Source organism: Panthera tigris, chromosome A3 (genome assembly GCF_018350195.1).
Source record: "Panthera tigris isolate Pti1 chromosome A3, P.tigris_Pti1_mat1.1, whole genome shotgun sequence".
In the NCBI taxonomy this organism is placed as follows: domain Eukaryota; kingdom Metazoa; phylum Chordata; class Mammalia; order Carnivora; family Felidae; genus Panthera; species Panthera tigris.
Genome location: NC_056662.1, coordinates 101,889,838 through 102,031,955, shown reverse-complemented (window position 1 = coordinate 102,031,955; position 142,118 = coordinate 101,889,838). Strand labels below are relative to the sequence as shown.

General features: G+C 43.5%; 5 protein-coding genes, 1 long non-coding RNA gene, 1 other non-coding gene and 2 pseudogenes across 9 annotated transcripts in view; 7 read left to right on the top strand and 2 right to left on the bottom strand.

The window, feature by feature from the left end:
* The window catches only part of LOC102967027, a 26,911-nt gene extending 5,651 nt beyond the window's left edge, over positions 1-21,260 (bottom strand). Inside the window, exons 1-5 of the mRNA XM_042979844.1 lie at positions 20,391-21,260; positions 19,474-19,689; positions 9,100-9,283; positions 4,298-7,585; positions 1,841-2,026 (exon numbers count right to left, since the gene is read on the bottom strand). Coding sequence (XP_042835778.1) covers positions 1,841-2,026; positions 4,298-7,585; positions 9,100-9,283; positions 19,474-19,679 — 3,864 coding nt within the window. The 5' untranslated portion in view covers positions 19,680-19,689; positions 20,391-21,260. The remainder of the gene's footprint in view (positions 1-1,840; positions 2,027-4,297; positions 7,586-9,099; positions 9,284-19,473; positions 19,690-20,390) is intronic.
* Positions 21,261-24,387: 3,127 nt separating this feature from the next.
* On the top strand, positions 24,388-24,542 carry LOC102953789 (annotated as a pseudogene).
* A 4,591-nt stretch (positions 24,543-29,133) lies between these two features.
* TTL (tubulin tyrosine ligase) lies at positions 29,134-66,872 on the top strand. Of its 2 annotated transcripts, XM_042981995.1 has the most exons (8): positions 29,134-29,353; positions 32,273-32,351; positions 42,698-42,930; positions 50,851-50,986; positions 51,916-52,185; positions 60,307-60,450; positions 61,740-61,848; positions 63,387-63,471. In XM_042981995.1, exons 1-7 carry the CDS (start codon positions 29,197-29,199, stop codon positions 61,807-61,809), a joined length of 1,089 nt encoding a protein of 362 aa, XP_042837929.1. In that variant the 5' UTR covers positions 29,134-29,196; the 3' UTR covers positions 61,810-61,848; positions 63,387-63,471. The 2 variants fall into 2 exon arrangements, with proteins under 2 accessions (XP_042837929.1, XP_042837928.1); XM_042981994.1 differs by lacking the exon at positions 61,740-61,848 and having other exon boundaries at positions 63,387-66,872.
* Positions 66,873-74,734: 7,862 nt separating this feature from the next.
* On the top strand, positions 74,735-101,304 carry POLR1B (RNA polymerase I subunit B). The gene is made up of 15 exons (XM_007082343.3): positions 74,735-74,970; positions 79,119-79,286; positions 79,539-79,685; positions 81,347-81,479; positions 82,580-82,716; positions 83,478-83,701; positions 84,447-84,618; positions 86,986-87,157; positions 88,230-88,511; positions 89,420-89,553; positions 94,039-94,209; positions 94,819-94,975; positions 97,862-98,058; positions 98,997-99,250; positions 99,894-101,304. Exons 1-15 carry the CDS (start codon positions 74,794-74,796, stop codon positions 100,774-100,776), a joined length of 3,408 nt encoding a protein of 1,135 aa, XP_007082405.1. The 5' UTR covers positions 74,735-74,793; the 3' UTR covers positions 100,777-101,304.
* LOC102953104 lies at positions 76,432-76,998 on the top strand (annotated as a pseudogene).
* A 3,163-nt stretch (positions 101,305-104,467) lies between the features above and the next one.
* On the bottom strand, positions 104,468-109,125 carry LOC122237114. Its single transcript, XM_042979843.1, has 3 exons — positions 108,584-109,125; positions 106,140-106,192; positions 104,468-105,081 (listed from the first exon to the last, which is right to left on the bottom strand). Exons 1-3 carry the CDS (start codon positions 109,123-109,125, stop codon positions 105,053-105,055), a joined length of 624 nt encoding a protein of 207 aa, XP_042835777.1. The 3' UTR covers positions 104,468-105,052.
* CHCHD5 (coiled-coil-helix-coiled-coil-helix domain containing 5) lies at positions 108,985-113,522 on the top strand. Of its 2 annotated transcripts, XM_042981993.1 has the most exons (4): positions 108,985-109,194; positions 110,083-110,223; positions 110,324-110,489; positions 113,353-113,522. In XM_042981993.1, coding segments are annotated over exons 1-4 (333 nt in total). In that variant the 5' UTR covers positions 108,985-109,192; the 3' UTR covers positions 113,377-113,522. The 2 variants fall into 2 exon arrangements, with proteins under 2 accessions (XP_042837927.1, XP_015393103.1); XM_015537617.2 differs by lacking the exon at positions 108,985-109,194 and having other exon boundaries at positions 110,072-110,223.
* A 3,855-nt stretch (positions 113,523-117,377) lies between these two features.
* Positions 117,378-117,450, top strand: TRNAK-CUU. The gene has a single exon. It is a non-coding gene; the product is annotated as a tRNA-Lys (tRNA).
* Positions 117,451-118,330: 880 nt separating this feature from the next.
* LOC122237381 lies at positions 118,331-140,613 on the top strand. Its single transcript, XR_006215883.1, has 3 exons — positions 118,331-118,617; positions 118,979-119,284; positions 140,092-140,613. It is a non-coding gene; the product is annotated as an uncharacterized LOC122237381 (long non-coding RNA).
* The last annotated feature ends 1,505 nt before the right edge of the window (positions 140,614-142,118 follow it).

The window sequence follows — 142,118 nt, the reverse complement described above, 5'->3', positions numbered from 1 at the left end:
GAATCTGGTAGGGAAGGGTGAGAGACCCCCCCCCAGGCTGGACAATGACTAAGGAATGCCTTTGTTCTCTGCTGGCCCACAGAAGATGTTCCACAAGTATTTGTTGAGCAAACGAAGATGTGAGATGCCATGAAACTGTTGTGGCAAGTCTGCCATGAGATCACCTCCATGTGGGAAGGGCAAGGGCTCCCCTGAAGAGGTCTCAGAGATGCGAGTAACCACATGAGAGTAAGCGTATGCAGACCTCCACCATGAAAGGAAGTGTTTACCTTTTCTGTCTCTCCAAGGGACCCCGTCTTCCAATTTTCCCACCTCCCTCCTCATCTCCTCCAGCTCTGAGCTGAAGAGCTGCTGGCATGGTGGGTTCTAGATTAATGTCATGGGATCTGACGTTCTGCTTCAGGAAACCTTATGTCCCCCACCCCTGTGCTGCCAGTTTCCCCCTCACCAGCTATTTTATTTATTTATTATTTTTTTTTTTAATTAAAAAAATTTTTTTTTAACATTTATTTATTTTTGAGACAGAGAGAGACACAGCATGAACGGGGGAGGGGCAGAGAGAGAGGGAGACACAGAATCAGAAGCAGGCTCCAGGCTCTGAGCCATCAGCCCAGAGCCCGATGCGGGGCTCGAACCCACGGACCGCGAGATCGTGACCCGGGCTGAAGTCGGACGCCTAACCGACTGAGCCACCCAGGCACCCCTCACCAGCTATTTTAAATTCTTTTCTCTGTTTGACTTTGGTTGTTAAAATCTGGGAGGTATTAACATTGAGATTTGGGAGGTTTGTGGGAGAATTCTGCAGAGGCACTTCATCTTACCAGGCACTAGCCTCACTGTTAAAAATTATCATTTGAGGTGCCAGATGGCTCAGTCAGTTAAGTGGCGGACTCTTGATTTCAGCTCAGGTCATGATCTCACGGTTTGTGAGATGAGCCCTGTCACTGTCAGTGCAGAGCCTGCTTGGGATTCCCTCTCTCCCTCTCTTCCTGCCCTTCCCCCACTTATGCTGACTCAAAACAAACAAACATTTTAAAATTATCATTTGATTTTTCTTTTGGCATTTCCCCTTATGTGTGCATTTCCCCAGGGAACACTCCATGGGGTAGAGGATTAGTATATTCCTGGGCCCTCAGCCACACAGCACCACCAGCACCCAAGTCCTATATAAATTAGAATACCTGAGATGTTTGGAAAGAAAATGGGAGTCGGCAGGAAGTAACCACTGCCCGTTGTGATGTAACGACCCTGTGAGAAAGGGACTGTTTCAACTGGGCAGGGCAATGAAAGGTCTGAGCCTTGGGTGTGGTGGCTGCTGGGTTTGAATCAGGAAGAGGACTAAAGAGAGTTAGAACGGCCACACAGCACTGCAGGTGGTCTCCAAAAGCCAGTGGAAAGCCACCCCCTCCCCCTCTAGGCTGCGCTGGCCCTGAATGGCTATCCATCAGGAGGGTGCCGCTCTGTTATTTCCATTTGGGGGAATTTTTAAGAATGTAAATAGCTCCCTTCAGCTCATCCTTCTGGGGATATGAATGAGTCCTTGGTTTTACTGAATTGCAGTTTCCGGCAAATTACCTTCCCTGGTGCCGTAAGACCAAGATTTAGTGACTGAGCACAAAAGAAGAGGGAGAAAGAGAAGTGAACTCTAGGACACACCCAGACAGAGGAAGAAGACAGCACATTAGAATGCTACAATCCCACTAGTCCACAGTGTGGTCTTTCTTTTCTGGGAGCTGCCCTGCCTGGCCTGGCCCACCTCCTGCAGGGCAGCAGTCGGGGGCTTCTCTTCCCCCAGGGTATCCAGCCCTGCCACCACGGCTGCCCGCTGAAGGCCAAGTACCAAGACGGGTCCTCTCCTCCTCAGACTCTGAGCCATCAGGAGCACCTCTGTAGCCATCTCTCGGGTAATCTGGATGATCCTGCTCCCCCCTTCCACGCCGCCATCCTCCGGGAGCAGCTGGTCCGGCTCAGGGCCCAGCCAGGCCAGTGGGCCTGTGGAGCCAGGTTCTGGGCTGTGCGGCTGCTCCTGCCAAAGGACAGGGTACAGCTAATGAGACTCCAGATGCTCAGGCCTTGAAACTCCTGTGCTGCTATCAAGGGCCCTCTCGCCACTTTTTGAAGAAGGGTGGGCGGAGCGCCTGTGTGGCCCAGTCGGTTGAATGTCAGACTTCAGCTCAGGTCATGATCCCATGGTTCGTGAGTTCAAGACCCAAATCGGGCTCCCTGCTGTCAGCGCAGAGCCCGCTTCAGATCCTCTGTCCCCATCTCTCGGCCCCTCCCCCACTCATGCAGTCTCTCAAAAATAAATAAACATTAAAAAAAAGAAGAGTGGGAGTCAAGAGGTCCCTCCCACCCTGCTGATTCCCCACATGCTGGCAGCTCCAGGCAGTTTACTCCACGTGGGTAGGGAAACAGTGAATCCCTATTCCTCCAGGCTCTGTTCATCCAGAAACCTGGCATGCTGGGATCCCAGTACGGTTCAAATACCACCTGTTCTCTCCTTCTGTCAAGTTTTAGGCCTTACATGGGAGAATTTACAGCTTCTTGAGGAAATGCAGGAATCCTTGAATGTTCTAACTTTGGGACCCAGACGCTTTCTCACCAATCATTCTACATGAAAGCACTTCACAGTTCTGATATGAATACTTAGGAATTCTCTCCCATGGACTTCCTTGTTAATTTTCTAGTGAGAAAGAGAGGTACCGCTGGCACCCAGAAGTGGGCAGGGCATTCAGCACTAGGCCTGGTGATTTTTTTATTGGACCAGGTGATTTTTTTTATTGGACCCTTCGTGGAGCCTCCCCTAAGCCTTTTCCAGACTCTGGAATTGAGACAAGTTGTTCTGGCTTGGAGGCAAATCCAATAGCAGAGGATCAAGAGTGGCCTTGATTTCTCTCTGCCTCGTCCGTCAGATCCTGAGCTCCTTAGGGCAAGGGCTGTGCCCTGGGTGCGGGTGGGAAGGGAAAAGAGTGGGAGGGACTTGGGCCTGCCCCCAGCCCTGCTTTTTCTCCAGTCCCCCAGTGCAGCATACTAATGCCTCAGAAGGGATATAACTGTTAGGTGTCACTGTTGGAAAGGTGTGAAGTCTTAAACATGATAATAAATTCTATCGAAATTGGGAGATACAAGTTCTGAGCCTGATGCAGGCCCCACAAGCAAGATCCTGACCTGAGCCACCCAGACGCCCCTCTGTGCTTGTGCGTATTGAGGCGTCATCTGGCTTCGCTATCCTTTCTTGTTGCTTCTTCAATTTAATAATTCCCTGCCTCTTCAAAACTGTTCATCAGCCTTCTGTTAGGCGGGTTGGGAATCTGAGGCAAGAGGCCTTAGGCTGTAGGGAAAAAGGCACTGTGTCTGCTCTCCTCCCAACTACTTTGGGAAGAGGGTCCCCTCTCATAGTAATGACACTTCAGGGAGAAAAAGGAAGAGCAAGGGGGTGGGGGCACATGGTCTGATGGGCTTTCTGTTGGGAGAAGGCCCAGGGAAGGGTTTGGGAGGGTCCATGCAGCCAAGCATGAGGTCATGGAGGGGATAGATCGAGTGGTGAATAAAATGCTGGGCTGAGCACGCTTGCTAGGGAATTTCTTGGGCACTGCCAACCTACTTTGGTGAGAGCCGGTATAAGTAAATCAGATGTTTGGGCTCCACAATGGCTGACTGTCCTCTCCGGTGCCTTAGAAGGAAATGACTATGTGTGGAAGGTGTTCAACAGACCCAGCGCCCTTCTAATAAATCTTTCTTTTTGCCTGCACGGCTTCCTGCTGGATCCCCGCCATTTGCAAACAAAAGAACCCTGATTGGGACAGGGAGGTAACATCACACTGGTGCAGGCAGCATGAAGCAGCCTGACCCACAGGAGAGGTACTGTCGGTCACAGCAAAGGGGGACCATTTCCAGTTGGGCCAACGGGGAAAAACTTCACATAAGTCAGTAATTATAGCCACTACTTAGAGGACCCTTCCTATGTGCCAGACAAGTGCGAGTATTTTACATGGAAGCTTTTATTAACTCTCTGCCAGAAGAGTATCAATATTCCCATTTTCTAGACTAGAATCTTGAAGGCCAACGTAGCTAAGAAGCTTCACTGAGGTCTCAGAGCTAGGAAATGCCAGAGGCAGGCACAGCCCAGGCAGTCTGATTCCTGATCTCAGGCTCTCAAAGGCTGTACTGTGCTGCCTGCCAGATGTGAATTACACACGTGGGCACCAAGACAGCTTTTTCTGGAACTTGGCAGTGGCCTTTGGTTACTAGAAAGAGGGCGGTGGTGGGGGAGAAGGAAAGATGCTGGCAGTCCTACCGTGTCCAGGTTTGCTGAAATTGTCCCAGTGACGTCTGGGTCCACAGTGCAGGCCCCCCCTGAGTTCCCTGGGGTGTCTTTTGGGGCAGCACCCTGAGAATCCACACTGACCACTGCAACAGCTCCTGAGGCACCCTCCTCACAGTGGAGCTGGGGCTGGGCAGAGGCCTTTTCATCCCTGGGCTTCATCACTGCCGTCTCATCACTGGGCTTCAGGCACTGGGCCAAGAGTGCCCAGGCCTTGGTGTGACCACCTTTCCAGGCCTGGAGCTGGGCCATGGCATGATGGGCTTTGGCTGCCCACTCCCACTGAAGCCAGTCCAGGGTGTGCATTCTCCACTCCTCTGAGTGTTCTTGGAGCACTGGGACCCTCTGGGCCACCTCCTGGGTGAGGACAAAAATGCTCTCCAGAGCCCTAAGAAGGTCCTCCTGGCAGGGCCCAGACTCTTGACTTCCTGCCACAATTCCCTGTGCAGCTTGGATACCAGACACCATTCTTTCCAGGGAGCTTTCTGGCCTGGCCTGAGGTTCTTTACAGACAGAGAGCCTTGGATAGAAGGCATCTTGGAAGACATGTTCATAGTCTGCGTTGATGATGCTGAGGTGGCCAGTGAGGGCCTTGGCTTGAAAGGAGAGCTCCAAGCAGAGGAGTTCAAAGCGTGTGGACAGACTGGGAGATGGTTTGGGGGAGGAGGCCAGGATCTGTGCCACATCCAGCAGAGCATCTGTGAGCACATGGATTTCCCTGCACAAAAATGAGACCTCACATTTTATCTGCGCATCCCCACACAGGAGGCCAGACAGCCTGGCAGCCTCTAGTAGCCTCTGAGAAACAGCTGCTGCCTGGGCCAACTCTTCCTGCAGTCCCTGCTGGTCCTTCACGGCCTGCCGCAGGGGCAGTAAGAACAGGCCTTGTCTCCTGCTGAGTCTCTCCATGCACTGGAGCAGGTCTTGGACAGCCACTGACCATCGAAGGCACCCATCCTCAAAGCTCTCGTCCCATGACGCAGGGGCTTGGAGGCTATCGAAAACCAGAACCTTGTCCAACAGCTGTTTAGCATGGGTCTCCACCTCCTCCAATCTGCCTTGCATTTGTAAAAGTGCTTCTGGATGCCCAGCTGAGTCAGGGTCCTTCTTACCCCAATCCACAGGCTCACTTTTGGCTGCTAGTTGAACCATTGAGGCCAAATTCTGCTGCAGCTCCATGAACACTGCCATGTTCCCTAGAAGATCACCTGCTGGGTTGTGACAAAAGAGCTGTTGACACAGAGGGTACCAGTCACCAGCCCTGGCTACCAAGCCCTGCCTGGTTTCCCTGGGTCTCCCAGACAGCTGGAGAGCCACTTCCGGAAGCCCACCGGTTCTAGCAGTCGTGCAAGGTTCTATCTCTGTTCCTAGGTCAACAATAGAAGGTGTTAGTGTTGGGATTTCTTGGAGTCCAGGCATCCCCTCTGACCCCAGCGGTCCCTCCCCAGCCAAGGCCTCTTGAGCTGCATCCACAGCGGCGTTTTGTTCCTGCAGGTTGGTGCTAGCTGTGGTCACTGCCTGGTGGCTCTGGCTCTCTACAGCAACGATGAATTTGCTGACGGCTGGTAGTGGAGGGTCCCCACTCTGTAGATGCATGTCAGGAATCAAAGGGTGGGAAAGATTGTTCCTCAGTGGATAGGAGATGCCTGAATTGCTTTCCCCCAACCCAGGTTCTCCCTGGTGTTCCAGTGCAGGAGTTGTGGAGTCCTGGAGGCTGGGGAGAATAAAATAAGGTTGTTCCTTAGCAGTGTCAAACCTTTGGACTTGGTTCCGAAGCGGGCTGAGGATATCTGGGTGGTTAGTCCCATCCAGCCCTTCTTGGATGCTCTGGGCTGAACAAATCAGATGTTTTGCCATGGTTAAAAATACCTCTGTGTCCTGAGCACTATGCCCACCCAAACAGCACTCAGCAGCTGCACTCAGGAACAGGGAAGACTGCTCCAGCTGCTGGATCAAGACTCTCAGGCCATTCCGGAAAATGGGATCTCGATCTTGGTCCACATACCTGCTCATCACCTGCACTATGTGAGTGGCCCGACCCTGTAAATATGCCACAAGTTGGGGAAAGTCTCTGGAATCTCCCTTTCTCAAAGCCCATCTAAAGAAGTCCAAGTGCTTGGTCATTTCTTGAATGGACACACTCAGGAACTCAGGAATATTGAGAACATCATCAAAACATGCCAGCAGGCCTTCCGATGCCCTGGTCCATGCCTGAAGCAGGGCCTGCAAGACAGCTGGGCTCCAGTCCAGACCAGATCCTTGGGGACTTTGTGAGAAAAGTTGCTGCACTCTGACCACAAGCCCCCAAAGGCCTGCCATGGTGACCTCCATGTCTTTGCCAGTTTGTTGTCGAGGGCAGCAAACCAAGACCAAGTGAGCCACTCTGAGCATCTGCTTGGCCTGGTCACGGAAAGCAGCAAGGAAAAGCTGGAGATTCTTTGGCAAGGCCTGGCCATCGCACGGGGAGCTGACTGGGCGAGTGGCCAAGGCGGCCTGGACCAGTCGTTGAAGAGGGCTTTGCGTGTCAGTGAACGTGTCCAGGATCTGGTGCAGCAGCCCAGAGCAGACTCCTTGGTACAGGGCCTCAGTGGCGGCCTGCAGCTCCGCACACTCCTGCCCGGGTTCCAGGCTCCCGAAGGCCCGGCCTTCTCCCGGATGCCTGTCGATCCGACCCAGGCGCCCGGCGCTCCGCAGCTCCAGCAGCTGGCCGCAGCGGGCCACCAGGCGCAGCCTCTCTGGCGGTGCGGAGCAGGCGGCCAGACGCATGCAGTGCCACACTATGGCCGCCAACAGGGCGTCTAGAGGGCCGCCGCGCATGCGCTCGTGCCCGGGCGCCGACAGAAGCTCGCGCAGCCGCCGCAGGCGCCAGGTGAGCGCGCCGGTCTGGGCGCTGGCCGCTGGGGCCGCGGCGCTGGGCTCCAGCTGCGCCAGCAGCTCGCCTAGGGTCTTCCTGGTCTGGGCCAAAGTGTGGCGCTGGGAAGCGGCCAGCTGCGGGTCACAAGGGCGCTGCAGGTGGCCGCGGGCGGCCTCGAGCAGCGCGGGGACACAGCCCCGCAGCAGGCGGCCGGCGTGGTCCAGGCGCTCCCCGGGCCCGCGCGCAGTCAGGCGGCCCAGGCGTAGCAGCGAGGTGGCCAGGTCCGCGAAGGGGCCGCGCAGCGAGGCCGCGTCGTCCGCGTCCTCCAGCGCGTCCAGGCAGGTCAGGCACCAACCCGCCGCCCGCACTATCTTCCTCGCCATCACCGCGTCTTCTAGGAGCAGGACCTGTATGGGCAGCCAGGGGAAGAGAAGCTTGAAAATGCTGGCATGTTCCTGGAGCGATAGCAGAAGCAACGGCAGCTGCTTTCCCTCCCCACCCCCTCCACTCCCCCCCAGCCCCCTCACCCCCTGCCACCCCCTTCACCCCATCAACCTCCTCACCCCATGTTTTACAAACATCCCAAGGCTAAATAGTATAGAATGTCAGGGCCAAAACAAAACAAGTCATCTAGGAGCGATGTTTAAGGAAAATATTTGGCCTAACTGAAAACGTGAGGCTTCCTAAATTTGACCCACATTTAATGTGGGGTCCAACTTGGTTTTGGATTGAGTATCTCCAGGTCAGAAGAGGTACAACCAACTGTCTTATTTGGGAACCCATGTGTTACCACAAAGTGTTCAGGAAGGATTTACTATTTGGATGAGGATGATGGAGGCTGGAAAGATGGCCTGTCCAGGAAGTGACTCTGAGAATCTTTCCTAGCCTGATTCTGCCCCTCCTGGATGGCTCTATTCATCCCCTGCAACAGAGCTGGCACCCAAACACTTCCAAGACCCTCCCTTCTTCCCCTCTGCTACTCCCATCAGCAGGTGCCAAAGCCCTATGGCTTTGCCTCTCTATGGGCTTTGTCCCCATTTCCAATCTCACTTTAATGAGGATCTGTTCAGTTGCCAACACTCCTCATCCCCCCCCCCACACACACACACCCCACACAACAATAATCCACATTATGAAAGCTTTAATGATGAATGCTGATAATACTGTGATAATATTATATAGATCCTAACAGGGAACAATGCCCCAACCTAAAAGAGTTGTGCCATATGGTGGAATGTTAGGAAAATGGGGAGTCTTGGGAGGCCAACAGGCTGGTCTAGCCTCGGGAGATCCTAACAGCAGAGGTTTCACTTTGGAGCCGGGTTTGCCAAATAGGTTGAGACCTGCAGAGGTTTCAGCAAATGTTCCCCCACAGCTCCTGGCCAAGGGCAAGGTGAAAAGTGAGTCCCTCAGTGATACCTTCTTATTAGGGGGTTGATTGCCAAGTGTGGGGATGAGGTGCCACACATGGGTTTAAGACCACAGACCCTAGGGGCGCCTCAGTGGCTCAGTCAGCTAAGCATTTGACTTTGGCTCAGGTCATGAACTTGTGGTTCATGAGTTCGATCCCAGCATCGGGCTCTGTGCTGACAGCTCAGAGCCCGGAGCCTGCTTTGGATTCTGTGTCTCCTTCTCTCTCTGTTCCTTCCCAGCTCACACTCTTGTCTCTCTCTGTCTCAAAAATAAAGATTTTTAAGAAAAAAATTTTTTAAAGACCCTAATTTAGTAGCTCCCCATGGCAGCTTCCACACTTAGCATTTATTAAATTGGTAATGAACTCTGTGCTGTGATCCTGCCGGAAGCTTGGGCAGAGGTCTCTCTCTGCAGGGGCATCCACTGTGGGAATGACTTGCCCCATCCATGCTTCCCAGCAATGAGCTATGTCCAACCCACCAGCTAGCCAGTCTGATATCAGCCTCACCTTTGTAGTGTCCACCAGGATCTGCTGAGCTGTAGTCACTAGCTCCTCCTGGTGGCTTTGACATCCCGGCTGAAGATGGAGCTTCTGAGCCACCAGCACGATGTTCCTCCCAGACAGGACCAGAGACTCAGCAGTAGGCCTCATTTCCTCCCAGAGCCACTCCTCCTCAGAGTCTCCTGCCAGCCTGGACAGACACATCTCTAGTCAGAATTGCCAACATACAGTGACACAAAAAAATATACCCATAAGGAAGTTATGATACATAGAATTTAGAGTACTATGAAGCCCTTAAACTGGTGACGTAGGTCTGTATTTATGGTGATAGAAGCCTCTCCAAGACATAGTGTTGAGTAAATAAAACCAAATTATAGAATGGCATGCATGGCAAGATGTGATTTGTTTTCAGTTATGTACAGATCTACATAGAGAACTCTCTCTCTAGAAGGAAAATCATCAAACTGTGTTTTTTTTCTTGGCATGTAAAAATATGCTTAATTACTTTTTGAATTGCTCTCATTTTCTCTGCTGCTGCAATGAACATGTATAAATACTACAAAAGAAAAAAAAGCCTCTTTTTGTAAGAAAGAAATATCTAGAATGTCATTTCAATCCATGTTATCAAGAGGAGAGATTTTGCATAACACAGATGTCCACAGCAACTGTCTTCATGTGATGGAAACATTTGTCTCTCAAGAGTAATCCCCAGTCATGCAAAACAAAACAAGAAAAGTCCTCTGCTCCCTTATGATTATCCTTTGGAAAGGAGGCTGAGCTCTGTGCCTTTGGAATTGCAGGCTGAGAAGACACAGGAGTGCCAGCTGGAGTAATCACTGAGAAGCTCCTCTCAGCTTTTGGTCCCTTATCTAGTGGCAGCCAGTTTCAAAGCCCCTCATCCCAGCCGGCTCCCAACATCCCAGCTACCCTCATGTGAAATATCCCTTGAGTTCCCAGTACACAGAATCACACAAACCAAACGACCCCGCATGGCAAAATGCTGACACACCAGGGGTAAAGGGAAGAGGGAAGGAATGTATGACAGCTGCCTCCCTCCCTTACTTTATGTTTAATTCCTCTTGGAGAATTTGCACATCAGCTGCAGTGGACGTGCCCGTAAATATGACCTGCCACATCCTGGCAGCTGCTCAGTGGCAGAACTGGGACTTCCACCCACGCAGCTGGACTTCCTGGGTTTTCTCATTTCTCAATGTTAAAAGGAGGGGAGAGGGGCACCTGGGTGGCTCAGTAGGTTAAGCATCTGACTTGGGTTTGGGTCATGGTCTTGAGGTTCGTAGGTTCGAGCCCTGCATCAGGCTCTGTGCTACAGTGTGGAGCCTGCTTGGGATTCTCTCTCTCCCTCTCTCTCTCTCTGCCCCTCCCCCACTTGCACTCTGTTTCTTTCAAAATAAATAAACTTAAAAAAAAAAAAAAGGAGGGGCGCCTGGGTGGCTCAGTCGGTTAAGTGGCCAGCTTCGGCTCAGGTCATGATCTCGCGGTCCGTGAGTTCGAGCCCCACGTCGGGCTCTGTGCTGACAGCTCACAGCCTGGAGCCTGTTTCGGATTCTGTGTCTCCCTCTCTCTGACCCTCCCCCATTCATGCTCTGTCTCTCTCTGTCTCAAAAAATAAATAAACGTTAAAAAAATTAAAAAAAAAAAAAGGACGGGAGAGAAAACTCTCAAGGATCAGGGCTGTATATGTGAAAGGAGGCTGTGGAGTCCTGTGTTAAGGCGATTCAAATGACTATGCCCTAATAGGACCTTGAGTACAGATGCTTCATACAGAGAATGTCAGCAGACACCCCATGGTGACCTGCTGGACTTCCCCACGCTCCTCCCTCTTCCTTGAGACTTGTGAGACATTCTTCTGTCCTTCCCTTGCCCCTCACTCCCATCCCTGCTTTCAGATTTGGCTGAGATATTTAATGTTATTCATTTGAAGCTACCATTGGAATTTCCCTCAGCATTGTATCTTCTCTTCCTAGAATTTTGACTATTAAGCATTCCAAGATATTGCCCTGTACAAAGGTCTTTTCTTCTTCATCTTCCCTTACCTTGAGGTCTGGTTTCTGCTTGTGGGTTAGTGTTGTTTATCCTTATTTTCCTTGATCTTCTTGGTTTTTGCAGTTGGGGTACATGGTGGTAAGAGTGACTACATCCTTGCACATCTGCACTATATACATCCTTCCTATGCTCAGGGGAGCGGAATGATAAGTGGCCATTCTATCTGACGTGACTTTCCTCTTGGCCGCCCACAGACCCGATTCCAGCACCTGCTGGCCTCCAGAGTTACAAGTGTGAAATCCAAATACCAGTCCAATTGATTTTCCTTTGTAAGTAATTCATTTTTCTTGTGTCCGAAAGCACTTAGAGTTCAGGAATTTTGACATGTTTTATGTGTATCTTTTCTCCTCAGCCTCACCAAGAACCACAGGGGAGCAGTTTTTGTGTACAGACTTGGGTCATTAATAGGCTCAGGGAAATCTTCTTCCATCATTTGTTTAATTACGTCCTCTCCTCAATTTCTTCATTTTTATCCTTCTAGGAGCCCCATTATTTGCAAAATGGGTCTCCTGGATCTGTCCTCCAATTCTACTATTTTTTTTCTTTAAAAAAATTTTATTTATTTATTATGAGAGAGAGAGAGTACAAAGTGGGGAGGGTCAAAGAGAAGGAGAGACAGAATCCCAAGCAGGCTCCACACCATCAGCACCAAGCCCAATGCAGGGCCTGAAATCATGAACCTCGAGATCATGACCTGAGCTGAGGTCAAGAGTCTGACGCTTAACTGACTGTGCCACCCCTGTTTGTTGTTGTTGTTGTTGTTGTTGTTGTTGTTGTTTTCATGCATGATTTCTATCTTTCTGCTTTTACTCTCTGGTTTGAATTGTATTATTGATGATCTTTCAGATCATGCTTGGAGTCATAATTATCAACATTCTCAACCTTCTGCTTTAAGCCATGAGGGTATCAGACTAAACTTCTCACCAAGAACAGTTCTAAAAGATGGATAAAGTAGTTTACTAAACCCAGAGGGCAGCAGAGACAGCCAGGACTTATTCCTGAGTAACAGGCCACAAGGCAGAAAAGCCATGCACAAAACAGTAGCTACACCACTTCAGCAATCTTAACGTGCTGAGAAGACAAAAATTAGAGTTTGGGTCTCGTCAATGTGAAGCAAGCCTGAGGAACACCCCAGGATTCCAGCTGTGACCCCCAAAGGCCACACCCCAGGAGTAAGAACAAACGAGAAATAAATATCTTTTCCCAAAGACTGAAATTCATCTTGAATCATCTCAAGGCTTCAATTGGATAAGAATGACTTTTCCCTGCATTAAATGCCCACCAGAATATATTAAATTTTCTCTAGAAGGAGGCAATGCTATATAGAAGCACTAAAACTTTTCATTCATAATGTACCGTATTTAATTTTTTTTAATTTACTTTGAATGATAGTGAGGGAGAGAGAGAGAGAGAGAGCGCACACAAGCCAAGCAGGGGCAGGGAGAGACGGGGAGAGAGAACCCCAGGCAGGCTTTGCACTGTCAGCGCAGAGCCTGATGTGGGGGTCGATCTCATGAACTGTGAACCAAAATTCAGTCAGAAACTTAACCAACTAAGCCACCAAAGCACCTCTGTACTGCATTTAATTTTTAAAAATTACCTCCCACATGAGAAAATAAAGGTGGGATCTCAAATTATTTGGGTAAAAATAGACTTCATAATAAACAGTGCTTGGAGAACGGAATGCCATCTGGCAAAACATAGTGAGACTGCTGTTTCAAGATATACACAAAACTGAACTCTGAATGGATTAGGGAATCTAATGTGAAATCAAAAACATACAAGTACTAGAAAAGAACATAAGTGAATGCCTCTTTAATCTTGGTATCAGGAAACCTTTGTAACTATGATTCAAAATTCAGGGGTGACTGGGTGGCTCAGTCAGTTAAGCATCTGACTCTTGATTTTGGCTCAGGTCATGGTCTCATGGTTTGTGGGATCAAGCCCCAAGTCAGGCTCTGCACTAACAGAGTGGAGCCTGCTTGGGATTCTCTCTCTGCTCCTCCCATTCTCTCTGCCTCTTTCTCTCAAAATAAACAAACATTTAAAAAAATACATGTTTAAAAGTATTTTCTAATTTTTTTTAACGTTTATTTATTTTTGAGAGATAGAGAGAGACAGAGCATGAGCATGGGAGGGGCAGAGGGGCATGAGCGTGGGAGGGGCAAAATTAAAAATTAAAAAAAAAATTTTAATGTTTATTTATTATTGAGAGACAGAGCATGAGCATGGGAGCAGCACAGAATCCAAAGCAGGCTCCAGGCTCTGAGCTGTCAGCACAGAGCCTGATGTGGGGCTCAAACCCACGAACTGTGTGATCACGACCTGAGCCGAAGTCGGTCGCTTAACCAACTGAGCCACCCAGGTGCCCCTAAAAAAATTTTTTTAATGTTTGTTTATTTTTGAGAGAGAGACACACAGAGTGTGACAGGGGAGGGGCAGAGAGAGAGGGGGACACAGAATCTGAAGCAGGCTCCAGGCTCTAAGCTGTCAGCACAGAGCTTGACACAGGGTTTGAACCCATGAACCATGAGATCATGACCTGAGCTGAAGTCGGACATTTAACTGACTGAGCCACCCAGGCACCCCCCAAAAATACATGTTTTAAAATCAACCAGCATGTGGGGAAACACCCAGAATGAAACATGAACAGGAACAAATAAATTTAACTAGTTACAAAAATTGTCAGAATTCTAAAATGGCCCCCAAATTCTCATCCCCTGGTGCACACAGCCTGTATAATGGCCTCTCCTTCCTTACATGTGAATAGGGCCTATGAATAGGATGGAATGTCACTCTATGATCAAGTTATGTTATATGGAAAAGGAAATTTTTTCAGATGTAATTAAGGTCTCTAATCAGTTGGCTTGAGTTCATCAAAAGGAGGGTATCTTGAGTGGGCCTGACCAAATCAGGTGAGCCTTCAAAAGAGGGTGTGAGTGATACAGATTTGAAGCAGCAAGGACACTCTTTGGTTGGCCTTGAAGAAACAAACTGCCACATTCTGGAGAGGGCCGTGTGTCAGGGCCCTGGTTCTGCAACCGTAAGAAACAATTCCACCAACAACCAGTTAGCTTAGAAAAGAGACCCAAGCCACAGCTATTGCAGCCCCCTCTGATACTTGAGTCACACAGCTCACCCAGCCTGCTGAGACCCAAAGCAGTGGACCAGCTGCCCTAGGCCCAGTCTCCTGACCCACAGACACTGTGAGATAATAAATATGTACTGTTTCAAGCTGTGGCAATTTGCAACAGTACAAAACTATTATGATTACAAATGGATAACATGACAACTCTGAAAGGGATTGAGAAGAAAAAGAACTAACCTAAGTAACTTTGCAGAACAGTATTTTTCCTGGATAAGGTCAGACTAAAAACAAAACAAATTACACACAAATACTGCCCTCTAGTTAGTCAATTTGTTTCTCATATGGCTACAGGTTAAGTTTGCAACTTTTTAATGTGTACACTAGGGCTGAACAGATAAGTGGACATATTTTGGATAATGAGAGCCAGGATTCTCATGTTGGAGAAGCTACAAAGAAAGGGGAAGGCAAGAAAGAACCCTGTGGTATTAGATTGGAACTGGAGATAACAGTACGAGATAGATAGATAGATAGATAGATAGATAGATAGACAGATTTACACAGATATTTTTTATATGAATAAAAAAAGGAAAAGGGAGAGGGGCACCTGGGTGGCTCAGTTGGCTAAATGTCTGACTCTTGATTTTGGCTCAGGTCATGAGATCATGAGATCAAGGGGTCATGAGATCAAGCCCTGCGTCAGGCTCTGCACTGAGTGTGGAGTCCACTTAAGATTCTCTCTTTCTCCCTCTGCCCCTCTCTCCTGCTCTCTCTCTCAAAAAAAAAAAAAAAAAAAGAAAAAAGAAAAAGAAAGAAAGAAAAGGGAGAGAAGGGGAAGAAAATAGGATGGGAAGAGGGAGTGGGAAGAGGGAGAGAAAGGGAAAATTAATCAATCTATACCAAGATGTTCATGGTGGTTATCTTTAGGCAGTAGGCTTATGGGCAATTATTTTCTTCCTCATCTCATTCATATTTTCTAAATGTTTATCATCCAATACATTTTTAAGCAAAAGGAAACATATATTGTGTTGACCTTTTCTTGTGGGATCTTCCCTGAAGCCTGTCCTGTTGCCAACACTATTCGGCTGATGTAGCAAGTTCTTTCTGGCTTCCTGAGAGCTTACCCAGCAGAGAGAGACAAGGAAACTTGCCAGCAGAACACTTACCACGTTTTGTACTGATTGCCTCCATTTGGCCTGTCTTGAGAAGTGCCCAAGGAGCTGCCCAGAAAGCCAATGGAGCCAAACCCGAATCAGAATATGAATTATTTGCAGTATTGTCCTGATTGGTGAGCTGGACCATTTCTCATGGTCATGAGCATGGACAATTCTCTTTATAAATCACTTACTTGCCCGGAACAGACAATACAATACAACAAAGGCATTCATATGGGAACAGACAAAAAAGACACTCAGCTTCTCTCAAAATTTTGTGTGCTTTTTTTTTGTGTGTGGTTACAAATGCACTGTGTTAAAAAACTTAAGAATGTACAAAAGAGTATTAAATTGCTATAAATTCACTCTGTTCTCAAACTCCTAAGTAAATTGCTATAAATATTCTGGCAAGTTTCTTTCCATGAATGTTTTTCTTTTTATATAATTGGAGTCACACTATATACCGTCCCCGGCTCCATATTTTTTTGTATGTGTATGTTCAAATATACTGAACCAAATTTATCAGCTTACCCATTTGTAAGTGTACCATTAAAGTGGCATTAAGCACATTCACATTGCTGTGCAAACATCACCACCATCTATCTCTAAGACTTTTTTCGTCTTCCCAAACTGAAACTCTGTACCCATTCAACACTAGCTCCCTATCTCCCCTTATCCCTGCTTATCCCCCTGGCAACCATTATTCTTTCTGTCTCTGTGAATTTGACTACTGTACATCCCTCATATAAGTGGAATCACACAGTATTTGTATGACTCACTTATTTCACCTAGCGTAATGTCCTCAAGGTTCATCCATGTTGTCAGAATTTCCTTCCTTTTTAAGACTAAGTCATGATCCACTGTATATGTGTATATGTTACCACATTTTGTTTATGCATTCGACCATTGATGGACACTTTGGTTGCTTCCACCTTTTGGCTCTTAAAAACAATGCCATTATGAATACACGAATACAAATATCTGGTAGAGTCTGTGCTTTCAATTCTTTTGGATATATACCCAGAACTGGAATTTCCTGATCACATGGTAATTCTAATTTTAATTTTTTGAGGACTTGTGTACAGTTTTGAATCCTTTTTGTTTCTAATTCACTTAACTTTTTGTTTAAAATTTTTAAATGTTTATTCATTTTTGAGAGAGAAAGAGAGAGAGAGAGAGACAGAGAGTGAGCAGGGGAGGGACAAAGAGAGAGGGAGACACGGAATCCGAAGCAGGCTCCAGGCTCTGAGCTATCAGCATAGAGCCCAGCGTGGGGCTCGAACTCACAAGTTGTGAGATCATGACCTGAGCAAAAGTTGGACGCTCAACTGACTGAGCCACCCAGGCATCCCTGATTCACTTAACTTTTGAGCATGGGTATTTTTCCAACAATATTTTTGTAACTTTTTATATAATTTCAAACACCAAAAAAAGTTGCAAAAATTATAGAACTCCAATATATCCTTCAACCAGATTCACTAATTGTTCTCATTTTGTCATGTCTTATCATTCTCTCTCTTTCTCTTTGTGTATGCGTTTGCGTGTATGTATAGAAAGTTCCAGATATCATGCTCCTTTAGCCCAAAATGATTCAATGTGCATTCCCTAAGAACAAGGACATTCAGGGGCACCTGGGTGGCTCAGTTGTTAAGTATCCAACTCTTGACTTTGGCTCAGATCATGATCTCACAGTTTGTGGGTTCAAGCCCTGAATAGGGCTCCGTGCTGACAGTGCGGAGTTGGCTTAGGAGTCTCTCTCTATCTCTCCCTGGCTTGTACATGCGCATGAGCTATCTCTCTCTCTCTGTCTCAAAATAAATAAATAAACTTAGAAAAAAAAAAGAACAAGGACATTCAATTTCATAACTACAAAACAATCATCAAAATCAGGAAATTAAACATTCATACAATGCTCTTATCTAATCTAAAGTCAATATTCAAATTTTGCTGGTTGTCTGCACTCTGAGAACACGCGTTAAATTTAACTGTCAAGTCCTGTTGTGGGCAGTTTAAAGGTGTCCCAGTCGAAATTCCCATCCCCTGGCTAGTCAATCAAATGTTAATCTGGTACTTCTATGAAGGGGCTTTGCAGATATAACCAAGATGTAACCAAGATTAAGAATCAGCTGATCTTAAAAAAGAGAGAGTATCCTGACCTACACAGGTGGGTCCAGTGTACTCACATGAGCCCTTAAAAATAGAAGAGGAAGAAAAAAAAATAATAGAAGAGGAAGGCAGATGGAGAAGTCAGAAGGTTTGAAGTATGAGAGGAACTTGACCTGCCATCGCTGGAGGGGCCACAGGGAATGCAGGCAGCCGGGAAGAGCAAAGCCCAGCCTTCGGCTAATAGCCGGCAAGGAAATGGCTTTCTCAGTCCCATAAACCACAGGGAACTGGATTGGGCCAATAACCCTAATAGCCTGGAAGTGGATTCTTCCAGAGCATCTGCCTAAGAGCCCGGCCCACAGACACCTCAATTTTTGTTTGTGAGACCCAAAACAGAGGAACCAGCCAAGGCCACCAACCTCTAATCTGCAAAAATGTGCGACAACAAATTTGTGTTGTTTTAGGTCCCTAAATTGATGATACTTATTACAGTAGGCAGCAGGAAACTAATACACGTCCCTTCAGTCCCCTTTACTCTGGAATAGTTCCTGAGACCTTCTGTCTTGACTACTGACATTTTATGAAGAGTACAAGCCAGGGGCACCTGGGTGGCTCTGTTGGTTCAGAGTCCAACTCCAGCTCAGGTCGTGATCTCATCGTTCATGAGTTTGAGGCTCTACATTAGCTTAAAAATTTCTCCATGTAAAGGAATGCTACAAGTTGTCCCTAATTACAAATGTTCATCAACATTTTTAGCGTCTAGTCTGTATTTTATGTCTCACCATAAAGTTACATCATGCTTTACTAGACTGAGACATTGAGCTTATTTCTAGTTTTTTACAATTTTTATTTCTGTGAGGCCAGAAAAATAGCATCTTACCATTTTTATTTGCATTTTGTTGTTTGCTACATTGTTTGGTAAACAAACTACTGAGTCTAAAATTGGATATATTTTTCATATTTAAAATCCGTTTTAGGGCGCCTGGGTGGCTCTTTCGGTTAAGTGTCCGACCTCGGCTCAGGTCATGATCTCACGGTTTGTGAGCTCGAGCTGTGCTGACAACTCAGAGCCTGGAGCCTGCTTCGGATTCTGTGTCTCCCTCTCTCTCTGCCCCTCCCCCGTTCATGCTCTGTCTCTCTCTGTCTCAAAAATAAATAAACGTTAAAAAAAATAAAAAAATAAACAGTCAGTCTACCTGCTGCACTTATGTTAATTTTGGGGCAGTGAGGGGCACTGCCACCCACTGGGTGGCTCAGTCAGTTAAGCGTCCGACTGTTAAGCGATCTCACAGTTCATGAGTTCACGCCCCGCCTCGGGCTCTGTGCTGACAGCTCAGAGCCTGGAGCCGGCTTCGGCTTCGGCTTCTGTGTCTCCCTCTCTCTCTGCCTCTCCCCTGCCTGTGCTCTGTCTCTGTCTCTCTCAAAAATAAATAAACATTAAAATGTTTTTTTATAGTCTGGGGCAGTGAAAATGTAAAACTTTTATTGTAGTATTCAACTCTGTTTCATTTATAGAGTTTGGTTTTGTTGTTACAACTAGGCCCTTTTATATGAACCCCGGAACTGAATTTAATATGTAAATAACTTGTATGCAAGTTTGTTCATGATCAGGCCCAATGCACTGAATGACAGATAATGCAAGCTATGTTTGGACAACTCTGAAAATTCTTATCTCTGTAACAAAAAAATAATCTGTGAAAGAAGAAAAAAATCTAGAAACCTTTTGATGGGACATATAATTGGCTTAGTAGAAAACCCAACTAATTCTGAAGTGTTTGTATACTGAAAGTACACGCTAACTAATAAGTAACAACATATGAAGTAGGTTTACTTTATGTTTTACCAATTTATTTTCCCACCTGACTTCTTTCTGAAAACATTTAAGGAGACTACAGCAAGGCTCTAGTTAACCCTCTTCTTCTGCAAGCTTGTCAGAGTAAAGGGCTTGAGTTCTTTGCAATTATTTTTTACCTTTTGGCAACTTGCACAAAGTCTTCACTAGCTTGGGCCAATTCTTCCGCCATCTTCTCCAAACAGGCAAATGCTTCATTTTCCAGGTCTTTCTTCTCCATCGAAATGATCAGATGGCAGAGCTGAACAGTCATTGGGGAGATGATTCTCTCAATGGCCTTGTTCTGTATCATAGAGCCAATGTCTTCTGAGAGAAAAGATTCCATCTCTTCTAGTCTCTGAACAGAAGTGTGACGTGGTCTTAGCCCATGCTGACCGACATGTATAAATATTTCTCTGCCTTGATGTTCACCTAATTTTACCCCTACAATGGGAAAGAAATCTATAAAATATTAAAGAGCTAAATGGGGGTAATTTTCAGGACCTTCAAAGTACAGAATATATTGTGGCTTAGCAGCAACATGTAAAAAAGTAAAATAAGGACACACGGGACAGGTTTAGAGGAAGGCAAACAGGATGGAAAACAGACTTACGTACACAAACTGTATGAAACAGATAGTTTAACTAATGGTGAATCTAACTATGAAGATATGACTGAGGTCTTCTTTATTTGTAGAACTAATACAGTAGAGGAAAGAAATATTGTCTTTTATTCTTCGGAGCTTCTCAGAACAAGGAATGAAAGAAAGCCATGTGGCAAGACAAAGTTCTCTCTTAGATTGAATGGGCATCTCAAATCAAAATTCTCAAAGTTCCTAAGAATACTCTTACTTGGGGGTTAATAAACTTCCTTCCCCTGGATGTATACAAGGCTGAATGACAAGCTGAGGATACCATATGGAAATTTCAAGCATCGTATGGGTGAACGGACAAAATTGCAATGCTGAAATGTTTGATCGATAATTCCAAGAGTGTAGCTTCCCATGGAGAACCAACAAGGCTGTGGGGAAGGGGGGAAGATGAAGGTTTTTGCTTACCTTTATGAGACGATACTTCCCACTCTCTAAGCCAAACAGTAGACCACTGAATTCACTCTAGATGTAAGGAATCCAGTTTTTTGTCTTTTGTTTTTAACCAGCAGCAGGAATCTATTTACATCCACGCGACAGTTCAAGACCGTGGCATCGCCCAGCAACTGTTAGCTGACTCTGCTACTGACGTCACAGGCAGGATTGCTGACAAACATCATAATTTATACATGGAGCTATGGAAGATCTGCTGTTTCTGCAGTATTTAAAGTCATGCTTATTCATAAGAATAAGAACTAGACTAAACTATGAGGAAAAGTGAACTGTTCTAATCAATCCAGTCATAAAAATAAGATGCAACTTTGAGTCTTCAGGCAGTTTTGTTGTGGGGAATGAAAAGGAAATCTGGCACCAGGGCTAATGAAAGGCAGACGATGAATCATTGAGCAGTTTAATTAACTTGGCTTCTTTCTAGTTCCCTCGTGTGGGTTTTCACAAGGGTTTGTTGAGGGAATATTCTGGCAGTTTCTGAGAACAATAAAAGGAATGGGGCTTAAGCTACAGGAAAAATAGACTTTAATTCATATTAGGTGTGTACTGTGTTTCAGATATTTTCCACACATCAACTCACTTATTCCATGGAACAACTTAATTGTTATTAAAAGTTTCACTTCATTAGTGAGGAAGCTGAAGACTGGGGTGTATGAATGGTGCCAAATCTTTGAGAACGATTTCCTATTCAGATTATTAGCCATCCCTGGACTTTCAGTAAAGATTACAGTGTCTGAGTTGTGTCTGGTCAAGAAAACAGAAATGACTCTAGGTATTTAAAATGGAGGGAATTTGGGGTTGCCTGAGTGGCTCAATTGGTTAAGTGTCCAACCTCAGCTCAGGTCATGATCTCACATTTTGTGAGTTCGAGCCCCACGTCAGGCTCTGTCTTGAAGCTCTGGAGCCTGGAACCTGTTTTAGATTCTGTGTCTCCCTCTCTGCCCCCCGTCCCCATTCATGCTCTGTCTCTCTCTCTCTCTCAAAAATATTTTTTTCTCTCTCTAAAAAATTTTTTGTAAGTGGAGGGAATTTGGTTCAAGAAATTAATTACAAAAATGTTGGGAAGGACAGTGATTGAGGTAGGACTTCTGGTAACGGTTGAGTGAAGAGACTGTCAAATTCTCTTCCCTAGAAGCAACTGGAAATATGGGATGGAACTGCCCTAAAACAACCATTTCAGCACTCTGGAAACTGACCAAATGCATACAACAATCCAAGGTGTGTTTATGCTTGAGTACTTGCTGGACTTTGTGAAGCTCTATGGCGTTCTAGTATGGGGCTGACTCCACCTATGCCATCAACATGGGGCTCTACGAGGGAGGGAAGTCCATGAGGACCAGCAGCTTCTCTATTGCCTTCTCTATTGCCAAACTGGCTCACCCAGTTTGGAGCAATGGGTGAAGACACCCAGGATCGTTGTCAGTGAAAGTGATTTCCCAGAGGCAGGAGAGTCTGTCTATTACAAGACATACTATCCTTCAGCTTACAGGGGAATGGCACTGGATGGTAATTCAAATCAACAGAAAGCAGTGAAAAATTTCTATACAGTTACTTACATAAGGAATTATCAAAACCATACATGCATTTTTTCTCTTAACAGATTTAAAAATATAAGATTATGTAAAATAACAATTATAACACTATATTGTTGGGTTTACAAGAATAAAAGCATGAAGGAGGGGATGGAGAATAGAACCACATTAAAGCAAATTTTCATTATTTTACCAGGATTAAATTAGTACTGAGCTGAAGCAAAGTTTTTTTAAGATGCACATTATAATCCCAAAAGCAAATGGCAAGAAAATAACTTTAAAAAATACTAAAAGTAGGGATGCCTGGCCTTCTCAGTCGGTGGAGCATGTGACTCTTGATCTTGAGATCATAGGTTGACGCTCCACATTGGGTGCAAAGATTACTTTTAACAAAATCTTTTTACAAAAATACTAAAAGTAATCAACAATGAATTAAAATTGCATACTAAGGGCAGCTGGCTGGCTCAGTCAGTAGAGCATGCGACTCTTGATCTCAGGGCCATGAGTTCAAGTCCCATGTTGGGCATGGAGCCTACTTAAAAAAAAAAAAATAATGAAAACATTACTTAACATAAAAGACGGCAATCAAGAAGGAGAAAATAGAAAACAAATAGCAAAATGACAAATGTATAACTAAATCAATAATCATATTAAATCTGAATTCTCTAAACACCCTAATCAAAACACAGACATCGACAAACTGCATAAAAAAGCAAAACCCAATTCTATCTGTAAGAGATACAACCTTGATTCAAAACACAAATAAGTAGAACATAAAGTGATGGGAATAAGCTATCCCTTGCAAAAAGGAACCAAAAGACAGCAAGAGTGCTGTGCTGGGTTGAACAGTATCCTTCCAAATTTCGTCTCTACTGAGAACCTGTGAAAGCAACTTTATTTAGTAATATGGTTTTTGAAGGATGTAATCAAGTTAAAGATAAGGTCATACTAGATTTGAGTAGGCCCTAATTCAATGACTGATATCCTTATAAGAGGAGAGAAATTTGGACAGGGAGACAGAATGCCATGCAATGATGGAGGCAGAGATTGCAGTGATGTATCTATCAGCCAGAAGCACCAGGGACTACTGACAACTACCAGATGCTAGGAAGAGACAGAGAAGGATTCTCCCCTAGAGCCTTGAGAGAAAGCATGGCCCTGATGACACCTTAATTTCAGACTTCTAGCCTCAGAACTGTAAGAGAATCAATTTCTGTTGTTTTAAGCTACCCAATTTGTTAGCAGCCCTATAAAAAAAATGAGGGTTGCTGGGGTGGCCCAGTTGGTTAAGCATGGGACTTCAGCGCAGGTCATGATCTCATGGTTCATAAGTTTGAGCCCCACGTTGGGTCAGCTCAAGCCCCACTTTGGGAACCCCGCTCCTCTCTCTCTCTCTGCCCTTTGTGGGACTCTCTCTCTCTCTCTGCCCCTTCCTCACTTGTGCCCTCTCTCTTTCTAAAAAAAAGGAAGAAAGAAAGAAATAAAGAAAGAAGGAAAGAAAGGGAAAGAAAGAAAAGAAAGAAAAGGAAAGAAAGAAAGAAAGAAAGAAAGAAAGGAAAGAAAGAAAGAAAGAAAGAAAGAAAGAAAGAAAGAAAGAAAGAAAGAAATGAATACAAGAGCACCTGGATGGCTTAGTTGGTTAAGCATCTGACTTCAGCTCAGGTCATGATCTTCTTACGGTTTGTGGGTTCGGGCCACACGTTGGACTCTGTGCTAACAGCTCAGAGCCTGGAGCCTGCTTCAGATTCTGTGTCTCCCTCTCTCTCTGCCCTTCCTTGCTCATGCTCTCTCGCTCTCTCTCTCTCTCTCTCTCTCTCTCAAAAATAAAATAAACGTTAGAAAAAAATTGGGAAATCCTTGAATATTTAAAAATTGAACAACACACTAATAAATGGCCTATAGATCAAAGAAGAAATCACAAGGGAACTTAGAAAATTGTTTGAATTGAAATAACATGAAAACACAACAGATCAAAATGTACTGGATGCAGCTAAAGCAGTAGTTAGTGGGAAATGTATAGCTTTAAAATCCATAAAAGGAAAAAAAAATCAGGAAATTAGAATTCATGGAAATTTAAAACTTTTGCACTACAAAAGACATCATTAAAATTGAAAAGATAAGCCACAGTCTGAGAGAAATATTTACCAATCATATATCTGGTGAAAGAATTCTTGGGGTGTCTGGGTGGCTCAGTTGGTTACATGTCCAACTCTTGATTTCAGCTCAGGTCATGATCTCATGGTTCGTGGGTTCATGCTCCACATAGGGTTCTGTGCTGACAGTGTGGAGCCTTCTTGTGATTCCCTCTCTCCCTGCACCACCCCCCGCCAAATAAATAAATGAACATTAAAAAAAAAAGAGAATTCTTACTTCTCTCTCCTTTTCTCAGCCATTGTGCTGTGTGCGGTTGACCGTTCTTTGCCATGTCATCTCACAAGATGTTCAGGATCAAGCGATTCCTGGCCAAGAAACAAAAGCAAAGTCATCCCATTCCTCATGGATTCAGATGAAAATTGGCAATAAAATCAGGTACAACTCCAAGAGGAGGCATTGGAGAAGAACCAAGCTGGGTCTATAAGGGATCGCACGTGAGGTGGCAGACATATTTATGCTGCATGAAGGTTACGCCCTCAGATCCTATCACTCTGTAAACATCACTACTACTTGAACAATGGATATGTTTTATCGGGGAAATGATTTTTCTCTCTTACATGCTTCTGCACCAGTAGGTTAGTTCAACAATACATATGTGAGACCTTCTGTTTGGGGGAAAAAAAGAATTCTTACAAGTCGACATAAGAAGACAACCCAGTTAAAAGTGGGCATAAGATTTAATAGACTTAAATAGACTTAAATAGATTCAATAAACTTTTCACCAAAGAAAGTACGTAAAAGGCAAGTAAAAAGATGCTCAACAACAACATAATCATCAGAGAAAGGCAAATTAAAGGCATGAGACACCACTACATAGACAGCTTAATGGCTATAATAAAAAAGATAATATCAAGTGTTGTCAAGGATGCAGAGAAACTGAGATCCTTGTGCATTGCAGGTGGGAATGTAAAATGGTAGGTTTCCTTTGGAAAACAGTTTGGCAGTGTCTTAAGAAGTTAAACATAAATTTACCATTTTACACACAGCAATTTACTTCTTAGGAATCTACCCAAGCTGGATCTACCCAAGGTTGTTTCAGCTGGGCTGCAACCAGTAATCTAGACGGGCTGGCAAGTGATCTGCCTGGAGGAGCAGGGGCCTGGTTTTTGGAGCAGAGGCTTGGAAGTGAAATGAGAATTTCAGTAGGATCGCTGAGAAAACAGAAGAGTCACTCCTTTGCTCTACTCTAGGGCTGGGAGCTCTATGAAGAGGTAGTCTTTCCCTTTCAGTAGAGCCATCAGGGGGCACTTACATGGTCTTTCCAGCTTTGGGAGAACACCAGGCCACACAGCCCAAAGAAGGGTAGGATTCACCCTGAGGAGCACTGCAGGCTGGTGAACCACAGAGGAGGCTTGGTGAGGCTTGGCATGAGAAGGAAAGCATCCTCCCAGGAATATCTGAGGGGAAGAGAATTTCATAAGCCTCAGGAGTTATGTAAGTGAGGGAATGAACTAGCAAAACCTTGATGCTATCCTCAGTGATACCCCAGGGCACGTGAGCTTTAGGGATAAACTGGGTAAGGAAGATGTAGCCTTTGGCCTTTCCTCTGGTCAATACAGATGGGACTCAGTTTCCTTCCATTGTGGATCCATTTCAAAACTCATTTCTTCTAAGAAATTTTCCCTGATGCGTCTCCGCTCTCTCAAATGCCTCTAGTATTCCTGCCTCCTTAGCACCATTAGTTATTATAGTTTTATTGGAGGGGAAAATTTTTCTTACATTTATTGATATTTTATTTGATTAAGTTTATTTTTATTTAATTAAGTCGGTTATTCACAGGCCCGTTACTCTATGTGCAAACTGTGAGCACACATCATGCTGTAGCAACATGACCCAGGCAAAAAGAGAGTATGTGCTCCAGCAGAGGCCTCTGGATGGGAGGCACAGGCATCACCTCACGGTCACTGACAGCCTGTGACTCTAGGTTTTGCAATGTCCTTTGAATGCAACTCACTGAGTTATTTTTCTATTTTTCTTATTTTCCTTTATCTCTGTGTGGGAGCTACTGCATTCATCCAGGAAGAACAGGAAATAGAGGAGAAAATGACTCCAGTGCCACATGGACATGAGCAGCTTCCTCCTACATGTTGAGATGTGAGTGTTTCTACAAGGTATTCCTGTCCCCACAACTGTCACCCCAACTCAGAATTCTAGAAACTGTAGGAATATTTGCTCCTCTAGTTAAATTCCTCTAACTAGCATCCAGAAAAAAATGTAAGCTTCCCCAGGGAACAGAGCTCTGTGAAGGCAGGGACTTTGTCTTATGTCCTCTGTGCCTTGAACACTGCCTGGAACAAGAATGTGTTAAATGCAGGTTTTCTAGACCAGAAAGGTATGAGTGGCATGCCTCTTCAGGGAGGGGTGTTGAAAGGCTTCCATTGAAAAGGGAACCAGTCTTACCTTGCTAAAGAGCAACTAAGACCTAAGTCTAAAGAAATAGTAAGTCTTATTTTATTTAGCACAACTGTGAGGCAGAAAATGCTAGCTAATTAAAGGTTTTGATTAATAAGGACTTTATGATCCATCTGGTACATGGTTCATCAGCTTTGGAAGGGTTAATGCACACTTCACATTAAAACTCCATCTAACACACTTTCACTTGACCTTGATGATGATCAGGGTATTTCAAAGACTTTGGCTGAAGTAGTGTGGTAAATGTGGTAAGAGAGATACAATGGGGAGACTTAATTAAAAGGCTGTGACTTTGAAACTGAGAATGCTGTCTTCAATGAGCCATTGCAGGCTGTGATGCATGGAGAGATGTGATGAATGCTGTGTTTCAGAAAGATTCATTCGGTGATGATGTTCAGGGAAGATTGGAGAGGGAAAGGGGCTGAAGCAAGAAGAGCAGCTAGAAGACAGGTGCAGTACCCAAAGCATGAAGTGAGCGTGGTAACGTTAGAGACGATGAGTGAAAAACAATTTTGAGTTGTTTGGTGTCCAAGTATAGGACACAAAGAGAAGGGAGAGGGGAAAGTGTAGTTGAGGATTTTGAAGCTTGTTTCTTAGGAGTATGACCCTCAGGCCCTTCTAAGAAAAGTCCTTGATTTAGAGGCTCCAAGTCTGGCTAGCCATGTCCTCCCTATGGATGAGACTTTTGTGGGGTCAAAGGGATATGGCCACCCAAAGACGGTTACCCTCCCACTTTCCAGAATATGCTAGGTACCTGAGAACCAGAATACTGTCTAAATAGCCCAGCTCTTGTCCTGAACCTGCACTGGCTTCTTCCCTGGGTCTATTGTCCCAAGGGTCAATGGCATTGCTGTGCACCCCTAGGACCAAGCAGTGGCCAAAATGTAGCTGTTTGTGGGAGGTGCTGGGTGAATGGATGGAGCCTGAATTTCCTGAATGTAGCGTCCCCATGCATGTGTGCATGGCCCTTCGTGGTGCAGGATGGAGTCAAGGAAGGTAAGAAACGGGTGGGCCATGGTCAGAGGCCAGGGCCATCTCTTCCAGTATTTCCTACTTTTGGCATTGAACTTCCATGAATCTGAGCATTTAAAAAATCTTGGCCTTTCAGGTCATCCTTATCAATATATATTTGTAAGGTGGGAAGATAGGCATTTTACCTAGCAGCTTATTGGCATGGCTTATAACTTTAAAATATTTAGACACATGGTAGACATGTAGACATATGGCTTCCATTTGTACTCTTGTCCTACAACTTTAGATGTGGCCTTGCTTTTTAGCCCAACATATTCTTTAGTTATAAAGTGTCTTTGTAGGACACTTCTACAAATCTCTCTTGCTGAGAGTTTACCTATTGAATTGTCCCTTAAAATAGCTAGTTCAGTTTTTTGTTAACCAGCTTCCCAGTTTTTAAAATTATTAATTTGTAATTCCTCGTGTATCCTAAATATGGGTCCTCTGTCCGATAGGTATGTATACACACACACACACACACACACACACACACACACCAGACATCATATCCTATTCTGTGGCTTTCCTTTTGATTCTCTGGATGGTGTCTTTGGATAAATAAAAGTTATTTTTAAGGTTGTCAATTCATCCGTTTTTTCCTTTACTCCTAAAGATTTTTATGTTCTCTTTAAGATCTTTACCTAGAATAAGACCATAAGATTTTCTCTCTTTTTTAAGATTTTCTCCCGTATTCTTTTAAAAGCTTTCTTGCTTTACTTTCACATCTGCATGCATCAGATCACAATGAATCTGCAACTGCTTTTGTGAGTGGCAGAAGTCAAGATTAATTTTGTTTTCCAAATGTATATCCATTGACCCAGCTTCATTTATTGAAAAGTCCATCCTTTTTCCCTTTGTACTGCAAAGGAACCTTTGAACCTTTATTATGAACCAAGTGACTACATGTATCAATAGACAGATAGCGTTCCTTTGGTCTGTTTGTCTCTCCTGTGCCCAAACCGTACTCTCTTAATTACCACAGCTTTGTACTTACTTAAATACTGTAACTTTTATAGGTCTTGACATCTGCTAGTGTTGTGTTCCAACTTTCTTCTTCAAGATTGCTTTAGTTATTCTCGGACCTTTGCATTTCTGTATAAATTTTAGAGCTGCCTTGTCCATTTACATTCCGCAGACTTGGGACTGTGCCTTGGAACTTTTCAATTTTACCCATAAAACGTCCCTTCGCAACAGTGGGTGGAAGAGCCGCAGCGACGCGCGCAGAAAGGGATCCTCCGCCGGTACCGCCCCCTGGATGGGACCCGGGGCTCAGGGGCACGCGCCCAGTCTCCGGTGTCCCCACGCTGCGCCAAGGCCGCGCTCGCCCCCGCCAGCCCCCGGGCGGCCCCCAACCGGGTCCGAGACGCGCTGCGGAGCCGGGGCGCACGAGCCCCCCACCCCCCGGCCCTGGCGGGGGCGGCCGCGCGGCATCACGGGGCGGAGGCGGGGCCGCGCCGGCAGGTGGGCGCGGCCTCCGGGCTGACGCGCGGGCGCCGGGGCGCAGCGCCGCCGGGACCCTAGTGGCGCGGGGAGCCGGCGCGGTGGCGGCGGGGGCCGGGACGCGGCGGGCGCCCGGGCGGGTTCCGCGCTGAGCCGCCACCTCGGCTGGTCTTTGCGGAGGCTGCCCGGGCGGCCCGGGCGCACGGCCCTTCGCCATGTATACCTTCGTGGTGCGCGACGAGAACAGCAGCGTCTACGCCGAGGTCTCGCGGCTGCTGCTCGCCACCGGCCACTGGAAGAGGCTCAGGCGAGACAACCCCAGGTTCAACCTGATGCTGGGCGAGAGGAACCGGCTGCCCTTCGGGAGATTGGGTGAGCGCTTCCCCCTCCCCGCCCTCCCGCTCCTCCCACGGCCCGTTAGCAGCAGCGCTTTTGTCTTAAGGTCATATATCTTCCCCTGCGTCGTTCCCCGGGCAGAGAAAAAATGGATCCATAAAGGTCTAAACCCACCGCTTTGCATGCCTTCCCGTTGCCGAAATCGGATTCGTGGCCGCCGCTGCCTGTGGACAATGGCTGGTGCCTGCAGCCCGGGGGGCTGGGGGGGGGGGGGGCGTCGGCCGCGCGCTCCCGCACTGCCCCGGCCCGACGCCCCCAAATCGCGCAGGGCCGCGGGGCAGAGCTGGGGCGGGGCAAGGCCCCGCTGAGCCGGCGTCGGACCTCCAGCTGGAGTCCTCTTGCGAATTTTCTGCGCTGAGGATTTCACCGTGACTGGTGTTGACGCGGGAGGGATCCTTGTGTGTGTTGAAAACCCTGCGGATTCAGCTACCCGAAGGCTCAGATCAACTGGGGTTTTGGAAAAGACCTCTGGGTTCCCAAAGCAGGAGCTGCAGAAGTGAGCCAAGCTCGGGCCAGGGCGGAAGGAAGGGTGTCTGATGTAGACCTTTCCTGAGGTTCCCCGAAGTATGTGTTTTCACAGTTGTGTGTTGAATGCAGATTTTGCATGATGGCTTCACCCTGCGTCCCACTTTTCTCTGCCCTGCTCTCCCCGAGAGAGTTACCTTCACTCCCATGGTCGATGCCAGCTTGGCATCGTGTCTACATCCATATCCACATCCTCGCCTGTAGGGAGGGGCACGCGAAAGGAGAAGACCGGCAGCTCCCTTCTAGATGACGTAATCCACAAGTTGTGCAGATCACTTCAACTTACATCCCATTGACCTGAACCGTCTCGTGGCCTCTCCTCACTGCGCAGTCATCCCGGAGATGCAGCCTCCGTTCCTTGCCAAAATTCTCCTGGGGCGGGGACCAAACAGATTTGCCAAAGACGGAAGAGGAGGATCGATAATGAGGAAAAGTCATCTCTGTCTTAAAGGGCAATCCAGAGACAGCGGTGTTCTGTGTCCAGCAGAGGACATAGTTTTTAGAAAGAGGTGTGGTCAGAGGGTAGAGAGGCTGAATGAGCAGACTGAAAATAGGCCATTTGGAACTCACTGGCTACTTCCATAGAGCCTTTGGGCGGGGGGTGTGTACAGTTGTAATTTCAGGAATGAAGGGTGTTGTAGCATAGCCTTATCGAAATTTTTTCTTTGGAATGGACTTTTTACTGTTATACAAATTTAGGATGTATGATGAGGACTCCATGGAGGGACTGATTCCAACCCCCAGCAAACTTGGAATACAGGGAATGTGCCTGGAGATTCCCTTTTGTTAAACTGTCTCTCCAGGAAGCCCTCAGCAAAGAGAATACCTTCCCTGAAGGAAGAACTACTTATAGTTGAGAACATATATTTCCTTCTTGCTCTGTCCACATCCCTGCCTGACTGACTTACCTTCCTCTATAGACTGGGCAGTGCCTGGCTATAAAAGCTTAGGGGGAATCCTAATATTCAAAACTGGCAAAAATGTCTCTGTTGGGGCTGAAGCAGGGGTGGTTTTGCATTGCTATGGTGCTCAGGACTGGGGGCAAGGCCAGAAACTTACAGGGTCCAAATCCTAAACAGGTACCACAAAGTCAACAGATGGTAAGAAAACATTTGGTTTTTATGGAAAAGAAAACAGCATCACAACCAAAATGGTTATATGTCTTCACTGTTAGGGATGTTTACTTTTTGCTTCAGTGCATTGTGTGAAACCCAAGGAGATGGCTTATAGAGCCAGATAAAGTCTCAGGAATGCTCTTGCCGTGGGAATGAGAAGGTAGGCGCAGGTGTGAGGCAGGTTCATCAGCAAGTTAGTACCTAAATATTTTTATTTGATTATATGCTGTTCTCAGATGTATCCTTTTTACCTCTGGCATCTTCTACTCAGACTCCCTTTGTTTGGTTTTACTTTTATTTTTGTTGCTGGAAATTGAATGCATTTTGTTAGGAATTTAAACAAATATTAAGGCTTTTGTTTTTGTTTGTATCCTTTCTGCTCTGTTTTATGGAGGAGGGGACATGCAGTAGGATTCATTGAAAATGAGTCTCTCTGTGGGAGATATACAGAAGAAAGTCTTCAGGGCTTCTGATTTTATAGACATGGCTTCTCTACTATCTTCCTTCACCTCTTGTGGCTCTCCCAGAAGCTCACAGAGTTAGACATGCTTGAAGACAGTAATATCCTAGTCCTAGTGCTTCTTTGATGGCTATAGAAAGCAAGGTTAGGGGTGCCAAGGCGTCACTGTTGAAGTCCTACTGTGCTTGGGGTGCCTGGGTGGCTCAGTCAGTTAAGCATGTGACTTCAGCTCAGGTCATGATCTCACGGTTCATGGGTTCGACCCCCACGTCAGGCTCTGTGCTGACAGCTCAGAGCCTGAAGCCTGCTTCAGATTCTATGTCTCCTTTCTGTCTCTCTCTCTCTGCCCCTCCCCAGCTCACGCTCTGTCTCTCTTCCACAAATAGATAAATATTTTTAAAGTGTAAAAAAAAATAAAGTCCTACTATGCAGAGACTACTAAGTCCCTATGTGTGAAGCCAAGAGTGGGGTTTGGGGGGGATCAAAGAGAGGTGAAATAGAAAATACCCTTCCGCCCTAAGAAGAAAAAACAAAGGCAGCAGTGGTGTTCGGCAGACCTAGGATATTGGTATCTCTAATATCCACTCTGGGGAGGGGGAGGGTTTCTGGTTCCATGCTGTGGAAGGGGGTACAGGTGCAGGGCAATGGAATTGTTCCATTTCCACCAACCAGTCTTGAAATGAGAGAAGGAAAAGCTGGGCATGACACAGCTGTTCTCTCTCCTGCGTGCTGGTGCTGACATTGTCGTTTCCCACCTGTCCTCTTTCCCTTCTGAGCCTCCTCTTTCCTTTATAGGTCACGAGCCTGGGCTGATGCAGTTGGTGAATTACTACAGGGGGGCTGACAAACTGTGTCGCAAAGCTTCTTTAGTGAAGTAAGTGTTGAAGAGTCATTTTCAGTCTATTACATAAATGTTTTCAACTTTCATCCTGAAGCCCTTTAGCAAAAATGTGGGATTTTTTTTTCTGGACAAAAATACTTTTGTCTAAAAAGCCAACAATATTAGTTCCGGAGTATCCTCCATGCTACTTTGATTACAGTCTAAAACTTTGCTGTTTGTGCCTGATAAATCCTGTCTCTTAGGTGAGGCTCCCTAGAAGCAGAACGGGAGGCCCAGGTTTCTTATGTGGTGGGTGACTAATGGCAGGGGGGTGGAGGGGTGGAGGTGAAGGCTCTTGGGAGAAACCCATCCAGAAGCAAGGGGTGGGGGGTGCAGACAGCAGGGGAGGAAGCCAAGCAAAGACACGGTTTCAGCCGAAGTCTCTCCTCAGCCTGACTCCATGGAGCTCGGGAATAAATGGTACCTCCCAACTGAGACGAGAGGACCTGGCTTCTGTCCTCTAATACCAGTCAGCCACTGGCTGTTAGGGGAAGTGGAGAATGTAGCTTCCCCTCCATTTCTGGACAGGGGCTAGACCCTGCAGAAGAGGCATACGTGAGCTCTTGGCAGCCAGCTCATAGCAGCCAGGGGTCCCAGAAAAGACACCCAGGCAGGGTATAACAGTATCTGCTGTGCTGCCCACCTCCGAGCAGTGGGGTTATGGCTAGGTGTCATAAGAACGGTCCCATAAGGTAGGGGGAAACAGTATTATACAGGGATTAAGGGGGAGGACTAGCAGCTTGGGTTTTAACCCCAGGTCTCCCTCTCATTAGCTTGGGTGTATTTCCTCATCCCCCCAGGCCTCAGAATCTACCTCATGAGGTGGCTGTGAGGATTAGCTAAGGCGACACATGTCACGTATATGGCACAGTGGTAGTAAGTACTGGACTCTGTGCCTTGGTTTCTCCTTCTGTAAATAAAATGGGGATAATAGTAACCACCTCAGGGTCGTTGTAAGAATTACTTGAGTTCATTTATGCGCTGGCTTTGAATAATGTCTGTCTCATAGTTCACACGACATAAGTAAAAGCTCTTACTACTGTTATTTTGCCTGTCACTGCTATTATTGTTATCATTTCAGTAGGAAAGAACTGGGTAGTGCCCCCCCCCAATCAGGGTTGTAATAAGTCTCCAGTTTTCTTTCCATGAAGACTAGTGAACATGCGTGTGTAGCCTAACAAATCATTTAGGGAGGAAGACGCCAGAAGATATGACTCAACGCAAATGCTCTTTTCCCCACTCACATTTCACTCTGGGCCCTATCTATTTACTAAGTTGAGTGTTCATGGCATTAGCTTCCCCTTTTTGTCCACACTCATTGGCCCCAGTAACTTATATATCCGGTTCTGTCTGTGATGGATTTTCATGATTCACCATCCACCCCTAAAGGTGAGTGAAGCTTTCTGAATTCCTATTACATATTTACATGTTTAGAACACAAAAGATTATTTCACCAGAACTAAGAGTAGAAGTGGGACATGATTATTTATCCAGATCATTCATTTAAAAAATTTTTTTAAGGTTTATTCAATCTTTTTTCTACTATGACTTTTTTTTTTAATCTGAGGATAAAGGGAGAATTTAGCTTTTAGAAGTATGAACAGAGGATGTTGTAAAAATTATGTACGTAACATTCTACATATTTGCATAGTTATAATGAAGTGGCATGACCACGTGACTGGGGTCCTGATCGGGTCTGAGTAGGTATCTAGATCTCTGTGACCCTGGACGACACCGCTCTAAATCCCAGTGACCCATCTGTCAGTGTGGATGGGGATGATTATACTTGTTCTTTGCCCCTCTGTGACATGTGACATGGTCTGTGATGACACCTTGTAAATGGTGACATGGTTTATGCAGGCTGGGGGTTGTCATTATCCTCATAAGCTTCCTTCATTCTCTTAGGTGGCTGGCAAGGGATTGTAGTAGTTCCAGGAAGCGATGGTTCCCTTTGTCATTTTGTCTCTCCATAATTTTGTATGGCTTCGGAGGGCTCCAAAGAGTAAAAAATGTAATTTCTTCATTTTAATGTAGGGCAGAATGGCAACTCATAGAGGATAACTGGGTTGCCCATTGCCATAGCGGTTAATGTTGCTACACATCGTGCAGTTCCAGTCTGTACAAATGAACCTATGGGCCATGTGACTGGGCATCCCTCACAGGGCTTCCTAGAGTCTCGATAGTGTTCTCCACTGGACCCTTGACAGCAAGTGCCTTCCTCCTGTTACTTCAGGGACTTTGACAAATTCATCAAGACCCTGTGGCTGTAGTCTCAGAGCCCTGAGTGGCTTTTCTCTCTGACCTAGGTTGAAGGCTTTCTTTTTCTCCTGTGAAGTTTTTCCCCTAATATATATAAATGAGCCTCCATTTGTGATTTCCTTCTAAATGGGTTTCTGAGGGAATGGAACAATTACAAAGGATGCTGTCCAGCAGAAACAGAATGCCAGCCACATGTGTAATTTTAAATTTCCTAGTAGCCACATTAAAATAAATACAAAGAAATAGGTGCAATATATTTTACTTTTTTTAATTGTTAAAACATTTTTATTACAAAATCTATAAATTAATCGTTTTGGTACAGTTCTTTAATAATTTAAAATCCTTGATATCCACAGAAACCTATTTGTGTTTTCTACTACTCTCCCTTGAATCCTAACTTTAAACTTGTTTTTATTGGGCTTGGGTATACATACCATGGTAACATTATGAAATGTTTGGTCCATTGTAGAAGCTTGTGTTGACCTTTTTCTGTTTAAACAATTGTTTCAAAAGCTGAGCCTGAAAATATTTTATTTTATTTTATTTTTTTAATTTTTTTTTTAACATTTATTTATTTTTGAGACAGAGAGAGAGAATGAACGGGGGAGGGTCACAGAGAGAGGGAGACACAGAATCCGAAACAGGCTCCAGGCTCTGAGCTGTCAGCACAGAGCCCAATGCGGGGCTCGAACTCACAGACCGCGAGATCGTGACCTGAGCCGAAGTCGGACACTTAACCGACCGAGCCACCCAGGCGCCCTGAGCCTGAAAATATTTTATACACTACAACAAAAAACACTGCATTTAGAATTGATGTTACAGCAAATGATCATAGTTTATTTCTCTTTTTTAAGCCAAAATGGAATGTCGGTTTCCTAATTCCTTCATAGTTCCTTCTATCAGATGGTAGATGGAATAATAATTACACAACAACGTATTTCTGACTTCTCCATCTATTTTATTTGTAAATATAAACACTCTCCCTTCCTTTTTCTTGATATTTTTAGCTGTTATAAGGAGGTCAGTATTGAGAACAGGTTGTCATTGGACAAATTTTCTTTTTACCTCCTGGTCGAAAAACATTTGAGAGGAAGAATTTTATTTATTTATTTAAAAAAAAATTTTTTTTAACGTTTTTATTTTATTTTTGAGACAGAGGGAGACAGAGCATGAACAGGGGAGGGTCAGAGAGAGAGGGAGACACAGAATCTGAAGCAGGCTCCAGGCTCTGAGCTGTCAGCACAGAGCCCAACGCGGGGCTCGAACCCACAGACCATGAGATCGTGACCTGAGCCGAAGTTGGACGCTTAACCGACTGAGCCACCCAGGCGCCCCTGAGAGGAAGAATTTTAAAGATTAAATCCATTATTTCATACTCGTTGAAGCAATTCTTACTGTAGCTTATGAGTTGATTGAGTCAACCCTGGGAAATCCTGAATATTTCTTCTCGCTTTTGTGGAACAATGAATTCTGTTCTCTGCCAGAACTGAATGAGAGTGTGGTGAGGCAATGGCAGGGGGCTGGTTGGCCACAACAAGCTTCAAATGAAAACCTGTCTTGCTAGACTGACTGAAGTCCTTGGAGACCTGGCCTTGTTGATTCCAAATTTGACTTGCTTAATTTCCTCAAGGTGATCAGTTCTTTGGTGATAGATTAATATTTTACTTTAATAATATTTTTATTTAACCAGAAAAATCCAAAATAATCAGTTTGATATGTTATTAATATAAAAACAATTAATGAGATATTTTATAGATTTTGTTCTCTTTCTGAGTCTTCAAACTCTGGTGTAAGTTCACATTTTTGGAACATCTTAATCCAGACACTAAATTTTCATCTAAAACCCTTGCTCTGTATTTAGATTTCATGAACATTTATGGTTGAAATGTTGATTTACATACTCAAGTTGTTCCCACGTAAAGTTTTTCAGTAACTCAATGAAAAATCATTTTCCTTTCATAGTTGCAGACACATTGGCAAAACTGGTTCATATTTTTAGAAGAATGACTTGAGTTTTCAGAACTATATCTAAGTTAAATAAATTCATCAACTCTTATGTCAACACGTATTATTAATATCTAATTCAAAAGAGATATTGAATAAAGTGAAAAGAAATTCTAAATTTAGCAATGTCAACAAAAGTGTTCTTAAAACTTTTCTTTAGTTTTTGTAGCCAATTTGCATAATGCTGTCTATTTCAATTTAAATCTTCTACATACTGAGTCATGCTCTTTTTAAATGTTTATTTCTTTATTTTGAGAGAGAGAGAAAGCATGTGCACATGCGCCCATGCACAAGTTGGGGAAGGGCAGAGAGAGCGAGAGAATCCCAAGCAGGCTCCATGCTGTCAAGCACTGCGCCTGAAGCAGGGCTTGATCTTATTAACTGAGATCATGACCTCAGCTGAAATCCAGAGTCAGATGCTTAACCAGCTGAGCCACCAGGCTCTCCTATACTGAGTCATGTTATAAAAATATGTGAAACCATTATTGTTGGCTGTGTTATGAAATTGGAGCATAAATTCTCACACCTGTCTGGTTAGGTCATAAATAAGATCTTCTTTTCCCTTCCTTGGAGCTTCAACTTTAGCTTGATCGCCTAGAGCGTATATTGATGAGAAGATGTAAATCACACTGCCACTTTTTACCTTTGATTATTGAATAAAATAATTATTGATTTGGGAAGCATTTTCTTTTATTTCAAGAGAATCTGATTTGGAGTTGACAATATAGTGAATCTTTGTAGAACTCCTTTCTCTCAATTAGTGAACACTGGCAAAGAACACAGTATCATTAAATCTATTGTCTTCTGTTTCTTTCAACAGTTCCATACTGGGGAATCATTGTAGCATTTGCAAGTATATACTAAACCATTTCAACAACTGTATCCCTGATAGTTTTCATAGAGTGGGCTTCAGAAAACTGAGTGCAAGTGTTTCCAATATGTACCATATAGTACAATGAAACACTAAAGGAAGCATCGGTGTATTAAAATCCCAGTAAATCAGATTTCAACCCAACCTAGCTGAAGCACTGTCACAATAGAAATTTTCACATGTAGGTGAGATTCTTCTTTGACAGATGTAAAAGATTTAAAAATATCTACATCACAAGGTTGGTAGTTTTAAGGCTGAAATTTGATATTTTTTCATGTATTTGAAAATTCTTTGAGGGGCGCCTAGATGGCTCAGTCAGTTAGGCGTCTGACTCTTGATTTCAGCTCAGGTTATGATCTCACAATTTGTGAGTTTGAGCCCCGTGTTGAGCTCTGAACTGCCAGCGCAGAGCCTGCTTAGGTTTCTCTCCCCCTCTCTCTCTGCCCATCCCTCACTTGTGCGTGTGTGTGTGTGCTCTTTTGCTCTCTCTCTCAAGATAAATAACTAAATAAACTTATAAAAAATATTGGAAGCAGAACATTCCCAAAATATTCATTGGGCAGCATCTCATGTCACAGAATTCAACTAAAACTGAAGGAAGATATTTAAGATTTTTCCATTTTTGAATCAGTCTTTGATACTATTAGAAAAGTTTTGTATTCCTTGGGCAGTGTTTGTGACTTAGCTAAAGGTTGTTCACTCTTTGTAAAATGTCTTATTTTTACTGTTTTCCTCAAAATATTTCCTCCAGCTGTATTTCTATCTAAAATGGTTTTTTGAGGGCACCTGGGTGGCTCGGTCAGTTGAGCCTCCAACTCTCTTTCTCCTTCTGTCCCTCTCCCCTGCTCACTCTCTCTCTCTAAAATACAAATGTATAAATAAATAAATACACAAACAAACAAATAAATAGAAGTGGTTTTCTTTTTTATGCAAGAATCCATGCCATTTTATAACTGACCAAAGTTACAAGTTCAGAGCCTGTTAAAAATATGTTTAAACATTTTTTGTTAGGTATTTAATTCTGATTTCAGCCACAAATTTCAATGATTATTTTTTTTAAGTTTTTATTTAAATTTCAGTTAGCTAACATACAGTGTAATATTAGCTTCAGGTGTAGAATTTAGTGATTCAAAGCTTTATTACAACACCTGGTGCCATCGTGACAAGTGCATTCCTTAATCCCCATCCCCCACCCACCTCCCCTCTGGTAACCACCAGTTTGTTCTCTATAGTTAAAAGTCTGTTTTTTGTTGTTGTTGTTGTTGTTGTTTTTAATTTTTTTAACGTTTATTTATTTTTGAGACAGAGAGAGACAGAGCATGAATGGGGGAGGGTCAGAGAGAGGGAGACACAGAATCCGAAACAGGCTCCAGGCTCTGAGCTGTCAGCACAGAGCCCGACGCGGGGCTCGAACCCACGGACAGCGAGATCATGACCTGAGCCGAAATCAGCCGCCTAACCGACTGAGCCACCCAGGCACCCCAAAAGTCTGTTTTTTGGTTTGCTCCCCCCACCCATTTTCTTATGGTTGAGTGGAAACTGCTTATGAAATTCATTACATTATGTATTTTCTGAAAATGTCTCCTTTGTAACTCTGTTATAGCAAGTTGCAGTTGCCATTTATTGTGAAATTTCTGTCATAGCTTCTGCCAGTTCTTTTTTTTTTTTTTGTCCCCCCCATTACTGTCCTGGTCATAGTTCTAGCTTTGGCATCCCCACTCAATTCTGCATCAGTCTTTGATTAAAAAGATAAGAATCAAGGGGCACCTGGGTGGCCCAGTTGGTTAAGCATCCAACTTCGGCTCAGGTTCCTGGGTTCGAGCCCTGCACAGGGCTCTGTGCTGACAGCTTGCAGCCTGGAGCCTGGTTCAGATTGTTTCCTTCTCTCTCTGTCCCTCCCCCACTAATGCTCTGTCTCTCTCTGTCTCCCAAAATTCAATAAACATTAAAAAATTTTTTTAAATGAGAATCAAAAACTGAGAGAAGAAATTTCTTCCTCTATCAAAGCCATGGTAAATAACTGTCTGGGGTACACCAGGAATATGCTGGAGGCTGTGCTTATGAAGTCAATCGTCAGGTTAAGAGCAGATGGAATTGTAGCAATGAAGGTGTGAATGATACACAAACTCAAAGGGAATAAAACTATCACATTAACTTTACAAAAAAAAATTTGGCATTGGTAGTATGCCTCTGTTTTAAATTTAAAATTTTTTCTCTCCTTGTTTTTTAGCTAGATACATAGTTACATTTCACAGTAGCTGCCAGTTACGATTTACATAGTTATCATTGTAACTCGTGCTGTCCGCATAATAAGCACGTTATGATGCTTCATCAATGGATGGGGGATAAAGTCACTTGAACTGAATCAATCTATTGTCGCAGAGTAGAACAGTGACATGTTTATGTCAGCTACTAGGAGCAACACATGGCCTGACGTGCCTGCTGCAGGACCGGAGAAATATCTGAGGTCGTGCAATGGTTAATGTCATCCAACCAACAGAGTGAAGTTGTGAATAATGGGAGAATACAACGCTTCAGTTTTTACATTAAAACTAAACAAAGTTTAAAATTCAGTTCCCGTGTCACATTGGCCAGATTTCAAGTACTCAGAGGCCATGTGTGGCTAGTGGCCGCTGTTTGGCCAGGGTAGATAGAGTTGAATATTCAGTGAGTTAGAAATTTATTGATTTTTGTTCCTTTGAATTCAAGTAACTTTCAAATTCTGTTGCCTTTGGCTTAAAAATAATTTTACTTTAGGGGCACCTGGGTGGCTGAGTCAGGTAAGCATCCCACTTCAGCTCAGGTCATAATCTCACAGTTCACAAGTTTGAACCCCACGTTGGGCTCTGTGCTGACAGCTCAGAGCCTGGAACCTGTTTCAGATTCTGTGTCTCCCTCTCTCTCTCTCTCCCTCCCCCGTTCATGCTCTTTCAAAAGTAAATAAAAACATTTAAAAATTCTGAAAAAATAATTTTACTTTAAATCTCTGTTGAAAATTTCATTATTTCTGCCGTTTGCTCATAGATTGATTTTGCAGGTGGATCTTTTTTTTTTTTTTTAATGTTAATTTCTTTAAAAGAGAGTGAGAGAGAGAGAGCCTGCCAGTATGAGCAGGGGAGAGGCAGAGAGAGAGAAGGAGAGAGGGAATCCCAAGCATGCTCTGTGCTCTCAGCACAGAGTCTGACATGGGGCATGATCTCACGAACCCTGAGGTCATGACCTGAGCTGAAATCAAGTTGGATGCTTAACCAACTGAGCCACCCAGGTGCCCCTTGCTGGTGGATCTTAACACAGGCTTAACACTAATAGTTCTGTTCTAGATAGTGAAGGGAGTGCACCTTAGGGAAGGCCTGCAGATCTTTGTGTGCGTTCCTTCCTGCCTCTGATTCCTGGGAAGTAAGAGTAAGTTTCGAGTGAGGACTGGGAGTTTGGAGCTTGCATAGTACCTATTTCTTACTACCTTTATGATCTTTGGAAATTTACTTCTCGGTTGGACCCAGTGCCTCATCTATGAAATGGGATGCTAGTGCTTTCCCCGTTGGGGGTCTGATTGGAGAGTAAATGCAATGGGAGGCCCTTAGTAAGCCCTTGTGTTTATTAAGTGCCTTGCTCATGGCCTGACTTTATCTTTTGTCATGTTATGGTGTTTTGGGGTCAGGAGGTGTTTTTAGTTATGATCACTGGAGTCCTGTGCCCCATTATTCTGTGCCTCCTTTATTCTGGGGTGTCTGGGTGGCTCAGTCAGTTAAGCGTCTGACTCTTGGATTTTGGCTCAGGTCATGATCTCACAATTCATGAGTTCAAGCCCCAGGTCAGGGATATTCATTCTCTCTCTCTCCCTCTCTCCCCCACCCATCCCCTATTCTCTCTCTCTCTCTCTCTCTCAAAATAAATAAGTAAACATTAAAAAAAGATAGATTCCTCCTTTATTCTAATAGTCATTGAAGCCAGGTTGAGCTAAAAACAAGCAATGAACTAAATAGATAATTGGATTCCTTTTTTAAATATATTTTTTAACATTTTTATTTATTTTTGAGAGACAGAGAAAGAGCATGAGCAGGGGAAGGGCAGAGAGGGGAGACACAGAATCCAAAGCAGACTCCAGGCTCTGAGCTGTCAGCACAGAGCCTGACACGGGGCTTGAACCCACACAACTGTGAGATCATGACCTGAGCTGAAGTTGGATGCTTAACTGACTGAGCCACCCAGGTGCCCCGGATAACTCAGATTCCTAAGCAGTGGCCTTTGTTCTTCAGAGAGTTGGGCCAAGATAGTATTTTTTCTAGTAAATACTAGAATATAGTTTCCTAAATTCTCTACTTTGTTTTTTTAGCATAAGTTTAGCCTAACCACAACGTAAATGTTGAAAAAGTATGGTTTCAGACTTACTTCCAGTTTCCTTAGGGATGCATTTTTTAAATTTATGTATGTATGTATGTATGTATGTATGTTTATTTATTTTTGAGAGAGAGAGAGAGAGAGAGAGAGAGAGAGACAGAGTGCAAGCAGGGGAGGAGCAGAGAGACAGAGACAGAATGAAGCAGGCTCCAGGCTCTGAGCTGTCAGCACAGAGCCCGACGTGGGGCTCGAACCCACGGACCGTAAGATCATGACCTGAGCTGAAGTCAGACGCTTCACCAGCTAAGCCACCCAGGCACCCCTAGAGATGCATTTTAAAAACAGCTGAAGTTCTGAGGCCGCCTTCTTGGCTCATTCAGTTAAGCGTCTGATTCTTGGTTTCCACTCAGGTCATGATCTTGAGGTTTCATGACTTTGAGCCCTGTGTCAGTCTTTGTGCTGGCAGCGTGGAGCCTGCTTGGGATTCTCTCTCCCTCCCTGCCCGTCCCCTACTCACACTGTTTCTTGTCTCTCTCAAAATAAATAAATAAACTTTAAAAAAGTGAAAGATAACCTAGTTAAATACTGCTTTTAAAGTAAACAAATAAAAGGAGCTAAAGTTCTAGACATTAAGCTCCTGTGTAACTATTTGGAACACGCCTTAAGGGCTGCAGGTAGTAGCTGTGTGCTGCCCAATAGTGTCTCACGGGTCTGCTCAGGGAGGCCAAGAGCAGAGTGGGATAAAGAAACCAGCTCCTGGCTCTGGTGTTGCCCTGCCTCCTGACAAGCTCTGGGGAAAGCACTGGCTTTTCTGAATGGAGTGGCAGGGTGTACTAAGAAGGGAGACTGACCCTCTGTCATCTGTCAGGCTAATCAAGACGAGCCCAGACCTGGCTGAGTCCTGCACATGGTTTCCAGAGTCCTATGTGATTTACCCAACTAATCTCAAGACCCCAGTTGCCCCAGCACAGAATGGAATCCACCCACCGATCCATAGCTCAAGGACAGATGAAAGGGAATTCTTCCTGGCTTCTTACAACAGAAAGAAGGAAGAGGGAGAAGGCAATGTTTGGATTGCAAAGTCATCAGCTGGTGCCAAAGGTGAGTTGGCATTGCTGTTCCCTTCTTTCTTTCCTGTAGGTTCCTATGTGCTTTGTTCTATTGTGCAGTAGAATTCAATGATATCTTTAGGTGAATGACTGTTCTAATCTGAATGCTCAAGGGTGGAGACCATGTCTAGTTACATAGTTTTAAATATTTATCTAGGTACTGATGACTTCTAAATGTATACCTCCAGCCAAAATATTTCCCTTTACGCTCCAGATCCAGTGTGGAGGGCATTTCAAATGTAACATGTCTGATACAGAACTCTTCATTTCCTGCCCAACTTAACCCACCCCAGCCTACCCCTCTTTTCAGTCTTCCCACATAGTATGTGATCCCACTCCTCACCTAGTCTCCGAAGCCCCAAACCTAGGATTCCTCCTTTATTGCTCTTTTCTTTATAATCCATACCTAATGCATCAGCCAGTCTTGTTAGCTCTACCTTCAGAGCACATTCTGAATTAGACTTTTTCTTGCCATTTCTACTGCTCTTACTTGAAGTTAAAACTGTTATTGTCTCTGGTCTGTGTAACTGCTGTGCCTGCTCCCAGCCAGTTCTCCTCTAAGAGAGAGTGGTATCTAAAAACACAAATCTAATCATTTTACTCCCTGCTCAAGACTGACCAGCTGGCTTCCCAATGCAGTTCAGATAAGCTCCAGATTGCTGATGGTAGCCGACACCATTTGACATTTGCTTGTATCTCTGGTCCCATCTCTGTTCTTTGCCTCGTTTGCTGTTCTATAACCATGCCTGCCTAGAGTCCTACAAATACTCTAAATTTGTCTGTGTATCTTGAATGTGCTTATCGATTATTTTCTATTTCTTTCAGCTCAAATGTTACCTTGTCAGAGAAGCCTTTTTTTTTTCTAAAATAGCTTTTATGTCCATTGCTCTCTGTCCTTTGCCTTGCTTTATTTTTTTATCCTTGTACTAACCTCTCCCCAGCACTATATTACATATCTGTTTATCTGCTCGTCTCCTCTATCCTACCATAAGCTCCATGTAAACACAGACATTCTGTCTTGTTCATCTCTGTACCCTCCCCAGAGGCACTCAGTAAATATGTGTTGAATGAATGCATAGAAGGAATGAGATTTAGAATATTGACTCAGGCTCAAAATACAGGCTGTTCCCAATGTAATGAACACATAAACACAGTCTATCTCTGTAGCTACCATCATATGCTCCTTTTAAAACCATTCCATTTTGAACTTAATTCTTCTTTTATTGCCTTGGAAGACCATCTGGCCATTGGTATTCATTTCTATTCCCGGTCCAGTGGACCTCACCTTCTTTTCCACCAACCATGAGACAGGAGGGCATCACCTGGAATCTCCTGAAAGTGGGAGAGTTGGACTCTTGCCACGAGCCAGGTACCTCACCTACTTCTCTCTCCCCTCTTGTGACCTCTTCTCAAATACCAATCCTAGTAGCTTGGTTCTAATGATAAATGGGGAAATTGGAAGAGGAAATAGACATTTGCAGTACTCCATACTCCTTCTGTGGATTTGGGCTTGAGTCATAATGGCCATTGTAAGGACATCCTGTATCATGGAGCCTTAGCTGGAGTGAGAACCAGGAGTAAGGCAGGGCCTTTGGCGAAGGACATGTCAGGTCATGGCAGTGATCCTACCTGGGTGGTACCTGGACCCTCACCAAGACAAGACATGGAGTCATGGTCAGCATCAGGGAGTGGTAAAAAGAGAATAGAATGCCAAACAAAGAAGAAATTTTGCTTGAGAAGTTGAGATAAGTGGTATGCATTTGTTTTGTTTGGTAACTACAAAATTAAACCATTAGGATGAATGAATGTCTTATATTCTTGTTAAACAAATATTGAGTATGTATCAGATGCTGGGAATAGTTGACTCAACCTTCACACTATATCCAGTATGAAGACCTCCTGTTCACCACCCCACCACACATTTTGCATTGTAGCCACCTTCACCACTCACCTGGAGCATTGCTCCCTGTCCTCCTGCCCTTGGCCGCTCTCCAGAGTCTACACATAGTACAGCAGACCCAGATCCTATTAAAGCACAGGCAGTCCCTGTCACATCTGTGTTCAGTGCTGTCTCCCTGGTGCCGGGGCAGCACCTGGAACCCAGCAAAAGTTCAATATCTGTATTGAGTGATGAATGAACAAACGAATGAAGTCATGAGTGTTTGGAGATACAGTGATGATAAAATAGACCTGATCTCTTGCCCTCATGGACCCAATGGAGTAGCAGGCCAGAGATGCATCTATTTCTAGATAAATAGTTGAGATGAGAACAAAGAAGAAAAAATACTATCACCTTGAAACTTCTTAAAGAATTCCAGGGGCGCCTGGGTGGCTCAGTCGGTTAAGTGTCCGACTTCAACTCAGGTCACAATCTCGCGGTCTGTGAGTTCGAGCCCCGTGTCGGGCTCTGGGCTGATGGCTCGGAGCCTGGAGCCTGCTTCCAATTCTGTGTCTCCCTCTCTCTCTGCCCCTCCCCTGTTCATGCTCTGTCTCTCTCTGTCTCAAAAATAAATAAACGTTAAAAAAAAAATTTTTTTTTAATAAAAAAAAAAGAAATACAGTTAATTAAACATGGAAACATGCTACACTGGTATCCAACACTTACAAAATAAATGTAGATTTTATGTAACATTTTATACCTATAAAATAAAAACCTTCAGTCATACTGTTGCTGAAAGTTTGTTATGAACTGCTTCCTCTTAGTGGTGATACACAGACTTTTGAAAAAGTAATAAGATAATACAGAGGAAGAGCCATAAAGAATGCATAGGCTTTGGCCCACTAATCTCATTCCCGAAAACTTAACTTCAGGAAAATACTTTAAAAGAAACAAGAGTGATTTATTATGTGACCTGTAATAGCAAAGTGTTACTTAGAAACAATCCCACTGTCCAACAATCAGCAAATAAATGTGTAATTTTTTATATCCACACAATGGGATATTTTTTCAGCTACTGATGTAATTGTGATGTTAATGTAGAAACAGTGAAAGTATTGACAATATTAAGTGAAAAAAATTGACAGTTTAAGGTGAGTTCACTGTGATTGAGCCAGTCTTTACTCTTATGGAAAGGAAAGTAATATTAAAAGATAAAAATAATTAGGAAGTAAGACTATAAGTAACTTTTCTATTTCACTTTAATGCCATGTTTTTTGCAATGATAATAGTTTTTAAAGTTATCAAAATGTATCTTTCTACCTTCTTCCTTTATTTTCCCCACCTATCAGCATTAGGTATATTCCTTTTTCAATAAGAAATAATTTACATAAGGAATAGCATAAGGAAAACAAAGTTGGAACAGATAGAAGGGAATGTGAGCAGATTATGGAGAGCAAGGCATCAAAGGTGATACAGTTTCAGGGCATTAGTAGGAAGGGGTGTTTTAGGATAACGATTTTAGAAGAAGTGAAGAGACTAAGTTCTATACTAAAAAACTGGCAAGTGGAAATAAAGAGGAACCAGGATATCTGAGTATGGTTCCTGAGGGAGATGAAACAGAAAGAAATTACAAAACAACTGTGAAAGAGGTCAAAAAGGACCTAAATAAGTGGACAGATATACCATGTTCATGGATTGCAAAGTTCAACATAGTAAAGATGTCAGTTTACCCTAAATTGATCTGTAGATTTAATATGATTGCTATGATTGCTATCAAGACCTCAGCCAGGTTTTTGTGTATCCGTAAAACTTCTTCTAAAATTCATATGGAAAAGCACAAGGCTTAGAGTAGCTTAAATGATTTTGAAAAAGAAGAATCGAATGGGAAGAGTCATTGTGTCTGGTATTAAAGCATACTATATGGCTACAGAAATCACTACACTGTGGTATTGGTGAGGGGACAGAAACATGAATCTGTGGAAGAGCGAACTCAGAAATAAACCCCACATATATGCCCTCCTCATTTTTTTATTTAAAACATTTTTGGAATGTTTTATTTATTTTTGAAACAGAGAGACAGAGCATGAGTGGAGGAGGGGCAGAGAGCAGGGGAAGAGACACAGAATCTGAAGCAGGCTCCAGGCTCTGAGCTGTCATCAAAGAGCCTGATGTGGGGCTCAAACCCTCGAACCATGAAATCATGACCTGAGCTGAAGTTGGACGCTTAACCACGCCCCAAGCCCACCTCATTTTTAACAAAGGTGCAAAAGCAGTTCCATAGAGGAAGGATAGACTTTTCAACAAATGGTGCCGGAGCAGATGGATATCCCTAGACAAAAAACAATGAACTTCCACCTTAACCTCACACCTTACACAAAAACTAATGCAAAATGGATTTGTGGACTTAAATGTAAAGTATAGAACTATAAAACTTTTTTTCAGGAAAATAAATAGGAGATAGGGCTGGGCAAAGAGTTCTTAATCTTGGTATCACATATATGACCATAAAAGTAAAAGTTGATAAGTTAAATCTCAACAAACTGAGGTTGTTTAGCTCTGTGAAGGCCCTATTAAAGAGGATGAAAATACAAGCTATAGGCTTGGAGAAGGTATCTTCAAACCACATATCTGACAGAGGGTATATCTAGAGTATATAAATGACTTTTAAAACTCAGCAGTTAAAAAAATAAAAAGAATCCAATTAGAAAATAGGCGAAAGAAACTGACAGAATGGGAGAGGATATTTGCAAATGACGTATCAGATAAAGGGTTAGTATCCAAAATCTATAAAAAAGTTATCAAACTCAACACCCAAAAAACAAATAATCCAGTGAAGAAATGGGCAAAAGACGTGAATAGACACTTCTCCCAGGAAGACATCCAGATGGCCAACTGACACATGAAAAAATGCTCAACATCACTCATCATCAGGGAAATACAAATCAAAACCACAATGAGATACCACCTTACACCTGTCAGAATGGCTAACATTAACAACTCAGGCAACAACAGATGTTGGTGAGGATGCAGAGAAAGAGGATTTCTTTTGCATCGTTGGTGGGAATGCAAGCTGGTGCAGCCACTCTGGAAAACAGTATGGAGATTCCTCAAAAAACTAAAATAGGACTACCCTACGACCCAGCAATTGCACTACTAGACATTTATCCATGGGATACAGGTGTGCTGTTTTGAAGGGACACATGCACCCCCACGTTTATAGCAGCACTATCAACAATAGCCAAAGTATGGAAAGAGCCCAAATGTCTTATCAATGGATGAATGGATAAAGAAGATGTGGTATATATATATATATATATATATATATATATATATATATATATATATATACAATGGAGTATTTCTCAGCAATCAAAAAGAATGAAATCTTGCCATTTGTGACTATGTGGATGGAACTGGAGGGTATTATGCTAACTGAAATTAGTCAGAGAAAGACAAAAATGATATGCCTTCACTCATATGAGGACTTTAAGAGACAAAACAGATGAACATAAGGGAAGGGAAACAAAAATGATATAAAAACAGGGAGGGGGACAAATCAGAAGAAACTCATAAATATGGAGAACAAACAGAGGGTTACTGGAGGGGTTGTGGGAGGGGGGATGGGTTAAATGGGGAAGGGCACTAAGGAATCTACTCCTGAAATCATTGTTGCACTATATGCTAACTACTTTGGGTATAAATTAAAAAAAAATAAAACAAATAAATAAACTAGGCAAAAGACATGAGAATGCATACCATTGAAAGGCTCTGCAGATAAAAAATTACAAATGAAAAGATTTTCAATATTATTAACCATTAGGGAAATGCAAATTAAAACCACAACAGTCCTATTAAAATGACTAAAATGGTAATGACAGCAAATGCTGCAAGGGTCAGGAGAAACTAGACCAATCACACAGTGCTGGTGGGAATGTAAAATGGTACAGCCCCTATGGAAAAAAGTTTGGTGGTTTCTTGTAAAACTAAATCTGTAACAACCATATAACCTAGCAATTGCACACACTTGGGCATTTGTCCCAGAAAAATTAAAAGTTGGGGTGCCTGCCTGGCTCACTTGGTGGAGTGTGTGACTCTTGATCTCAGGGTTGTGAGTTTGAACCCCACATTGGGTGTGGAACCTACTTAAAGAAAGAAAGAAAAGAAAGAGAAAGAAAGAGAAAGAAAAATAAAAACTCACATCCATGCAAAAATCTATACATGATTGTTCATAGCAGCTTTATTTGTAATAGCCCCAAATTGGAAACAACTCAGATTCCTTCAGAAGCTGAATGATTAAAAACAAAAACAAAAACAAAAAAAACCCTGAAGGATTAAGCCAACTGTGGTGAATTGATACCTTGCAATATTACTCAGTAATAAAAGGGAATGAACTATTGATACATGCAGCAACTTAGATGCATCTCCAGGGAATCATGCTGAATGAAAGAAACCAATCCCCAGAGATCACATACTGTATAATCGTATTTATATAAAATTATTGAAAAGACAAAGTTATGGAAATGGAGAACAGATTAGTAGTTGTCAGGAGGGTGTTATGGGGAAGGAAGTAGTTGTAACAACACTGAGGGATCCGTGCAATAATGGATCCAGAATGTGGATCTATGTCCTGTATCCAGAATGTGTAAAGAACTTGGATAAGAGTAAAAAAAACAAAAACAAAAACAACCTAATTAACAAAAGAGCAAAGAAACTAAACAGACATTTCTCCAAAGAAGATATACAAATGGCCAATAAGCACATGAAAACACGTTCAATGTTGTTAGTCATTAGGGAAATGCAAATCAAAACTGCGATGAGATACCACTTCATACACACTAGGATGGCTATAATCAAGAAGACAAAGTGTTGGCAAGGATGTGACAAAATTGAAATACTCATATATTGCTATTGAGAATGTAAAATGACATGGACGTTTTGGAAAATAGTTTGGCAGTTTCTCAAAAAGTTAAACATAGAGTTACCATATGACCTGACTGTCCACTCCTAGGTATATTCATGAAAGAATTGAAACCATGTCCACACAAAAACTTCTATGAAGATCTTCATAACAGCATTATTTATAAGTACCAGACAACAATGGAAAAAACTCAAATGTCCATCAGTTGATGAATGGATGAACAAAAATGCTATATCCATACAATGGAATATTACCAAGTCCTGGAAAGGAAGAATGAAGTAGTGGTACATGTTACAATATGGATGAATCTTGAAGACATTATGCTAAGTGAAGAAGCCAGACACAAAGGCCACATATCTTATGATTCCACTTACATGAATCATCTAGACTAAGCAAATCCATAGAGACATCAAGTATATTAGTGGTTGTCAGAGAATAGGGTAAGGAAGGAATGGGAAGTGACTGCTAATGGACATGGGTTTTTGGGGGGAGGTGATGAAAATGTTCTGAAATTGTTAGTGATGGTTGCAAATCTCTTGGATATATGAAAAACCATTGAATTGTATACATTAAAAGGGCAAATCTTATAGTATGTAATATACATCTCAATACAACTGTTGAAAAGGACATTTATTTAATGTTGATAGACACTTTACACGTATATAATTGTTCCTATTACAATGCTATAGGGAATTGACTTGTACAAGTGTGTTTATGCTCTAACCTTCTGGATATTTCTATAAGCTGTAGAGTGAGAGGTGGGTTTATTAAAGTTTTGATCATGGTAGCTAGTGACCAACAGTAGAGTGGCATTTATTTAGGATGCTTGGATGTTTTGAATGTGTGTAAAAATGGAAATTTCATGGTTGGAGCCTGTCAAAGTAGTTAGTGTTCATGGTCCTATGTGGAGAAGGAAGTAGATAGCCCTGGTGCCCTTATGGGCAGAGGGGAGAGTGTGAGAGACTTGGGGGACTGAAGGGATGGAGGAGGAAGAGTGAGCAGGCCAGTAGAAGCCTCCTTCCAGTTTTCTCCCAGTATCTCCCCGCTCGCTTTGTAGAGAGCTTTAACTCTTGGGATGAACTTGATTGATTTCTGTTACAATTTTGCCCTGTTAGGTGAAGGCATCCTCATCTCCTCGGAGGCTTCAGAACTTCTGGATTTCATTGACAACCAGGGTCAGGTGCATGTGATCCAGAAATACCTTGAGCACCCTCTGCTTCTGGAGCCAGGTCACCGCAAATTTGACATTCGGTAATGCATCAGTGTCTGGAGTTTTTGTTAGTGAGGTGAAAAAAATGCAGGGGTGGGTGATGAGGAGGGTAACATGGAATGTAAGGAAGTATTTGACCATGTTTCATAAGTAGCCAAAATTGAGCACAGCTTAATGGAACTCAGGTTCTGTACCTAATTTTCTGTTTTTCCTTTAGTATTTCTCCTTTCTTTGTAGAAAATGTTGCTAAAATTATGGATTTCTCTTTTTTGTATGTTTTCTTTAATCAAAATGACTTGTGGCTCCAAAGAAGAGAGTCTAAATGTATGGGGCTTGCTTATGGACGAAGCTGTGAGATGTACATACAACTCATAATTAAGACACAACAAAATAATAATGTTCTTACTTCATTATTTGTGTCCTATTTTTTAAGAATTTCATAAACACACCTTAGGTGTTTGGATTTTAACTTTCTGAGCAACGGGCCTGGCATAGAGTAAGAGGTTGTATCGTGCTTTCTAAACAGCCCTGTCCCCAGCCTTCCTGTGACCTTGCTGACATTTCCTCATTGAGGACTCTGTCTTCTTGATGCCTTTGTAATGACTTGCTGCTTCTTCAACACCAATCCTGTGTCAGATCAGCTTCAGGGTGAACAGTCTTCCTCTTAAGGTTACTAATAGAGCAAACATGGCAAATGGAGGTTTCATGGATAAACCTTAGGACCCAGCCCATCTGGATCTCTTTAAAATACTGTATCTTTTGAACTGATCAAAGTCTTCTTGTCATTTATGTCATAATCTGCTCTCTTAGCTAATAGCAGATTCATAATCTGCTATCTTGGCTATGGCTTTCCTGATATAATTTTAGAATCTACCTCCTTCCTCTACATCCCTCCAAAAAAGGTAAGGAATGGGGATGATATAAATACTGTGAAGAAACTTTGAATAAAATTGTTCTCATTGACTTGCAGAAGCTGGGTCTTAGTGGATCATCAGTATAATATCTACCTCTACAAAGAGGGTGTGCTTCGGACTGCTTCAGAACCATATCATGTTGATAATTTCCAAGACAAAACCTGCCATTTGACCAATCACTGCATTCAGAAGGAATACTCAAAGAACTATGGAAAGTACGAAGAAGGGAATGAAATGTTCTTTGAGGAGTTCAATAAGTACCTAATAAGTGCTTTGAACATTACGCTGGAGAGTAGTATCTTGCTACAAATTAAACATATAATAAGGTAACTGAATTGTATCTTTTTTGGTTGTGTGTCTTGAAGAAGCTTTGGAAAGTTTGTGCCTTTCAAGGAATTATTCCATTTAAGCTCTCTAATTTAAGGACAAAAGTTATTTGTAATATTCCTTTATTATCCCTTCAGTATCTGTAGGAACTGTAATGATGTCACTGTTTGCACTCTTTATATTGGTATCTTCTATTTTACCTCTATTGGCTAGAGGTCTATCAGTGTTATCTTTTTAAAAAGTCACCTTTTGGCTTTATTGATTTTCTCTATTGTTTTTATTTTTTATTTCTTTGATTTATGCTCCTTATTATTTCCTTTCTTCTGCTTTTTTTGAGGGGTTTAATTTGTTTTCTAGTTTCCTTAACGCAAAAGGTTAGATCATTGATTTGAGAGATTACCTTTTTTAAGTGCATTTAATGCTGTCAGGTTCCCTCTAAATACTTACTGACACATCCCCCAGGTTTTGCTATGTTGTGTTTTCATTTTCATTTTATTAAAATATTTTCTAGTTTTCCTTGTGATTTCATCTTTGACTTGTATTACTTAGAAATTTTCGCTTAACTTCCAAATATTTGGGGATTTTCCAGATATTTTTCTATTACTGATTTTTATTTTAATTCCATCATGGTCAGAGAACATACTTTAAAATTTGTTAAAGTTTGTGTCATGGCCCACAATATGATCCAGTTTTAGTGAATGTTCCATGTGCACTAAAAATAACGTTTATTCTGCTATAGTTGGGCTGAGTGTTCTATAAATGTGAATTAGGTGAAAGTGATTAGTGTTGTTCAAGTCTTTTACATCCTTGTAAAAGGATGTAATTTCTGTTTTGCTTGTTCTGTTCATGATTGAAAGGGAAAACATTGAAGTCTCCAAGTATAATTTTGGATTTATCTATGTCTCCTTTAGTTTTATCAGTTTTGCTTTATATGTTTTGAAGATCTGTTTTAGGTGCATATACATTTAGAATTGTTACCTTTTGTGTTTTTTGGCAACTGACCACTTTATCCATATGTAATTTCTGTCTTCATCTCTAGTAATATTTCTTATTTTAAAGTACATTGTCTGATATTAATTAATGTAGCCACTCCAGCTTTTTTTTTGATTAGTGATGTGTCTCCATCCCTTTACTTCTATCCTGTTCTGTTCCGTTCTATATTTAAAGTGGGCTTCTGGTAGACAGTGTATAGTTAGGTTTTGTTTTTGTTTTGTTTAACAAAACAGCCAATATGGTAATCTCTACCTTTCTAATTGGTGTGTTTTTATCATTTGAATTTAATTATTATTGGTTTGGCTGGATTTATATGTACTATTTTTTTATTTACTATCTGTCCCCTTTTGGTTTTGTTTTTCATTTTCCCATTGCCTCCCTTTTAAAAAATTATTTGAATTTACTGCAGTGCCTCGGTGGCTCAGTTGGTTGGGCCTCTGACTTTTTGGCCCAGGTCATGATCTCGTGGTTTGTGAGTTCGAATCCCGCGTCAGGCTCTGTGCTGACAGCTCAGAGCCTGAAGCCTGCTTCGGATTCTGTGTCTCCCTGTCTCTCAAAACTGAATAAATGTTAAAAAAAATTTTTTTAAATAGAAATTATTTGAGTTTACTTAGAATTATTGAATTTACTTAGAATTAGAATTTTTAAATAAAAATTATTTTAATTTTTTTGTTGAGTATTTGGCTATCTTTCTCCCTCTCTCTTAGTGTTTACTCTAGGGATTATGATTTATATACCTAATATTTATTTCACAGCCTTCTTAGAGTTAATAATTTATCACTTCAAATAAAGTGCAGAAAACTTATAACCTTATAGTTCACTTAACTCTCCCCCTCTATAGTTGTTGTGTATATTACATCTATATCCATTGAAATCTCTACCACGTAATGTTATAATTTTTGTTACCAATATTCATATATATATATTATATGTATGACAGATTATCAGGTTGGATTTTTTTTTAATACAAGACCAAATTGTATGCTGTCTACAAGAAACCCACTTTAAATATAAAAAGAGAAAAATATTTTTTTATTTGCTTTTTTTTATTCTCTTCCTTCAGTCCTGAAGTTCCAAGTTTCTCTCTGGTATTATTTCCCTTTAGACTTTAGCATTTCTTTTAGAGCAGTTCATTCTGTAGGTAATAACGTCTTTTAATTTTCTGTCATCGGAGAATGCCTTTGTCTCACCTTATTCCTGAAGGATATTTTCACTGCTGTTACACAAACATAATGTCAAGCAAAAATTACAAAAAATATAAACTGTGTATATGAGATGCATACAGGTTGATTCTGTTCATATAAATTGAAAAGCAAAACTGAAGTTATTTAGAGGAATGTGCATGTGTGGTTAAAATAGAGAACTGAAGGAATGAAAAACATAAAATTCAAAATAGTGGTTATCTCTGAAGGGGAAGCAGAAGGGACCAGAGAAAGGATCCTAAAGGAATTGGATTGTAGATACGTGGTGGTCATTAATGACACCTATATTTTAAACTCACAAGACATCATCATTATCATCATCATTATTATTATAGAGTTAATAGTCATTTAGATTTTCCTATACATTTTAACCTTTTATGTTGCTTTTTTTTCTTTCATGCATTTTCTTGCTTTTGTCTAGGATCAGTTTCCTATCTCTTTTTTTTTTTTTTAATGTTTATTCATTTTTGAAAGACAGAGAGAGACAGAGCACAAGCAGAGGTGGGGCGGGCAGAGAGGGGGACACAGAATCTGAAGCAGGCTCCAGGCTCTGAGCTGTCAGCACAGAGCCCAACGCGGGGCTTGAACTCCCGAACCGTGAGATCATGACCTGAGCCAAAGTCGGACGCTCAACCGACTGAGCCACCCAGGCGCCCCATCAGTTTCCTAATTCTTAAAAAACTCATTTTTATTCCTTTTTAAGTAAAGTCTGCTGCTGATGAATCATTTTGGTTTTTTATTTATCTAATAATTTATCTACATTTATTTTTTCTTAAGATTTTTTTAAATGTTTGTTTATTTTTTTGAGAGAGAGAGAGGGGGGAGGGAGGGGCAGTGAGAGGCAGAAGAGAGAGGCAAAGCAGGCTCCAGGCTGTGAGCTTTCAGCACCGAGCCTGATGCCAGTCTCAAAGTCATGGACTGTGAGATCATGACCTGAGCCGAAGTCGGATGCTTAACTGACTGAGCCACACAGGTGCACCTGTTTTTTCTTTATTTTTTTAAAAGACATGGAAAGATTTTTTTAAGGACATGTTATGAAATGGATTTCTAGACCAGCAAAATCTTTTTTTTTTTTTTTTTTAAACACTTTGAAGATGGCTTGCCATTGTCTTCTGGCTTCTGTCTCTTTCTGGCTTCTGTCTCTTCCTTTGAGGTGTCAGCAACAATTTTAGCTTGCTCTGTGTCTTTTCTCTGTTTTGAAGATTTATTTTCATCGATTTTTATAAGCGTTACTGTGAGTTGTGTATACTTGTCTTTGTACTTATTGCTGCCTAGGTGTCATAGTGCTTCTTGAATCTGAGGCTGCAGGTCTTTTATTTGTTTTGGAATATTCATGGCCGCCATCTTTTCCCTTTTGGCTTTTGTCCCATTCTTCTTTCCTCTGGGACTGTAGTTACATGGTACCAATCCTTTTCACTGTCTCATATTTCTCCCATGGTTTTTGTGTATCATTTGATCTCTTCCTTTAGCAATTAAAACCTGTTTAAAAAGGAAAAAGGAAAATGCCAATAAAATGTGTTGATAACTCATCTCTTGAGCTCTTGATTTTAGGGATTGTGCTTTCCGGTTCTAGAATTTCCATTTGACCCTTTTTAGATTATAGTTCTCTTGTGAAATTTCCCACTTGTCTTATATTGTCTTGAACATGTTAACAGTGATTCTTTAACATCTTCATTTGATTAGTCTGAAATCTGAATTACCTGTAGTAGAGGTTAGCAAACTATGTCCTATGGGCCTAATCCAACCTAAAGCCCGTTTTCATATAAACCATAAGCTAAAAGTGGTTTTTACATTTTTTAAAGATTTTTTAGAAATAGAAGAATACGTAGCAGAAACTCTCTGTAGCCTTCAAAATCTAAAATAGTTACTGTCTGGTCCTTTGTAGAAAAAGTTTCCCAACCCCTGACTTACATGTTTGCTTCTGTTGTCTGTTTTTTCTCTCGGTCCTGTTTCTTGATATGCCTGAAAATAATTTTTTAGTGCTATTATTCATTTATTATAGTTTACTAAATCCAATAGAGATTTTTTAAAAAATTTTTTTAACGTTTATTTATTTTTGAGACAGAGAGAGACAGAGCATGAACGGGGGAGGGTCAGAGAGAGAGGGAAACACAGAATCTGAAACAGGCTCCAGGCTCTGAGCTATCAGCACAGAGCCTGACACGGGCTTGAACTCACGAACCGCGAGATCATGACCTGAGCCGAAGTCGGGCACTTAACCGACTGAGCCACCCAGGCGCCCCCAATAGAGATTTTTTTTAAGTTGAGGTATAAAATGTGTATGGTAAATTCCATACATCTTAAGTGTACAGTGTGGTGAACTTCTAATTATGCGTATACTCAGATAATCATTACACGAATCATGATATAAAATATTTACAGCACCTCAGAATACTTTCTTGAGCTCCCTCAAAATATATACTTCATGCCACTGATAGCCACTCTTCTGACTTTTATTACCATCCTTTTGCTTACTCTTACACTTTATGTAAATGGAATTATACTGTATTTCCTGTTTTCTGTTCAACTTTTTTCACAAGTATACCTATGGGTTTCATCTGTATTGTTGCATAGGAGTAATTTACATTTTTTACTGCTGTGTGATATTTCATTGTGTGATTATTACATGATTTATCCCTTCTATAGTTGATGGACATCTTGGTCTTTATCTTTTATATCTTAGACCTATAATCTACCTGAATTATTATATGTCAAGTGTCATGTTTCTCTATGGGGTATCCCGTTGACCCAGGACCATTTGTGCATAAGGCTGACCTTTCCTCACTGTAGTTTGGTGAGGCTTTGTTATAAATCAGGTGATCCTTTATGTGAGTGATCTCCATTCTGTTCTGTTGGTCTCTTTTGTCATTACCACCTGTCACAATGACTGAGACTTTTTCCTTAATGTATTCTACTATAGAGTCTGGCAGAATAATTATAGAGTCCCATTCCTTCAGGGATTGTAGGTGCTTAGAATTCTGACACCAGAGAAATCAAGTATGCTGAAGAAAGATTTCCTATTTTAGGCAAAAGATTTATTAGATATTTGTTATACCACCACCACCATCACCACTCCCCCATTGTTCTGTACAGTTCAGAGAGTGCTGCTACTTTGGTGCTATAAATGCTCCCAATAGCTCTTACGCGTGTATGTGTGTGGTTTTTTCCCCCCTGCTAGCCTCCCCCTAACTTCCCACTCCTGCTGAAAAAAGATGTACTGTATAAAGTCTCCAATGATGAAAAAAATTCTTTAAAGTGAATTATTAATCTTGAGCTTCCAGCAAATTTAAAAAAATATTTAATTTTGATTTGCTTCTGGCTCTCGGTTTTTCCTTTATTGTTTGAGCATGTTTCTTTCACTTTGTTGGGGTTCTTTCTTTTCTTTCCTTCTTTCCCTTTCTTTCTTTCTTTCTTTCTATCATGAACATCTATTAAATTTAAATGTTTTCTTAATTATAATATTGGAAAGGATATTTTAATTAAACAAAAGTTAGGGGCACCTGGGTGGCTCAGACACTTAAGTGTCCAGCTTTGGCTCAGGTCATGATCTCTTGGTTTGTGAGTTTGTGAGTCCCACATAGGGCTCTCTGCTGTCAGTGCAGAGTCCGGTTTGGGTCTTCTGTCTCCCTTGCTCTCTACCCCTCCCCCTCTCACACATGGGCAAGCGCGTCCATGTGTGCACACGCTCTTTCCCTCTCTCTTTCTCTCTCAAAAATAAACAAACATTTGGGGTACATGGGTGGCTAAGTTGGTTAAGCGTCCAACTTTGGCTCAGGTCATGATCTTGTGATTCGTGAGTTCCAGCCCTGCATCAGGCTCTGTGCTGACCACTCAGAGCCTGGAGTCTGCTTTGGATTCTGTGTTTCCCTCTCTCTCTGCCCTTCCCTGACTCACGCTCTGTCCCTGTCTCTCAAAAATGAATTAAAATGTTAAAAAAAAATTTTTTTTTAATAAAATAAGGGGCGCCTGGGTGGCTCAGTCGGTTGATAGTCCAACTCTTGGTTTCGGCTCAGGTCGTGATCTCATGGTTCATGGCATTGGACCCCACCTTGGCCTGTGCTAACAGCACAAAGCCTGCTTGAAATTCTCTCTCTCCCTCTCTCCCTTTGTCCCTCCTCTGCTTGCTCTCTCTCTCTCTCAAAAAAATAAACTGAAAGAAAAAAATAAAATAAAAATAAAAATGTCACGTGTAAAAATGTTTAAAAAAAAGTTAAGGGTATTCTTTCATAGTAGAGATAAAGATACAGAAAAAAATGTGATATGTGCCTTACCAGCGTAGGTTAAAAATGAATGAGAGAAGAAAATTTTATTCCAGTTGGTTGTTAAATGGCTAACTGACCAAAATTATATTTAAAGGTTTAAATATATGCATAGAAATATTTTCCTTTTCAGGGGGAGAAAAAGTAAGTTGACACTTGGAGGGGGTCGAGATGGAGGGAAGTCAGGGGAGCAAGACCCCGGCTCCAAGTTCACAGAGGTCCCAGTTGTTTGTTTGTTTGTTTCTTTCTTTCTTTCTTTCTTTCTTTCTTTCTTTCTTTTTCTTTCTTTTTTTTTCTTTTTTTTTTTTTTTAGAGGTCCCAGTTCTTTAATGTCATTAGTCACAAACTACCTGTACAGATACATTGTGGAGTCAGTCACATGGAAGCCAATTTCTTTATTTTTCCTTCTAAACATACAGTTGTGTAGGAGGAAAGCCATTCCTGGTAATCTTAGAGTTGTCATAACGTATTTTATTACTAGAATAGATATTTTGCCCCAACATTCAGTTGAGGGAAAAATCAGGGAAGGTCTTCATAAAACAGAAATAGCATAGGTTGTCTGGGATGGTTATTCTGGAAAACAGTGATTTATTATTCATAGGTTCTTTATAAATTATTTCATTGAACTATCCCAGCACTAGGACTAGGTATTATTTTTACCCCTTCCTTTATGGATAAAGAAATCAAAGCTTGGCCCAGAGAGGTTAAAAAAAAAACTTGTTCCAAATTTTGGGCTTAGCCCCCTGACCTTAGATCTCATGTACTTACTCATTTTCTGAGATTGACTTTGAACTTTTTTGTGTTTGTGTTTTTTCCCAATTTTTTTGAACAGTAGTGGTGTTAATAATAATTCTATTTTCTATTTCAATATTTAAATCTTTTAATTAGTAATAATTTGGCATTAGAACTGGAGCTAGTGGAAGAAATGAATGAGGCCAGCTTCACTGCAAATTCTGCCCTTCACCAAATGGTAGTCCATTTCTTTTATATGGCAAAAATGCGTGGGAGTGTTTTATTTATTACAAACAAATCTGGCAGCAGCCCTACTGTTGGAGGAATCCACCTATCCACGGGCCACAGTGACTCAGCGCTGTGGTAGGAAAGCAGCCCCTACCTGTAAGAACAGGACTGCAGAGTTTTCTAACAAATAGCTTGATAAGTAGTATTGTCTTGAATAATCTGTTGGTAACAAATTTAAAAGAGAGAATTGGGGCACCCAGCTGTCTCAGTGGAGTGTGCAGCTCTTGATCTCTGGGTTGTGAGTTCGAGCTGGGTGTTGGGTGTAGAGATTACCTAAAAATAAAATCTCACGGCACCTGGGCGGTTCATTTGGTTAAGCGTCCGACTTCGTCTCAGGTCATGATCTCACTGCTTGTGAGTTTGAGCCCTGTGTCAGGCTCTGTGCTGATAGCTCAGAGCCTGGAGCCTGCTTTGGATTCTGTGTCTCCCTCTCTCTCTGTCCCTGCCCTGCTTGCTCACTCACCCTCTTTCTCTTCCTCTCTCAAAAATAAATAAAACATTTAAAAAAAAATTTTAATAAAATAAAAATTAAGTCAAAGTGGATTTTTATCAGCACTTTTGATATAAAATCATCCAAGTATGTCTTCTGTGTTCCTTCTCCCTCAACCAACCCGTTCTCAGTGAGCTCTCCCACTCTGCCCCACAGAAGCTGCCTCATGAGCGTGGAGCCCGCCATCAGCACCAGGCACCTCCCTTACCAGAGCTTCCAGCTCTTTGGCTTTGACTTCATGGTGGACGAGGAGCTGAAGGTCTGGCTCATTGAGGTCAACGGCGCCCCAGCTTGTGCCCAGTAAGCCTGAACACCACTGCGTTTTAACAAACGGGAAGTTGGTTCCACAGTAGGAATAGCCTATCTTGGCAAGGTAGTGAGTTCCCATTACCAAAGTGTTCAAGTGTAGACCATGTAACTGCTGTCAGGGAGGATATCCTTTGGCCGGACCCTGGCTGGCGGGGGTCAGGGGGCTTTGCTGAGTCAGTCCTTCCTAATTCCCCCATGTGTGTTGAGCAGTAGTCTGTGCTCAAGTGGGCGGTAGTTGCTATGAAAGTCTCAACAAAGCTAAAAAACTGCCAGAGGAGACCCTCTTGTGTGACCGGTTCAGGAAGCAGGTCCTGTGAGTGGACCGGGACGGTGATGACCAAGAAATCGAGGGGCTCCCTGGGCAAGAAGTGTTCTGAGAAGGCATTGTAGGCACAGTGGAGCTAGAAATGGTATGTAAGAGAAGAGTGTCACATGCACCAAGGGGAGGAGGGGAGAGCCTTCAGGAGGGGGACATAGCATCCAGTGGAGCCATGCCCCATGCCAGGCGCTATGGGAGTTGCACAGATGAACAGAATGTGCCCTCAAAAGCATGATGGAGGCCTTAGATGTAAGGGAAAGTCAGACGGACCTTATCCTCATATGCTGCTGGTTTTTCTAAAGATTCACTTTCATCAGGTCGAAACCCCTCCGTGGTTCCCCACATCCATGTCCTGGAGGAGTTGAGGTGATCTTCCTCCACAGGTTTAGGAGAAAGTCCCAAACCTACAAGCGGCAGTATTAACACACAAGTAGCTCTTTCATTAGGAGCCAGGCCTTTGCCACGCGCTCAGTGGCTGCGACATGGCAGGTGTGATTCATCTTGTTCGGCACTCCCTTCAGCCAACCAGTACTCGTTAGTACCCCCCAACTCGCCAGGCCCCGTACTGGGCCCTGAGTCACAGTCATGAGCAGAGATGCAGACCCTGCCCTTAGAGAGACTGCGGGCATGACAGAGGACCAGACAAATACAGATTACAAGCTGGGACATTTTATCCTTGGTAAAGGATGTGAACGGTAATATCATTGAACAAAGGGCTGCTGTTGAGGGGTGGTGTTTGGAACTGAGTCGGAAGGAGGAAGGAGAGGTGAGCAGACTGAAGCAAGGGGGAGAGCAGGCTGGCTCACATCTTCTCTTCACCACATCCACCTCAGCCTGCCCGTTTTCCCCTGTCCTTGCAGTAAAGGTTCAGTCCTCCCTCGTGCTCTGTGCCCTATCCCCACTCCTGTCCTACGTCCCCTGGCCTTCCTCATTCACAGTATCATCCTTTCTCCCCCTTCAGGGTGTGGTTCCCATCAGCACGTGGGTGCACAGCAGATTTCCACAACTGTCAGAAAAGAGCCCTCCCCTGATGCCATGTCCTGCTCCAGAGACGACTCCTCCCCACTCGGGTCAGAGCCAAACTTCTAGAAAGTAGCGCCTGCTCAGGCCGTCTCCTCTTCTTCTGCCCTCATGCATGCCGTGGATCATTCTGGGCTGGATGCTGTCCCCTCCATCCCGTAGAAACTGCTCTAAGGTCCCCAGCTGAGTCCACGTTGCCAAGTCCAGCGGCCCCTTTCTGTCTGCACTTCCCTGAGCCTCTCGGCAGTGTTTGAGGCCGCTGCTCACACCTTGCTGAGACGCTCTTCTGTTGTGGCTTCAGGCACACTCTGTACCGGGAGGGTTTGCCTGAGGAGGGGTGGGCAAGATTGGCCCCCTGTTCCTCATCACCCTGGCTGTTTGTCTTCTCTATTACGCTTTCTCTGAACGTGATCTTATTCAACTTCATAATTTTAAAACCACCAAATTGCATCACAGCCAAAGTTCCAGACCAGTGTCTGCACCGGCCTGCCCACCGTCCTGCAAGGATGTCTGTGGCTGTCCGAGAGGCACCCCTTGCCCCAGGCTCGCCCGTCCCCGTGAATGACCACCTCCCCTCTGCACAGAATCTAAGCTGGAATCCTGACCCAAATCTGGCCTCCTTCTCTCCATTACCCTCAGATTCTGGCTTGAGGCTTGTCAGCTTGGCCTCCAGCCTTGGCAGTCCCCTGCCATCCACCTCCCCTGCCCTCGCTCTCCCACAGGTCATCCTCCATCACCGTGGACGCTTTTGCCAGGAGCCTCCAACAGGGACCTCCTCTTCTGCTCTTGCCCCTGTAAAACCCCCTCTCCGTGCACACTGCTCCTCCATGGGCGCTGCCCCTCTTTTCCCCCTCCCCCAACATGTTCTCTCTTTCTCTCCTCCTCTCCCCTTCCCTGTTTTCCCCCTCCTTCTGCCTTTTTGGGTCTGTCTCTCCTCTCCTCCATCCTCTTTTCTAAATTTTTAAAAATGTTTTTACTTATTTTTGAGAGAGAGACAGAACATGAGCAGGGAAGGGGCAGAGAGAAAGGCGGAGACACAGAATCCAAAGCAGGCTCCGGGCTCTGAGCTGTCAGCACAGAGCTCAACACGGGCCTCAAGCTTGTGAACCGCAAGATCATGACCTGAGCCGAAGTCAGACACTTAACTGACTGAGCCACTCAGCCCCCACCCCCGTCATCCACTGTTTGTCTGACTTCACTCGTTCTCCAGATCTTGGCTTAGCTGTCACTCCTGGGTGACTCCTTAGCTGTCTTTCCTGGAGTTTCCTCAGCCACACAGAGAGGGGGCAGTATACCCACTGCAGACAGGCCAGATGAAAGACTTACCCTTGAAAATTGCCCGTCTTTCCTGCCGGTGAGAGCAGGAGCTGTTTGTCTGTTCACCTGAGACCTTCTAGAAATGTTTGTTAACGGGGTGCTTTATCTTCATGCCATGCCTTGTGCAGCATTTGTATGTACGGTGGAAACCAGTTTTATAAATTTGGTCACGAGATGGAACATCTAGGGCAGGTCCTGGTGATAAACATCATGACTTTTCACGTGCATTTTGATGAACATCTTCAGTGATATTTCTAAAAACCCGTTTCAGGAAGCTCTATGCAGAACTGTGCCAGGGCATCGTGGACATAGCCATATCCAGTGTCTTCCCGCCCCCAGACGTGGAGCCACAGCACGTCCAGCCGGCCGCGTTCATCAAGCTGTGACCCAGGGAGGCGCCCAGAGCTGCCTCAGAAGAAGCATGAGCTCCTGCTCCAGGGGAAGGTGAAAGGTCAGGATCGCTCGTTCCCAAGCCAGAACTGGAGAAAGAGAGGCAACCGGCCAAGCCGTGATCGAAGAGAGAGCATGAGAAAAAAAGGCGACTTCCCCGAAGAGTGGTTGCTCAGGGGTTCCCAGGTGGTGCTCGCAGCACTGCTGTCGAGATGTGAAAACCGCGGCAAACTTCTCTGAGGGGAGAGTACAATATTCTTCTAAGGGGAAAAGACAGGGACTTGATTATTTTATGTTCTCGTTCTTTAAAAAAAAAAAAAAAAAAATCCAATTTTTATCCTAAGGCAGCATTGTGAGCAGCGCCTCTCCTCCCTGGGGATCGAGACTGTTGGACCTTTGGTTGGTGTCTTTCCACCTGCTGCAGCCTTAGTGCCTTAGCTCTATGCCCAGCTGCAACCCTTTTGTCTGGGACAGGGATCGGATGTGATAGCTTTCGGGAGGTGGCCGATGTGTTCCCCGCCCATCCTTCTCCACAGCACCCTGCCCGTGGGAGTCTGGACAAGCATGCACCAACAGCCCTTGGTTCCGTGCTAGGTGCCACCTCGCGGCGAAGGGGGTTTTCCTCACCACGTTCCTGATGGCGTTTGTTCAGTCACCTGTCAGGGTTGCTGTGGGCTGGGCACCAAAACGGCAAATGCTGCTCTCGATCTGCTCTGTGCATGTTTTAGAAACCAAACAGCAAGTTTGCCACAACATAAGCATCAAATAAGCATGAGAGAGAAAAAAACACGATGTCTTGCTTTACTTAATAGTTGGGTATGGTGGATCTTTGAAATATGATGATTCTCAGTTATCTTGGTTTTAACCAGAACTCTACATGCACTTTTGCAAAGTTCCCTTTTGTTCTCTTTTTGTTGTTGTTGTTGTTGTTGTTATTGTTGTTGCCGTTTTAACTTTTGTAAAAACCCCTCTAGGGGGCAGGAGAGTAGAATTCCACATACACCCCACCGCCGCCACCAGGTGGCACTGCCCCAGACCCAGGCGGCTTTCCTCCATTTTCTTGCTCTCCAAGCACCTCCCGCAGGAGCTGGAAGAGGTTTTGTTCCAGGGTTTTGTTCTTTTCTCTGCTTCTGCCTCTTGACATCAGGGTGAGGCTCCGAACGAGTGTATGTCTGGCCTGGGAAAGACATGGTTTCAGAGCTCCACAGAGCATCTTATAGGTCAACAAGTGTGTCCTATTAGGTGTAGTTTCCATTTACTGGATCAAATATTCTGTAGATTTTTCAGGAGGCTGCATCACTACCAGTGGGAAGAACAAGATGCTACTTGCGTTCAGTGCGAGCTGACTGAACAGGTCCTCCAGAGAGTGTGCTGGGAACCACAGCAGGCCCCCTGTCCAATACATGCTTGTTCTTCCTGCGTGTATATATGTGCTCCATTATTCTTTCTACTTGTCACCAGACAACAGTTCTGTAGTCAGGGAGACTTTTAAAAAGAGAAAAGAGAGCAACGCCTCCTCAAACATGATGAGATGTGGGAGCTTACAGTGAAGAAAGGAATATTTCATAGATGCAGCAGTGGGTGTAGGATGTGATGGCATTATGTCGGGGTGAAGGAGAAGGGCCCAGCTGGTTTAGCTTTTCTGTGAATTTGGAATTACAAGACAAAAGCCCGGGTGGTTACCCAGAAAACAGATAATGAGGTTTGCATCCAGAGCAAAATAAAACAGTTAGTGGTGGAGGTGTCAGTCTTGGAGGCCCAGCACTGTTGGGTTAGTGTCTAGAAAGTCTAAGTGTCTGAGTCCTTGGGAGGTCTCTGTGGACTGGTTTTGGGGAAAGCATGGAGGTTTCTATAGTGCTATCACATGTGAACGCAGATTTGTAACAATCTTTTCGACCCGAATTAAAGGGACATTTGAGAGTTTTCCAGCGCTTACAGTGACAGAGCTAAGAATAGATGTTGGAAGTTCATGGATCTTGATGGATTTTCTAAGAAATTTAAATCAGTAGCATATACGTGAGGGGAGTAAGGCTTTAAAAAGAAGGTTCTGCTTCATTCCTCACATGGTTTCAAATAAGTGTCTATTTTATGCATTTACTTTCAATCAAGTGGGATGGTTGCCTCCGAACTGTTCCATACCCTTCCATGATATCCTTGGCACAGATGGTTATGCCTCGCTCTTCAGTTAGTCTTTATATGTGCAGTCCGAGTACATTTCGCCAGTTGCTGGGGGAGGAGGTGTTCTTTATTTGGAGATGATTCCAGTCTTGGTGGTGTCATTTAGCTGCACAGTGTGAGATGAACTCGTTAACCTCACTGTGCCTTAGTTTCTTATCTCATGGAAGAAATTGTTGCCTGACCCAGGGACTACCTCAAGGGCATTTAGTGAGGACAGGTGAAATTAGGAAGACTCGAGAACCTGTAGTACCAAGGTTCTCAGTGTTGACTGTATGCTGGACTCACTGGGGAAGCTTTTAAAAAATGTTGGTGTCTACACCCTCCCCCTCTCTCCCACCTCTGACCAATCGAATCCAAACGTCAGGCATCAGTATGCTCTGAGATGCCTTCAACCACTGCTTGAGAAGGAAAGACAAATGCATTATTACCTTAGAATAATCAGATAAGGCCTAGGACCTTTTTTTTTAAAGTTCCTTTTGGAAGGACAGGCATTTCTTTAAGAATGACCATGTTGTTGCCCTGATACAGGCAACTGCTGTCTAAGCACGTTCTCTTTTTGCTTCCTGTCCCAGCATTTGTAAACGCAAACGTGCTTTCATTTACTCACACAGTTTGTGAAGCCCTGACAACAAATGTAAACAGACAGGAATTTATAAATCTGTTAAATATGTGTTAAGATTATTAACGCTTGAGAGAAAAGCCCCTTCCCTCACACTTAACTCCTGGCGTAATCCTAAACTCGATTTTACCCAGAACATTGAAGTGCCTCCGTGTCTGTAGGATACAGTGGAGCAGGTGCCGGCATACTTCCCAGCTGACTTGATGTTTCATACTAGTGCCTCAGGATCATTATCTCAGACTTAGCAGTGCTGGAAATGTATGGGATCCACGGAGTCCGCAAGCAGCGGTGAAGCTCCCAGAGGGTGTTTTCATTGACAGCCAAGGTTGTGTCCAGCACGTGTGGACCCAGCCCTGTTGTGGGCGTGGGGGGGGACTCTACTAGAGAAGACAAGGTGCCAGAGTTAGGTTTCCTGCAGCATGTGGCTGCTGTGGCGAAAATGCAGTGACACACTTGTCTCTGATCCTGAACACAGAATCTGTACCTAAGAGGAAATGACTTCTGAAAATAAGGTGATTTTATGAATGTTTAAAATTCCCAGAGCATTAAAGTAAAGTAATATTTCAAGTATTTTTGTGCCCTTGGGTTCTATCATCTTATTGTGGTTGTTGACTGTCCTAGGAGAGCACTGGCTATTTGAATCCATGACTTCGTTACTCAGAGGTAGACAGACTTTTTTTGGAAAGGGTCAGATTAGTAAATATTCTAGGCTTTGCAAACCAAACAGGTTCTTTGTTGCATATTCTTCTTTTTTTTTTTAACCAACTCTTTAAAAATTTAAAACAGAGGCATCTGGGTGGCTCAGATGGGTAAGCGTCTGACTCTTGATCTCAACTCAAGTCTTGATCTCGGGGTCATGAGTTCAAGCCCCGCATTGGGCTACATGCTGGTCATGGAGCCTACTTTTAAATTATTTTTATTTTTATTTATTTTTTTTAGTACACACAAACACAAGCCAGATGTGGCCATTGTTTGCTGATCCCAGCATGTTACTGAATACATAAGCCAACAGATTGTCTTTTGAAAGTGTAATGAGCTCCTCTAGGGTGAAGCTTTGGAACAATTTCCACAGCCAAAATCCAGTCCATGTCTTATATGTCTTGTATATTGTCTGAATCATGATGCAGATTGCCAGATGAGTCCCATGGTTGTGAGAAGGGAGGAGGTAGAGGGGCTTTCTGAAAGGATTCTACAATCAGCCAGAAGGCCATGAAGTCTTTACTAAGACTTTACTAAGGCCAGGTATATGGTAAGTCTTGCACACCTCTGGCAGTTAGTGTCATTTATGTAAACTATAGTTAACTTGTGACTTCATGCATGATGAGGCTGAATGCTCTGGACATCTTTCCCATATATGGCTGCTTTCACTCCATAAACACACTTCTGACACAGAGAAAGGGCCTTCCATAAATGCAAACCCTGGCTGGTTAAGCACTCCAAACAAGTTTCTGATATGCTATATAACACATACCCACTAGACACCATGTAGATTGCACAGGCAGGGTGCAGGGACAAGTACACATGGACCCGAGCAGGAAACTATTTAGGATCCTGAGAGTGGACAGGTTCAAAACTTGTGGAGGACTTCTCTTGGAGGCTGGTCCTGCTTGCTGTCAGTAGCTGCCCCTTCTCCTTAAAGAAGCTGGGGTTATCCCATTAGCCCCAGAGGTTCAGTGATATTTTAAAGATGTCTTCCCCAAACATCCCCAAAGGCAGATTGAGTGTTGGTGTCCTCTGAAAATTGTCTCTCCATGAAAGCAATGGGAACACTGGCAAAAACTGTCTGGAAGTTAACCAAAGGTTTGCAACAATCCAGAAATATTTATTAAAGAAAAATGGTTGCACTTTGGTAAGAACAGCAAGTTTTGTGAATTTTTAAATCGCTCTATTTTCATCCCCCTTTTCCTAGCTCCATGGTAGCCTTGGAAATGAAAAGCCCCACAATCATGGTGAAACCCAGGAGTTTAGCAACCATGGGAGGGTACAGAGTGGGGTTGGAGCTCCTCCAAAGCCCCTTTCCCAGTGAATTGTCATTATTTGACCTGTCTGGCAGTTCCATCTAAGTCCTTATCTCAGGGCTTGTCTTTGACATTTCTCAAAGTGTGCCCAGTGTAAACAACTTTTTCCCTGGGTGAGTTTGTTAAAAATAATCAGCAGCAATTGTTTATTTAGCACCTCAATTTCCTGAGTAGACTACATGAGTTAGAACGAACAACAAGCCAACCAAAAAACTTAGAAGGAAAAGGTGAGGAATGAGATGTCCATTGGAAGTTGTGAAAAGTTTCTGAAGACTATAGAAGGCCACACACATGTATAGGGCTCTGTGCATGCCTGGGGAGACCTAAATTGCCTCAGCTTATATGACCAGGAGGATCTTCACAAGCAGGAAGGATTAATGCAGAGCTGTAAACTGCCTCCCTGGGCATGAAGGCATGCCCAATACACACACACACACACACACACACACACACACACACACACACCCTTGGCAAAGGCTGGGAGACTTACTAGTCCAAGTGTTTAAGGAAATCTGTCAATCATTAGTTAACCACTAAACTAACAGCAGAGACTTCACTGGCCACACATCAAAGAATATAGCCTTTACAGAATTATTTCAGGAAACTCTAAAGAATAAACAGCAACTATTAACCCTGCAGAGGATAGAGTATCTGGCTTCCAAAGTTGCCCCATTACATTATTAAAATTTTCCGATATTCAACCCGAATTATGGGGCATGCAAAGAAATAAGAAAGTATGGCCCATGGAAGGAAAAGGCAATCAGTAGAAACCATCCCTGAGGAAGCCCAGGCATTGGTCTTCTACACAAAGACTATCTAAAATGTTTAAAGAACTGAAAGAATGATGAGAGTGATGTGTCAGCAGAGAGAGAATATCATTAAAGAGATACAAATTGTTTTTTAAATAGAACCTGGTAGGAATTTTGGCATTAAGGAGTACATTAGTGCAAATGAAAAATTCAGTGGAGGTGTTCAAAAGCAGGTTTGAGCTGGCAAAAGGAAGAATCAGTGAATCTGAAATCAATCAAGATCATCCAGTCTGAGGAACGAAAAGAATGAAGAAAAATGAACAGTGCTCCAGACATGTATGTGTTTACCAACATATATATAACAAGAGTCCTAGAAGAGAGGAGAGAAAGAGGCAGAAATCATATTGAAAGAAATTGCAGCCCAAAACTTTCCACTTTGATGAAAAACGTTAAATGCATCCAAGAATGAACGCCTGGGTAGCTCAGTCAGCCGAGTCTCTTTTTTTTAAAATTTTTTAAATGTTTATTTTTGAGAGAGAGAGAGAGAGACAGAGGTGGGCAGGGGAGGGTCAGAGAGAGAGGGAGACACAGAATCTGAAATAGGATCCAGGCTCCGAGCTGTCAGCACAGAGCCTGACGTGGGGCTCAAACTCATGAACCATGAGATCATGACCTGAGCTGAAGTTAGATGCTTAACCAACTGAGCCACCCACGTGCCCCCAAAGTGTCCAACTCTTTATTTTGGCTTGGGTCATGATCTCAGGGTCATGGGATCAAGCCCCACATTGGGCTCCGTACTGACTGAGGAGCCTGCTTAAGACTCTGTCCCTCTCCCTCTGCCCCTCTCCCCCATTCATATATGTGCTCTCTCTCTCTCAAATAAAAAATAAATAAAATAAAAAAAATTTTAAGTGCATCCAAGAAGTCCAACAAACTCTAAGTGGGACAGACTCAAAGAGATCTACACCAAGACACATCAACCACTGAGAAAATAACTTTAAATATACAGTAAAAGAGACAAGGGACCTAAAATGTACCCTAGAAAATACCTATTTAACAAAAAAGGCATTAATGAAGAAATAGGGGAAGTAGATATAAAGCATATAGAAAACAAATAGCAAAATTACAGACACAAATCCTACCTTCTCAGTAATTTCATTAAATATAAATGGATTAAATACTAGGACCAAAAAAGCAGAGACTGGCCAAATAAATTACAAATCAACCATAATCCAACTTTATATTATCTACAAGAGACACAATTTAGATGCAAAGATACAAATAAGTGAAAGTAAAAATATGGGAACTATGTATCATGCAAATAGTAGCTCAGAGAGAGCTTGAGTGGCCATAGTAATATTAGACAAAATAGACTTCAAGAAAAAAAATTGTTACTACAGGCAAAGAAGGACATTTATAATGGTTAAGAGATCAATCCATCAAACAGGTATAACAGTTATAAAAATATGCACCTAGCAACAAAACCCCAAGAAATATGAAGCAAAAACTGGCAGAATTGAAGAGAGAAATAGTTCAACAATATTTGGAATAGTTGGAATAGTTCCAACAATAGTTCAAATTTTCAGCCCCTCATTTTCCGTAACTGAACAGCAAGTCAGAAGATCACCAAGGAAATAGAAAACACTGTAAACCAACTAGATCTAAGAAATATCTATAGATAATTCCACCCAACAAAGTAAAATACACATTTTTCTCAAGTGCACATGGAACATTCTCTGGAATAAACCATATGGTATACCATAAAGCCTCAGTGAATTAAAAAATTGTTGAAATTAGGTGCCCTGTCTGGCTCAGTCAGTGGAATGTGCTACTCTTGATCTTGGGGTAATGGGTTTGAGTCACACTTTGGATGTAGGTATTGCTTTTAAGAAAAATTTTAAGAAAAATAAAAATTACTGAAATAATACATATGTTCTCTGACTACAATGGAATAAAATTAGAAATCGTTAACAAAGAAATTTGGGAAAATCACAAATATGTGGGAATTAAAAACAGTCCTAAGTAACCATGGATCAAAGAAGTAACAAGGAAAATTAAAAAGTACTTTGAGATAAATGAAAATGGAAACACAACATACTAATACTTATGAAACTCAGCTAAAGTCATGCCTAAAGGGAGATTTATATTTTTTTAATGACTATATTTAAAAAATAAATCGGGATGCAGAAAAAGAGGATCTCTTCTGCATTGCTGGTGGGAATGCAAACTGGTGCAGCCACTCTGGAAAAAACTATGGACGTTCCTCAAAAAATTAAAAATAGAACTACCCTATGACCCAGCAATTGTACTACTAGGTACTTATCCAAGGGATACAGGTATCCTGTTTCGAAGGGGCACATGCACCCAAATGTTTATAGCAGCACTATCAACAATAGCCAAAGTATGGAAAGAGCCCAAGTGTCCATCGATGAATGAATGGATAAAGAAGAGGTGGTATATATATATACAATGGAGTATTACTTGGCAATAAAAAAAGAATGAAATCCTGCCATTTGCAACTACATGGATGGAACTAGAGGATATTATGCTAGAGAGGGTATTTGTCAGAGAAAGACAAATATATGACTTCACTCATATGAGGACTTTAAGACACAGAACAGATGAACATAGGGAAGGGAAGCAAAAATAATATAAAAACAGGGAGGGGGACAAAACATAAGAGACTCTTAAACATGGAGAACAAACAGAAGGCTACTGGAGGGGTTGTGGGAGGAGGGATGGTCTAAATGGGTAAGGGGCATTAAGGAATCTACTCCTGAAAGCGTTGTTGCACTATATGCTAACTAATTTGGATGTAAATTAAAAAGAAATAAAACTAAAAAAAACCATCTCAAATCGGGGCACCTGGGTGGCTCAGTACGTTAAGTGTCCAACTTTGGCTCAAGTCATAATCTTACAGTTGGTGAGTTCAAGCTCCACATCTGGCTCTCTGCTGTCAACACAGAGCCCAATTTGGATCCTCTGTCCCCTTCTGTTTCTGCCCCTACTCCACTCTATATCAAAAATAAATAAACATAAAAAAAAAAAAAAAAGATATGTCTCAGGGACCTGGGTGGCTCAGTCGGTTAGGTGTACAACTCTTGATTTCGGCTCAGGTCATGATCTCACAGTTTGTAAGGTTGAGCCCCAAGTGGGGCTTGAGCTGGTGGTGTGGAACCTGCTTGGAATTCTCAATAAACTAACTTCTACCTTAAGAAATTAGAAAAAGAAAAAAGAAAAGAAATTAGAAAAAGAAGAGTTTAAATACAAAGCAATAATAAAGATGAGAGTAGAATTAAATGATATAGAGAATAGAAAAACAAATGAGACCTTTTCAAAACAAATGAAAATGGATGAGACCAAAAGCACAAACTCTGAAGATGGTCCTTCAAAAAGGTCAACAAAATTGACAAAGCATTAGCTAGACTGACCAAGAAAAAAAAATAATAAAGAACTCAGATTACTAAAATAAGGAACAAAAAGGAGACATTCCTAAAGCATAGATAAAAAGGGATTAGGAGGATCTATGAATGATTTTATGCCAACAAATAGATAACCTACATGAAATGCACACATTTCTAAAAAGACACAAAACTGATGAACCTGACTCAAGAAGATAAAATCTGAACAGACCTAACAAGTAGATTGAACTAATAATAATAAGTCTTTTCATAGAGAAAAGCCCAGTAACAGATAGCTTCAGTGTTGAATTCTAAGTGTTAAAAATGTAATGCATCCATACAATGGATTCTTAGTCATGAAAGAAATGAAGTATTGAAAGGTGCTGTAACATGGATAATCCTTGAAAGCAGTGGAGAGATAGGATGATCAACCCTTTTAAAACTTGTATTCTAAAGAGACTTGGTAGTTGAAGAGAGACAAGTGATCAGTTAGTTGTTTTGTTGTTTTGTTTTGTGTAACAGCTTTTCCAGCAAATTTGTATGCTGATGCAAATGGTTGCCCCAGCAATAATCTCCTCCTTCTCTGGCCTTCTAGGAGTCCTTGACTAGGGGAGAGGAAATGAAGGAGAGTTTTCCTTAAAAGGAGCAGAGATAGTAAAGGGGAAGAAGACAGAACTTAGGTTACAGCTGCACACATCTTGGTAGGTTTAATGATATCAACATAGAAACAGAAGGTAACTTAAAAAAAAAAAACTTTTCTTTTAACGTTTATTCATTTTTGAGAGACAGAGCCTGAGCAGGGAAGGGGCAGAGAGAGAGGGAGACACAGAATCCAAAGCAGGCTCCAGGTTCTGAGCTGTCAGCACAGAGCCAGATGCGGGGCTCGAACTCACAAACTTCAAGATCATGACCTAAGCCAAAGTCGGATGCTCAACCAACTGAGCCACGCGGGTGTCCTAAACGGTAACTTTTAAAAGTGATATAGGAATGAAAACAACCAGCTGACCTAGGTAAAGGTGACATTGACAGGAGGGATGGATTCCCAAGGGGCAGGAGGACATTTTTTAGGAGGTGGATTAATTCATTATCTTAATTGTGATGGTATTGCAGGATTTTTTTACCACAATACCCAGGATTCATTGTCCTGCCGCTTTGAAGAATGAAGAGGTGGAGGGGTGCCTGGGTGGCTCACTCGGTTGAGTGCTTTCCCTTCCCTCTGGTTCCTTCTCAGATTCTACCCTTATTGGCTTCATAGCTCTAGGTGCTGGGTTGTCCATTCCTGATTGGCTCCTCTATGTTGTATGAGGGGTGGTCTATGGCCATACTTAGGTCTTTTGTCAAATTCCTGAGGGAAACCTGAGGGGGAGTAGGTAGGCTCTGTTACTTTTCTTAAGAGGAACCTCATGCCTGAGGGTGTTGCTGTGGTCAGACACACCCAGCATTGTTCCAAAATACGTGTTTTTCCCCACTGAGGGACCTCAGGCCCTAATCTTTCCCTTTCCGCCTACTGAATCCTATCTTCTATCGTAATGGCCTCATGGGTTGTACACATAGGTCAAAACTTAACGTTTACACTTGAAATGTATTTTATGTCAATTGTGTCGCAATACAGAATACAACTGTTAGACACACACACACACACACACACACAAAGTTGAGAAACAACTGCAGGCATTCCTTGATAACCCCATATTCTGGGCTGGTAAGGGATTCATAGCACTCATAGAAACTTAAAGCTGGACGTCTCCTTGGACCTCCCCTTGGATGTACGGCCTCCCCCTCCCCCCAGGCCTCGGATCTAGATGTGGAGAGGGGGTAGAGAGGGCAGAGCACTCCTTCCCATTCACTGTGAAGAGTCTTCACGACTTCAGAGTTGGGTAGAGACAGCAGTCTGGTGCCCAACATCTACTTTTTTCCTGAAGCCAAGGTCAGCATCAGGCATCAGCCTCAGAAAACGATCAAGGAGAATAGGAAGGGAATGAATCTCTGATGACAGCTCTCCTCCGGGCCTAATCAACAGTGCGAATTTACGTTGAACAGATCACACGCTGAATTGGGCTCAGAGGTAGCGTGAAGCCGGCTTCTGCCTTCCTTCCCGCGGAAGGGGAAATGGGTGGGGAGACCACATTCTGGCTCCGTACAGCTTTATCCCGGCCCGTTCACTCCAAGGTTTAGGTTTCAAGTCGGCGCAGAAAAATCGAAGGGCCAAGGCCGGCGGAACCAGAAGAACTACATTTCCCAGCAGGCCGTGGGCACCGGGGCGCCTGCCGTTCTTCCCGGCGCGTGCGGAGCCGTCGCTGGCGCCCGGTGTGTAGGAGGACGCATGGATCCCTCCGGCCGGTGGCAGAGCCTGCCCAAGGGGCCCAGCTTAAAGCATTTGACTGACCCGTCTTATGGGATCCCGCGGGAGCAGCAAAAGCCAGCGTTGCAGGAACTGACGCGGGCGCATGTCGAGTCCTTCAACTACGCTGTGCGCGAGGGCCTCAGCCACGCGGTGCAGGTGAGCGCGGCGTCCTTCCAGGCTGCAGTCGCTCTGCGATCTCCGGTGCCACTTGCTCCGACGAGGCCCCAGATGAGGCGAAACTCGAGGCGGGCACAGGAGAAGGACCCCGCGGGCTGGACGAGGGGGGTGGGTGGGAGGATGCTTGTGTGGCGAGGGGTGCGGGATAGATCCAAGATGCTGGGGTAAGTGGGGCAGTGGCCTTGGGTAGGGTTCCCAGAGAGATGGCTGGGAGATCACAGTATAATCCCAAATAGTTCTCCCAGATAGATCGCGCCAGGCTCTGCGGGGGGCCTGGCACTTGTAGTCTAGTCGACTGGGGGAGTACTAGATGTATTTGTGATTTCTGGATTTCTTTGTGGTTGGAACCTTAGTGTTTTGTAGCCAGTGTCTGCATGCGTGAGAGTGAGGAAGGCGCTATGCTATGGTGGGTGTGCCATTCACACCGCACATGCTTTCATGTCACTGAAGTTTTACGTCTCCGAAACTTACCTGAAAAGGTTCTGAACCTATTTGTACATAGACTGTACATGTGAGGTCATGCTTCCACGGTGTTCTTCTTAGCTTTAAAGGGAGAAACTACTGGGCACCTGCTCTGAATTAGGTGGGTGTTGAGGAAGATATAAATGAGGCCTGAAAGCGAGATTGAGTAGTAGTGACACTTATTCAACATTAAGTGGTTTGATTGATCTAAAGGATACGGTAGCAGAGTTCAAATGAAGATGGTGGGGGAAGGTCTCATTTGGTTAGCATCGCCAGCGTCTCCCAGGCAGTGGGCTCTGAGGGTGCCAGTAATACATAGACTGGAAGTTCTCAAACTTTTTGGTCCCAGGACCCCCTTCCACTCTTAAAATTTTTGAGGGGTCCTAAAGAGCTTTGTTTATCAGTATTTACTCTATTAGAAATTAAAATTGAGAAAATTTTATTTATTTATTTTTTTTAACGTTTATTTATTTTTGAGACAGAGAGAGACAGAGCATGAACGGGGGAGGGGCAGAGAGAGAGGGAGACACAGAATCGGAAGCAGGCTCCAGGCTCCGAGCCATCAGCCCAGAGCCTGACGCGGGGCCTGAACCCACGGACGGCGAGATCGTGACCTGAGCTGAAGTCGGATGCTTAACCGACTGAGCCACCCAGGCGCCCCTTAATTGAGAAAATTTTAAAGTATGAATTCATTTAAAATATAAACCAATGATATATTAACATTTTTATTAAAAATATTTTTGGAGAGGGGTGCCTGGGTGACTCAGTTAAGCGTCTAACTTCGGCTCAGATCATGATCTGAGGGCCGTGAGTTTGAGCCCCTCTTCCGGCTCTGTGCTGACAGCGCAGAGCCTGGAACCTGCTTCAGATTCTGAGTCTCCCTCTCTCTCTGCTCCTCCTCTGCTCGCTCTCTCTCTCTCTCTCACAAAATAAATTAACGTTAAAAGAAAATTGGGGGGGGGGGGTGGGAAGGTGAAGATGTCAGTGACCAGGGCACAGGTCCTGGTAGTCCGAAGGCTCAAAGGGCAGCTGGGACCCTGGTGCCATTAGGTGCACAGAGAGCCTCCCATATTACCAAGGACATGCTCCAGGGCACTATCCCAAGATCCCAGAAGAACAGGCTGCCGTTGCCAAGAAGGATAATATGTGGGTGGAAGACTACCTACCAACCACATCCGGGTGATGGCATGGGGTAAGGCAAGTACTGGAAGCTTCCTGATGGCTTGCAACAGGAGAGGGATCCATGGTCTGACTGGGACCACCCAGACCTGAGGTTGAACTGGGGTGAACCGATGCACTGGGGCCTTGACATGTATATCAGGAACCATGTGGGCACATCCCCCCACGCCTGTTTCCTGGAATCTCATGTGTAAGCACTTCTTGGGCTTCATGGCCTTCATGCTGTTCATGTTTTGGGTTGGGGAAACCTACCCCACCTACTAGTCTGTGGGGCCAAAACAGTATCCTTAAAATAATTTGTAGGTGGAACGAGGCAGTGATACAGCCAAAGAGCCTGCTAAGCTGGTGGTTCGTTATGAGATCTGAGGAAGCTTCATCAGCTTTGTGCCCCCTAAGTGACTCCCTTATTTCTAGAGACTTAACCTGAATAAATCCCTAATAAAACAGTGGTATGGTTAAAAAATTTTTTTCTAGGGGCGTCTGTGTGGCTCAGTCAGTTGGGCGTCCGACTTGGGCTCAGGTCATGATCTCACAGCTTGAGTTCGAGCTCTGCGTTGGGCTCTGTGCTGACAGCTTGGAGCCTGGAGCCTGCTTCAGATTCTGTGTCTCCGTCTCTCTCTGCCCCTCCCCAACTTGCACTCTGTCTCTCTCTCAAAAATAAACATTAAAAAATTTTTTTTTCTAGAGCAGAAAAATTAATAGGTAAATGATATTTTTCCTGTCTTTTGAATGTCTGGCTTATTAGAAGACAGCTGGATTTGCATTTCTGCTTCTGCATTCAGCCTCTTGTGATAAGTTATTTTGATTAAGTACATGTAGAAAGTGTGGTCAGCACAGATAGTGATGCTGCAACTTAGTATTAGTACCAGAATACTGTATGGAAAATGTTGTTACATAAAACAGTAAACGACTAACATTTATAAAGTCAAGGGAAAGATAGCCTTTGTCATATTTTGGTTTATTTACAGTTTTGCCCAATATGGGGGGGGGGGATGTATTTCTTCATTCTGTGAGTCTAAATTGATAAATCTCACAGGCATCTTTTCAGAATACATTCGATCTCATTATTCAGGAATTCGTATTTGTGAATTGCCTACTCATTAAAATCTATTCATAGCCCACAAATCAGTACATACCACCATGTGCAGAATGGTGAAAATTTTGAATTGCCCAGTGCGCACCATTTCAACTGAGGTCCAACAAGGTGATGCTCTATTTCTTGTTTCAAGTTCCATACTATAAACAAGTATCCTTTTCTAAATCTGTCCAATTTTTCTCCTTCTGGTGCTTTTGTTGGTGATTTCACTCTTTAAAATAGCCCTCAAGCATAGTGCTGAAGTGCTATCTCATGTTCTAAGTGCAAAAAGGCTGTGATGTACCCCTTAAGAGAAATATGTGTTAAATAACCTTTGTTCAGTCATGAGTTAGTGCTGTTGGCTGTGAGTTCAGTGTTAATGAATAAACGATATATATTAAGTAAGGTGTCTTTAAGTAGAAATGTACATAAAACAAGCTTATGTATTGATCACTTGACAAAAGTGTGATCAGAGACAGGAACGTAACTTTCCCCTAAGAACAATTCAGTGTTTGTGGCAACTTTATAGACCTTAACTATCTCAAATAACAAGATTGTATTGTGATATAGGTAGTGTAGCTGCGACTTGAAAAAGAAAATCTTCTGATCTCCCTTTTGAAAATTGATGCTTCGTCCTTAAATAAAAAATACCTGAAAATTTTATGTTAGAATAAAATACTAAATCCTAAAACAATGCCAGCTTTAGATAACATTTGAAAATGGAGACAAGGTCAGTTGAACTGACATGGGGGTAGAGAACCTTCTCTATATTCTTGGCTCCATTTCTGGCATTCTTGTTGTAACGCTAAGGCTAGGAGGTTGTTCCTAGTTAATATGTAGGAGAGCTCAGCGATGCCCCTTCCTCGGAACAGGAGAGCTTCCCCAGGGAGTGGTGCAGAGAAGCAGCTGTTGTGCAACGGGAAGAACCACCGTGGCTACCACCTGTGAGGCTCTGGTTTCAGCGTGAGGCCACCATGGAATGAAATGTACAAATATCAGCATAAAGAATGATGGCATTAGAGTGCCCGGTCCTAAATCAGGAGGATGTTTCCGTATCCTCTCCTGTTAGGAGCAGTCCCGTTTGTCTTGCTGTGCACGTTGCAGGTACCACGTACAATAGAGAAGTCAGGCACTTGGTTCACAGAACAGTTTTGTTCTGAACACAACTGTACCCTAGAGCCTGCTACAAATGTGACGTGTTTCAGACACTCACAATCTGAATTAGTTCATTGTAGTTGCAGGTACTTAGCGAGGGTATGAGTAGACCGGATGTAGTTTTAACCGTCTTTTTAGATATGTCATGTCTGGCATTTTGGGCATCAGTGCTTGTAGAACATGAGAGCTTTGGAAGAATCTTGGAGAAAGAGGGCCTTGGAAATGCAAGCAGTTCATTGTGTGGATTGTATTTCAGGCTATACCTCCCTTTGAATTTGCTTTCAAAGATGAGCGGATCTCTCTTACTATTGTGGATGCTGTCATCAGTCCACCGATGGTTCCAAAAGGAAACATCTGCAAAGAGCTCAACATTTATCCCGCAGAATGTCGGGGCCGGAGGAGTACCTACCGGGGCAAGTTGACAGTGAGTACAAGTGACAGCGTGTGACTCTTAGGTTGTACGTTTTTGAGAATAAGGCTGGTGCCTAATAAAACTTCTACCAGAATTCTGCTTTCTTGGTACTGTCATTTAAAGATCCTATCTTTTAAATCCAAAGGATAAAATCATTTACCTGATGGTCTTCTTCTTTACTCTTTTAAAATACTTACTTGCTTTGGTAGATCCAGGTAGTTTCTGTTTATTATTAAGTAATTTTCTTCTCTCATTTTCATTTAGGCTGATATCAGCTGGGCAGTGAATGGCATCTCAAAAGGAGTCATTAAACAGTTTCTTGGCTATGTTCCCATCATGGTGAAGTCTAAGCTTTGCAACTTATACAACCTTCCTCCAAAAGCCCTCATTGAGCACCATGAAGAAGCAGAGGTAATTGCGGGCATCCAGGTGATGGTAGAAAAGGCCTGAGATGGGAGTGAGAAGATAGAAACTTGCCAGTGAGAGTCAGTTTTTCTTTCTCCGCTTCCAAGTTCTGGATAGGTAAAATGGGGCTTGGTATCTTGTGTGCTGCATACTTTGTAGGCTCAGAATGAGTCTCAGATGAGACCGTGTGTGAAAAGTTGCCGCACAGAGACTATTATTATTATGGGGGAAGTATTGATAGGTTATTCCCTAATTTCCTTCATGATACACTTTCCGTATGAGATGCTTGCTTTACCAACAGTAAGATTCTGTGAGCATATTGAATTGCTTCCTGTACCTCTCCTTCGGCATGGTTTTCATCTGCGATACGTGGTTTTGCAGTATTGAGTTGAAGTACTCAAGACGTATAGACTCTGCTGGCAGTAGGGAGACTGTTTTGTGATGGGATGAGGGTTATGGTGTCAGATCTGGGTTTGACACCCAAGTGCTCCACTTACCAGTTATGTGGCTTTGGGAATTTTCTTTTTTTTTTTAAATTTTTTGTTTTTAACGTTTATTTATTTTTGAGACAGAGAGAGAGCATGAACGGGGGGAGGGGCAGAGAGAGAGGGAGACACAGAATCGGAAGCAGGCTCCAGGCTCTGAGCCATCAGCCCAGAGCCCGACGTGGGGCTTGAACTCACGGACCGCGAGATCGTGACCTGAGCTGAAGTCAGACGCTTAACCAACTGAGCCACCCAGGCGCCCCATGGGAATTTTCATCTTTCTGTGCCTCAGTTTCCTCTTCTGGGCATAATAACTGTGCCACTTATTGTTATGAGGATTAACGGGGCTGGTAACATAGAGCACCCAGCATGATATACCTGCTTCATAGTATCGATGTGTAGTAGCTTTTTATTTATTATAGAACTATGATACCAGAGGGGCACCTGGGTGGCTCAGTCAGTTAAGTGTCCACCTCTTGGTTTCAGCTCAGGTCATGATCTCACGGTTTGTGAGTTTGAGCCCCACATCAGACTGTGCTGACAGTGCAGAGCCTGCTTGGGATTCTCTCTCCTCTCTGTCTGCCCCTCCCCTGCCCGTGTTCTGTCTCTCTCTCTCTCTTTCTCTCTCTGTGTCTCTCTCTCTCTCAAAAATAAATAAATAAGCATGAAAAACATTTTTTTTAGTTAAAAAAAAAAAATGTGATACCAGAACTATGAAAAACAGTTTCCTCTTTAGCTAATCTGAATTTCTGGTTTCCAGAGTTTTTATACAGTCAAAATTTTTTAACTTCTTTGGGAACCATATTCACCTGGAAGCAAAATGGCTATTATCTCTTATCTCTTTCAAGTAAGGGTTTTTTTTTTTTCTTTTTTTTAAATATCATTTGAAGACTAAATCATGAAATCATTTTAGGGGGACAGAAAGGCAAGTTAGTTCGAGTCTGTCTAGTAGAGGAAAGTATCCTGATCCTTCCATACTTTTCTGCCAGGTCCCTAGAACCTTTTTAGTGCACTTAAGAGAAGACTTAATTCACACATTGACAGTTTCCATGAAGTTTCCAGGGGACCTGTAGACCCTTTCGCCTCTGCGTGCCTCTTCTGCACGTTGCACTGCGTCTGGCAGTTATCTTCATGTTGACGGTGTATCTTTGTTTAACAAATTATAATTCATCTGTTCGGCAGGAAATGGGAGGCTATTTTATAATCAATGGCATTGAAAAAGTCATCCGAATGTTAATTATGCCTCGGAGAAATTTCCCCATTGCAATGGTAAGACCAAAATGGAAAACCAGAGGGCCTGGCTATACTCAGTATGGTAAGTTGTAGTGACCTTTGGAATGTTCTTTTAGAAAAGTTTTGTTTTTCTAGTAAGCATTTCTGTTAAGTTAGTAAGCATGTTATAGCAGGAAGCCTACTTTTATTATGTTTAATTTTTTTCACATTGAAAGAACACATGTATGGGTCGCCTGGGTGGCTCAGTCGGTTAAGCATCTGACTTCATTTCAGGTCATAATCTCGCAGTTTGTGGGTTCAAGCCTCATATTGGGCTCTCTGCTGTCAGCCCAGAGCCTGCTTTGGATCCTCTGTCTCCTGCTCTCGGAAGAATAATAAACATTTAACAACAACGAAAGAAAGAATGCATGTACTGATGTTCTTATTTATGGAGACGAAGGCTGGCCTGACTCAACCAGAGGGGGGGTGTGGGCCTCAGAAGTCTCCTATGTAGGTTTCCTCTTCCGTGGCATTCCTCTTGGAGTCCCTGGCTGACAGCCACCTGGCCTCTGAGTGCTCACTGTGACAGAGCCTGGCTTCATAAGACAACATTTTCATTCTTTGGTGACCCTGCAAGTGAATAACTTGTTTTTATAATTGAGCTAAAAATCAGCTTCTAATGATAACCATATATACTCTCCCTAGAATAATAGCATCTCAGCAAGTCAAAACGGCTAGTCGTTTATTCTTTTGCATCACTGATGTGGAATGCCGTTCCAGTCTTTGTTTAAAGCTGAATCAAAATCTAAAATTCTGCTTTTCTCCATTTGGACTCTTGGATGAAGCCATTTTCTCTTGATCAGATTCCACAGAGTACAGGGGATATAAAGCGCTGTATGATGAGGCTCTGCAAGGTGCTCGTGATATAACGTGTTATATAACACACGGACCCAGCTCTACAAGGAAACTTTGAAGTTGCATTAAATTTGTAGTTTCAGTTACTTGTAGTGGTTTTCAGCCTAGGGAGATTGTGTGCCCTAGGGGATTTGGCAAGGTCTGGAGACATTTTTGGTTGCCAGTCTTGGCTAACCTTAGTGATTTGGCTCTATTTTTAAGAGGGTTAAAAATAATTTAGGGAAAAAAGTAATTATCAAAGCAGTTACAGTATTACTGAGTTTTTGACTTTTTGCTTTGTTTCAATAGGAGTTTCAATGCACTGTGTAAGGGAAGAACATTCTGCTGTCAACATGAACCTTCACTACCTGGAAAATGGCACGGTTATGTTGAACTTTATTTACCGGAAAGAACTGTTTTTCCTTCCTTTGGGATTTGCACTGAAGGTGTGACTTAACGAATGTGTTTCTTTTGCTATGAAGAGGTTCAGTGGAGGTCACATTCTGTGCAGAGTGGATAGGTTCTCCCGAGTGGAATTGATGGCTGTATCAGCTGTGCACTGCTCCAAAACAAATTACCCAAAATGCAGTGGCTCAAAATATCAACAACCATTCCTCTCTCACTATTTCTGTGGTCAGGAATTTGGAAGTGGCTGGGATTTGGGGCACTTGTGCCTCAAGGTCTCTGGAGGTAGCGGTGAGATGTCAGCAGGGGCTCCAGTCATTTAGAAGGCCAGTAGGGCCAGAGGATCCACTTCCAAGGTGGTCACTCATGGCTGGCAGGTCATTGCAGGCTGGTGGCAGCAGGTCCTGGCTCCTGTGCATGTGGGCCTTTCCACAGGCTGCTGGAAGCGGCTGTCTTCCCTGAGAGGGTTAGCCAGGAGAGTGAGGCTGAAGCCACAGTCCCTTTTGGGACCTGACCTTGAGAATCACACATCAACTTTTTTACCATGTTGTCTTGGTCACACAGGCCAGTGCCGACTTAGTGTGAGTGGAGACTCTACAAGGCTGTGAATACCAGAAGGCAAGGATGATGATGGGGCCATCTTGCTGTCTTACCATACAAGCCATGCCTTGTTTTGGAGAGTTCATTTGGATTTGCCAGTAGTGGAGTGCTAAATTTCCTCAGAGAAATAGAATGGCTAAAATTGTTTAGTTATGACTAGCGATTAAAAAGAAAACCTTGGTTTTTTTTTTTTCTTTTCTAGGCACTTGTCAACTTCTCCGATTACCAGATTTTTCAGGAGCTCATCAAAGGCAAAGAGGAGGACTCTTTCTTTAGGAACTCCATTTCTCAGATGTTAAGGATCGTAACGGAAGAGGGTTGTTCCACACAAAAACAGGTCCTTAATTATCTAGGTGAACGCTTCAGAGTGAAGCTCAGTCTCCCTGACTGGTACCCAAATGAACAGGCTGCAGAGTTTCTGTTTAAGTACGTGCTTTTGCCTAAACGGTTGTCTGTGGGGCGGGAGGTTGTAGTTAGGGCTATGAGTCATCTGGGAATCAGAATGGACCTGGGGGTAGCATTCTGGTCTAAGGAAGCAGGGCCCAGCTCTGTTCCTCTGGCCATCCACACCTTTCTTTCTATAGTAGTTTCGTTTTATTTTATTGTGCTTTTAAAGTTTTATTTTGAAACAACTCCAGACTTCCAGAATTGCTGCAAAAATAGTACCATGGACACTTCACATTCACTAGTTGTTACCATTTTTATTACGTTTGCTCTCTTGATTTCTCTTTACGTAGGTCAACATTCTTCTTCCTGTAACATTTGAAAGTTGTAGGCATCCTGTCCCTTTATTTGCCCAAGGCAAGGACTCTGTTATATAACCACTGTACAGGTACTAGCGTTTAAAGTAGTATGTAGGCACAGGTCACATGTTGAGCACCCGAATGGCCAGTGCCACTGAGAAACTGAATTCTTGATTTTATTTAGTTGTAGTTAATTTACATTTAAATAGCCACATTCTGCATGTCATGCCATGTGGTCCAGCACAGCTCTAGACCCTGTGAGTATGTACTGTCCTTTTGCTAATGTTGCCAGTAAAGAGGAAAAGCAGTTGTCTTTAAAAATGAGCAAGAACTTTTAAGTAAACAGGAATCGGGAACCTGGGTTCGTAGGACATCAAGTTCTAGTAGCAGCTCAGTTGTTTTAAGCTTCGCTTTCTGTTTTGACACAGCCAGTGCATCTGTATCCACTTGAAATCCAGTACTGAAAAGTTTTACATGCTTTGTCTCATGACCCGGAAGCTCTTTGCTTTAGCCAAAGGAGAGTGCATGGAGGAGAATCCTGACAGTTTAGTGAATCAAGAAGTCCTTACACCTGGTCAGCTCTTCCTTATGTTTCTGAAGGTAAATGCTTGCTTTCACCCTTGGGCCAGTCGTCCCTCTTGTGGAATGGTGAGACGGTTTCCGGCAGCACTGTTTTCTGAGTGTTTGCAATTTGTAGTTTCGGCACTTTACGTAGCCTGCCTTTTTAATTTTTTGTTTGTTCGGCAGTAAGGGATTTAATCCAAGATCTTAAGTTTACACCAAATTCAGAAACTTCTTTAATATTTCTAAGAGGTTAAAGGCAACATCAAGTCTCGGTCTTAACATTAACGATAACATGTAACTGGCCAAACGTGTGTGATTTCCATACTTTTTTTAAAATGTTATTTATTTTTGAGAGAGAGAGAGAGAGAAAGAGAGAGAGAGCAAGCAGGAGAGGGGCAGAGAGAGAGGGAGACGCAGAATCCAAAGCAGGCTCCAGGCTCTGAGCTGTCAGCACAGAGCCCGACATGGGGCTCGAACTCACGAACTGTGAGATCATGACCTGAGCCGAAGTCAGATGGTTAACCGACTGAGCCACCCAGGCGCCCCAGATTTCCATACTTTTATACCAGCTTTGTTTTAAGCTTCTGAACCCCTGACTCTGGGACACAGTAAGAATCTTCAGGAAGGTACAGGACAGTGACATAATCTGAACTACAGACTTCAGTAGCCATTTCACTGAATATCACAGCGGAGATTGAGGTGTCCTGTGATTTCCGTGCTTGGTTCTGAGGGCTTGTTAATAGTGAGGGAGTGAGAGATACTGAAGAGCTGCCCTCTCTGAACTTTAGAACAGCTCTGGTGAACGCTGTTCATCGTTCTTTGTGGTGTCTGCCCTCCCTGCCAGAGGCACTGTCTGCTCAGCTTTATACCCCTGAACCTTTTACCAGAAAGGCTGGGGACCTCATAGGAAGGCTTCTTAGAGGCCTCTTCTCACTTCTCTTGCGCTGTTGTGTGCAGGCCTTACATACAGGTCTCCAGTCACTCGACTGCATTTCTGAAGTCAAAAAGTGCTAGAACTCCAAAAATGCGAGTTGGCAGGAGAACCTGACCTGCACTGACGGGAGGCTATTTATAATGTTCATTTATTCTACTTAGTGTGATAGTTTGTCTCTCCGTAGAAGTGTGTTTGATTACAAGCCGGCACCTCAGTCTTCATAATGAGTTTATGTACCTGCTACCCTTGTAAAGTCTGGAAAATTCTTAAGACAGAAATAAATTGGGCCCAGGTCGTCCTATAATGCACTGCTCTTTGAAGAAAAGTTTGTCGTGAGGCTTCAATAAATACGCAGAGTGCCAGCTTACAGTATGTGCCCCATGCTAGTTGCTCACCTTAGCAAGTTAACTACAAAGTGACAATAGGCAGACCTCTTACCAGGGAGAGACCGTTTTGGTCCTCATTCCTCCGGTCTCCTGTCTCAGGTCACAGAGCTGCTGCCTGGGTCTCTGGTCCTCAGGTCTGTGGCTTTTCTTTCCTGTTTTCTGACTCTGCTATCTCACTTCTTTTCCATTTTGCTTCAGACTTACAGGAGAAGAGAGTGTCACTCTTTCCTACCAGTTTGTCAACTGTCTTGTGTGTTGGGCGTCATTTGGGGACTTGGACTCTTCTTAGTTGTTTTTACTGTTAAGAGAGTGGCTGCTGCTTTAAAGCTTTGCTCTCGTTGCCTGTTTCTGGGGTTGAAGCTGTTCTGACTTCTTGATGAGAGCATTTTAATGAAAAACTTTTCTAAAGCCAAAGCAAACGTGATTTTTGTTTTTGTTTTAATTTTGTTTTTTAATTTGAGAGAGTGTGTGCACGAGTGGGGGTGGCGGAGGGAGAGAGAGAGAATGAATGAATGAATGAATGAATGAATCTCAAGCAGAGCCCAACGTGGGGCTTGATCCCACGACCCTAAGATCATGACCTGAGCCAAAATCAAGACTCTGACACTCAACTGACTGAGCCACCCAGGCGCTTCCTCCCAGAGCAAACTTTTGATTCTTTTCGTGAATGTGGGTAATCTTTACTAGGAGCAGTTTTTGCCTCACTCCAAGGGACATTTGACTGTGCCTGGAAACATTTTTGGTTGTCACAGCTTGCAGGATGCTACTGCCATCCCGTGGGTCAGGGCCAGGGGTAGCGCTAAATATCCTGCATGCAGGGCCTGGCCCCTCACTACAAAGAACTATCTAGCCAAAATGTCAGTGGTGCTGAGGTTGAGAAACCTTGATATGCAGGAGTTTGTGGCTTCTGCCTGAACAGGAATAGTGTGATGAAAGACTGTTTTTCAGGCTTATAGACCAGACGTTCTCCATGTCAAATGTATAAATTAGTGGGCCTTTGTTATGGACATGGGATTATTATGTGGGAGTAAGTATGAAATGTGAGTAATTTAAATGTAATCGTTTCAATTTTTTTTATTTCAGGAAAAAATGGAAGCTTGGTTAGTGTCTATAAAAATTGCTCTAGACAAGAGGGCTCAGAAGGCCAATGTGTCCATAAACACTGAAAATTTGATGAAGATTTTTAATATGGGAACAGACCTTACAAAACCATTTGAATATCTTCTTGCTACTGGGAATCTGCGTTCTAAAACAGGTGAAATTAAATAGATTGGCTTCAGGGGTTGTGGGAGGGGGGATGGGCTAAATGGGGAAGGGGCATTAAGGAATCTATTCCTGAAATCATTGTTGCCTACATGCTAACTAACTTGGATGTAAATTAAAAAAATAAAATTAAAAAATAAAAATAGACAGACTTCATTTTAGGTACAGTTTTAAAGTTATTTGATCAATATGGATTTATATATTGCTGAGAGAGGTTCTCTTTAAAAGTGAACTCATCTCTTGGGGCACCTGGGTGGTTAAGTTGGTTAAGCGTCAGACTCTTGATCTCAGCTCAGGTCTTGATCTCGGGGCATGAGTTCAAGACCCATGTTGAACTCTGTGCTGGGTGTGAAGCCTACTTAAAAAAAAAAAAAAAGAAAAAAGGCCTTTAAAAAAGTGCATTTGTCCCTTTCACTAAAGACGGATTTCATGTTGTAAATTTGACAAGTGTGCATCAGTGTGCATCAATCTGAAGGGCTTGAGACAAGGCATCTGTAGAGCTTAAATCCACTTCTTATCATCACATGCATCTCTGTGCCTCCTTCTAGAATTCTAAAGATAGCTTAGATCTGTGAGGAACCGTTAGTAGTCTGGGGCGGGGGTGGGGGTGCATCACCTAAACCAGGTGCATCAGAAAGGCCTGAAAAACCTAAGTAGTCATTGAGGGCCCAGAAGTAATACTGTTGATTTTTTTTTTACACAGATAGTACCGATGCAGATTTTTTTTTACGACTAACAACTCCTTACATATTTTCCATCCCTCTCTGATGAATCCCATTTAGTTACTTGCTGTTTCACACTCATTTAACGTTTCCCACAAAGGAGGTAGTAATAGGAGGAGAGAGGGAACCAGTGGGGCTAATATAACTTGGGAAATCTGGGGGGAGGGGTTACTGCCTTTTTACTACTAATTTTGTAAATCCCTCCCACTCGTCAGCGCTAATAAACTTTATAACTCACTCTGATTTCTACTGTGCTCTGAGGTTTTGTCCTCAGAGCCTCACATCGAAATACACTTGTTTTTTAAGTTTAGCCTGTTTTTGAATGACTTTTGTTTTATTAAGGTCTTGGCTTCCTGCAAGATTCTGGACTTTGTGTTGTGGCTGATAAGCTGAACTTCATACGCTATCTCTCCCATTTCCGCTGTGTGCACAGAGGGGCTGATTTTGCTAAGATGAGGACCACCACAGTACGCAGGCTGCTGCCGGAGTCCTGGGGTTTCCTTTGTCCTGTGCACACCCCAGATGGGGAGCCCTGTGGCCTGATGAACCACCTGACTGCCGTGTGTGAGGTCGTCACACAGTTTGTGTATACAGCATCTATTCCGGCTTTGCTCTGCAGCTTGGGTATGTGATGGACAGTGATAAACAGTCTTGTTTGGGTGTGGGGGTTTTAACAGGTGCAAACTGTCAAGTTATACTTCTTTGGGAACTAAGCAAGAATTCTGCAAGAATTCTGTTTACTCTTCTGTGCAGGAGTCGGGCTGGTTTCCTGGCTCGTCTGTAGGTCAGGTGCATTTTTTTGAGAATGAGTGAGGGAGAAATTAAATGCTATAGTTTTATTTTATTTTTTGCAAAAATAAAAATGTCAAAACATTTCAAATACACCAGCATTCAGCATTATCGTTAATGCATTAACATTCAGCAATATCAGAAATAACATTTTAGGTCACTCCCTGTATCTGGTGACTCGACCACTGCATCTCTAAGTAGGAAACAGTGTCAGTTTGCAGGAAGACCATTAAAAAGAGGTTGTCTAGTAGTCTGTACCCTGATGTCATAAGAGACAGAGCCTTTGTTCTGGGGACTCACAGCTGCTAACTCTGCTTTGGCTGAATGTCCTGGAATAAACACAAAAGCACCACTAGTCTTGATGCTGGGGTTACAGATAAATTTTAGCAAGTAGGCAGATTCACAGATGTGGAATCCTCAAATAAGGAGGATCAAGTGCAGTTGAGGTTTTGGGGAAAAGTTTATCTATTTACATGGTTCTAATCAAAACATAGAAGATATACATAGGAAAGCCTCTCTTATACCCTTGTCCCCCAGCTGCTCTCCCCAAAGACAGTCCGAGTCACCAGTTTCTTGTGTATCCTTGCTGAAAGGGCTTAGAAACATGTAAGCAATATAAAAATGTTCTGGTTTGGAGGCCAGATCTCTAAAATGATGAAGCGGTTGTCGAGCCTATCTGGAGGGACTTTTTAACGTAGGAGAAAGCACTCTGGTGTGAGCATTTGGTCTGTTCACTTCCCCAGGGGTCACTCCAGTTGATGGAGCTCCACACCGGCCGTACAGCGAGTGCTACCCTGTCCTGCTGGATGGCGTCATGGTTGGCTGGGTGGATAAGGACCTTGCTCCTGGTGTTGCAGATTCTCTCCGACACTTTAAGGTGATCTTGTGTCTTTGTGAACTGTTCTGTCCCTTACTCCTAGGTTGTCTGTCCTTTTCTTGTCGAGGTAGCCCCAGGGCAGCGTAGACTGGCCAGGGGGTCTGGAGGTCAGAAGCTGATTCCGAAAGTGCCTCTACATCCCCTGTAGTGTCACAGTCTTGTCTTGTGCTGGCTTCAGAGGTTAGGGTCAGTGACAGATACTTTGACCTGCATGCATTTTTTTGGTAGTTTCATTGAGGCCCTAGTCTGCTAATCTCACAAATTTTTAACTTTTTTTGTTTTGTTAATACTAGTGGCATACAGGGGGCCTCAAAATACATCCTTTATATTTCAAGTAATGTTGAAGATATGCGAGTTATAAGTCACACCCTGTTACCTTCTGGGTCTTAAAAGTGGATTTCTATTTATTTATTTTTTATTATTATTAAACAATTTTTTTAAGTTTATTTATTTTTGAGAGACACAGGGAGGGGGAGGGGCAGAGAGGAAGAGAAAGGATCCCAAGCAGCCTCTGCATTCTCAGCACAGAGCCTGATGTGGGGCTCGAACTCACAAACCGTGAGGTCATGACTGAGCCAAAACCAAGAGTCGAGCGCTTAACCAACTGAGCCACCCAGGCGCCCCATGAAAGTGTGTTTTTGAAAAGTCAGGTATGGGCGCCTGGGTGGCTCAGTTGGTTAAGCATCCAACTTCGGCTCAGGTCATGATCTCACAGCTCGTGAATTCAAGCCCCATGCTGGGCTCCGTGCTGACAGTTCAAAGCCTTGGAGCCTGCTCCCGATTCTGTGTCTCCCTCTCTTTCTGCCCCTTCCCCACTTGTGCTCTGTCTCTCTCTTTTAAAAATAAGTAAAACATTAAAAAAAAAAGTAGAATAACATTCTTTGACTAACTTATATTTGGAATTTTCCTAACAAGAGTTTTGGTATGAGACAATGGGCATTGAAGAATTGTTCTTTGGCAACAGGATGAATTATAGTTCGTGCTCTGGTTTATTTCAAACTGTACTCTGGTTCAGTTTTCGGTATTTTTAGTTTTCAAATTGTTCAATATAATTTTTTTTAATTTTTTTTTTACATTTATTTATTTTTTGAGAGACAGAGAGAGACAGAGCACAAGTGGGGGAGGGGCAGAGAGAGGAGGAGACACAGAATCCGAAGGAGGCTCCAGGCTCCTAGCTGTTGGCACAGAGCCTGACGCGGGGCTCGAACTCACAAACCGTGAGATCATGACCTGAGCCGAAGTCGGTCGCTCAACCGACTGAGCCACCCCGGTGCCCTGTTCAATACAATTTTAAATGTAAAGGTGTTCGAACACCACAGAGAACTCCCATCTGCCCATTACCTAGATCCACCAGTTGTTAGGTTTTGCCCCACATGCTTTATCCATTTGTATGCCCTTTATAAACCTGTACAGTTTTTTCTTCTGAACCATTTGAGGATGGTATACAGACCAATCCCCTTTTCCATGAAGATTGCCACCATCAAGTGCATTCTTCCTGAGAACAAGGGCTTTTCCTCCTCAATAATCCCAGTACACTTTTCAACATCAGGGAAGGTCAGGGTGGTGGAGTCCACAGCTGACACTCAGATTATGCCAGTTGTCTCAGGAATGTCTTCCACAGCAATTTTTTCTCTATCCTGGTTTGGGACCCAGTCCAGCATCATGTATTACATGTAATTATCATGTTTCTTTAGTCTCCTTTAATCTTGAACGGCCCTTCAGCTCTTCGTGTCTTGACTTTTTTAAAAACTACAGGCCAGTTATTGTATAGCTATCCTTTATTTATGTTGGTGTGTAGCTTTCTGATGATGAAATTCAGGATATCCTTTCAAGAGGCACATGATCTTGGGGCCCCTGGGTGGCTCAGTCAGTTAAGCGGCCAACTTTAGCTCAGGTCATGATCTCACGGTTTGTGAGTTCAAGCCCCGCATCGGGCTCTGTGCTGACAGCTCAGAGCCTGGAGCCTGCTTCAGGTTCTGTGTGTGTCTCTCTCTCTGCCCCTCCCCCACTCATTCTCAATCTCTCTCTCTCTCTCTCTCTTTTTCTCTTTCTCTCTCAAATAAATAAGCATTTAAAAAATGGAAAAAAAAAAGAGGCACATGATGTTGACTTGTCCCGCAGCTAGTGATGCTAATTATGATCGCAGTAAGGTTGTGTTCTCTAGGTTGATGCACTGTGCTGTTGCTAATTTTCTGGGTAATTAGTAATTTGTGGAGAGATATTTGGAAGAAGCTATGTGAAAGCCTCATCAAGTTTTTACCTGCAAGTTGGCGAATTCTTTGAAGAATTCTTACTCTCCCATTGATGATTCTTTCCTGAGGGAATGACTATTGTGATGGCTGCCCCGTGATTGTTTCCTAGCTCTATCATTCCTTCTGTGTTTGTGAGTTGCTATTTTGTAAGGTAGAGTTTTCCTTTCTCTTCCACTTATTTGTTTTTTTATTCACAGCAGCATAGATTTACAGATGCCTGTTTTATTTCATGAGTCTTCTGTTGCTGTTGCTTATTTTGATGCTCAAGTTGTATGATTTCACTTTTTCCAGAGGTCCCTGTGGTTTTGTTTTGTTCATAAATGCATATAACAAAATTTACCATTGTAACCATTTTTAAGCTTCTAGTCCAGTGGCATTAAGTATGTTCAGGTTGTTGTGCAACCACCACCCTATCCATCTCCTGAAGTCTTCCATCATCCCAGACTGGAAGTCTGTACTCATTCAACAGGAGCTCCCCATTTCCTCCTTCCCTGGTTGCCACTGTTCTACTTTTCTTCGTGAACTTTGACTTTGCTAGGTACCTCATGTAAGTGGAATCGTACAGGATTTGTCCCTTTGTGTCTGGCTTATTTCACTTAGCGTAATGTTTCAAGTTCATTCCTGTTGCAGCCTGTGTCAGAATTTCATTCCTTTTTGGAGCACCTGGCTGGCTCAGTTGGAGGAGCATGTGACTCTTGATGTCACAGTCATGAGTTTGAACCTTACGTTGGCTGTAAAGATTACATGTATAAATAAACGTAAAAATAATTGCATTCCTTTTTTTAAGACTGAAGAATATTCCATTGGGTATACTACCACATTTTGCTTATCCATTCGTTCATTGATGGATACTTAGCTTGCTTCCACCTTTTGTGTTGTTGTTGTTTTTTTTTTTTTTTAAGCTTATTTATTTTGAGTGACAGGGCTGAGGGACAAAAATGAGGGAGAGAAAATTCCAAGCGGGCTCTGTGCTTCCAGCACGGAGCCCAATGCAGGACCTGATCCCACAAACTGTGAGATCATAACCTGAGCCGAAATCAAGAGTCAGATGCTTAACCAACTGAGCCACCTAGGTGCCCCAGGTTGCTCCTACCTTTTGGCTACCATGAATAATGCTGCTGTGAACATGGATGTACAAGTACCTGTTTGAGTTCCTGCTTTCAGTCCTTTGGCGTGTATGCCTAGAATTAGAATTGCTGGATCATACGGTAATTCTGTATTTCATTCTTTGATGTGTTCTGGGGGAAATCTGTAGTATTTTCCTTTCGATATACTAAGTGTATTATATTAATTTATTCCCTGATCATCATTCTCTAGTACTAGTGATGAATAATGAACCCTCAATTCCTGGAATAAATCCCACTTGGTCATGGTGAATCATTTTCTTAATATTTAAGAAATACCAGTTAAATAGTAAAAATTTATTTTTTTCTTAATAGATACATTTCTGCTTTATAAAAAGAATTAGAAAGTTTTCCTTTGTTTTCAGTGCCCTGGAACAGTTTGTAGAAATTGGGTTATCTGGTCCTAAGTCTGCTAGAATTCCCCTGTGAAACCATCTGGCTCTAGTGCTTTCTTTGGGGATAGTTTCTAGATACGTTTATTTCTAATATGGAAATCGATCATCTTTAAAAAGGCTTTCTACCTCTGTTGGGGTCTTCTGTTTTGGTAACCTGCATTTTATCCATTTCATCTTGATTTCTTAGAGTAGACCCATGATTTTAAATTTTAGTTTCACTGGGTTTTTTTTTTTTTTTTTTTTTTTTTTTTCATTTCTTACTCTGTACATTTGTCCCCCTCCCCATCCCCACACACCCCTCCAGCTTTTTTTCTTGGTTAGGTTAAGCAGTGGGTATTTGAGAGAATGCAGAATTTTGATTTATTACTTTGAACCTTTTTCAGTATTAATTTCAGGTTTTATCTTTGTTAACTTGTGGGGGTTTTGTGTGTGTGGGTTTTTTGGGGTTTTTTTTTGTTTGTTGTTTTTTTTTGGCCTTTGTGTTAAGAATTTGATCCATTTAGGGGAGTCTGGCTGGTGGCTTAGTTGAGAGAAAGAGAGTCAGAGCATGAGCAGGGGAGGGGCAGAGAGAGACAGAGAGAATCTGAAGCAGGCTCCAGGCTATCGGCACAGAGCCCGACGCGGGGGCTCGAACCCACAAATCGTGAGATCATGACCCCCAAGTGCCCACCCCTACATCACTTCTTAATTGAACTCTCTTTTTGTTGAAAACAGGTGTTGAGAGAAAAAAGAATTCCTCCCTGGATGGAAGTGGCCCTTATCCCCATGACGGGGAAACCAAGTCTATACCCAGGGTTATTCCTGTTTACTACTCCTTGTAGACTTGTGCGGCCTGTGCAGAACTTGGAATTAGGCAAAGAAGAACTAATTGGAACTATGGAACAGGTACACAAAGCATTGTGTTGGTGCCTGAACCTACTCGTGTGGTATATGACTTCTGAAGACTTAATCACTGCTACTTTTTAAAAATGTTAGCGCTGTTTGATAACCATCGGGAGTTTGAGAGAAAATCACAACTTACCTCTGTCTCCTCTGTGATGAACACAAAGCCGTTTTCACATTTCCTCCCTCCGCTCACCTATTGAGAGAGAGGGTTGATGGTCATGTTACCTGCCTTCCCATCCTGCCCAGCTCCTATGCACCTGACTCTGCGTCAGGTGGTGAGGTGGGAACATTCCATTAGACTCACTCACCGCCTTTGCCTCCATCTTTGCAGTTGGGAAACTGTGGGCTTTGTGCTACCTAAAACTTTCTTTCTTCCAATCTTCCACAGTTGAACCAGGGTGGATTTAGAGTGACACGGGTCAGGTAAGCGATATTTCTAACTGGAAGCTTCCCCGTGCTTCTCAGTGGATCCTGTCCGTGTTCATGATGTTGAGTGGGGAAGGTTTTCGTTCAAGGCTTTGAGTCCTAAACTCTGAGAGATAAGATGAGTTAATATGTTAGCAGTCAGTTATTTTGTGCCTTGAACTTCTCGCCCTTCCTTTTTTCCAGATCTTCATGAACATTGCCATCTTCGAGGATGAGGTTTTGGCTGGAGTTACCACCCACCAGGAGCTCTTCCCTCACAGCCTTCTGAGTGTGATCGCCAACTTCATCCCTTTCTCTGATCACAACCAGAGTCCTCGGAACATGTACCAGTGCCAGATGGGTAAGAGGGAGTAGAGAGTGGTGGTGGTATTCACACAGAAGAAAAGCGCTTGTAACTTTTTTTATTTTGAAATACTTTCAAACTCAGAGAAAACTTGCAAGAATGGTACAAAGATTTCCTATAAACCCTTTATCTAGATTCTGTTAACATTTTGTCTCATCTGCCCTGCTTTCCATTTGAAGGGAAGTTACAGACACGATGCCCCTTTACCCCTAAATATTTCATTGTGTATTTCCTAACAGCAAGCATGTTCGCTTACGTAACCAGGGGCAAGCGTTTAAATCAGGAAATTTAACATTGATGTTGTTATACTATTTTATAGTCCTTACTCAGATTTTGACTGATTGTCCCAAAAATATGGCTTGTGGCAGTTTTTTTTTCTGCGTAGCACCTAGTCCAGGATAACAAGTTGCATTTAGTTGTCATGTCTCTTTAGTCTTTTAAATTAGAACAGATCCTTAGCCTTTGTCACTTTTGACATTGATGTTTTTGAACCAAAAGGTAATTTATTTTGTACGATGTTTGTCAATTTGGATTTGTTTGAAGTCTTGTGATTTGACTTTTGAAGAATACAAACCATGTAGTCACCCACATCTTATCACTTGCAGTATTCTTCATTCCTGCCTGATGATTCCGTGTTCCGTTGAATACCTCCAAGTAATATCTCTTGAGCCTGAAAAGCTTCCTTTAGCATTTTTTATAGTTTAGGTGGTTGGCTACAAATCCTCTTAGTTTTTATTTCTCTGAAAATGTCTTTGTTTGATCTTCACTTGAAGGAAATAGATGTACATTTCTAAATTGAGAGTTAGTTTGTTCAGCACTTAAAAGGTATGGAACTGTCTCTTCTTGGTCTCTCATTTTTACTAGAAGTCAGTGGTTACATGTATGGTTGATTGCTTGTAGATAATGTGTTCCTCCCCCCAGCGCCCCACCCTCCCCTGTCCTTAAGATTTTTACTTTATATTTGATTCATAGCAGATTGAGTACGATATGCCGAGATATGATGTTCTTTGTGCTTGGAGTGTATTGGTCTTCTTAAATCTGGTTTTAAAGAGTTAATCGGGGCGCCTGGGTGGCTCAGTCAGTTACGCATCCAACTCTTGATTTTGGCTCAGGTCATCTCAGGGTCCTGAGAATGAGCCCCACAGCCTTGGGCTCCCTGCTAGACATGGAGCCTGCTTAAGATTCTCTCTCTCTCTGTCTCCCTCCCCCCGCCTACCCCCTCTCCCTGCTACCACTCTCTCTGTCAAAAAATAAATAAAAGATGTAATTAAATTAGTAGTTTTTGCCATTAATTGTAAAAACACTGCTTCTGCCCCATTCTCTCATACCTCTCCTGAGATTTCACTTATGTGTCATGTATATTAAACCTTTAGGTATCGTTCTGTAAGCCATTGGTTTATAATCTCCTTTTCTGTCTTTTTTTTTCGTCTTCGGGTTGGATCATTTTGTTGATCTATTGTTAATTTCACTGATTTTTCATTCTATGTCAGATATTTAGTTTTTTAGCCTAGCATTTCTGTTTGTTTCTTTTTTATAGTTTCTATTTTCTCTGAGGTTGTTGTCTTCATTGTGAACATATTTTCCTTTATGTTTTTGAGCATTGTTATTACAGGTTTTTAAAAATCACTGTCTTCTGATTCTAACATCTGGGTCATCTCAGGATCCATCTGCATTGATTACATTTTTCTAAAGTATGGGTTGTGTTTTCCTATTTCCTTGTATTTCTAGTAATACTGGATTGTATCCATGACATCGTGAATGATAGGTTTTAAAGATTGTCAGTTCTATTATGGTCCTTCAAAAAGATTGGTTTTTAGATTTAATTGGTAGATAGCTGAACACAGCAGTTGAAGTATGTTCTTTTAGCCTCAGGTGGCCTGCTTGGATCTGTCACATGCATAGTTTAGTCCGCCAAGGATTTGGACTCCGTTTATTTGCAGAATTTAAGGCTCTTCATGGTTCTTTCCTTTATAAAATCTACCCCCTTACTTTCCAGTTGCTGTTGTGTTCTGAACTCTGTTCCTTGGTTCTGTAGGCTGGTAAGACTGTAGGTTTCTATCTAAGTTGTAGCCACTACAGTGACTGAACCATCAGGCAAAAACATTAAAAACTGAAAAAGCTAGTAGTTCCCTCTGTACTGTTTCTTTTGTCCAAGTGTGAATTCCTCTCCAGTTTCTGACTCCAGTGCTTTCATACTGTGTGTGTTTGGGGAGGGGATGGAGGTGGTTTTTTGTTTTGCATTGTTCTGGATCTTAATGTGCTGAGGTGTAGCTTTCTCCTACTGGAAGCTGGAAGTCTCCTTTTCTAGATTTTAAAATTCACTGTGTATGTATGCATACACATATGGTCTTATAAATCATTTTGTTTCAGGTTGATTCTCTGTAATGTGAAGTAGTACAAAGAAGAGTCTTACTTCCCTACCCTCTGTACCCCACACCCAGAATTAGCAGATACTGACATTGTGTTCTGTGTGTGTGTAAGGAAGTAATCTAAGTAGGTAGATAATAGTTACTGTCTGCTTTTCCCCCCGTCTGTCCCCCAACTAGTAATATCCTGTAATTTATATGCATCCTTTTTATGCTTTTCTTACATTATACACATGTCCATAAACTAGGAGTGGAATTATCTGGGATGTGTACCTAAAGCGTATAATATTAAATGTCATTCTGTGCTTTTTCCCTCTCAGCATCGTTTTCATGGTCTGGCTACATAGATACACGTGGTCTGCTTCATTTTCATGCTGTGTATTAGTCTGTAGTGAGCAGAACCACCACGATTGATTTATTCATTCCCTGATGATGCATGTTTTATTGTTACCAATTTTATATATGACCTTTATAGTCAAGGGGAAAACGATGCTAAGGGTTTTTTTTTCCTTTGTAGGGAAGCAAACTATGGGCTTTCCACTTCTCACTTACCAAGCTCGATCAGATAATAAACTGTATCGTCTTCAGACTCCACAAAGCCCTTTAGTGAGACCATACATGTATGATTATTATGATATGGATAACTATCCAATTGGGACAAATGCCATTGTTGCTGTTATTTCTTACACTGGCTACGATATGGAAGATGCCATGGTGAGTTCTGCCAAGAGAATGTGGTTTCATTTCTTTTCTTTTTAAAAAAAAATTTTTTTTAACGTTTATATTATTGAGAGACAGACAGAGACAGAACATGAGCATGGGAAGGGCAGAGAGAGGAGGAGACACAGAATCTGAAACAGGCTCCAGGCTCTGAGCTGTCAGCACAGAGCCCGACGCGGGGTTCAAACTCAACAAACCGCAAGATCATGACCGGAGCCGAAGTCGGATGCTTAACTGACTGAGCCACCCCGGCACCCCTCATTTCTTTTCATTTTAACTTTTTTGTTTACTGTGGGATTACTGAAGGAATATTTTCATGTCCTGGCACCAGAGTGTTCTGTTAAATGATGAATTCCTAGTCTCAGTTGAAAATGGCAAGCCTTGGGGCACCTGGGTGGCTCAGTCGGTTGAGCGTCGGACTTTGGCTCAGGTCATGATCTCGCAGTCTGTGAGTTTGAGCCCCATGTCGGTCTCTGTGCTGACAGCTCAGAGCCTGGAGCCTGCTTCGGATTCTGTGTCTCCCTCTCTCTCTGCCCCTCCCCTGCTCATACTCTTTCTCTCAAAAATAAACAAACATTAAAAAAAAAATGTTTTAATTTTTTTATTAATGTTTTAATTTAATCAGCACAGAGCCCGATGTGGGGCTTGATCTCATGAACTGTGAGATCACAACCTGAGCCGAAATCAAGAGTCAGATGCTTAACTGACTGAGCCACTAAAGTGCCCCTATCATTTATATTTATGTATGATCAGGTCTTAAGCCATTTACAAGTGTCTGGGTTTTATTAGTGTAGGTGACTTGGAAAATTTGGAGTTTTAAAATTAGAATGGCAGTTATCATAAACGCAGTATTTTAATTCTAACTAGTTTTAATTTTGAAAATCCCCATTTGGCCTCAGTCTCTTAAATTAATGATTTTTTTGACCTCACAGATTGTGAATAAGGCCTCTTGGGAACGAGGCTTTGCCCATGGAAGTGTCTACAAGTCTGAATTCATAGATCTCTCTGAAAAAATTAAACAAGGAGATGATAGTCTGGTGTTCGGAGTCAAACCTGGTGACCCACGGGTTTTGCAGAAGTTAGATGATGATGGCTTGCCATTTATCGGAGCACAGTTGCAGTATGGAGATCCGTATTATGGCTACTTGAACCTCAACACCGGGGAAAACTTTGTGATCTACTATAAGTAAGTTCGGATACCCAATACTACTTTGTGAAGGCTGTTTCTCAATGAAATTGCTGGTGGTCAGTGAATGTTATCTTTTAACAGGAGAATTCTGGAGAAGACAGAAGTGATGGTTTTAGTCACTGACTCAGTCATAACTGAATTGGCGTTTCTTAAATGAGACAAAGTTCTGTGTCTGCTGTATGGCCTTTGTTTTTTTACTTCTCTTGTCAGTCTCATAGTTTGATAAGTTACCTGTGATTTATTTCAAAACTGTATTATTCAAACTTGATCATCTCTCTCAGGCATGTTGTTAGGAATTTTCCTAGCTAAAATGTCAAGTTCACTGTGCCTTTTATTAAAATTAAAAATTTCGTAGCTTATTTTACATCCAGAAAATTGTTTCAACAGTAGGTCTCATCATAGTTTTTCAGTTGCCTCTGTCGCCGTTCTTTCAGATGGGCATAGTTGTGTAGTGAATGTAATCAGTAGCTCTGTTCGTAAATACTTGTAGGGACACCATCTGTATTTGTACTGGAGAGTAGAGGTAGGAATAAGTTTTGCAAATACCCTATAAGATGCACTAATTATATCAATAAGACTTAAATGTCTTTGTAAGTTTAAAGAACATAGTTTGACCTCCCGTCTGCTTATTTTTTCCTAGGAGTAAAGAAAATTGCATTGTGGATAACATCAAAGTGTGTAGTAATGACACCGGCAGTGGGAAATTCAAGTGTATTTGCATCACGATGAGAGTCCCTCGGAACCCAACTATTGGAGATAAATTTGCCAGTCGTCATGGGCAGAAGGGCATCTTGAGCCGGTTGTGGCCAGCTGAGGACATGCCATTTTCTGAGAGTGGGATGGTCCCAGACATCTTGTTCAATCCTCATGGTTTTCCCTCCCGCATGACCATTGGTATGTTAATTGAGAGCATGGCGGGGAAGTCTGCTGCTTTGCACGGTCTCTGCCACGATGCTACACCCTTCACCTTTTCAGAGGAGAACTCAGCCTTAGAATACTTCGGTGAGATGTTGAAAGCTGCTGGCTACAACTTCTATGGCACCGAGAGGCTGTATAGTGGCATCAGTGGGATAGAACTGGAAGCAGACATCTTCATAGGCGTGGTTTATTATCAACGTTTACGCCACATGGTCTCAGACAAATTCCAGGTTAGAACGACGGGAGCCAGAGACAAAGTCACTAACCAGCCTATTGGGGGAAGAAACGTCCAGGGCGGAATCCGTTTTGGGGAAATGGAGCGGGATGCTCTTTTAGCCCACGGTACATCTTTTCTCCTTCATGACCGCCTCTTCAACTGTTCGGATCGATCGGTAGCCCACGTGTGCGTGGAGTGTGGTAGTTTACTCTCTCCACTGTTGGAGAAGCCACCGCCTTCTTGGTCTGCCATGCGCAACAGAAAGTACAACTGTACTTTGTGTAATCGCAGCGATACTATTGACACCGTTTCTGTGCCTTACGTTTTCCGGTATTTTGTAGCCGAACTGGCAGCTATGAACATCAAAGTGAAATTGGATGTCATTTAACCTGATGTGGCCTTTTGGGTTAGGAAAACTATCAGATTAAAATAAGATGTAACTTCAGTTTAGTGAAGATATTACTTGGTTACTGTGGAGTTTTTCCAAGGGTGTTAGAGTTTTCAACCAAGACCTAGCAACTGAGAATTCAGGATTTCTGAGTCTATCCAGTATAAGAACTACTGAAGTTGATTTTTAATACATTATGTTCAAAAAATGATACACTGGTAAGTTGACGGATATACAGGGAAGTCTTTCCAACCCTAGGTTCTTTGTATCCTATTTTCAGCAGGCAGTGACCATCAAACATTTCTCTGGCTAGAGCAGAGCAGTCCAATACAAATACAATGCAAGCCATAGATGTAATTTTATATTTTCTTATATCTCCATTAAAGTAAAAACAAAAGGTGGCTCTACTGAAATGTAGTTGTTGTACAAAACTGCACGTATTTAATGTATACAATCTGATGGGTTTGAACACATGCATACACCTGTGAAATGATTGTAATCAAGGTAATAAACGCCACTTCCAGAAGATTCCTTGTGCCCTTTGGGGTCGTGTGTGTTCGTTTTTGGTAAAAACACTGAACTTGACATCCACCCTGACATCCATCCTCTTAACAGATGTTTATGTGTACATGGTAGTATTGTTAATGACAGGCACAACATTGTACAGGTATCTAGAATTTACTCGTCTTGTGTTAAGTGGAATCTGACACCCGTTCAACAGCAACTGCCCGTTTTCCTCGGGCCATCATTCTAGTTTCTGTGAGTGACTAGATACCTCGTATGAGTGAAATCATGGCAGAGTTTGTGCTTCTGTGACTGGCTCATTTCACTTAGCATAATGTCCTTCAGGTTTACTTGTGTTGCATGTGGCAGAATTTTTTTTTTCTGAATAATATTCCATTATATGTATATAGTACATTTTATCTGTTCATCTCTCGATGGACGTTTAGGTTGTTTCCGTATCTCAGAAATAATGTTCATATACTATATTTAATGTAATATCATCAAAATGCCATTTCCATATGTAATAAATTTATTGAGATATTTTACATTCTTTTTTCATACCAGTCTCTAAAATCCAGTGGCTGTTTTTCCTGTGTACAGTATTTCAGTGCATGGATATACTGTCGTCCCCTGTTGATGGGTATTTGGAAAGTTCCATTCTTTGGCTATTGTAAACAGTGTTTGCAATACGTAACTTTGTTGTATTCACTTGTGAATGCATGCTCTTTGATGTTAAACTTCACTAATAATTCTTTCTTGAGTCTGGCTTTAGGTGTTTATTACTAACTGTAAGACAGATCGTGCTAGACTGAGAAGAATATCCATTCAAAGGATATCCTGGCTTTGCTTCATGAGACTGTTGGAAAAAAATAAGGAAAAATACATTGTACCTACTGGCTGATACTTCCACCTACTGTTAGTATCCCAGCTAAACTTTTTAGATTCATCACTAAAATTGACATTGGGGCAATTCATAGAGCTGAGACATATTTCACCAGTTTTACATGCATTCATTTGTATCTGTGTATACAGTTTTGTTCTGTTTTATTCATGTGTAGATTGGTGTAACCACCAACATAATCAAGACACACAACTATTCTATCACAAGGCTCCTTCAGGCTTTTACTTTATAACTACCTACCTCCATCCCCCATCTTTAACCCCTGGCCACCACTAATCTGTTCTCCATCTCTAGAATTTAGTCATTTCAAGAATATCAGAAAAAAATATATTGCATAAATGGAATCGCACAGTATGGAACCTTTTGAAATTGGCTGTTAACAGTCAATGCAATTCCCCTGAGATCCATTCAAGTTGTTGCATGTAGTTTATTCCTTCTTACTGCCGCTCAGCATTCCATGATATGGAGCACAGTTCTTCATTTGCTTTTGGGTTTTGGTGGATCATGCTTTTTGGTGTCCTAAGAACTCTTCAACCCTAAAGATGTTCTCCTATGTTACCTTCTAAACATTTTACAGTTTTATGCTTTACATTTAAATCTATGATCCATTTATCCATTTTGAGTTTTTGTGTAAGATGTGAGGTTCAGATCAAGATTCTCTCTTTTTTTTTTTTTTTGTGCCAGAGGATTGGGTGATATATTCTGTATCTCTTGGAATGTTGGGTTGGTACAACACAAATCACTATATGCAGTGAAAGGATACAGGTATAGACAAGATACACATATGAATGGAATGTTGTTATAAAACGTCTTTTTTTTTTCAAGATTAATATTTAGTTAAAAAGTTCATTCATTTTGAGAGAGAGAGAAAGCATGAGTTGGGGAGGGGCAGAGAGAGGGAGAGAGAATCCCAAGCAGGTTCCACATTGTCAGCGCAGAGCCCGAGTGGGGCTTGAACCCACGAACGGTGAGGTCATGATCTGAGCCGAGTCAAGACACTTAACAGCCACCCAGGTGCCCCCCCCAAAAGTGCATTTTTAATCAAAGAGCTATACACAAGATGAAGTAAATTATTTGTCTCTGTCAAGAATGTTGATATAACAAAAATGAATTGCCCTGCTGTGGTCTTTGAAAGTAACCTGAGTTTTATTTAATGGACATGCCATACACCCAAGTGGTTGTAACAGGTACTACAAGATCTATTTATAAAAAAGAGGTTTCAAGTATGTGTAGTACATCTTTTGATGGTAAGAAGCGTTCCTGTTGGGAAAATGTTACAATGAGGACAGTGTCAGTGGGAGCAGTACCCATGTGGGACCCACCAGGTGCCCCAGCCCAGCCCTGTGGTGTGGGTAAGGCAGTACAGGACTGGGGAAGAGACCACCGCACTGATGGAAGAGCTGGTACGGGCCGGAGTGCTTCACACATTCCCACAGGCTGTCCACACTGCCCTCGGCCTCCGATCAGTCTCGGTAAGTCTTTTGACAAAACTGCAAGTATTAATTACTGACAATGATACAGAGGGCAGCCTGTGGCAAAGGGATGTAGGTTAAAGTGCCCCCTGGGTTTTTGGCCTTGGTGTCCCAAGAGGAGAGGACAGAGACACCCAGGTGATGCGAGTGGAGGCAGAGATGGGAATAATGCATCTACTAGCCAAGGAACTCCAAGGACTGCCTGCGACCACCAGAAGCTGAGAGACAGGCATAAAACAGATTCTTCAGGGCCTCCAGCAGGAAATCAACTGCCAGCCAGCACCTTGATTTTGGACTTCCGGCTTCCTGAACGTGAAAATGCATTTCCGTTGTTTTAATCCACCAGGTTTGTGGTAGTTTGTTATAGCAACCTCAGGAATCTAATCCTGCTGAGGCTCAGCTCCCTAGGGAGCACAGGTTAGATAGCATGAGTTCTAAGTGTGCAATTTCCCAGGGTGCCTCCATGTGGACAGAGATTGGTGAGGAAGCCCAGACTGGCTGCAAGGGAACCAAACCACTTAATTAACCCTTTCCATGCTTCCTTTTCCTTCCCAAGTGGTGTAGGGTCTTACTTGAAACATCAAATACCACTTTTTTTTTTTTTTTTTTTTTTTTTTTTTAAGGGAGAGAAGAGAGAATCCCAAACAGGTTCCTCACTCAGCACAGGGCCTGATGTAGGACTTGATCCAATGATCCTGCGATCATGACCTGAGCTGAAATCAAGAGTCAGATGCTCAACAGAGAGCCACCCAGGCACCCCTCAAATACCACTTCTTGAAGGCAAAGCCAAGAAAGTGAAGGCAATGTTCTCTAATCTAGGATGGGTTTCTGCACACCTCCCTTTCAGCCTGTGGCCCACAGCTCTGGAGGACCTGGAAGAGATCGTCACTGGGACCCATTCATCAGCTGCAGCTTCTGAATCTGTATCTCCTATGCCTCAAACCCCATGAATCTGCAGTGGATGAGGAAGGCACAGGCAGTGCTGAGGAGGTGGCCAGGCCCACTGGGAACCCCAGCACCAGGCAGCAGCCCAGGGGAGGAGGAAAGAATTGCCCTGAGTGAGCGGTCAAGGTCTTGCCTAAGACCAGTCCCCAGGAGGCAGAACAGAGCCCAGCAGACCTCACCACGAGGGCACCACACCCTCTGTTCTGCAGCACACCCATCATCACCTAGGTTGTTAAGCTAGTGCTTGTCAGTTTCTCTAGGACAGAGCCATGACTTTCACCTCTTCCCAAACCCTCCCTCACCCAACACCCTTAATACAGGCCTGTGTGGAGCACAGCAGGACCCAACAAGTGGACCCTCTTCCAAGCCTCACTGGCCACTGCATAGAAGTGACAAATGGCTGGAATCCAGAAGCAAGAGGCAGGGATGGGATTCATTGCAGTTCCCAGGAATCCTAAGGCTTTGGGCTCTGGAAGAAAAAAACTGGGAGACATGGGATCCAGGAGACACTGGTGAAGTGAAAGTTAAGCTTCAAGGAAAGCATTCCTTTTTCTCCCCGTCTTTTTTTTTGTTTTTGTTTTTTTTTAAACTAAGGAGCTTAAGTGGCACCTGGGTGGCTCAGCCGGTTAAGCGTCTGACTCTTGATTTCAGCGCAGGTCACGGTCTCAGTTTTCATCAGGGTCTGCGCTGACAGTGAGGAGCCTGCCTGGGACTCTTTCTTTCTCTCTCTGCCCCTCCCCTGCTCTCTCTCTCAAAATAAATAAATAGACCTTAAAAAAAAACCCTGAAATTATTTTTAAAAATATGGAGAAAAGAGGCCAGGAGACACCCCCCCCAACCCCAATTCAGAGTATATGGTTTCCTCTAACAATTACCTGTGCCACTATTTCCAGAGGAGGAGTGGTCCTGAAGCTCTACGTCACTAGCCACCTGACTAGTGAGAAAAGATGTAATGTGGCTGGAAGAATGTGACTGCTCACTGCCGTCCTCAGCCTGGAGATTTCACATGTATTGGGCTTGTCAGGATCTGCCTCCCACCCATCATGTCCTATAAACTTAAGATCAAGAGGGAGAGCTTCTAGAAAAGGCAAAATAGAAAAGCCCAGAAGATGAAGGTGGCAGTAAAGCCACCTGAGGGGACAGAAGGAGCTCTCAGAAGTCCAGGAGACCCTCTCCTAATTACAGTGCTCTTCTCATAACTCCATTAGGAAATCACTGACATACTCAGGCACCATCCCTTCCTGCCACGTGGGCCCCTCGGGGGATCAAGAGTCAGGACTCACTTTGTTGCCAGCTCACAGATCATCTGGTCAAAGTTGTTTCTGTGCTGCCATTAGTGGTGGCTCTTACTCTGGCCAGGGATCAAAGCACTGAACAACTCCTTCCAAGTCAGTCACATTCAACAAGTGCACGCTCCCATCCAGCATCCGGTACCCACCCATCACACTCCCTGCCTCTCATCAAATCTGACATGCCCTATCTGGAGGACTATATCCTCAGTGACATACACAGAAAGACAAACACCACATGATCTCACTTACATGTGGAACTTGAAACAGCTGAACTCATGGAAACAGAATCGTAACTGCCAGGCCTGGGGCGTGGGGGAAATGGGGAGATGTTGGTCAAAGGGTATAAACTCAGTTGTAAGATGAGTCAAGTTCTGGAGACCTCACTTGAAATCTGCTAAGAGATCAGATCGCAAATGTCCTCATCACACTTAAGAAATGGTAACTACAGGAGCTGATGGATATGTTAATCAGCTTGACTGCAGTAATCATTTCACAATGCCTACGTATATCAAAACATCACACCATATACCCCCCCTTTTTTTTAGTTTAGTTTTTTTTGAGAGAGAGCAAGCAAGCAGGGAAGGGGCAAAGAGAGAGGGAGAGAGAGAATCCTAAGCAGGCTCTATACTGTCAGTGTAAAGCGTAATGCAGGGCTTGAACTCACGAACTGTGAGATCATGACCTGAGCTGAAATCAAGAGTCAGACACTTAACCGACTGAGCCACCCAGGCGCCCCATTCCTTTTTTAACAGTATAAATTTTTGTCTATTTTAGTCGCTGCTGTTTCCCCAACAGCTAAAACAGTTCCTGGCACATAAAGCAGCACTTAATAAGTATCATTCGAGTCAATGACTGGGTCTCATCTTATCCTCACGCAATCCTGTGAGCATATGGTTTCATTCATTCCACTACTCTGCCAGACCCCATGCTATGGGTGGGTGGGTGGGAGGAAATCCAGTGGTGACCATAAGATAGATACAAGGCCCCTTCCCTTGTAAAGTTCCAGGGTCTTAAAGCAGGCAGAAAATAAGAAAACAATTACAATACTAACAAATTCTGATAAGGCTAGAAAGGGAAAGTACAAAGTGCTCCAAACCATCTGCTCTGCAGATGTCACTTCGGTTTCTGCTCACAAGGGCATCCTGAAGCAGCTGTTCTGGAGGAAACTGAAACCCAGAGAGCAGAAAGATTCTGTCCAAGATCTCTGATTCAAACCCAGGTCTGCTTCACGCCAAACCCCATCGTCACTTAGGTCTGCCTGACATTTGATCCCTAGAGAGAAATTTAGTTACACTCTTGTGCTATAGGCCAAAATCAGCCTAGAAGCTTGGGGGCATAGGTGTCACACTCCCCAGAATGGATCTCTTGCTGGGGTCTTCATCTTCTCCACTTGTGAACCCAGATCTTTGAACCCCTCCCCTTGAGGAAGCACATTACCCAGACTTCGAGATTAGACTCGAGAAGTGGCAAGGGACAGGTTAAGATTTCACTTAAATGTGAAACATGAGGATTCAGTCCACATTTGAAGCCAAAATATTGTCATTTATGGGGTTTCCTCCCCTTCTCTCCTACCAGAAATACACTTGGAAGTTTTTGCAAGTAAGAAGGAGGGCTTTGGGTGAAAAGCTTTCCTCCCGTGCCCATGGCTCCAAACCTGTCCCTGTCACCTGAGGCAGGTTCAGATGGCCAGTGGCACAATCTTATACCAAGGGCCAACCAAGAGCAGCAAAACCGTAATAGCCTCCTCCAACAGCTCTCACTTATCCAGAACTCCTGAGGGTCCAGGCTGTGCCCTAAACTGTTCACATGCACTATGCTCTATGTAAAAGATGTCAATATCATCATCCCTACTTTACCGATGAGCAAGTACACAATACTCCAAGTAATTGTCACTTGCTCACAAGTAGCTCTTGCTCCTCAAACACCAAGATGAAGTGCATTTTATGTTCATTTTGGCCAGAGTCTGGGAAGACCCCTACATATTAGACTGCTGGGCTGATGCTTAGTCTCTGCCCAAGGGATACTTGCGCCCAACCTCACAGGTGGGGAAACATACCATCAGGCCTCACACTGGAGGACAGGACAGGAGGTGGAAACAATACCCTGCCAGGAGAAATCAGAAAGAATTGCGCATTAAAAAAAAAAAAAAAAAAAAAATTAAAAAAGAAAGAAGGGTTGCCTGGGTGGCTCTGTCGGTTAAGCGACCGACTTCAGCTCAGGTCATGATCTCACAGTTCGTGTGTTTGAGCCCCGCATCGGGCTCTGTGCTGACAGCTCAGAGCCTGGAACCTGCTTTGGATTCTGTGTGTGTGTGTCTCTCTCTGCCCCTCCCCTGTTCACACTCTCTCTCAAAAATAAACATTAAAAAATTTAAAAAAATTTTAAAAAAAGAATTACGCATGCCCATAATCACGTGAAGACATTATTAAAATCAAGTCCCGGGGCGCCTGGGTGGCTCAGTCTGTTAAGCGTCCGACTTCGGCTCAGGTCATGATCTCGCGGTCCGTGAGTTCGAGCCCCGCATCGGGCTCTGTGCTGACAGCTCAGAGCCTGGAGCCTGTTTCGGATTCTGTGTCTCCCTCTCTCTGACCCTCCCCCGTTCATGCTCTGTCTCTATCTCAAAAAATAAACGTTAAAAAAAAAATTAAAAAAAAAAAATTAAATCAAGTCCGGCCTGGCTCCTGGGCTTATACCTAGAAGGAGGGGGTCTGGTCTGGGTAACCCAGGTACAGCCGGTGGGACGTCCAGGCCGGCTGGTCCCACTCTTGCGACCCCTCTTCCCGCCGCTCCGTGCGCGCGCACGAACCAGCACCCCGAGGGGACAGGGAGCGCTTGCGCAAAACAGATGGTGGCATCGCGGCGCTATGCAACAGACTCCCAGCGCCCAGCAGCCCGCAGCCACCGTGCCTAACCTAGCCACCAACGGGGCCACGCTGATAGACTGCAGCAACCACTCGCCACCAAATCCCAGTGGGTAAGAACTCGCGCAGTAGCGGCCACGCCTTACTTCCGGTGCATTGCGGCACCGCCCCCGCAATCCGGAAGTAGAAAGAGGTACAACAACCGAGTCAGACTGGGAGCCCGCGGTGGCTGCGCAGGCGCTGCCAATACAGGCGGGACCGGAAGGAGACACAGGGCGCCGCCATGACAGGTTGGTCCTAAAGGGAACGAGGCAACTTGCCGGTTCTGTAACCGGAAAAAACGAGGCAGGGACAGCTGACCTGGGCGCCGCCATGACAGCCTGCACCGGAAAAGGCGGGGCTCTTCTCCCTGACTGATTTCCCTCCGGCACCGGCCTCGAGATGTGAGTAGTGGGAACGCCTACCTCCGATCGGCCGCTTCGCCCTTTCCCTTCCCCAGTGACCTAAACCTAGGCCCGCACTCCGGGAAGAAGGATTGGCCTCTTTGTTCCTCGGAGAACCTATCCTTAGGGCCCAGCGCCGTCTATTACAAGCTCCATCTCCGCGTGGAAGAGAGAGGGAGGTCCCGCCCTCTGAACGTTTAGGCTCCGCCCCTGTTTCTCGTAGTAACTGAGGACTTTCAGGCCCATCCCTAGTGCCCGCAGACTTTTTCTTAGACCTGATTCCGCTCTGGATTTCTAGATCTTGTTCCCAAGAGCTTACTTCTAGGACCCTCCAGAGCTGTCCCAGAGCCCCATCCTCATCCAGGACTTCCACATCTCTAGAACTCTGAGACCCACCCCAGGATCCCCAAACCTACCCCAGGGCCTCAAGTCTCACCTCCAGTAACCCTGTCCTCAGGCCTAATCTTGAAGACTCTCTGGTCAAGAGACGCTTCCCCAGGACCCAAGATCTCACCACGTGGGCTTACAAACCTCTTTTTAGGAACTCCCAAATCCTTTAGGGTTCCCAGGTTTTTTTCCCCTAGAATTCAGTATAGTTAGGGCCCTGTTGAGGGATGCCTGGACTCCCAAGACCCTTCTTGCACGATCCCAAGGCTTGCCTTTGAATAATTAGGTCTTTTTTGGAAAAGATCTCCACTATCTTCCCAGAAGCCCTCCAACCTGTTCCACATTCCCCAGGGCTCATGCCTTACCTCTCCCTCCACTTCCCTGACCCTATCCCAGGATCCTTCAGACTCCCTAGTGTTCCTGCTTCCACCTCCAACCCAGACCAGAACTCCCTTTCTTGTCTGTTGCCTGGAATTATCCTCAGCCCATTATGTTCCACAGGCAGGCGGCCCTGGAGGTCACTGCTCGCTACTGTGGCCGGGAGCTGGAGCAATATGGCCAGTGTGTGGCGGCCAAGCCTGAGTCATGGCAGCGGGACTGCCACCACCTTAAGATGAGTATCGCTCAATGCACATCCTCCCAGTGAGTGTGGGCAAGTATGAGACAATGTGTGGCGGGAGGCAGGGGGCGAGGTGGGCAGTGGAATGGAAGTCTGAATGCCTGAAATGCCCTACCTCCACAGCCCAATCATCCGGCAGATCCGCCAGGCCTGTGCTGAGCCTTTTGAGGCCTTTGAGGAGTGTCTTCGACAGAATGAGGCAGCAGTGGGCAACTGTGCAGAGCACGTGCGCCGCTTCCTGCAGTGTGCTGACCAGGTGCAGCCACCACGCTCACCCTCGAATGTGGAGGTGAGGCAGGGGCTTATCAGTTCTAGTTGCTCTGACTAAAGACCTGGGAGTTATCCCCAGCCCCACCCTACCCCACACAGACCTGCGCTGTGTGCATCCAGAATCCAGAACAGGATCATTTCTTGCCCCTTCCCATAGCCCCTGCTTTAGTCCAGCCACTTTCCTGACCTGTTCACCTCCAGGATCCCTGCTCCAGCCTTTTCCTTGGTCCCCCTGAATCTCGTCTTACTTGCCTCCATACAGTGGCCAGAGAGAGCATAGAGGAACTAAAAATGAATCACGTTACATGTTTGCTTAGAGCTCTTCAATAGCTTCCCATTCACATTGAGAACAAAATCCCAGGTCCTCGCTGGGTTCTTTGTGTTCTTCCTCAGGCTTCCTTACCTGCTCTCTGTTCCCTTCCTCACTGCCCCTCAGCTGTACTGGGATGGGGGTGAGGGGGGTAAGTCTTACTCTCTTTAATGAATATAGTACATAAACAGATATGCAGTATAACTATGGTATTAAAATTTTGTGGGTGACTGCAATTTTTTAAAAAAATGTCTATAAAGACCTCATGGGGAGCAGTAATAAAAACAAAGTTGAGGGGTGCCTGGGTGGCTTAGTTGGTTACGCATCCAGCTTCAGCTCAGGTCATGATCATGCGGTTTGTGAGTTTGAGCCCTGCATCGGGCTCTGTGGTGACAGCTTGGAGCCTGGAGCCTGCTTCAGATTCTGTATCTCCCTCTCTCTCTGCCCCTTCCCTGTTTTCTCTCTCTCTCTCTCTCTCTCTCTCTCTCTCTCTCTCTCTCTCTCAAAAATAAATAAATGTTTAAAAAAACAAAGTTGAGAAACACTACTTTAGATGTTCACTGTCTCCCCCCACTGGATGGACTGTGAGCTCCTAAGACAAAAGTCACATTTTGTACCACCTCCCTCTTAACACCCTCTCATTTGGGCCTCCATGGCTCTGTATTATCCCTTTTAATCTATTCTCTCTGATAGTTCCAGAGCAGTCCCAGAGGAAATCTGACCATGTTCTGCTTCCCTTAAAAAACTTTTCCATGACTCTTCATTTCCACCAGGCCAGATCTCACTTCTGGAACAGCTTATAGGTCCCTGCATGGTGTGGACTCTGGCCCCACCACTCCCTACTTTCCATCTCAAGCCCTGCGTTCCAGCCCCAGTGAACATGGGTTATTCGAGTGCATGCATGTCTGTCCTGCTGGCAGGCTGTTACCCAACTGTTTCCTTCTGCCTGGACTGCCCTTCTAGGCCACCTGGCTACTTGCTATTCCAACTTAGATATCACCTCCCTCTGGAAATCTCCCATGCTGGCCTATCCCCATCCCCAGGCACCCATGGTCTCTGAGCTCCCTCCATCATGGCTTATATCTTACTGCCTTGTCACTGCTTCATTTCTATTGCCTGTTGCAGAGAAGTTCTTGGCTAAACGTTGAGATACCTTTCTGACAGGCCCTGTAGTCCTTGTTTTGTTTTGTTTCATTTTGATAAGGCAGCAGTAAATGAAAAGTTCAGGCCCTAACAGCCGACACTAGCACGACTTTTGTTTTTTTCTTTAATGAATATAATTTATTGTCAAATTGGCTTCCATACAACACCCAGTGCTCATCCCAACAAGTGCCCTCCTCATTGCCCATCACCTACTTTCCCTCTCCCCCACACTCCCACCCTTCTTCAGTTGTTCTCTGTATTTAAGAGTCTCTTGTGGTTTGCCTCCCTCCCTCTGTGTCTGTAACTATTTTTTTGTCTCCTTCCCCCATGGTCTTCTGTTCAGTTTCTCAAGATCCACATATGAGTGAAAACATACGATATCTGTCCTTCTCTGACTGACTTATTTCACTCAGCATAATACCTTCCAGTTCCATCCACGTTGCTGCCAATGGCAGGATTTCATTCTTTCTCATTGCCAAGTAGTATTACATTGTATATATAAACCACATCTTCTTTATCAGGACTTTTAATTCTTAGAGAATATCTAGTAATTTCATACCGTTCACATTAGTTTCTTAGTCTATATGTTTGTCATACGTTAGCATTGTTTTTTTTTTTTTTTTTCCGAGTTGTTTGGGCATGTGAACAGTAAAGACCTCACCTTCCCATCTTAGGGCTAGTTGTTCCCTCCCTACATAAGCAGCCAGCCTCTCCCTGGTCTTCCCTGTGGCCATCCTGCCCCGCCCCCCAAGTCTACTCTCCCCTGGCGGCCAGAGGAACTTGTAAAAATGGCAATTAGGTCACATCTCTCCCCTTTACAGCCTTGTCATAGCTCGTCAGTGCACTCAGAATAATTACCACCACACCTGCTCCTCCTCCCCATCTTCCTCCTTCTGGGTAATGGCATCCCAGGTGCAGCTTTCCCCACCTGATTGCGGGCAGCGAGATGCCAGTCTCTGTTCTCTGCTCTGCAAAGTGGCAAACATGTAGCCAGTCTCATCTCAGAAAACATGATATAAGGACGTCTTATGTTCATGTAGCTGACAGAAGTGCTACCTCTACCTCCCCCTCCACACACCCTGATTTACTTTTCTTCGTAGAACTTACCCAGTTGACATATTTTTAGTTGTTTGTTTGTTGTCTGTCTCTTCCTCGAGTTAGAGATTTGTGCCTGCTTCATTCAGTGCCCTGTAACAACGTTACGGAGGAGGTGCTCAGTAGATATAGTAAATGGAGCCTTCCCTGCTCCCAGTGACAATTCACTGTGTCTCACGCGTTCACATGGCAGATGGCATGGTCATCACTTAATACTTTCCCCCTCCAGACTGTGGACTTGGCAAGGGCAGCCTCTGCTGAAATCTCCCCGGTGGTGGTCCCAGGGCCGGGCACATAGTAGGTGCTAGTAGATGTTGATGTGTTTTTTCTATAGGCACAGCCGCTTCCTGCCTCCTGAGGACTCTTTGAGCCGTAGGAAAACTAGACGTGAGTGGCCACTTGATGCCCCCACCCCTGAAGAGTGGCCAGGTGAAGTCATGAGGACCCTGGATGTGGGTCTTGCTTCTCTGGACAGCAGGACTTACAATAAATAAAGACTCTATATACCGGGCTTTGATTCCTGCCTTCAGCACCTGAGGGGCCCCTGGAGAGCTGGCTGGGCAGAAACCCTGCTCCTCTGTTCGCCAGCTTCACTTACTGTGCCAAAGAAGGACGTGTTCACCAGGGTTAAGCTGACTCCTCTTCCCTTGTTAGCTCTGCCAACGGCCACTTCCTGTCTCCTGCACAGACATGGGAAAAGGCTCTCTCTCCCTTCCACTTTAGCATTTACCAAGTCTTTATTGAGTGTTTACCTGAGGCTTGGAGGGCAATAAATATCACACTTCTTTTCCTTCTGAGTTTTGAGCCAGTTGCGTGATAGACATGCACACTAGGCGATGGGGCTAAAAATACTGGCTTTCTTATTGAAAACGGCTGCATTGTGGAATGTGGCTTAGAGTCTGCTGCCCTGGACTTCTGCCTTCGTTTGTGTTCTTCCAGAGTCCAACCTTGAGAACCGGAGAGCAGATAGTATATTTGGAATGTGTGATTCCAGAAGCATTTGGAAGGGAATGGGGAGGTGAGACAGGAAGGCAGCCAATAAAAGGTGCATTATCAGGCCAGTCACCACCGTGGTCAGTGGGCTCAATCCAAGGGGCAAGGAAGTTGGGCTATAGATCATCAACTCCCCATCTGTCACTGGGGCTGTTGCCATGGGTGTTGACCATCTAGCACCTCTGCCTGCCCCATGTGTTGTCATGTGCCCTGCCATCAAAAGAGCCCTGAGCGGAGAGTAGTGGAGAATCAAGTAAGCATTCAGGGCCCAGAAGAATGCTGAGTGGATGTGGGCAGGGACCAGCAATGGCTGCTGCAGCTCCTGAGCATTTCTCCTCAGGAGTCCGTGTTCTGTGGGCCCAGCTATTTGATTACACGCTCCCCACCAGGGGCATGTCCTAAAGGACAGAAGGCAGACAGACACGTATGTAGGAGAAAGAACCCCAGGTGCCCAGTTGGTGTGCCCAGGACCGGCAGCCAGATTCATTCAGACATGTCGCTTCCCCCTGTGGGTGACTCCAGACTCCCGGAAATTAGAAGTGACTGACCAGTGATGACTGGACTGACTATTTGAAGCCTAAGTCTTGTGCTCTGGCTTGGAAAAACGAGCTAGAGTGTCTCCTCAGGATTTGATCGTTAAGACAAAGAAAGTTGTCACTTGGCTTGGGAGCTGAGGTAGAAGTCCTGCCATCGGGGTTGCAAGAGCTAACAGATGCCAGGAAGCCCAAAGCAGGAAAAACCCAGGTAGAGGGAGGACTGTGATTAGCTTCTGTGGTCCCTAAAAGGGCTGCTTGGGTCCTGCTGGCTTTCTGTTCGCAGCTCCAGTTTTCTTGGGCTGTGGATTGAGTCCTCAGATTCTTTGTATTCAGCCAACCCCACTTTGCCTGGGTAAGCTTGAGTGGGGTTCTGCTCCATGTAGCTAAAGGAACTGTGATAAGAACAGACAAAACAGGTCAAGACTATGTAGAACCTCTCAAAGTGGCCTCTCTCCCAATAGGCTAGACCAGCTTCCTTATCTGGTGGTATCAACGGTCCAAGAGAGCAAAAATGGAACCGTCAAAGTCCGTTTTTACCACTTTCTGTTGGTCAATGCAAGTCACAAGGTCAACCCAGGTTAAAGGGGTAGGAGACTCCACCTCTTGATGGCATTTGGCTGCAAGGAATTTTGCCCACATTTAAACTACCATAGGAACTTTAATAGTTTCTATTCCTGTGGTGAATTGCGTTTAGGAATTTTTCACATGATCTAAAATTTCAAACTGCCATAAAGTTGTTCATAATAACCTCATATAATCTTTTTAATGTCTATAGAATCTGCAGTGAAAGCTGCTTTCTCATTTCTGACATTGGTTATTTGTACCCTCTTTGTTTTCTACTTATTCAGTCTTGATTAGTTTACCAATTTTAATCTACACAGAATTTACTTTTGGCTTTGTCGATGTTCTTTGTGTTGTGCATTTGTTTTTAATTTAATTATCTTCTTTATAATTACCTTTTTGGATTTAATTTTGTTTTCTACCTTTTAAAGTTTATCTTTCTGAGAGGGAGAGTACGTGTGTGCGCACGAACACACGCATGCACACACACACACACACACACACACACACAGCAAATGAGGGAGGGGTAGAGAGAGAATCCCAAGCAGGCTCTGCACTTTCAGCACTGAGCCCAATGTGGGGCTCATGGATGGTGACATTATGACCTGAGCTGAAATCAGGAGTCAGTCACTTATCTGACTGAGCCATCCAGGCACCCCTGTTTTCTACCTTTTTGAAATGGAAGCTTAGCTCACTGAATTTTAGCCTTTTTTTTTCTTTAATGTTTATTTTTGAGAGAGAGTACAAGCGGGGGAGGGACAGAGAGAGAAAGACACAGAATCTGAAGCAGGCTCCAGGCTCTGAGCTGTCAGCACAGAGCCCAATGCGGGGCTCGAAATCACGAGCGGTGAGATCATGACCTAAGCCGAAGTTAGATGCTTAACCAACTGAGCCACCCAGGCACCTCATCTTTCTTCTCTTCTAATGTATGTATTTAAATTTCCCACAAAGCAAGCCTTTCTGTTTTGCATTTTTCATTGATCCCAGCTTATTTAGAAATTTAAAACTGTATTTCTAAATTCCTAAGCATATGGGGATTTTTCTAGTTATCTTGCCTAATTGCAATTGGGCTGGGAACACATTTTATATGGTTTCAATCTTTTGAAATATGTTGAGACTTTATGGCTTGGCATAGGGTCAGCTTTTGTTAATGTGCCATCTGTGCTTGGATCATAATCCTTGGTTCATGATGCACTATCTTAGGTTGGGTTCCCCCAGAAATAGACTTTGAGGCAAGGCATTGGGAGATGACCCCAGAAAGCCCTGGTAAGGCTGAGGGAAGTGAAACAGGAAGGGAAAGCAGTACATCAAGGCTGCCTTATCAAGCAGATTATCACTGGGCAACAGCTTAATTCTCTGGGGAACTCTGGGAAACAGTGGAGAACATACCTTCCCACTCAAGAGGTGGGGGGTATTTATACACTAACCCCCATCAGTCATTTAGTTCAGGGTCACTTAGGGGACTGGAGTTTCAAATTCCCTGCTGCTTCCTGTTTGTCAGATACAGAGGCAGAGTGGACTTCGGTGGAGAGAAAGCTCTCTAGCAAAGAGCAGCTGCCTCAGTGCAGTTCACTTCAGTGGTAGCCACCCTGTGGCCATTCATTACAATGGCCACCACCCATTGCCACAGCCGCCATTGCCCCAGCCTGTAATGGCTGCCTTAACAGCAGCCACCATCATCTCAACTTCCTTTGCTGCCTGTCGCTGCTGCTGCCACCCATCACTGCATCCTGTCACAACTGCCATTGGTGGAGGTATTGCAATAACAGGAATGCTTTCAAAATGCTTGACTCAGTTCACAAAGAATGACTACCTTCAACCAAGTAGGCCACCTAGAAGTGGTGGGCATGAAGGCTGAGGGAGTATTGAGAACAGTGTGGGGAGGGACAGGTGGCGGTGTATGGGGACGTGTGCAGATGCTGAAGTGGATGAGTGAGCCGATGACCCTCAGGATTCTGAGGAGGCAGAAAATGGCAGTCAAGGGAGTGCAGAGGTGAGGAGGTAGGGTTTGTTAAGCAGAAAGCAGATGTCCAGCAATCTCCATTTCACCTTGGTGGTTGAACTGAGGATCTGTGCTTGCCTTCGAATATACTGACTTTGTTGATAAAGTCATCAGAATAAGAAATAAGTATTTCAGTCAGTACTTCCCTTCAGTGGGCAAGCAAGCACCTTATTTATGCTGTGAAAAGCTTTCAGTCAGAATATGCACAAATAGAACCAGATTCTCTAAGGAAGTTTATAACCCTGAAAGAAAGCAAGTTGGCAGGGCACCTGGCTGGCTCAGTTGGTAAAGCATGTGACTCTTGATCTCAAGGTCATGGGTTCAAACCCCATGTTGGGCATAGAGCTTTAAAAAAAAAAAAGAAAAAAAGAAAGAAAAAAAAAAGCCAGCTGGCTTCTACCATAAAGTATGTTGCTTTTAAAAAGTCTGAGCCCACACCCTACAGCAATTAAATCAGAATGTCTTAGGGTGAGACCCAGACTTTGGTATTAAAAAATATATACCAAGGGGCACCTGGCTGGCTCAATCAGTAGAGCATGTGACTCTTGATCTCTGGGTTATGGATTCAAGCCCCATGTTGGGCACGGAGCCTACTTTAAAAAAATGTATATACTGATTTGAAAATCTATTTCAGTGTGCAGGCAAGGATGAGAAGTGCTGTCCTACTGGAATTTCTCAATTTTGGTTGACTGTGTTTTATAATATTAACGTGCTTGGAATTAAGGTTTGAAAGCTGTTGAGCCTATCTGGAAGCCCCTGATGACACAGAGAGCTGACGAGTGTCACAGTAGTCTTTCTTTTTTAACCCAATAAATATTTGCCAGTGAGGTGGTGACGTGAAACAAGGTCAGACCCAAATAATTTGAATCCGTTCTTTCTTCTCTGATGGGCCAGACATTATGGGATGCATGGTATGTCAGGTCAGCCGGACAGAAGGAAAGAGTGTCACTTTGAAAAGTATTAAGAAGCGGCAAAAGCGTCAAGGATGTGGGGCACCTGGGTGGCTCAGTCGGTTGTGTGGCCGACTTCAGCTCAGGTCATGATCTCATGGCTTGCGAGTTTGAGCCCCGCATCGAGATTTGCGCTGACAGCTTGGAGCCTGGAGCCTGCCTCAGATTCTGTGTCCCTCTCTTGCTCTGCTCCTCCCCCACTCATACTCTCTCTCTCTCTCTCAAGAATAAAAAATAAATAAAAAAAAAAAATGCCAAGGACATGGACAAGATTGTGTAACAAAGGGATCTGCCCTCCTGAGGCTCCCAAGGGCAGATGCCTGGACGGTTGATGGAGCTGCTCTTGCTGCAGAGTGTGGGCAGATAGTCTAGTCCAAGGCAAATCTCATACTTTCCAGGAGAAGCCACTGAGAATAACACCAGGACTGTGGAGGAGCAGTGCACGGTGCTGGTGAGGAAAAGGGGGATAGGCAGACCAGAAAATGAAGACCAGAACAACCCCAAGCATCTGTACCCAGCAGAGCACAAGTCCCATGGAACCAGGCCCAGGCAAACGTGTATGTTCTTAAGATACATAAATGAATGTTCATTTATTTTGAGAGAGAGAGAGTACACATGAGCATGAGTGGGGGAGGCAGAGAGAGAGAATCCCAAGCGGGCCCTGTGCTGACAGAGGGTTCAATATGAGTTGAGTTTGGGGCTCACTCCCATGAATCATGAGATATGACCTGAGCCAAAATCAAGACACTTAACTGACTAAGCCACCCAGGCACCCCTTTAAATGAAAGACTTAAAAAAGAGAATGTAAACCCAATAGTACTGATTAAAAAGCAAATTATCTACGTTGAAGAAAAAATAACGACATATTTTTTTCTTCTGACAATACGGTAAGTTTGCTTTTTCTCTTTCCCTTTACAGTAAGAATTCTCTAAACTGCCTGCAGTCTTGAGGACACCCTTCTTTTCTTCTATGTGGTGGTGAAACCGAAAATCCTAATTATTCCATGATCAGTGCTTTTGTCAAGAGGATACTGAGCTTGATGTCATCACATCGGACTGACACCAGGAATTAGTGTGATGTGGGCTTGCTGAGCTGCGCGTCAAAGCAAATTTTACATAATGAAGTAAAAGCGATCAAGTAAAAAAAATCTCATTAAATGCGTCTGTGAATTTTGAGGAAATGGAAATGACCAAAATGCACATTATGAACACCTCAATGTCACAGGTAAGTAAATTACATCTCTGTTTTAGCAATGTTGTACAGAAGATGTCCAGGATGTCTAACAAGTAAGGTCTTTTCATTTTCCTTGCTAAGAAACAGAGACTGAATAGGATAGGTTGCATGCCCGCCAAATATGCAAAGAAATAAGAAAAGTCTAGTTTGTCTTTGGATAAAGGATCAGCAATCTTCTACATCTTCTGTGATTGCATTGCAGTAGTCATAGGAGTTAAGAAAGTTGATTGAAACTCCATTTTTCGAATCGAAGTACCTGAGAGCTAGGGGGCACGTTTGTTGTTGCTGCCACGCTGCAGTGGACTAACTATAGGAAGACTAACTATAGCATGAATAACTAACTACAGGAAGACCTGACAGAATCGGTTTTGCACCCTCGGGGGCCAACACATCTGGTTCCAGAATTTCCCCCTTTTGTTAGCCCACAGGACATTTGAGCTGCACTATCTGAATCTGGAAATGTGCAATATCTGAATCCTTAAGGGAAGGATACTGTATGATAATGCCTGCTTGTTTGTGTGGTGTGCCCACCCCAGTTCAGTGGCGGCTAGTTTCCACTGAGCATTGGTGTCTTTGGGGGAGACCGAAAAGCCCCCATTTTTGATAGATTTAGAAGTACTCGCCTGTCTTATCCTGAACTTGTGAGATTCAGTCTCCGTGGGTGCTTTCGTGTCTGCGCACCGTGCGCGAGCTCACATTCCTTTCTGCGCAGTTGCTTTCCTAACCCAGTTATACGCATCCTCCTATTTGTCATTCACCTGCCTCAATCACCGGATCTGTGTTTCAGTGACGTCTATGTCATGCTGGTGTTGTTACATAATCATTCTCATTTTCATTGTCTGAACTCCTAGAAAACACAGTCATGCTACTCAAAGTGCTAAAAGTTAGACTAGTGTGGTCTCTCTAGAGAGCACAACAGTTAACCCACAGTCGAAGACAAACTGTTGGCGCACCCGGGGGGCTCCGTTGCTTGGGCGTCTGACTCTTGATTTCAGCTCAGGTCATGATCTCAAGGTTTGTGGGATTGGGCCTGGCGTCTGGCTCTGCATTGACAGTGCGAAGCCTTCTTGAGATTGATTCTTTCTCTCCCTCTCTCTCTCTCTGCCCCTCTCCACATGTGCACACGCTCTCTCTCTCTGAAAGATAAATACACATTAAAAAAAAAAAGACTATTAACACACAACTACAGTGCTCCTCAGCTGCACACATAAGTCCCATCATTCAGAGTGATGTGGCCATGCATGATTCGTTATTTTGAGTCACAAAATATAGACCAGGGGTGGGGTGGGGGTAGGGACAGCAACAGCAACTATGGAAAGTAGTCAACTTCTGAAGTTCAGTCTCCACTCAGACTTTTCTCCCAAACTCCACACTTGCAATCAACTGCCTACCCAGTGTCTCTGTTTTGATGTCTTGAAACTTCTCAGCCTTACCAAGTTCAGACCTGAGCCCCCGATGCTGCTCCTAGAACCACTCCACCTTCAGCCTTCCCTAATTCAGGTGGTTCCATTCTTCCAGCTCTTCAGGCTGGCTTGGAAGGCTCCTTGATTCCTGTTTTCTTAGCAGCCAGTGCGGTAGGAGATCCTGTTGGCCCCATCTTCAAACAGAGCCACACTTCCTGTTATCAAATCCAGCACCAGCCACTGTCACTCTCCCTGGGTTTCTGCAGCAGCTTCCTCCCTGCTCTCCCAATTTCTACTCAGCTCCCACCCCTGGGCAGGTTCTTAGTATGATGACCAGAGGGATCCCTTTGAATATGTAAGTCAGAATAGGGGCGCCTGGGTGGCTCAGTCAGTTGACCTTCTGACTTCGGCTCAGGTCATTATCTCAAGGTTTGTGAGTCTGAGCCCCACGTCGGGTTCTGTACTTTCAGCACAGAACTTCAGATCCTCTGTCCCCCCTCTCTCTGCTCCCCCACGCACGCATGCACACTCTCTCTCAAAAATAAATAAACGTTAAAAAAATTGCTTTAAAATATGTAAGTCAGAATAGATGTCACTTCTCTAAAACTGCCAAGGCACATCATGTTACTCAGAGCAAAAGCCAAAGTCCTTACACTCACCTCTAAAACCTGTGTGATCTGGGCACCCTCCTCATCATTACTTCTGACCTCATTTCCTTCCAGGTTCCCGGCCACATGGAATTCTTCCTGCTCTTTGAACACTGCAGACTTGGCCCTGCCTCAGGGACTTTGCATAATTGTTTCACTGGAAAACTTCTCCCAGATAAACATGTGACTGTCACCTCTAGGTCTTTTCTCAGATGTCACCTTCTTTCCATCCGACTTAGCATAGACACCTACCTCTTACCCTGAACTTCTTCACCCCATCGCCTCTTTTCATATAAGGCACTTATTTATTGGGCTTACTGTTTATTGTCTGTCTCGTCCACCAGAATGGGGCAAGAATTTTTGTCTCATTTGTTCCCTGGCATATTGAATGCATTTAGAATAGTGTCTACTACATAGTAGGTGCTCAATAAGTGTTTTAGAATGAATGAAGAAGGTGGTCACCATCCTCTGTTTGGATTATATCCTGGGAAGTGCGGCTGTAGTTGTCGTGAGGTACAGGGTCCCCAGAATAGTGGTGAGTGGCGGGCTGAGGTCAGGGGCCTAGTGGTCACCTGCAGCTATGTCTCGCCTCCTACCCTAAATGGTGCTAGCCAGGTTGATCAAGGTTGCAGCATTGTCTGGGGAAGAAGGTTCAGAGGAAATATAAGTATTAGAAGACAATCAGATCCCTCAAAGGTGGTCAGATAAGCGGAGTGATGGCAGAAGGTTGTGCTAGGTTGGGTGGTAGAGAATGCCCTTTGAGAAGATGACGTTTGTTTGTTTTTTAAATGTTTATTTTTGCGAGGGATGAGGAGGGGCAGAGGCAGAGGGTGGCGGGGGGAGGGGGGGGTGTGGGGCACAGAGGCTCCAAAGCAGGCTCTCCACTGGCAGCAGAGAGCCCAATGTGGGGCTCGAACTCAGGAACCCTGAGATTAAGACCTGTGCTGAAGTTGGATGCGTAACTGACTGAGCCACCCAGGTGCCCCGAGAAGATGACATCTGAGCCAAGGACTTGGTGACAGGTCCTGGGTGTGTGGGTCAAATCCTAGTTAGGAGGGGGGGGAGGCAGCAATGGGATATGGTAAGTTTATTTCTCTGCTTGACAAGTAATACTCTAGAGCTCAGAGTCCTCCATGTGACCTTCTGTACCCATTGAGCAGATGAAGGAAGAGAGAGAGCTTGAGGACCACGGGGAGAGTTTTTAGAGGCCAGCTCTAGCCGTGCTGCTGTATATCACTACTGCCATCAACCAGAACTCAGCCCTGCTTCAGCGCAAGGCATGCCGGGAAATGTGGCCTACCTGTGTGCTCCAGAGGAAAAGCGAGTGAGCACTCGGCCTCGTCTCTGCCACACTAGAGACCTTGCACAATTCGGGGCGGATACTCAGTGTGAAACACATGGAGCAAGGGGCATCCACTGGTGTGGATGGAGGAAATGTGTGGCCTAGAGCAGCCTTTCTGGAAGGGAATGTGGAACTGTCTTGCTCCATCTATCGGAATTTATGCGACAGAAACGTGCGTACAAACATGAATGTACAGGAAAGACCTTGCAGTATAGTTTTTAATAATGAATAGTTGGAAACATTGGACAAATAATGGTTTGTCTATAAAATGGGATACATATAACTTAGAAATGAAGATAGATCTCCTTATATTATCATTTGAACATATGTCTAGCGAAATGCAAATTATAATATCTCAGAATATTCATACACTAATTTTAAAAATAAGCAATACTTGCATGTGGCCCCAAATTCCAAAGGTACAAAAGGCTGTGCATTGCACAGTCTTTGCTCATGCTTTGGGTCACTGAGTTCCTGTCTTTGCAGGCACCTAGTGCTACCAGTTGCTTGTATCTCCTTGCAAAGCATCTTACACATACACCAGCAAACGCATTTATATGGGGGCACACTCCCCCATATATATGTCTGTGTATTTTTATTGCCCCCTTTTTTATACAAATGCTAACTTACTACACATGTTCTTCTGCACCTTCCTTTTATCACTTAAAGATTTAACTTGGCAACCATTCCATATCACTACATAAATAATTCTCTCGTTCTTTTTATGGCTTCATCATATTTCCATATATGGATATACAAAAGGAATTAATTTTAAAAATAAGTATTTTTACATAGAACTGTATAAAAGATATCCTCAAACTTCATAGCTCTTGCAGAAGTCAAATGACGTCTATGTGGTTATACTTTTTCCGTCCTCATCCCTGCAGCTCTGGACGGCTGACCCCTGACAAGGACTCTCTCCTTGATCAAATTTTAATCAGGTTCCTCTGGGCCTCTCTTTGACTAAATCTCAGCTTTGACCGCCCCATCCTGTGTCTGGCCTTCCCAGCCCAGTCTCAGCAAAGAATTCTACGAAGTCGGTTTAGTGAGAATCTCCTCACCTTTGACATCTACTCAAATTCCTCACGCCCTACCTTTGATTCTTGGTAAAGGCAAGAATCGTTGATGTCCCCTCTTAGTAATTTTCCATCCACCGACACTCTGTTGGCTGTACATCCCCACTTGGCCTTGGATTCAGAGTTGAGCCAGATCTTGCTCCCCGGTTGCCATATCCCTATTGCAATAGCCCGAATAAAGTCTTCCTTACTGTTTTAACAAGCATCAGATGATCTTTTCTTTAACTGCCCTACTACTTTCTTGAACCCCTTCTTCCTTTGTCTTTCTTCACACACACTCTGCAGGTCTCCTCCTCCTTCTCTGGCTGTTCCTCCTCCTTCTCCCACCCAGCCATCATGTGGTGGTATTTTTCAAGGCCTAAACCCCATCTCTTCTATTCTCTACTCTCTGCAGTGATCTCATTCATTATAGAGCATATTAAATCACTGGCTCGTAGATAGTTATCACTAGCCCAGGCCCCTGCCGTGGGCTTTCACTTGACTGCATAGACTTTTCTTTAGATTTCTTTTTTTTTTTTTTCCTCTTAGATTTCTTGACGGGAACACTCAGCCCCAAGCTGTCTTCCCAAGCTTGTAATTTCCCTCGGCCGCCACGCTCTCTTTTGCTACAGCGTCGTGGACCCTGGGCCCGGGGTGCTTTTGCTCTCGATGGCTCAGTGTGCTGAGTTAATTGCTACTCATCATTCAGACCTGAGCTCAGTCAGTCCAGAGCCCCTCAGAGTCTTCCCTGTCCCTGCCCTCTTCACAGGCCCAGATTCCACTTCTGTGTGTTTTCATAGCAATACCTAAACCTCTCATTCGTGACCTCCCTTGAAAAAGGAAACATCGGGGCGCCTGGGTGGCTCAGTCGGTTGAGTGTCCGACTTCAGCTCAGGTCACGATCTCGCGGTCCGTGAGTTCGAGCCCCACATCAGGCTCTGGGCTGATGGCTCAGAGCCTGGAGCCTGCTTCCGATTCTGTGTCTCCCTGTCTCTCTGCCTCTCCCCCATTCATGCTCTGTCTCTCTCTGTCTCAAAAATAAATAAATATTAAAAAAAAATTAAAAAAAAAAAAAGAAAAAGGAAACATCAGGCAGATCTGGGTTGAGAGGTACCATGTGAAGTGACTGTTTTGGACTCTTCAAAAACATCAGTATCATGAAAGAAAATACCCACGGAACAGTGCTTGATTAAAAGAGACTGAAGAAATATTACCCTTGTGCGGGCAGTCTCTCAAAGCCATTATTTGGACAGTTGGGGACATTTGAATAAGGACTGGATATTGGATAAAAGTATTGAAGAAATGTTAAGTGTCTTGGGTTTGATAATGATATTGAGTTAACATAGAAGAATGTCCTTCTTAGGAGATACATGTTGAAGTGTGTAGGGTTGAAGTCTCATAACTTACTGTCAAGCAGTTCAGGAAAAAAATGTGTGTTTATATATGCCTATACCTATATCTAAGTTTAGATATGTGCCTATACCTATCCTTCATATACATGTATATTTATACATAAGTACATGTAAATATACATGTTACATATAAACAGGTATCTACAGCTATATCTGTCTAGAAAGAACAAATACGGAAAAAGGCTGAGAATTGATGAATCGAGGTGAAGGGTATGCTGTACTGTCCTTGCAGCATTTTGTAGGTTTGAAATTTTCCAAAATAAAACGTTGGGGGGAAATGAATGATCACATAAAGTACAAGAAGCGTTGGAGAAGAACTTCTTGATGACTGTTGTTCAGGCCATCATCATCCTCTTTTTTTTTTTTTTTAATTTTTTTTCAGTTTATTTATTCATTTCGAGGGGGAGAAGGGCAGAGAGCGAGGGGGACAGGGAGAGGGAGAGAATCCTAAGCAGACTCGGCACTGTCAGTGTGGAGCCCAATGCGGGGCTCAAACTCACGAAATGTGAGATCATGACTTGAGCTGAAACCAAGAGTCAGACGCTTAACCGACTAGGCCACCCAGTTGCCCCTATCATACTCTTTGTTTTTAGCTACAGTCCAGAAAAATTGCTTTTTCTAAAAAAAAAAGAAAAAGAGAAAGAAAAAAAATCTAAGACACAATATAAAGTACAATCCAACTGATAACACCTTAACTTAAATGGCTCAACATCATTTCAATCCAGTAGCCTTACAAACTCTGGATAACATCATTTTCTTAATCAAATATTCCAACTCTACTTGGCCAAGTACCACTCACACATTCATCTTTCAAAAAGAAATTAAAAGGAAAAAGATTTGGTGGCATTATTGTTGCTGCCCAGTATCTTAAGCCTTGACTATATACAATTCCCCTTTTGTTCATTTTATTTTACTTATTTATTTATTTTTATTATTATGTTTATTTTGAGAGACACAGAGAGAGAGACAGAGGGAGAGAGTGAGTGGGGGAGGGGCAGAGAGAGAGGGAGACACAGAATTGGAAGCAGGCTCCAGGCTCTGAGCTGCCAGCACAGAGCCCGACGCGGGACTCAAATCCATGAGTGTGGGATCATGACCTGAGTCGAAGTCGGACGCTCTACCGACTGAGCCACCCAGGCGCCCCTCGTTTTGCTCATTTTAAAGATGAAACAAGGACTCTGTTAATCTTGTGCTAGTCTTGTCTGGGGAGGGACAATGCTTCACCCTTGCTGTGATCCCTCACACGGTTCCCATTTTCTGCATATGCAACCATTTACTCAGATGCAGATCCTGTAGCTTACATCATGTCATGTTTATGAGCTCTGCACACTGGTTGCATCCTTCAGGCTTTTAATTCCTTGCAGTTCACCCCTACAGTTTCCTGAACCATTGCGTGTGAAGAAGAGAGTTGGTTTTCTTTTTTTGTTGTGAAGGGATTACCCACTCCCCACCCCTTGACTGCCATAGCACTGAATGGAGAATTCAACCTTCTTTCCCAACAAGATAGGAAAGGGGGAAGGCATGATAATAGGAGGACAGAAATACCACGGTTTTTTTACCCACCAAATTAAAATTTTATATTTCCGCTTTTTCTGATCAGATGCCTGTCCTCTATTCAATTGCATGTATGTACCTGTGACAGATCTTAATTTAACTTTTAAGTGTTCCTTGAGAATTTGGGAATTTTATGACAGCATTTTATTAATGTCCTCTAAGTCCGAAATTTCCGTAGAGGATGTTGGTTTTTGTCTCTCATGAATTTATGGATTCACATCATGCACAGGAAAAAATTATGTGGATGTTCTTCCTCATGGGGAGATGCCTTTCCTGCCCCTGCTCCCCAGGCTGCCATGTGCATGGGGCTTTCTTAGGCATCAAGGCCACCTTGGTTTGGAGAAATGCCAGAGGTGGAAGCATCAGCTGGGCCATGCTTTCATTCTACTTGTCTACATTTGATTGAAGTCCAAGAAAATTTCAGTTCATGGAGAAGACATCTCATAATCTGTGTTCATGGAGAATAACACCAAGTGGAATCACCTTGAAACAGGCTTGTAATAGCTGCACAGAGCAACATGGCCTTCCCCCCACCCGCATTTTCACTTAAAGGGGTCAGATTTCCAGAAGAGTAAGTCTGCCTATTGTTTTTAAACCACTTTAAACTCATTGTCTTGGTAATGTCCCCAGCCCTGAAGAGAGGCTGAAAGTCTACCTCAACTTGAGCAGATAGTGACCTGGTCTCATTAACTTCCTTTGGGAGAGCTGTTCTCTTACTTCCCATTTAAACCATAGATCCTGAGGCACTGGGTGACTCAGTCCATTAAGCGTCTGACATCAGCCCAGGTCATGATCTCACAGTTCGTGAGTTTGAGCCCTGCATCAGGCTCTGTGCTGACAGCTCAGAGCTGGAGCCTGCCTCGGATTATGTGTCTCCCTCTTTCTCTGCCCCTCTCCTGCTCATGCTCTGTCTCTCAGTCTCTCAAAAATAAATAAATGTTAAAAAAAAATTCTTTTTTAATACAAAATAAACCATAGGTCTTATCCAGCATTTTCTACCTACCAGATTTGGCAAGGGGAAAAAAAAAAGAGATTAATTGCTTAGATCACAAAGCAGAGTTAGGCAGCTACCAGCTGGCCCCCAACATTCGCAACCAAGGCAAGAGTGTAACGGAGGCCCTGCACCAATACATCCAATATTTACAAAGTCAAAGTGACAAGATGCTAAATGAAATATGTCTTATCCTCCTCCCATGATAAACACATATTTACATTAACAGAATCAAAAAACATGTATAGGGTGCCTGGGTGACTCAGTCACTTAAGCATCCGACTTCAGCTCAGGTCATGATCTCATGGTTCATGAGTTCAAGCCCTTCATGGGGCTCTCGCACAGAGCCAGCTTTGGATCCTCTGTCTTCCTCTATCTCTGCTCCTCCTCAGGTCACATGTAGGTGCATGCACTTCCTCTCTCTCTTTAAAATAAATAAACATTAAAAAAAAAACACCCCAATGTATAAAGCTGTGGCTATAGACGATAAAAGTTGACAGCATATCATAGGTGACTCCATTTAACATTTACTGCTCATGTCTGGGTGATTGATGATGGTTGGAGGAATAATAAAGACAAGTAGAATTCAGATTTATTAAATATTTTGTTAAATTATTTTTTGCCTTCATTTCAGCAAAATCCCTGACTTGTTAAAATCAGGATTTTTACTGAATTTGAGAAGAAGCAAGAAACTGGGTGCTAAGTGGGTGCTTTTCACTCTTGTGAAATACATTGTTACGCAAGAACCCATGGTAGTCACAGTATCATACATTTCTGGTGGGAATGTAAATTGGTGCCACTGCTTCAGAAAACAGCCTGGCACTTCCTCAGAAAATTAAACATGGAGTTACCATATGACCCAGCAATCCCCCTCCTAAGTATATTCCACCCGAAAGAGTTTAAAACACATGTTCACACAAAAGTTTGTGCAAGAGTGTTCATAACAACATTATTCATAATAGCGCAACAGTGGGAAAAACCCAAGTATTTATCAACTGATGAATAGACAAACAGAACGAGCTATCTCTGTATGATGGAATATTATTCAGCCGTAAATAACAAGGGGTGAGGGGCGCCTGGGTGGCTCAGTCAGTTGGGCGTTCGACTTCGTCTCAGGTCATGATCTTGTGGTCCGTGAGTTCGAGCCCCGCGTCGGGCTCTGTGCTGACAGCTCAGAGCCTGGAGCCTGTTTCAGATTCTGTGTCTCCCTCTCTCTCTGACCCTCCCCTGTTCATGCTCTGTCTCTCCCTGTCTCAAAAATAAATAAACGTTAAAACAAAATTTAAATAACAAGGGGTGAAATACTGCTACATGCTACAACATGGATGAACCTTGAACACATCATGTTAAGTAACAGGAGGTGGTCACAAAGGACTATATACTGTATGATTCCATTTATATGAAATGGCCGGAGAATAGGCAAATCCAGAGACAGAAAAGTAGATTCACGGTTGCCGGGAACTAAGGTGAGGGAGGAACGGGGAGCGAATGCTCATGAGTGTAGGGTTTCTTTTTGTGTGTTTGTTTCGTTTTCCCTTTTTATTTTTATTGTTTTAAATGCTTCAAGTTTTTATTTAAATTCAAGTTAGTTAAAAGTACAGGGTTTCTTACTGGGGGTGATAAACATGTTCTGGAATTAGTTGGGATTATTGTACAACTTTGTGAATATACTATAAACCAAATTAATAGGTTGAATTTTAAAAGGTTGAATTTTATGGTGTGTGAATACTATCTCGAAAAAGATTGCTATTAAAAAAGCCCACATGGGGCGCCTGGGTGGCTCAGTCGGTTAAGCGGCCGACTTCGGCTCAGGTCACGATCTCGCGGTCCGTGAGTTCGAGCCCCGCATCAGGCTCTGTGCTGACAGCTCAGAGCCTGGAGCCTGTTTCGGATTCTGTGTCTCCCTCTCTCTGACCCTCCCCCGTTCATGCTCTGTCTCTCTCTGTCTCAAAAATAAATAAACGTTAAAAAAAAAATTAAAAAAAAAAAAGCCCACAAATTTTGGGGTGCCTGCATGGCTCAGTCGGTTAAGTGACTGACTTTGGCTCAGGTCATGATTTCGCGGTTCATGAGTTCAAGCCCCGCATCAGGCTCTGTGCTGACAGCTCAGAGCCTGGAGCCTACTTTGGATTCTGTGAGTCCCTCTCTCTCTGTCCCTCCCCTGCTCATGCTCTGTTTCTCTTTCTCAAAAATAAATGAACATTTAAAAAAAAACTCACAAATTTTAAAAAGCTAGCTCGTTCCCTCCTTCATCCATTCAGTCTGTCAGTCAGACGTTTATTGAGCATCTATAAAGTGTTAGGTAGTGTTTTAAGTGCTGGGATTACCTGTATCAGTGAACAAAACAGACAAAATTCCCGGCCCTTGTGAAGGTGATAAATTAGAAGAGAGCACAAGCAGAAAATTTTAGTTCAAGTGTTAGAAAGAGGATCTGGAAGAAGTAAAATGTTTGCAAGTAAATGTATTGCCAAAAATTGGTGGGAAATTTCATAACAGAGTCTCTGTTGAGTCTCTGTTGGGCCCAGAAAAAAACAAAAACAATCCTCCTAGCGTTCCTGACAATTATAGTCATGTTCTCAGACTTCAGAAAGCATGGGAATCTCTGGAAAGTCTGAATAAGAATGGAGATTGCCCAGAATTCTGTTTCCTTAGGCCTCTACATTTAATTACACTTTTCATTACAGAGAATTTATTTAAAAAATTTTTTTAATGTTTATTTATTTTTGAGAGAGAGACAGAATGTGAGTAGGGGACGCAAGGAGAGAGAGGGAGATGCAGAATCTGAAGCAGGCTCCAGGCTGCTCAGAGCTCAGATGCAGGGCTCGGAGCCTGATGCAGGGCTCAAACTCACAAATGGTGAGATCATGACCTGAGCTGAAGTTGGACTCTTAACCAGCTGAGCCACCCAGGCGCCCTCATTATGGAGAATTTAAAACAAATACAAAGGTAGGCTAGAATGGGGAACACCCATCCAGCCCCAGTGACAACTCTGGAAGACCAACTGCAATAAGGGCTGAAGGGCCTTTCACCAAGGTTCTCAACCTCATCACAATGGACACTTTAGGCACTATAATTCTTTGCAGGGGCGTGGGGAGGTCCCAGGCACTGTAATGTGTTTATCACCATCCTGGCATCTACCCACTAGATAACCAGTGGCATCCCAACCCTCAGTCATGGAGATCAAAAATGTCTCCAGACGTTGTCATATGTCTCCTGGATGAAAAAAATCACTCTTGGTTAAGAACCATCACTTTATTTTTAAAATTAATGTATTACTATTTTCTTGATTGAAGTATAGTTGACACACAGTGTTACATTAGTTTCAGGTGTATGACATAGTGATTCAACAGTTTTGTACATTGTGCTGTGCTCACCACAAGTGTAGCTCCCGTGTGTCACCAGGCATTGCTATTACAATACCATTGACTACATTTTCTATGCTGTACTTTTCATCCCCCTGACTTATTCCATAACTGGAAGTCTGTACCTCCCACTCCCCTTCCTCCATTTTGCCCATCCCCCCACCCCCTCAGCTCTGGCAACCATCAGTTTTTTTTCTGTACTTATGAGTTTGTTTCTGCTTTGTTTTTTTTTTTTTTTAGATTCCACATATAGGTGAAATCATATGGTATTTGTCTTTCTTTGTTTGACTTATTTCACTTAGCACAATACCCTCTACATCCATCTGTGTTGTCACAAATAGTAAGATCTCATTATTTTTTTATGGTTGAGTAACATTTCATTGTGTATAACATCTTTTTAAAAAATTTTTAATGTTTGTTTTATTTATTTTGAGAGAGAGAGCGAGCAAGCGAGCAGGAGAGAGGCAGAGAGGATCCCAAGCTGGCTCCACACTGTCAGCATAGAGCCCAATGTGGGGCTCGAACCCACAGACTGTGAGATCATGACCTGAGCCGAAATCAAGAGTCGGATGCTCAACCAACTGAACCCCCTAGGTGTCCCTATACCACATCTTATTTATTCATTCATCTCTCAGTGGACACCTAGGTTGTTTCCATATCTTTGCTACTGTAAATAATACTGCAGTAAATACAGGGTGCATATTATATCTCTTCTAATGGGTCTTTTTTGTTTTCTTTGGATAAATACCCAGTAGTGGAATTATTGGATCACATAGTATTTCTAATTATTGAGGAGCCTCCGTACTGTTTTCCACAGTGGCAACGCCAATTTAGATTCCTACCCAACATGCACAAGGGAAGAACCATTGCTTTAGATGATATTCTAAGTCATGTTTTTTCTGACTCTTGGCCTGTCCCCGTTGGATTAGCCATCGGTTCTGTTACTTAGAAAACTACTGACTCTTTGGGCTGCAGACTAAGAACAAATTGTAGTTCATGACTCAGCATACTGGACACATAGTAAGGACCCTTTCTCTGAGGATACTGATTGGAGTCAAGGTGCTGGTCCACCCTGTGTGGTCCACATTGCCTCCTGAACCCACAGTCATACTGAACATGGCACTACATCCACCATCCTACATTGGACACAAAGTTGAGGACTCTGCTTCTGATGCAGAAGCCTCCACCACATGCAAGACTTGTGACTTCTGCCAAAAATTGGCCCCTTTATTTAACAGTGAAGGAATCCACAGGACAGGGGCATTGGCTCTACCCATTCTTGATGGATTGCCTACATTGGACCTTTGACTCTCGTTTTTTTGGCTTCCAACAGTGCTTCACCATTGTTACACTTTTTTAGGTTATGATGTTGCTGGTCCAGTCTCATTAGCTGACTCTAGGCATACCATTGTGGTGTTTGAAACCAGACTATCATGTATTTGGCTTTCTGGATCATTTGCAGGTTGACAGTGGTGCACCTTTTGTAACAAAGCCTGCAAAGCCACCCAACAAGGGACTGAGAGTCCAAGTATTCAATGAATCTATATGCTCTCTATCATCCACAGGCTTCTGGTATTGTTGAGCTTTGAAACACTCTCCTCGGAAATCAACTCACAAAGATTTCAGACTCTACCTCTCTCATCTCCTCCTTGTCTAAATACCTTAGTAAGGCAGTTTGGTCACTGTGATGTTTTTGTAGTATGTCAGCTTGGCTAGACTAAACCATATTTCTGAATTCCCATAGCTCAGTGTTGGCCTCCTCTGATGGCAGATTGGATACTCATCAGTGTCATAGCATACCAGCCTTTGTGAGGGAAAAGCCATTCTGTTGAACCCAGGCATGGACTCCATTACCCACTATGGCCAAGCCATCTCATACATGGACTATTCCATGTACACTCTTCTCACTTGTACATGGGCCTATTGAGCATTGGCATCACCACCTGATTAAATTTGTGAAAATCTATCATCTGAATTTTGTGCAGGCCAAACATATAAGTTAAATGAAAATATGTTGGGGATCACCAGGTCTGCATCTTTTGAGCTTTGGATGGTGGTGGTTCTGGATGGTGGTAGCAAGAGATAGGGATTCCCCCAGGGATAGGGCATTGATTTTTGGTTGAGTATTTAAGGTAGAGGTGGGGAGGAGCAGTTCTAGAATCTTTCACTTGACCTGTCCCATCACAATAGGCTTTATTCTTTGGGTCAGGAAAGAAATGTGGGGATTTCACCAGCTGGGAAATATATCTGATGTGACTGGGGAAATAACCACAAGATTAGTTCAAGGTCTCACCTGGCCCACTGTGAGATGGACTTCAGCCAAAACTCTATCTGCCGATCTCCATAAGCTCTTTCCTTTCCATTGGATGATGGGGCACTTTGGCTTTCCAAAGATTAGGTTCAGATATGAGGCAATATCCACAATATGGCAGCTAGTGGGATGAGCACAGCTTTAAAAATGACCAGAATCTGATTCTTGGCCTCACTTTTTTCCAGTTTTTTTTTGGGGGGGGGTGGGGAGGGCAAGGGGAGGAGGAGAAGAGGCAAGGTTTTTAAGCTCTCTGAGCCTGTTTGCTTATCAGTAAGATGGAGCTAAAAATACTTATCAGATTGTTGTGAGGATATGGCAAGACCACTTACATCAAGTGTTTTAAGTGCTGCCTAGAATGTAGTCTAATGACCATGAATACCATTTACTTCTTTTTTTAAAATGTGTTTTTAAGTTTATATTTTGAGAGAGAGAGAGTGAGAGAGCCGGAGAGGTAGAGATGGAGGGAGAGAGAGAGAATCCCAAGCAGGCTCTGCACTGTCAGTATGGAGCCTGATATAGGGCTCGAACTCACCAACTGTGAGATCATAACCTGAGCTGAAATCAAGAGTCAGACACTTTAACCAACTGAGCCACCCAGGCGCCCCCATTTACTTCTTTTGGAAGGAGAGTGCAAACCTGAGTTGTTGTCATTCCTTCATCAATATTTTGATAACTTACATTCCATAGCATTTTGATTTTTCTAATTTAATTTCAAAGGTTTTACATCACTTAATTATTCATAATATTTCTTGAAAGTAGATTTGAGCTGGTACAAACCCCCCTTGAGATTTTAGATACTTAGACCCAGAGAATATAGATGATTTGCTCCTTATTTTCACACGATGAGCCATACAATTTAACTTACATTTTGAAAATACATTTGTACTCCTATCCTAGAACTTAATTTAGCAAGTTATTTCTTTTAAAAGTTGGTGAGAGTGTAAGAAATTTTGCTCCAACCAGAGCTACTAGGAGTATAAACTGGGAAAGCATGTCTGCAAGATTTAATACAACTAAGAAAAATACCAGTAACTTTAATGCAGCAGTTCATCGTCTAGAAATTCATTTATTTTGTCCTTTTTGTAACTTAAGTTACTTACATGGATCTTTCACTTTTAGCCTTTATTTTTCTCTAACATGAGCATTTAGGGCTATAATATCTAGACAGTGTTTGTGATATGGTAGCATTATCATTGTTTTTCATTTCTGCATCCTAAGTGATTTCCACTTCTTCTTTGACACATGAATATTGAGAAGTTACTTCATGAGGAGATGCCTGGCTGGCTTAGGGGGTAGAGTCTGTGACTTGATCTCAGGGTGGTGAGTTTGAGCCCCACGTTGAGCATGGAACATACTTAAAAATAAATAAAATAGAAGTTATTTCATGAATTTGCAAATATGGCGTTTTTCTACTTTTCTTTTGGTTAACACTTTCTAACTTAATTGAATTATGGTCAAGGAGTGACACCAATCCTTTGAGATTTGGTGAACAATGTTACGTGGGATCTTTTTTCGTAAAAGCTCGATGTGAAATTCAAAACAATGTGTGCTCCACAACTGTTGTTCCATTTTTGCCCCAAAGGTAATGCCTTTGGCTGCCAAGTTTAGTCAATATAGTAACATCTTGATCAAAATATTACAGAAAGTGATGTGTAAAATATCCCATGGATAGTAGCATTGTGAATTCCTGCTTGTAGTTCTGCCCATTTTTTATTTATATACAGTATTTTATGCTATTCAGTTAGGTTCACAGAAGTTTGTATTTATTTCATGTTCTGGTGAATTAAACCTTTTATCATAATGGAGTGATCCTCTTTATCTCTAGTAATGCTTTTTTGCCTTAAATTCTATTTGGTCTGATAATAACAAAGCCACATCTGCTTTCTTTTCCTTAGTTTGTCTAAATACATCCTTTTGCATTCCTTTACTATAAATCTTTTAAGTGAAAAATTTCAGTTATTTATATTATGTATATTCTATTATAATTTATATGATAATCAGTGACCCGTTTGGAATACTTTGGTCATCTTCTTTTGTGCTTTATATTTTGCCTTTTCTTCTAGTTCTATTCATCTTTGGCTTCTTTTGTACTGGTGAAATACTGTTATAGAATTCCTTTTTTTTTTCCTTTGTACAAGTGTGGGATTTCTATTTCTAGTCTAATAATTCTTACCTTAGGTATTTTGACATTCACAATTAACTTATTAAAGTCCAAAATTAGTGAATAGCTTTACCATCCTTCACATCATGCAAGGATATTTGAATACACTAGCCTCACATCCTCTCCCCCTTATTTTGTTGTTCATCTTGTTATTTTAAGCCTGGCAGACATTTTTATTATGTTTTGCACCACAAGTGTTCTTCATTCTTTCCTTCGATCTTTTTTCTGGGTTGCTTTCCATCTGTACTGCAGCTCTGTTGGAGGCAGAGCCTCTACTTTGTTGGCTTGGAATGTCTTCATTTTGCTTTCATTCTTCAAGGGTACTTTTATTGATTGTAAAATTCCAAGTTGACAGTCTGTGAAAAAAAAAGCATTAACAGGGTGGCTCAAGACCGCTATCTTTAGAAAGGACTGCTTACAAGGATGGCCTGAGGCTGGCATGTGGGTCCTTGGATTTCAGAAGTGTTCCCATCATTCCCTGACTGACAAGAATGGCTTACTGTGTCGAAACTGTACCATATGGTCTATGTTGAACATCTGCTCTCCTACTGGGAGTCTGGAATTTTGATCTGTGCTAGACAGAGGTGCCTACGTTCCCAGTTCCCAGTACAAATCTTACACCCTGAGCCTCTAATGAGCTTCCCTGATGGACAACATTTTACACATGTTGTCACAACTCTGCTGGAAGAATCAAGCATGTCCTGTGTGACTCCCCTGGGAGAGGACTCTTGGAAGCTTGCACCTGGTTTCCTTTGGACTGTGCCCCACGCACCATTTCCTTTTTTGTTGTTTGTTTTTGTTTGTTTGTTTGCTTGTTTTTTGTTTTGCTTTATGTCTTTTTACTATATGGAATGAGTCCGACTATACGAATTGCTGAACCTGAAGGAGTCCTGACACACCGTCATTTCACCTCAGAACACTGGGTATATTCCATCATTTTCTGGCTTCCGATCTTGCTGGTGAGAAGTCAGCTGAAAGTCTAGATGCTATCCTGATACTCTCAGCTCAAGCACAGTGGCTGTCATACGGTGGGAACTCAAATACTTGCCCAAAAATGGTGAAGGAAGGGATTCTACAAGAAGAGGCCTTAGAATGTTAAATACCCAGAGACATTCCTGCTCATCATAACTTGTGACCCAGGCTGCCTGAAGGATTACTCGGGCCTGGAATTGAGCAAGAAACTCTCTCCAGGAAGAAAGATTCTTTACAACACATAAATAGGGGCACCTGGGTGGCTGAGTCGGTTAAGCGTCCAACTTTGGCTCACGTCATGATCTCATGGTTCGTGAGTCTAAGCCCCGTGTCGTGCTCTGTGCTGACAGCTCAGAGCCTGGAGCTGCTTCGGATTCTGTGTCTCCCTCTCCCTCTGCTCCTCCCTGCTTGTGCTCTGTCTCTCTGCCTCTCAAAAATAAACAGTGAAAAAAAAATTCTTTTTAAATACAATACATCAATACATATATACATACAAAAAATTATTTTAGAGGAACTTGGGCAGCTCTGAGGCACCTGTGGGGTCTGCTGGACTCACAGGTCAATTGTGGGAGGCACAGGCTGAGAGCCTTAGAGGCTGAGGGTCAAGGATTCCTAAGATACCTGTGATGCAGCGAGTGGAGTTTAAGGGCCAACAGGTGGAAGAAGTTGGAGGTCCCTGCTTAGTTTTAGGTGAGAAAGAGCAAGTCTCTTGTTTGGAATGGCTGGGAAGGAAGGTACAATAAATGCAAAATCTGCAGGACAGGGTCAAAAAGTGGGCCAAGTCGGTCTTGGAGAGAGGCTAGGAGGCTTGTGGAAGTAACCCCTTTCATTGCTTCCAAGGTCTCTTGCCCCAGTCCATCCTGAGGGAGGAAAGGAGTACCAGAAATGAGTACAGATTCCCAGAGCTTGTGTTCCAAAAGGGAGCTCAACATTATGTTGCATATGACTGCAATTCTCTGTAAACACTTTTAGTTGGTCTACTCCTGCTCTTCACCCTGCAAGATTTTTTTTTTTAACCTAACCCAGACTTGCTCTCAGGGGTCCTAATTCCACCCCAAGGCATTTTTGACAACAACCAGAGGTTGGGAGAGTTACACCCTGGGGCAAGATAGTAAATGGCCCCTGATCGGGATGCAAAACAGCCATTTGCCAGATCAGACTGCGTACTGCATTCCTGATAGCCTGTTAAGCTCAACCAAGAAACATCTTCTGGACACCTCTCAGGCAAAGCCGTGATAACCAACCACTGGGGCTACCCTTTGGTTGTGTTCACAGTTGTCTACTTGCCTTCTGCTAGGATAATCTGGTTTGTGCAGGAACCAGATGTGATTTAAAAGGGTATGATAGGCACCTCCACCTGCACATTCTTTCATCTTTATGGGTGACGCTAATTTGTTAGGCCAATCCCCCCTGGGATGGAATATGGTTTTTGACATACTATTTTGGTCAGGGGAGGCAGTTTCGGAGGCTTCCACTTGACTTTTCCCCCACAGTGGTTTTTCCCCACAGGCTGAGGACCATATGGGGTTATTCTGATTGGGAAACATGTCCATTCCAGTGATCTATTTGTGGATCAGGGAAATGAGCATCCGGTGGATCTATGGGCACAGTGGGTCCACTATGACTTGGCCTGGCCCAGGATGCCATGTATGAGCTGGGCTCCATAATGATGATACTTCACGTCTCTGCTTCTCAGTGTTAACTCATCCTGTGTCCGACAGGCCTTGAAATATCTGGTTATTCTCCTTTCTTCTGAGGTCCCTTTAGAGGTCCATTTGGAGAGGGACCATCACTACCATATACATTTGCCATGACATTGTAGGATCCTTCCTTATGCAGCTCAGCCTCCCTTCAGTCAGAGGTCTGATGGGCAACTGATCATCATTTTTTACTGGGATGGCTGCCTTGAGCCTTTATCATCCATCTGATTCCCTTTAGTTGTATAAATTAAGCTATATCTTGCCCCCTAGGAATACTATGTTCTAATACCATCTCCATAATTCTCTATGGGAACAGACTCCTCTGGCTGCTGTGAATTACAACTGTTCTTGTCATGTATTATAGTAATCTTACCCACCTTGCGGCTGGCAGTGGCGTGCCATCACTGGCCTCTATTATTTTGAGATTCTGTTATCCTCATCAGAATTAGAAGCGTACTTCTTTCTGCACGGGCATCTCCCATCAGCCCTGGCCTAGAGAGGAGCAGCCACTGGACTTTTTACCCATGCTGGTGGCCATATTCACTAGCACATTCCTTATCACTTGGGAAAAATAGAATGTTCTTCAGGTCCTCCTGTGGACCACAGCCACCTGGTGGGTTTTCTGTCCTCAGTAGCCTGTCTACACCAGCATGCCCACTTCTCTGAGTCTTTTGATCCCTTCAGCCACTATTTGCCATGGCAGTGCTGGCAGTTCTGTTTCATTTAGTGCAAGCCATTGCTTTTTCTAAGCTTCCATGAGCCAACCAAGTAGAGCATAAATACCACTGCCTGCTCCTTGCCAGGGTGTTACATCCTGTACCACATAGCAGTGCTCCCAATTCAATCCACTCTCCTTCATCCAACTTCATGGTTTGCCTCCTTTGATGCAACACAAGGAGAATCCAGTCCCATGTCAATTCTCCAACTCCTGCTGGACTCACTGGCCATGTCCTGCAGTTCCACTGGTGTTCGATTCCTTCTCCCACTTGTTAGGCCTGCTGTCTTCCCGCTATGGCCAAGAGGACTGCAGTGTGGTTGCTCCAGCTGGGAGGGATCAAGACAAGGTAAGGCCTGGCTGACGGGTTTAGCGGGCAAAGAAACAATGAGCTACTTTTTCAGATTGGGCACTTTATTACTTATATAGAGAGTGAAAGTGTGAGCAGTCAGAAGTGCCAGATCCCTATGGCCCTTGTGCAGGGTGACAGCAAAACAAAAGAGGCCAGATGACAGCAATGTGGATGATGGATGGCACCGTGCCAGACTGCGGCTAAGGATGCGCGATGTGGCAAGAGCGGTGGTAGGCAGAATTTGAAGGTGGCCTCCAAGATTCCCACCCCCTGCCGTAATGTCCTGTCTAATCCTCACCCCTTGAATGTTGGTGCCAACTCTATAAACTATAGCCAGCATTTTATAGTCTGTGGTGGTCCTCATAGGAGGGTGAGACCTAAAGTCCCATGCCTCTCTGGAACCAGGAAGGCAGATGATAAACTGTCTCATGACAGCTCCTCAGAAGACTGCCTATCTTGTCATAGTTTAGGGGGTTAGAAGGTGTTCCTCCACGACATGCATCAGACTTCAGTTTAGCCTTGCCTACGTGGGCTATGTGGAGACATGCAAGGTTGCCGGGGCACTATAGTGGAGATGTTTTACCTCACCACCTCTGGACCTCCATATATCATGGCTAAGAATTCTTTTTAGGGGCTCTTGGCTGGCTCAGTCAGGGAGCATGCAACTCTTGATCTTGGGGTTCTGAGTTTGAGCCCCACACTGGGTGTAGAGGTTACTTAAAAAACAAAATGAAAAAAAGAGAAATATAAACCACGCCATCAAATACTATAGTTAGTTGTACTGATAAGAGCTTAGACCAAATCCTTTTTCCTTACTTTAGGCAACAATGAATGAGAATGGCCACCTCCGTAACTCCTCGTAGGACAACCAGGCTGACTTACAAGAAGATGGATGGCAACCAGTCTTCCCTTCCAGGCCCAGGCCAATTTAACATGTCATTAATTTCAGTGCCAGAAGAGGTGTTGGTTATTACACATACCCTGACTTGACTGGTCAGCAGAAAATCCAGGCAATGTGATCATCCATCACCACTGACACTGGATAGTTCGGACTGTTTATGAGTGGCAGGTGATTATATACCTGATATTAACTGTGAACAGTACTATTCACTTGGGGCAAAGGTATATTAGCTATCGTAGCCCAGCCCAACCTCAATACTGTGTCCTGCCCATGGTTACTTAGATTCTGCTAATAGAAGGTTTGAGTCATCTCAGCAGCAGCATTTTACTTATGTGAGGTCAAGGTCTAATTTTTGCAAGACCGGGGTGTTGGGAGGGGCACCTAGGTGACAGGTTGGGTGTCCTCCAGCTCAGGTCATGATCTCATGGTTCGAGAGCTCAAACCCCACATCAGGCTCTCTGCTGTCAGTGCAAAGCCCACTTCAGAACCTCTGTCCCCCTCTCTCTGCCCCTTTCCCTTGCTCTCTCCAAAAAATAATAAATAAATGTAAAAAAAAAAAAAAAAAGACTGGGGGTTGGGATTAGCCGTGTAAAGGAAATTTAAGTACCAGAAAGAACCTATAAGAAAGAATACTTTCTAGAAGAATACTTCCAAAGTGTTCAAAGAAGGAACTCTCAAGCATCTATCAGCAGGGTCAAGAGGGTGAGACAGATTCAGCAATCCAAGGGAAGTGTGTGTGTGTGTATTTAGGTGGAAGAGGGAGATCAGCAATAATAAGATAAGCCTAAGTAGAACCATAAGTGTCCTGAAAATTAATTTTTTTGATGTGTTGGGCAAAGATTCTCTGCTTTTAAAGTCCTTAACTTAAGGTGTCCACTAGAATGGGTGTCCTGCAGTTAGGGCACAGGCAGTGGGGACTATGTGGTACAAAGGTTACTCCAAGATGACAGAACAAGCCAGGTGTTCTGCGGGCAGGAACCAAGAGGTCTAAGGTATTCCTTCCCACCAGCCCAGGTGGTTGCTCTCCTTTCATGGTCACATGATTGGTATATCCAGTTCCTGCAATCCATTGGCTACTGTCCATGAATCAATAAAGATATAGCAAGGTACATTTTGGAGGGTTTATTCAGGACAAGCACGCCTGATTCCAACTCTGTTCACTGGGAAGAGTTCTCTTTTTCGTGCAAAGTTTTAAACAGTTGTTTTCTGTGGCTGCACAGCTGCAGGGGCCAAGCACATTCCACTGGTCTTTAACTTGGCTGATCCATCTGTGAACCAGGCCCAGGCATCCTCAGAGACCTTGGTGGACTAGTGCCCCCAAGAAGCTGGAGGCGCTGGCCCAAACTTTCCTTCTGGGGTTGCCGCATCTGGGGATGTCTGGCCACATTTTTATGCAGCAACCTGACTCCTTTGATGCCTGGAGGCTCTAGTCAGCAGAGCAGTTAGTCACTGACTTTTATAGTTTCAAAGGCTTACTGGGACTAACTGGTCAGAGGGGGAGGGCAGGGCGGACAGCCCACAGGAAGGTGGTCAGAAGCTCTCCTGCCTGTGTCAGCTCTTCCATCAGTGCGGTGGTCTCTTCCCCATGTCCTGCACTACCTCACCCACACCACCAGCCTGGGCTGGGGCGCCTGGTGGGTCCCACATGGGTACTGCTCCCCCTGGCCCTGTCTTCACTGTAGCGTTTTCCCCACAGGGCTTCTTACCATCAAGAGAAGTTCTACACATGCTTGAAACGCTGCGTATCCCCACACCATGGAGGGTGCATGACTTGGGGTGAAATTGTGCCCGTGGGCCAAGGTCATTCTTGGAAGGGGACTCAGCACTGAGCTACCAGAAGTTAAAACCCTGGCAGCTTGAGGAATGACCACCTTGGTCCTGATGGGGGATTTGGGGAGGCACCCACAGGTCTACTCTGCACCCTAAAGTCATTGTGTTCACACTGCC

Bases quoted from the DNA above. Each gene is read 5' to 3' on its own strand.
- TTL (XM_042981994.1), top strand. From the start codon at position 29,197: ATGTATACCTTCGTGGTGCGCGACGAGAACAGCAGCGTCTACGCCGAG. The intron at 42,931-50,850 runs GTGAGTTGGCAT...TTGCCCTGTTAG, and splicing joins GTCATCAGCTGGTGCCAAAG to GTGAAGGCATCCTCATCTCC. The intron at 60,451-63,386 runs GTAAGCCTGAAC...AACCCGTTTCAG, and splicing joins GGCGCCCCAGCTTGTGCCCA to GAAGCTCTATGCAGAACTGT.
- POLR1B (XM_007082343.3), top strand. From the start codon at position 74,794: ATGGATCCCTCCGGCCGGTGGCAGAGCCTGCCCAAGGGGCCCAGCTTA. The intron at 74,971-79,118 runs GTGAGCGCGGCG...ATTGTATTTCAG, and splicing joins GCCTCAGCCACGCGGTGCAG to GCTATACCTCCCTTTGAATT. The intron at 99,251-99,893 runs GTAAGTTCGGAT...ATTTTTTCCTAG, and splicing joins AACTTTGTGATCTACTATAA to GAGTAAAGAAAATTGCATTG.
- LOC122237114 (XM_042979843.1), bottom strand. From the start codon at position 109,125: ATGGCGGCGCCCAGGTCAGCTGTCCCTGCCTCGTTTTTTCCGGTTACA. The intron at 106,193-108,583 runs GTATAAGCCCAG...CCCACGCCCCAG, and splicing joins ACCAGACCCCCTCCTTCTAG to GCCTGGCAGTTACGATTCTG. The intron at 105,082-106,139 runs GTAAGTGAGATC...CATGTCTCCCAG, and splicing joins AGCTGTTTCAAGTTCCACAT to TTTTTTTCTTCCAGAGCCCA.
- CHCHD5 (XM_015537617.2), top strand. From the start codon at position 110,072: ATGTTCCACAGGCAGGCGGCCCTGGAGGTCACTGCTCGCTACTGTGGC. The intron at 110,224-110,323 runs GTGAGTGTGGGC...CTACCTCCACAG, and splicing joins GCTCAATGCACATCCTCCCA to CCCAATCATCCGGCAGATCC. The intron at 110,490-113,352 runs GTGAGGCAGGGG...TTTTTTCTATAG, and splicing joins GCTCACCCTCGAATGTGGAG to GCACAGCCGCTTCCTGCCTC.